General features: G+C 45.3%; 2 protein-coding genes and 1 long non-coding RNA gene across 13 annotated transcripts; 2 read left to right on the plus strand and 1 right to left on the minus strand.

The window, feature by feature from the left end:
* The first annotated feature begins 371 nt into the window (after positions 1 to 371).
* On the plus strand, positions 372 to 75,149 carry LOC106855944 (potassium voltage-gated channel subfamily A member 6-like). 11 transcript variants are annotated; one of them, XM_088164811.1, is made up of 7 exons: positions 372 to 4,896; positions 4,945 to 6,643; positions 6,952 to 7,028; positions 40,802 to 40,866; positions 54,285 to 54,393; positions 74,043 to 74,222; positions 74,833 to 75,149. In XM_088164811.1, exon 1 carries the CDS (start codon positions 372 to 374, stop codon positions 1,926 to 1,928), a length of 1,557 nt encoding a protein of 518 aa, XP_088020937.1. In that variant the 3' UTR covers positions 1,929 to 4,896; positions 4,945 to 6,643; positions 6,952 to 7,028; positions 40,802 to 40,866; positions 54,285 to 54,393; positions 74,043 to 74,222; positions 74,833 to 75,149. The 11 variants fall into 11 exon arrangements, with proteins under 11 accessions (XP_088020937.1, XP_088020931.1, XP_088020935.1 ...); XM_088164805.1 differs by lacking the exons at positions 40,802 to 40,866; positions 54,285 to 54,393; positions 74,043 to 74,222; positions 74,833 to 75,149 and adding exons at positions 18,563 to 18,753; positions 19,870 to 19,985; positions 20,093 to 20,209; positions 22,461 to 24,865; XM_088164809.1 differs by having other exon boundaries at positions 74,043 to 75,149.
* Positions 75,150 to 84,954: 9,805 nt separating this feature from the next.
* Positions 84,955 to 88,197, minus strand: LOC148223542 (uncharacterized). The gene is made up of 3 exons (XR_015803680.1): positions 85,899 to 88,197; positions 85,559 to 85,788; positions 84,955 to 85,311 (listed from the first exon to the last, which is right to left on the minus strand). It is a non-coding gene; the product is annotated as an uncharacterized LOC148223542 (long non-coding RNA).
* A 481-nt stretch (positions 88,198 to 88,678) lies between these two features.
* Positions 88,679 to 98,590, plus strand: KCNA1 (potassium voltage-gated channel subfamily A member 1). Its single transcript, XM_014879220.2, has 2 exons — positions 88,679 to 89,317; positions 90,079 to 98,590. Exon 2 carries the CDS (start codon positions 90,518 to 90,520, stop codon positions 91,991 to 91,993), a length of 1,476 nt encoding a protein of 491 aa, XP_014734706.1. The 5' UTR covers positions 88,679 to 89,317; positions 90,079 to 90,517; the 3' UTR covers positions 91,994 to 98,590.
* Positions 98,591 to 143,008: the final 44,418 nt, after the last annotated feature.

Here is a 143,008-nt window from a genome sequence, read left to right on the forward strand (position 1 = left end):
GCTGCGTGCGTCTGCCTGTGCCCCTGTCCCCGTGTGTGACACCGTGCGTGTGTGTGCGCTCCTGCACCTCCCTCTCCCGCGTGTCTGTGTGTGTGCCTGTGTCTGTGTGTGCGGGGAGCGCAGCGCGGAGCCGGGCGCGGCGGCAGCAGCAGGAGCAGCGGCAGGAGCAGTGGAAGGAGCAGTGGCAGGAGCAGCAGCGCGGTTCCCCGCGGCCGGAGGAGGAGCCGCGCCGGGAGCCCCGCGGAGCCTCCGGGCGAGCGCGGCCGCACCGAGGCGCAACAGGCGGATGGCGGCGGGCGGCGAGCGCTGAAGGCGAGCGGGGCGAGGCGGTGGGGCAGGGAAGGGCAGCAGCGCCGGGCACAGCGGGCGGGATGCGGGCGGAGGAGCCGCTGGCGCTGGCGGCCCCGCGGGCGGGCGGCGAGGCGGAGGCGGAGGCGCCGGGCGAGGAGCGGAGCGCCGGCAGCTGCTGCAGCAGCGAGCGCCTGGTGATCAACATCTCGGGGCTGCGCTTCGAGACGCAGCTGCGGACCCTCTCCATCTTCCCCGACACGCTGCTGGGCGACCCCAGCCGCCGGGTGCGCTACTTCGACCCGCTCCGCAACGAGTACTTCTTCGACCGCAACCGGCCCAGCTTCGACGCCATCCTCTACTACTACCAGTCCGGGGGGCGGCTGCGCCGGCCGGTCCATGTGCCCCTCGATATCTTCCTGGAGGAGATCCGCTTCTACCAGCTGGGCCAGGAGGCTATCGAGACCTTCCGGGAGGACGAGGGCTTCATCCAAGAGGAGGAGAAGCCCCTGCCCCAGCACCACTTCCAGCGCCAGGTCTGGCTGCTCTTTGAGTACCCCGAGAGCTCCGGGCCGGCCCGGGCCATCGCCATCGTCTCCGTGCTGGTCATCCTCATCTCCATCGTCATCTTCTGCCTGGAGACCCTGCCCGAGTTCCGCCAGGAGCCCAAGGGCCCCCAGCCTGGCTTCGGGGAGGCTGCGCCGCTCGGGGACGAGGCGCTGCTGCTGCCGCCGCTCCCGCCGCCCAGCGGGACCCCCCCGCCCCTGCGTCCCGCCGCCGGCTCCGGCCCGTTCTTCACAGACCCCTTCTTCCTCATCGAGACCCTGTGCATCATCTGGTTCTCCTTCGAGCTCCTCGTGCGCTTCTTCGCCTGCCCCAGCAAGCCCGAGTTCTCCCGCAACATCATGAACATCATCGACATCGTGGCCATCATCCCCTACTTCATCACCCTGGGCACCGAGCTGGCCCAGCAGCAGCAGCAGAAGCAGCAGCCCGGGAGCAGCAGCAACAATGGGGGCCAGCAGCAAGCCATGTCCCTGGCCATCCTCAGAGTCATCCGCCTGGTCAGAGTCTTCAGGATCTTCAAGCTCTCCAGGCACTCCAAGGGGCTGCAGATCTTAGGGAAGACTCTCCAGGCCAGCATGAGGGAGCTGGGCCTCCTCATCTTCTTCCTCTTCATCGGGGTGATCCTCTTCTCCAGCGCTGTCTACTTTGCAGAGACTGATGACCCTGACTCGCTCTTCACCAGCATCCCTGATGCTTTCTGGTGGGCAGTGGTGTCCATGACCACCGTGGGCTATGGGGACATGTATCCCATGACCATTGGTGGCAAGATTGTGGGCTCCTTGTGTGCCATTGCTGGTGTGCTCACCATTGCCCTGCCTGTCCCTGTCATCGTGTCCAACTTCAACTACTTCTACCACCGAGAGACTGACCACGAAGAGCAGTGCCAGTACACCCACGTCACCTGTGGCCAGCAACAGTCACCCTTCTCTGAGCCCAAGAAGGGGGACAGTAATCAGTCCCTCAGCAAATCTGAATTCCTGGAAGCAGAAGACCTGGAGTCCATGAAATATTCCAACTTCATTCCTCCCAATAACCAGGGATATAAAGAGAAGAAAATGCTGACAGAGGTGTGATGGGTTTTGTTGTCCTGGGTCCAGACATGGAGCTGCAAGCTGCTGTTACAGTTGTCTTCCTACAAGCAGCTGGATCTATTCAGCATTTACATGCCAGACTGTGAATTGTGATACCGTAAACAGAATGATTGTGATAATGGGCTCTTCTGGCCTGATTTGCTGTTTCTCATTACTGTGTGCGGCCAGAAATGTTCTTGCTTTATTCCGTGGAGTGCTAGCTGTCATCCCCACTCCCTTGTGCATTTCTTTCTCTGCTTTTCATGACTGCTTTAATCCAACATTTGCTCCGAAACAAAGTCTTGTTACTCCACCAGCAGAGAAGCCCTTGCCACTACTTCAGCAGAAGCATTCAGCAGAGTAAACAGTTAAAGGGGCTACAAACATCTGGCTGGAGCCGTGCTCTCAGTCCCTGTGCCAGCACAGTGCCCTTGGCTGGGATCAGTCACGCCTGCCATGCCATTGCCTTTGAATAATGGAAACGCTGCAGCCAGGATCACAGGGAGCTCTGCAGCTGTAGGGGAAAGCCAGCAAGCAGATGCCTGCCTTCTTTGCAACCCTTGGCATGCTAAAAGATCCTCCTGGTTTGTGTTTAAAAAAAACAAAGGTGCATAGATCTAAAAGCTCTTTGCTGCTTGTGACCATACATCATGTATCAAAAACAGGCTTAACGCAGTCAACAGGCTTGGTGAAGATTCTCTGTGTTTTGAGCTTATCTCAGCCTTATTTATGCCAGTGCTCTGATGTTAATTGGCTTTTATAGTACCAACTTAATCTTCATAGTGGTAAGTGCCTTCTGATGCAAGGCGTGTTTGAGTAAATTCATTTGTTATCTGCAGAGTTCATCTTCACACAATAGCGTTTAATGAGGTGTGCTTTGTGCTTCAGATACCCAGCTCTGTATTCGGGCATGTGAGAGCAGTTGACTCCTCTGCTTTTTTTAATTGAACCGTGATTTGTGTAGCTGAGGGAAATTTGCATGTTGGCGTTTTGTTGACGTGGCAGAAGAATCCTGACCACAGACAGCTCTGCACCTGTGCTGTGTGAGGATCGTGCTGGTTTAGCAAGTCACAGGCATAATGTGCCCCAGGGCAAGCATGTCAACGTTTGAAACAGACTGGCACGGATACAAACTTCCCTAAGCTGTCTGCACAAAGCCAGCAGCATCCTCCAGACCCTTTGAATGAGGGGAGAAACAGCGAGCCCTGAAGAGATGCTTTTGCTGTATTGCTGGCCTAGCCAGTTCCTGGTATTTCAAGGATAGGAGGGACAGCAGTGTTTTTGCACTTGGTTTTATGAGAGCAATTTTTGCTAGCCATGCAAAATATGCATAGCTTGGTCTGCAGCTCCAGGTTTGCCAAGGGACCAGAGATTTCTATCTTCAAATACATGTTTTGCTTCCCAGACCATTTAATTTGTTTCAGTCAGCTCTGCCTTACACCTCACTTTAAAAATGTTTTGAATGTTTCTGCCAGCAGGTGAGAAAGGGAAATGGATGCTTTCAGATTCCACTGGCAGATTTTCCTGCAAGGAAAAGTCCTTCTTGTTTTAATTCTAAGTGTTTATTCTGCATTCATATGTCTGCATGTGTACGAAAGCAAAGGCAGCCATTAATGCCTTGCATCATAGTGTAGGAGATGCATATTGGAATGTACTACATATTGCATGGGACACGTGTAATACATAAACCAGGCATAATGCAAGGAGCAAAAATACAGAGAGTAGATTTTGTATATATGTATTGTGCTTTTCTGCCATAAGACTAAGAATGCTAAAGGCATATCATAGAATCATAGAATGACCTGGGTTGGAAGGGACCTTAAAGGTCATCTCTTTCCAAAGAGGGACACCTTCCACTAGACCAGGTTGCTCAGAGCCCCATCCTTTAATATAGTCAAAATTGGCTATAGAACTGATTGTGAGGTGGCATCTGTTTGCATCTTCATTAGCCTGCCTGTTTTCAATTGCCCTGAGATATGGCTCCATACCTAGAGTGCTTTTATTGTGGCCTCTCTCCATCCTGGCCCTGCTCATATGGTAGAATTTGTTTGTGCAAATCCTGACTACTCCATTTCTCCAGAGTCCTGTTGCCTTCTCAAATGTTTTCAGTGTGCAGGGATCTCCCTTGAGGTCAGCACACAACCATTATATTAAAACCTCTGCTCTCTCTTTCTCTTGCTGAAATCAGTAGGAAAATTGTCTCAGCCATTTGTCTCAGTCTGGGAGACAAAAGTTTGATGTGATGAGGGCTCATAGCTTAGAGGAGTTTGCCTGAATAAAGCCTAATTTCTCTTTGCTTCATGGGACTGAAGCAAAGGTTTATGAAGGTCTGAGCCTTGGGAACCATTCTGCATCTCTTGACTTGTGCAATCAGCTGGTGGGTAAATTGTCCTGGTGAATAAGTGGGACTGAGGGGCATGGTGGCATCTCTGTTAATTTTGTGTAAAAGTTGTCCAGTTCTCGGTGTGTTTTAGTCTTGATGGTGTTCTTAGTTGTATTTTGGGGTCACCTTAATGAAATCTTTACTATGAGGTCAAGAGAGGGACTGTTCTTTAAATTTTGTGTTGCTAGAGACTAGCAAAAGAAGCTGTTATTTAAGAGGAATAGTTCGAGGCTGCTGCCCTCTTCCAGCAGAATGCCCATGTTTGGGGATATTTTATGCCTGAGTCTATCAGCTGATAAAAGCTCCCCCAAAGTAAGATATAAAAAACTCAGGTTGAACACAAGTTCAGGAGGAGTCATGAGACATGCTGAGCCTACGTCAGAAAATTCCTGTGCCCTTGTCTCCCCCTGGGCCTGGCCCTGGCAGGCAGGAGCCCTCCCTGCCCAGAACAGGTTTTTCTCCTGAGCAGCATGACAGACAGCTGGGCACAGACTCCAGCAAGAGAAAGAGATGTGAGGCAGATCACTGTTTGCACAATCCCAGCGTGTGTCACACAGATCCTCTTGGAAAGAGGTGTCCTGCCCTTGGGTGGGATCCAGCAGTGAGTTTCCAGGTGGGATCCAGCAGTGAGTTTAGGTGGGATCCAGCAGTGAGTTTCCAGGTGTGGATCCAGCAGTGAGTTTCCAGGTGTGGATCCAGCAGTGAGTTTCCAGGTGGGGATCCAGCAGTGAGTTTCCAGGTGGATTTGGGAATCTACCTGCAGATCCTACCCAAGGTGCAAAGGAAGCTCTGCAAGGCAGAGCAAGGCAGCTCTTTGCAGTTCTTGTGAGACACGTTTGTCAGTTCTGAAAAGAAAAGTGCACATGAAAATGTGTAAAGTAGGAGTGGTGTTTGCTCCCTGGGTTTTCTGTGTTGGCTCCAAGAGAAATACAGAATGCCAAGAGAAGTGTGGAAATTGTAACCTTGGGATCCATTTGGGGCATGTAAATCCTTCTCTAAGCACTTCCTGAAAAGCAGTGAAGTCCCAGAGTCATCAGTAATGCTTACAGAACTTGTGGAATTTGGGTTTTTTAAGGAGCCTTCAGTTTTTGTTTTTTTTCACGTGGCTGAGATGACACAGTGGCGTCGAGGCCATTGACTTTACCAGAGGTCTCATGCCACCAAATCCCAGAGATGCTTTCAAAAACCTTACCTCAAGTTCTCAGCCCTTAGCACTCCCCTCGGCTGCTCAAAATGCAAATCTGTTTCTTCTGAAGGTAGAGCACATCCCTGTGAAGCCAAGTAGGCACCTCCAGGGACTTGTTTCCATAACAACCTCCCGGACTGTTTCTCTCCGTGCTGTGACTGTGGCTACAAGCAAAAGCACTCACTGGATATTTTGTGTTCAGATATCAGCACCTTATCTTTACAGATGTTTTCTTTGCTTACTGGAGCTGATCCCATCACCTTATATCACATACAGCTGCCCTGTCCAACTGCAGGTGGGCAGTCTCCAGCCTTTGAAAGTAGGGAGTGCAAACCTGGGGATGGGAAGAGGTTTTGTTTGTCCATCCTCGCACACAGAGAGCTGGAGAGTGTGCGAAGGACAATCTGAGCACTCAGCCAGGGAGCTGAGGAACAGCCAGCCTGTGAATGTGGAGTCATCTGTGTGCCTGGTGACAAGGAATACAAACTAAAGCATTGTATTAAAGACCCAGAAATTCCCCTTGCAGCAATCTCACTAGGAAATAGTTTTGCAGTGGAAGAGACTGTTGCTCCTTCCAGATCCCATGCCTGCTTTGTGATGGTTTGTTCCCCTGATAATTTTCCCACAGGATGTTTTGCATCAAAGCAGGGCAGGTCAGAAATCATCTCCTTGGAGGCAGGGAAAGAAGGAAGGAAGGAAAAGAAGAATTTTATTGAGGACACCGATTTTTTATCCACACAAAGGACTAGAAGCATGAAAGGCATGAAGACCTGTTCTGTGGTGTTTTACTGGTGGATTCCTGCTCTTACCTCCAAGACGAAATTCCTCTTCTACTCCTTCTTGGAAAACGTTGGAATTCAGGATTTTTGAGTAATTTTCTGTTTGGGCCTTTTGATCCAGCTTTCATGGATAAAAAATCACTGCCAGAGCAGCCACGGGGGTGAAGGTGACTGGACTTGGTATTCTCTCCTGGATCCTCTCATTCAGAGGTCCCTATAGGATAAAGAAGAGTGAGTGTCAAGAAAATTCAGGGCAGCAGGAGACAGGATAAGGACTGGAGTGTCTTCCACATGGTGATGGAAAGAACAGCATCAACCCTAAAAGCAAAGGAACAGACAGCTCCAGCATCTGCTGCTGTTGCAGAAATAGGTAAGATTTCTTTTTGTTCTGGGAAATTAACGACCAAGAGTTTCTTGAAATTAATAAGGAAGGATTTCCTAATTAAGATTTGTGGCTTAAAGGGAGAATCTGGTTCTAGGTGAAGAAAGAAAGATAATTATAAACTACAGAAATGTAGTATGAGCCAGATCCTCACCATCTGCTGATTCAAGCTGGCAAAACTCCTTTTAGTACAACTACCTTGGATTATATCATGCTCCAACTTAAATCTTCTGCATCAAATCCAAGCATATGTACTGTTTGTTAAACTGCTTCTTTTTGTTTGTTCTTTTCTTGAGGTCCTGTTTGCATCAGGGAAAGATCTGCAGGAGTCAACCACAGCTTTCCCAAAAGCTCTCATCTGACTCAAATCCAAGTAAGTCCTACCAAACTCAGCAGAGCTAAGCTTAACTTTAAGTTTCTATTGACAGAAATTAAGAGCAGCAGCATTTTATGAATTTATTTCTCAGTGGTGGAAAGATGTGGACAGATTCATGGGGAATTGGGAGATACTGCCCTCCATGGCAGCCCTGTGAGCACAAGATAGCTCTGTTTGTGCTGCTGTAACCAAAAGCACAGCCTTGAGCCCTTCATCCTTGCTCTTTGAAGCTTGCACTAGAGACAGATCCCCTTCTGAAGACTTTTGCAGCCATGTTATCAGCAGGTTTGCAGGAGAATGCCTGAATTGCAGGCACCTGCTTTAGGCATAAGGAGGGGAGCAGGTGTTGGCAGGATGAAAAGACTTAATCCCCTGATGAAAGGAACCAGGGGATGCTGTGTGTCCTTAGCTGCCACCAAAGACAGTGGCTGAGGAAATTGCCTGCCAGGTTCAAGGAGCTCTTCTTGTTCAGGCTGGGGTCCTACATAACACAAGACCCTACCCAGGGAGATAAATCCAGAAAAATGTTTCTGGGGAAAGCAGGCAGGGACTGTGCTAATTGACAGTGCAGCATATGCTGTTAGTGCATGTTAATTCCATGTGCTTTTTCCCTCTTTGGGTGGGTTTTCCCTTGCTCCTGGGAAGTCTGTCTGGGGCTTGTTTGCTGGCACAAAGAGTTTGAATATCATAACATACTTATAGCTGGGGTCAGTGTGGGTTTTACAGTCCTACAGCATTCACTGATGAACTCTCATCACTGGAAATATCCAGGTTGTCTGTAGTGCCAATTAATAAGAGGGGGCCAAGAAATAATTGAGCTTTGCTGTGTAAAACTTCTTGGTCAAAGGACAGAAAGGATTTGTAGGAGGGAAAGTGCTCATCAATTTCCGTGGTCACAATAAATACTGAAGCTGTGTTGACTATTCACTGGAGATAAGAATTAGCAGGAACTTTTGTCTTCACACAAAATATCATTGCAAATTCATCAAGTCCTTCTTTGGCTTCATTTTCACTAAATTAATATAAAGATATTTATTCAGTGGTATAAAATTTTGGAACACCCTTAATCCAAGAGTGGCATAAGTCACAAATTTATCGATTTAATTACCAAATCTAGCCACTGTTTGTTTAACAAAATGAGGGGCCTCGATTCTGCTCTCTACCCAAGGTTAGATAAATGTTTCCTTAGGATTCTGGATGGTATGACTCCTGATTCAAATGAGTGAGAGAGAAGAATCAGGCCCAAAGAAGAAGGTTGTAAGTGCACACGACTAGGCTGGATCTCTTTAGGGTGTTGTAGGTGCACATTGGTCCATTCACCTAAAAGGTTGTATACAATTTTACAGCAACAAATGTTTAGCTTTTAGAGTACATATTGGTTTATTCTCTTACATTCTCTGGAGGGAAATTACATGGTATTTTACAAGAAAACTAGAACATTACCATCCCTTCTTGCTGCTCCTTGATGCATCTGTTGTTTTCAATTAGCTTGATGGCATCCATTTTCAGAAAGCAGATGCTGCCCTCTTTTACACTGGTGCAGTTCTGGAATAACTCCACTGACGTCAGTGAAGTGACTCCAAATTTATCCCCAGCAAAAGCAGAATTGGACCACAGTCTCTTTGTCTGCCTCTCTGCTCTGGAGCTCTGGGGAAGGTGTGCCACTGCCACACCATAAGGTGAGGGCGAGTGCCTGTCTGCTGTGCTGTGCTCAGCATTTTTGTGTCCTTGACACCCCCACTCACGTGCCTGGCTGGAGCAGGAGCCAGGCTGGCCTGGGACACGCATGGCCACCAAATTCCTCGTGCTGGATGGAGCTCTTGCTGGCTCTGGATTCCTGACCACTCTCCAACTTAGCTTCCTCTTGCCTGGATGTGTTTCCCAAGGAGACAGAGCTTTTCAAGCTGAAGAAATGTAGTTGCAATTCCTGAGGAATAGAACAACAGAAGGGTGGCAGAGGTAGATGTGGAGACAAGCTCTGCGCCTCCTACATTTTTTTTGCTGATAGGGCTCTGTGAAAATCATTGCAGTCCTGGTAGGTTGGCTCTACATCTGCTAGTTTCAAAGCCTCCATTTACAGGGAGTACTAGGTTGGAAAAAGTGGGGCTTTCCTGCTCTAACTCTTCTGATCTCAGTCCTGCCTTCCCTGAAACTGGAAAGAAAGCTTGGTGTAAAATCATCAGTTTGCTGTAAGGGAAAATACCACTGGAGATGGGACAGATGAGAGGTGAATAGAAGGAATAGTTGTGGAATCATGGAATGGCCAGGGTTAGAAGGGACCTTAAAGATCATCTCATTCCAACCTCCTGCCTTGGGCATGGACACCTTCCACTATCCCAGGTTGCTCTGGTCTTGAATATCTCCAGGGATGGAGCAGCCACAGCTTCTCTGGGAAACCTGTGCCAGGGCCTCACAGGGAACAATTTCTTCCCAATATCCAATCTAACCCTGCTCTGTGTCAGTGTGAAGCCATTGCCCCTTGTCCTGTCACTCCAGGCCCTTGTCAAGAGTCTCTCTCCATCTTTCCTGTGGCTCCCTTCAGGCACTGGAAGGCCACAATGAGGTCACCCCAAAGCCTTCTCCTCTCCAGGCTGAACAATCCCAATTCCCTGAGCCTTTCCTCCCAGCAGAGCTGCTCCATTCCTCTGATCCCTTGGTGTTCCTGCTCTGTCCTGGCTCCAGCAGCTCCCTGTCCTTCACTCAGCCAGAGTGCCAGTGCCACTAACTGAGCCACCAGAGCAATGCAGCCATAAAAATCGAGGTGCAAGTCTTGGAAAACCTCAGGATAACCATGTTCAGTAACATCTGGGAAATGTTAATTCTGCAAGGCCTCATCTGGAATACTGTGTGTGTTGTTGGTGACCTAAATTTGGTCAAGCAGGATGAACAGAAGAAGATCAAGAAGAATGATCAAGAATGGTGGATAGAAAGTGCTTTGCCAGTGGAAGCTGGAAGGGCTTGACTTTTCTAGGCCAGCAAAAGACTGACAAGATCTGCAGTTAGGAAACTACTGGGGGCAAAATAACCAAAAGAGGAAAAATATGAGAAATTGTAAGACCTTCCCCCATTTCCTGTGTCTCCAGATTGTTTGCCATACTGCACATTTACCTACAAAGCACAAAATCCTGATGATTTTACTGTTGAATACTTGGGGTTTGTGGGTATGAGGAAGAGCTAGGAGATGAACTGTGAGTCTTGGGAGGTTTTTTCCTCAGTGGGACTGAGGAGAGAGAAGGAAAGCCTAGGAGTGGGGTAGAATGGTGCAGGGGACACCATAAATCTCCAGGAGGGAGAGAGAGCAAATTCACACCCTTTAAAAAACCCACCAAACTCTTTTCACTGCACTTTCCCTCAACCTGGAATAGCTGCTCGCCTTGTCCAGTCCTTTCTTTCTCTCCAGCTCTTTGCTGACCTTCCTCCTTCCTGGAATCTGTGGTCATTCCTGACTGCCATGAGCTCCCTGGAATCATTGGAGCAGTGCATTGCTTTGGGGAAAGCCTTGAATCAGCTCTGCTGCAGCTCAGTTAGATTATCTGATTTGAGCAACCTGCTCTGGTGGAAGATGTTCCTGCCCCTCTGGCAGGAGAGTTGGAATGAGGTGATCTTTAAGATCCTTTCCAATTCAAACCAGTCTGTGATTCTGTACTTTGTTGCAGAAATAAGCAGTGATGCATTGTCTTCAACAACTGCTCACAGAATCATTAAGTTTGGAAAATAACTCTAAGATAATCAAGTCCAGCCTCCATTGGAACATCACAATGCCCAGTAAACCATATCATGAAGGTTCTCCCCAGGGAATGGTCACAGCCCCAAGGCTGCCAGAGCTCCAGGAGTGTTTGGACAACGCTCCCAGGGATGCACAGGGTGGGATTGTTGGGATGTCTGTGCAGGGCCAGGAACTGGACTCAATGATCCTTGTGGGTCCCTCCCAACTAAGCATATTCTGTGACTTTGTGATTCAATGAGGAAAAAAAGAAAAGCCAAGCAATAAACATGTCATGAATATCCATGCAATCACAAAATGTGATGTGGACACCACTTGTGCTCTATCAGTGGCATTGGCAGGATGGTGAACACAAGTCTGGTGGCCCCTAAAATGTCTTAAGGACCTGTTCCAAGCACTTGGCATCATGTGAGTTACGGCAACAAGCAACATGAGAAAGGAGTTATAAGAAATACAGAGTAAGCCACGGTGTTTGATTTGCACTGTGAACACAGTGTTGCATTTATTTCTATCTCAGTTTACTCACAGAATCATGGAACAGCCCAAGCTGGAAGGGACCCTTAGCAGTGTGTAGTTCTCGGGCTCTGAATTATTCTCATATTTTAGCGTGTCAGAAATAGCACTGTCTGGCACATTCCTCTGAGAACTGTAGACTATGGCCTTTCATGCTTATGCCAAAGCAATTGATCTTTGTAGTCTGTCCTTGGAAATGACTTTCTGAAACGTTTTAGAGAATGTTCACTGCCACATTAATCTGGTATTTGATGATCTGCTATAGTTTTCAGCAGTTGACTGCAAACATTTCTCTAGGACATTTTTCCCTCAAAAGGTGCCTCTTCCTCAAAATCAGCAATATTTATGAGAGAAGTTTAATTTCAGTTCATTTTGGTAATCTTTACAGAAGGCACTTTTGGAAAATTTTGTAATGTTCACGATCCCTTTCTTAATATTCTAAAATTTTTTTGCCCCCTTTTTTTTTTTTTTTAAGAAAATGCATGTAAACAAGGCAAAATACAAAATTTTGCCCTGTTTTGGTTTGGTTGTTTTTTGTTGGATTTTTCTTTTTTGTTTGTTTGGGTTTTTTTTTTTTTTTTTTTTTTTTCTAACTTTGATTTGGAATAAGATATATAACATGGATTTGGGATTTGTGTTTTCTTTTCTTTTGGAAGGGAGGGGATTATCCTGAGTTTAGGGGAGTTTATTTTTAATAAACTTTTCATTTTTAAGCAATGTAGTGGTAGGCATTGGTTTTTCCTGTTCATTACCAGTGTGGGTCCAGTGTCAGCTCCAATACTTCCTTGAATTCAGTTAGGTGACACTCAAATGCTCCAGAAAAGATGGAATGACAGCCCAAACGTCATGGATACTACAGCATGTATTCCCAGTGACAGAAGGGATGTTCCAGTGCTTTGGCTATGGCTGAGCCAAGCCAGTTGTTCTTTTCTGCAGTTGCAACACTTGCCCAGGTGAGAAAGTTTGGTTTTTTTGTTTTTTTTTTTTTTAATGAGACCAAGCTGCTTTTCCAGTGCTGTCAGAACATGTCATTCTGAATTGTGAGCTCCTCCTGTTCCCACTCATCTGGTCAGCTTTTAGGATCTTTTTACTCTGAGATTATATAATAAGAAAAATATAAATTTAAAACTACAAAAAACTTATTACTAAAATTTTCTAGGTGAATTGAGAATGGAAGGAAGAGGTGAGATCTGCAGAGGACTTGTAGCTTCCCCCTTAGTTTTTCCTGGCTCTTCAAAAACCAAACCTGTACAGATCTGTGAGCTGCCACTAACACTTGGCTAAGGGGATTTCAGAGGAGATGAGCTGAGAGTTCCTTGCACAGTAACCACTAATCAGCCTGCCCATAGAAGATGTCTGAATACATATTGATCAAGCCAGCTGCAGCTGGGAGGGGTTCTGGAGGCTGATGCAGCTTTCCTCTCCATCCTCCATTCCCAATCATGGAAACTGTGTAGAAAAGCCACCCACTGGTTCTTCTGGCCCTGGCATTTCTGCTTGTTGTGATTGCATCAAAAGGTTCTGTGGGTTTTTTGATACTTAAGAGATTACTTAGGAAGGAAGGTGATGAAATGCTGAGCTTGGAGTCAAGGGGACAGTCCCCAGTACTGCCACGTGGCCTTTGGATGTCCCTCATATCTCAGGGCGTGAGCAGTGAGGTGGCAGACAGTATAAAGCCATTGGTTTCCTTCTTTTCCCTAAACCTTTTAGACAGGGAGATCTTTCTGAGTATTCCTCATCTCCTCCTGACACCTGGATAATGTCAGGCACAGCTGGGGACCTCTCCTCCCTTGGGACATGGTAACAAACAGAGGGGCAGTGAGGATGAAAAAATATACAGGAAAATGTTTGTGCACAAGACTCATGGAATACCCAAATGCTGACAGGTCCTGCTGTTACCTGGCTCTGTGTTGGGCTTGGCTGATCTGATCCCTGTTTTCCAGGCTCAGGCACAAAACATTCAGAGCAGATCCCTCGTTTGTGACTCTCCCTTCCCTTGCAGGCTGCCTGTTAATGAAAAGTGTGCAAAAATATTTCTGTCTGACAAAGCCCAGAGCTGACTTAACTGCCAGGTGAATTGAAAATTCCTGGAATGCTCCCTCCATGGAGATAAGAGGCTGACATCACTTTTCACAGCTAGTTCAGAAGAAGGGAATTGAAGCAAGTTTTTCTCTTCTATCCCCTGAGTTCCCCTCAGGCACCAAGGTGTTAAAACAGAAGAAAAATATGCTGGAGGTGGAAGGAGTTCACCATCTCTTTCAGAGGTTTGTGTCAGCCCTCCAAGCATGAAGGACTGGTACTGAGCAGTCAAAGCTGCACTTTGAATCTGGCAAGATTAGGGTTTTTTTGTGCAGATTTTCACTGGCATTGTTAGGAACTAATCCTCCTAAACGATTTGGTAGTTTTTCTTCCTTTATGGTATTTCAGAGGGATATGAGGATATGTAGAATAGCAATTACAGCTCTTCATGGTTTATATTTAGTCATATATTGGTGATTCAGAAGCAAGCATATGTAAAAAGGCCCAGATGAATCCTCTTGCAAATTCTTTCCTGTCCTACAGCACATTTAGGTGCTGAGGTCTTACAAGCAATGCATGAGTCTTACAAAAACCTTATGTTTTTTGGAGAGGGAATCTTGCCAGGTCTTTATCCATCATGATGCGTGAAGCTGCTTTATTTTTTTTTTTTTTTTTTTTTTTGATGGCTGAAATGTTTTAACAGCCCTGCTGATACAGAGACTTGGTTTCAGGCAAATGGAGCCAAATTCTCAGCTGGTGTTCATATATCAGCACATTTGTCTTCTGATGCCAACTAGGCAGCATGGTACAGGGTACTTTAGTAGACTTTTTTTATAATTTAGGATTTTTTTGGGTCTATTTACTATATCATTGGGAAGCAAGACCTGTTTATCTTGAAAATTCAATGTTTTGAAGTGCAACTAAAATTCTCATTTGAATGTTTTTTGAGTTCTGACTGTTGGCTGTGCCACAGAACCATGCTGGTCTGTGGACAGACTGATGATCACAGGCACAGTCTGGGCCAGGATCTGGGATGGATCAAACATTTCATTTTTCCTGTACCTCAATTCCTCTGACTCTGGAAGAGAAATAATATTTTTCTCTCCTCAGCATGCAGTTGGGTGTTTATCAGTGGTAAAGTTCTAGATAGACTCACTTATCTTCAGATAATGCAAAGGGCCATTTTTTTCCTGCAGGGAATCACAAGCAGATGGTGTGAGGCAGGCCTGGGAAATTAGAATCATAGAATTACAGAATGGCTTGGGTTGGAAGAGACCTTAAAGATCATCTCATTGCAGTGCCCCTGCCATGGACAGACACCTTCCACTAGACCAGGGTGTTCAGAGACCCATCCAACCTGGCCTTGGACACTTCCAGGGATGGAGATTGAACCTAGATGGGGCAGCTGCTTACTCTGAGATCTTCAAGGAGCTTCTCTGATCTGTTCCTGATTTCACATGGTTGTAACTTCTGTAAAGGGTGTCGTTATTTTCACAGCTGAAAACAGGATAAATGGGATGTTGACCCTCTTTACTTGCTTCAGTAATATTGCTGCCATTAATATTTTTTTTTTGGGGGGGAAGAAATTGTTCCCTGTGAGGGTGCTGAGGCCCTGGCACAGGTTTCCCAGAGCAGCTGTGGCTGCCCCATCCCTGGCAGTGTCCAAGGCCAGGCTGGATGGGGCTCTGAGCAACCTGGGATAGTGGAAGGTGTCCCTGCCCATGGCAGGGTTTGGAAGCAAACGATCTTTAGGATCCCTTCCAACCCAAGTGATTCTCTGTGCCCCTACATCCCTTTCCATGCTTTCTGTCAGTAATTGGAAACCTCACTGCTGTGTCTTCAGACAACTATAATGGGAGTATAAGTACTTAACTAAGCAGCCAAACACTCAGGAGACACCATAAATTCACACATCCAGAACTTTCATAGAAGGTGGCATTTATGAAAATGCCTAAACACACCATGGCCATTGGGAATTTTTTCTAAGGACTTTAGTGAAGCTGAGTTGGAGCAATATCAAGTGCATTTGAAAATCCTACCTCTTGCTCCAAGCAGCAGGTCAGGGGTGATCCTGGGGTTCATTGGGAAGAGCAGTGCCAGCAGGTCAGGAATGATCCTGCCTCTCTGCCCAGCCCTGGAGACACATCTGGGCAGCTGTGTCCAGCTCTGGGATCATCAGCACAGGAGGGACAGGGAGCTCCTGGAGCGGGGCCAGCGGAGGCTGCAGAGATGATTCAGGGCCTGGAGCATCTGTGCCAGGGAAAGGCTGAGGGAGCTGGGGCTGTCCAGGCTGGAGAGGAGCCCCAGCTGAGAGGGGCCCTCAGCCCTGGGTGTCCCTGTGTGCAGGGAGGGCTCCGAGCAGGGCCCAGGCTCTGCTCCGGGGGCCCAGCAATGGCACCAGAGCCACGGGCAGGGACTGAGCCCAGGGGGTTCCACCTGCACAGGAGGCACAACTTCTTCCCTGGGCACTGCCTGAGTCTCCTCCACAGGAGACATGAACTTTCTGCTTGTATTCCCATTGCTGGTTTTGATCACAGAGGAACCCTAGAGACCCTTGGGATGAGGGGAGAGGTAAGGAGTGGAGATGACTGTGGCCACTGCCACAATCATGGCAGGAATTTCCTTGTCCCTAAGCCCCTTTCCTACATTTCTCAGCAGCAGCTGCCATCCTGGCTTCCCAGGGCTGGGCTGGAAGCAGGCAGCAGGACCATGGCTGTTTTGCTGTCCCCAGCAGGCTGTTGTCCTTAGCAACTGCTGCCTTTGCCTCTGCTGCAGAGGGATGTTCCAGACCTTGTGGCTCAGTATATAAAGTGGGGGAAGAAGAAGGAAGAGAAAGACAGGTTCAGGGTTTGTTTTGGTGGGATTTTGTGTGCTGGTTCCCTTGGGATATTTCAAAAAGGCATTTAAAACAGCAGTGAAGACAAGAGAGATGAGGATTTAATGAGGGCTAGCAATGAGGTTAAAGCTGATAAGGTTGGATTCAAGTTGAGTAGAACTCTAGTTGCTTCATCTTCTCAGCCACTTTAAGCCGAAAACCTCTGTGGTCCTTTCTAAAAATTTTAATAAGGACAAGTGTGTCTTGTTGAATTTAAAGTCATTGACTCTGTAGTTCTCCCAAAATATTGCTCTTGAAGGGATATTTGTGAGCCAAGGGAAAAACCTAAACCTTGTGTCATGGGCTCCTCCAGCACTGACATGAAGGCTTTGCAATCTGCACAGCCCAAATTTGAATATCTGTAGTTTGGCTGCATGTTTGACTCATAAATGGGAAAGGACTGGGAAACTGTGTGGGTGCTGCACCAGTTGAACAAGAGCTGATGTGCCAGGTGTGTTTGTGCATGTGAAGGTGTGGTGGAAAGCTGTAGGCTCCCCAAACTGTGAGAGTTCTGCAGTGATCTTAAGTAAAATGCAAACGGTGGTGTGGTAAATAGCAAGATTGCAAAGTAAATTTGGTTTTGTACAGTACTTTGAAGAGTGTTGGAAACAATAGATGGTCATAGAATCAGAGAGTAATTAATGTTGGGAAAGATCCCCAAGGTCATCAAGTCCAGCTGTCTGATCCCCACCTTGTCCCCAGACCATGGCACTGAGTGCCACGTCCAGTCATTCTCTAGGGATGGAGATCCCACCCCCTCCCTGGACAGCCCCTTCCAATGCTTGACCACTCTTTCCATGAGGAAATTCCTCCTGATGTCCAAGCTGAACCTCCCCTGGCACACCTTGAGGCCATTTCTTCTCATCTTCCCTTGTTCCCCCCAGCTGTCCCCTCCTGTCAGGGAGTTGTGCAGAGCCAGAAGGTTCCCCCTGAGTCTCCTTTTCTCCAGGCTGAGCCCCTTTCCCAGCTCCCTCAGGTGCTCTTCCCAGGACTGACTCTCCAGACCCTTCCTTGTTATTAATTAATCTCAGAGATTACTGAATACAATTTCTCAGCAGCAAAACCTGTCATTTTTTCTGGAGGGTTGGTGTGTAGCTTCCAGTGGACCCTTTTTGGGGGGCGAAAATCACTGATGTTTGTTCCAGCAAAATGCCCACAGAAAGAGGGGTGATCTTTCTGGGCAAAGACATGCACCAGCATGGGAGATTCTGTGGTATTCTACTGAATTCGGAAAAGCCGAAAATTCAAAGGAAATTTGAATTGCAGTGGGGGAAAAGTCTGAGTTTGGGAAAAATCCTGTTTGTTGCCATCAGGAAGCGGCCCCGAGAGCCCAGGAGGAGTTTGTGGGATGTCGCAGTGCCATCCTGTGGGCCAGCGAGGAATGAGACAAGGGACACCTGCACGGGTGCTCCCTCGCTCCCATCAGCAGGATACGGGAAAGAATGGGAAGGGTAAAACCTGGATAACCCCTGGGTTGGTATAAAAAAGGAATTAATTCCCTGCTTGCCAAGGCTCAGCCCTCTTCAGGAGAGCAGGGTCCCATCACACTTAAGGGTGGCATGGGAAGGCAAAAACCATCACCCTGAACATCCATCCCTTTCCATCTTCTTCCCCCCATTTATACACTGATGGTGATGCTGTAAGGTCTGGAATGTCCCTTTGATCACTTGGGGTCTCCTGTCCCAGCTGTGTCTCCTGCCATGCAGCCCCAGCCCCCTGCCAGTGTGGCAGTAGGAAAACCAATTTGGTCTGTGTCCAGCACAACCAAAACCATCCCTGAATTATCAGCCCCGTGTTCAGCACAAACCCAAAATGCAGCCCCTGTGAAGGAAATTAGTTCTGTCCCAGCTAAAACCAGCCCAGCCACGAGGCTCTGCTCTCATGGACAGCACTGTCTGCCTCAGCATTTATTAATCCATTTCCTTTTATGTAGAGAAATCCGAGATTTTCTGTGTTTTTTTGTCTCCAGAGTTAGCTTTGAAGGAGCTGCTTTGGTGGCAGCTGAAGACAAGCACTTAGCCTTGGGTTGGATTTAGGGAATGGATGTGGGACCTGCCACATGGTGCATTTTCTGGAGCAAGCCAGTATAGCCTTTGCACAATGTCATTAAACCCAACAATGTCCTTTTAATGTCAGAATGAAACACAACATGTGCTGGAAAGTCAGGATTCCTCAAGGGAATCCCAGATGGCTCCCAGGGAGAGAAGTGTGAGCTGCATATGGCCAGCACTGTGTGGGGTTAAACTGGGGGTTTAATTTGAGGAAGGATGCTGCAGTGTTGGGAATTTCCTTGAGTATTTTGATTTGCTCAGTTAAACTAAAACAACCAATCTCACATGAGGCTGTGCTGGATCTTTCCACTTAGTAATGCCAGCTGATTTGTTGTGTCCTTTGCTACAGAGAAACACTGGAAGGAGTTCATCCTCTCGTTAGGAACAGAGCTGCTCACTTCACGATCCTGCTGCTCTTTTCTGCTTCTCTGCTTTAAGATGAGCACTATAAACACATTGGAGCTGGTCTGCTTAATCACCTCTCCCTTACCTCTGCACAGTGTGATAGCCTGCCTGCCACAGGGGTCTGTCCTAATGAAAGTGAGTAAAATTTGCTTCAGTGGAGTTACATCCACTTGAAGTAACTTTCCCTACATTTTTGCCATATTCAGGGACATTCAAAGCCTGAAATTATTCTCAGTTAACTCACTAGAAGTTGCTTCTGTCTGTAGATCTTCTTCCTTGCATGTATAGTCTGAATGGGATTGCATCTCTCACCATTGAGGGGGATTCCAAGACCTTGCATGGTAGCAGGAGGCAGCAGTTTGGTTTTAAACATGAATGTTATTCCATGTTTTCAATTCATAAATGTAGAACATGTCTGAAATGGGGTTGAAAAGTTGCCCAGGTGAGTTTAGATCCCATTCCAGAGCACAGTCCAATTTTTCATGTCTCTGGTCTCAGAAAACTTCACTGAGGAGTGTTGAATTATTTATTATGAATCGAGGCATCAGTATCAGGCTCTCAAAATTAAGGACAATGAAAGGTAGAGAAATGGGTGTCCAAAATTGACCCCCAGCAACTATTTACACATAAATGAGACCCACCTTGTAGAAAATGATAGCAGTGTAGTGGGTTTTGTTTCTGTACAAGACCTGCATTCTGCTTTCTGGAACTCAGCCCCTCTAGACTTCAAGCTGAGCATCCAATGTCATTCACCACGTGGGAAATTCTTGGTTTAGTTTTGTACTTTAAATAGTATTTAAAAGTAACTAAGCAATAACTGAGTAATGAGTAAGTCATAGGCAAGGAGTACTTTGGTATTTTGTTTCTCTTATGCTTCACATTCACCTTCATGCACATTCCTTTAATGTGCTTTATTGCTTTTGTATTTATAGAGTTACAGAGATAGAAAAATCTTCTTTGGTCCACCTGCCACTCTTCTGGCCCAGTCCAAACCTTTCCTGTTGCTTTCTCTGTGTGAGTGAAAGTAATCATTGTTTTGATGGTGCTTTTCAGCACTGTCATAAATTTGGATATAGGATGGTTTCATGCCAGTCTCTCTCTGCTGTGCTGGCTAAACCCTGGCTTAGTGGACAGATTTAGAATGTGAGGTTTGCTGGCCACCACTGGTTGGGTTTTTCCCAATATTTGCAGTGTTGAATGATTGTTTGTTCTGCTGTAACTGAATAAAACAGCTCAGTTATACTTTCCAAGCTGTTTGCAGAGATCTGCTTAAGGCTGCAGTGCTTGATCCCTGCAGACGCTTTGTTTTAGAACACCTGATGAAAGGTTGTCCAGAGAAGTTTGGATTTGGGATTTTCAATTTACAGGTAATTCAAGAAAATTTTTCATGCTAAACTCAGAAACCTGTTTATAAAATTTATTACCTTTTTATTTACTGGGACCATTTCTTTTGCACAACCATTGCTTTGGACAGGGAAGTAACATTACACACCTTAAACATGCAGCATTTCAAGAGGAGTCATGTTTGCTGCAGAGAGTTTTCCTAAATGAATTTACAAACCATAAAGGAGCAGCAATCTTCTCCCTGCAGGTCAGAAAGAAGTATGTTTTACAATTTCTAAACATTTTTTGATTTTTAATATACACAATGGATAAAAGGAGATCCTAGACATCAAATATTGACTATTTAGAGTCTCATCCTCTCCTCTTTCCCAGTGGAACATCTCTACTACCTGTAGGGAAAATCCATGTCATACTCCCAAGTGTAAAAGTAAAACTAGAATCAGACCAAACCACCACTGTGATTGCTCACTCTGCTGGGAAATTCAGGAATTTGGATAGGTTCAATTCATGCAGCTGCTGCAGATATATTTTTCTGCCTCTGAATTGTCTGATGGGGTCTCTGCCTTACCGAGCTCCAAACAATCACAAGGATTCAATTATTGATGCTCTGCATCTCTCGAAAACTGTGAGCTGGCCTCAGCATCTCAATTTGTTCATCCTCTGTAATCCCTGGAGTGAAAAGTCTCTTCTCCAACATATAAATCCACGGGAAAAAACTTGGCATGAAAGAAAACTCGCTGAGGGAATTTTGTTTTGAAGATCAGCACATATTTAGCCTGGAAAGCAGAGATTGCTCACAACTGTGGTCAACTCAAAGCAAGCAAGTTGTGCATCTTGTTGGTAGACCTGGCTTTTATTTGTCTTAGAAAACTTTTTGAAGAGCAGATACAAATGTGTTGGTCAATATTTACATATTTACATATATATTTATATTTATATTTATATTTATATTTATATTTATATTTATATTTATATGCATATTTATATGCATATTTATATGCATATTTATATGCATATTTATATATTTTTGTGCTGCTGACATTTTCTCCTTTCAGAACCTAGGCAGAGCTCTTGACAAATCTTGTTCACTTCGTAGGCTTCTCCCACCTCTGATATTTCTCCCACTTCTTTCTCCTCCTTTGGGCTTTGGCAATGTGACAAACAACCCTGTGACCCAGGGCTTTCTCACTGCCACACTTTTTACAGCCTGTTCTTTTTCTTTTTCTGGCTACTTGAGTCATTGCCAAGCAGTAGCAGGAGCTGTAGGAGCTCGAGGACTGGAAAGTGTATGATTTTCATAGTGGAATAAGCTGCTTTCAAACCCCTGCACTGAGTGGGAAAGGGAACTGTGCTAGAAAATGCTGTGTAGAAACATAAACAGTGCAAACCCCTTGCAGTGCAAGGCTTGAGCTGCTCAGCATTTCGGCAGGCACAAGCTGAACTTCTTTAAGCTCATTACTAACCCTGTTCCAATTAAGTCTGGACCTGAGAGTTTTGTTTAGCACTCGGGAGTCCCGAAATGTTGGATTTAAGATCATATCCTATCCATGTACCTGTGGTGGGTTAACCCTGGCTGGGTGCCAGGTGCCCCCCAAAGCCCCCACTCTCCATCCTCAGCTCCACAGGGAAAATATCATTAAAGACTCCTCACACTCTTCCTCTGGTCCAGTGTGGGGTCCCTCCCATGGGAATCAGTCCTCCAGGAACTTCTCCAGTGCAAGCCTTTTCTGTGGGCTGCAGTTCTTCATTTATTCCAGTCATGTTTTCTTTCTCCTTCTTTTGTTGTGGAAGACTGCTGATACTTTTAATAACTTATTAAGAGCCCTTTAGGTTTCATGAGTCACCAGCACAGATGCAGCTGGAATGGTCTACACAAAAGTGTGACAATGGTGAAGTCCCTAAATCTTGCCGATCCAACTTCTTTTGTTCTGCTGTCTCATAAATTGTTTCAGATCTAATTTAAAAATAAAATATAAATTTTTAATTTCCTTATTTGGTTTGATAAATTTTCCTGCCTCTGGCACAGAGGGAGGGGCTATAAGCCAAATTGTCATTACAGATCTGTCTTTAAAGGACCTAAAATTAGATGCCATGAAAATGGCTCTGGGAATTCCAAAAGTCCCAGTTACAGTAAGAATTAAGACCTTGTGTCTCTGTCCTTGAAGAGTATGACATTGCAATGCATCCTAACAAACTTTGTAACCATCTAATAAACATATTTCATCTCATGCAAGAAGACAGGTGTGTAATTCCCAGGAGCTGCAAAGAAAAATTGGCCCCAAAGCCAATCCCAGTAGGCATCAAGATAAGCAAAGAAATGTAATAAAATTTTCCATTTTAGCCAGCTGCAATTGACAACAGATTTCAAATTCAGCCCCTTCAAATATTCTCTGGATGAAATGAACCCTTAGGTTGTTGTGGCTTTACTGTGATCTGTGTAGAATAACATCTTTTTCTTGTATATTTTTTTTAACACAATACTTTTTTTTCCTTGCCAGGCTGGATTGTGAATGCTTCAAGGCTGCCGTGTCAGGACACTGCAAAAGAGGCTTTTGAATCTTTTTCCTGTAGAGTTGGTGGAGTTTCTCTCTATGCAGGGGATACAGCCTTTTTGGTCAGGAGACTGTTTTCTTTGCTCTGTGGTTTCCTTGTTGCTGTTGCTTTTAAAGAGGTCAACACTCTTAGTTCCAGGAAATTGAAACTAAATGTGAACAGGGACTGGAGGAAGGAAGCAGGGAGAATCCCCTACAAGATTCCAATGCCTCTTGTTTCTGGGAAAACTAAATAAAGCAGGATTCCACTGCCAGTGGCCAAATAGCAGCGATTTATGAGCTGTTCCTCAAAAGCCCCAGACAAGCACCGAGTCCTGTGGGAAGCTGGAGATTGACACACGACACCTCCAGAAGAGCCTGCTGTTGAAACTTCCATTCAAGCCTTTTTTTCAAGTGGAGCATCCAGACCTGGCAAATGCATAAGGTCAGCCCTTAAAAGAGCAAGGAGCTCTCTCTAAGAAAATCAAACAAGTGGCTGAAGTCTGTCCATTTGTCTGCCTGTCTTCTTGGCCTTGGATTACTGTGCTTTTCAAAGCTGTGCTTTCATAACTCAGATAAAAAGGTAGATGTTTCATATAGCTCTACAAGTAGTAATCATCCTGTTCATGCAAAATATCTGCTACCTGAGGGATGGGCACAAACCAGAGGTGTTTCTCATTTACCTGCAAAGCTTTAGCATCTGTACAGTCAGTTGTGAACACGTGAGTCCATGCCTGCTCTAACAGAGTTAGTGACTTATTTTCAGTGGTCGTAGAGAATTTCACTGAAATAGCACAGTTTGTAGTCTATTGTGTGACTTAGGAGACACAAGAGCCAGACAATTCTGCAATTGTAATATAATTGTACACAGTGCTCCCAGAAAATGCTCTGAAGTCTTCTCCCGCTGTACCATTGTGATAAAAACCTCTTCTGCTTTTCAAGCTCCACAAGTCCATGCTGTGCCATGCTGAAAGTGATAGAAAAACCCAATTAGCTCTGAAAAGTGAAGGGCAGAGTGAGGTGCTCTGGTCTGGAATTCCCTCCCTTTGGCAGCAGCAAAGGTCAGCCATGCAGCCAAATTTCCGTGACCACGTGTGGATCCAGCCTGTGTGTGTTGCCAGCTCTCTGCACAGGAGAGTGGGAGGGCGGGTAGGAAGGATTGATTCTAGAACGGGAGAGCCTGAGAGGAAGAATGGAGTTAAATGTGAGAGTTGGGACTTTCAGAAGATCGTTTGATGGATGCTGGGCATCCAACTTTTCTAGAACTCTTTATCAGTAACACCCTGTACATCTTCCTGAGTGACTTTTAGCCTGTCTGGCAGTTTTCAGTGTCAGCGTGTGGGGGAAAAGAGGTAGGAGGCAACTCTGATTTGGCAGCTCTGGGACTGCAATACCTCCTTGTGGCTGCTGGCTGAGGGTCTGGATCTCTGAGGAGCTTCCTGACTACCTGTGGCTTCCACAGGCTTGTAGGACTGGGCTTAGAGAAACCCTGAGCTGCCAGAGGGAGGTTGCTTCTGGTGCAGCTCTTCTGAGTAGTCCTGGACACGGATGTGAGCCTGCAGTCCTTGGGAGGCAAAACACATTCCACAATCCCAAGGGACCTGCTCTGTCTCTCAGGGCAGGCCAGCTGTGGGAATCCTCTGAGCCCTTTTATCCTGATCTGTGTGTCGAGGCCAGGTGGCTGACCATGAGTGACCAGAGCTGCCATGGACCCTTCTTGCAAGGGCAGTTGTCTTCAGAGTCAGTGTAGGTACAGGCTACCTTTGGAAAAGTGTGAATATCCTGGGGAAATCCATGGGGCAGAAACCTTGGGCCATGCTGTGTGCCCACACCATCAGCAGGGATGATATTGACAGGGCTGCTTTGCTTTTGGTGTGAAACCTTGCTCTGATGCATCATTCCAAGGAAAACAGCTGGAATTTGCAGGCCAGATCATGTGGTGACCTGATTTATTCATGTCAGGTCCAGCATTTCTGAGAAATTGTTGATGGTGGGGGATTTTTTTGTTTGTTTGTTTGTTTCACTGAAAACGTGAAGCCTCTCAAATAAAGAATGTGAGGCATAGGGAATTTTTTGCTGGAGTAGGGGTTCCAGGATGTTTGTTGCACTCAGGCTTTGAGAACATAAATTCTCTGCACAGTGGGAGATGAGGTTATTGGGCTTGGAAGTGCACCAGGGAGATGGGACTCAAGTGAGCTTTGAACAGCAATCATTGTCATTAGTGCTGGTGCCATAATATGTGCTTGACTCAAATCCAGCATTGCACAGGCGAGAACCTGGTGAAACCTTGTAACTCGATATTTGTGGTTGTTCCTACCAGTGTGATCCACTGTTGAATAGGCTAGACATGAATAAAATCAGTATTTTTTAAAGTGTTGTGTGGGGTTTTTTTATGTCAAAATGGCTGGTTGCCCTCTTGGACTTTTCTGTGTTTGTATGAAATGTTTGATGTGGAGTTAATATGGCTTTGCAGCTTTTTTAGGACAGTCCATGTGCCCTTGCAGCCTTCCTCAGAGGTGAATGCTGCAGTGCTGCACTGAACTCCTGTCACAGGGAAAGATGTGAAGATAATTTGGCATTTCCCCCTGCTGGTCCTGCAAGGATGCTCCCTCTGTGCTGTGACAGCTCTGCCTGCCATCAGGTTGAAGTGATCTCCTGGCTGGAGATCAGTGTGGTGCTGGTGAGGGATGTGTCTGTTCATTCCAGCCCTTGCTCAAGGAAAGGTGTTGATGAAGGTGCTTTTCCAAATCACAGATTCTGTCTGGTTGGATACCAAGATGAAACGGAGCCAGCTTGGGGGCTTGGGGACTCTGCAGAATGTTACCACCTCAGTGAGATCTGTCCTGCTCCATCGTGGGCACTGCATGTGGGAATGCCCAATGGCAATCTCTAAGTTACTCCTCACTCAGCTTTTGCTTGCTTCTGGACTCAGAAGTCACAAAGGTAAACCCATGTACATGGCATTTATCCCTGTGTCTGCCTCACAGTCATGCTGGAAGAGGGCAAGGAGACAACAGTCAAAGAAAAAGCCTTGTTTTCCCACTGGGTGCAGGGCTCTGTGTCTTGCTGAAGGGCAATGGCTCCCACTCACATTTGTTTTCTTTTTTCTTCTCCCCTGCCACTGTGGCAGCATTGTTCCTGGTGAGTACCTGTGCTTGTCTGCTTCCTGCCACTCACCCAAAGCCCTCTCTGCCTCAGTCCTTGAGCCCTGGACACATTTGCACATTTAATCCACATCTTTTGTTTGTTTTACAGTCTTCTGTTCTCTCAGTAAGCCACACTTGCTTACTTTACTTCATCTCTTTCCCTTCTTCATGCAGCCCAGATGATTCTTGACTCCCCTTCTTGAGGGAAATTGCTGTCCCAAACCACACTGCTTTAAAGAGAGTGGCACAAATGCCACTGAGGAGCTGTTTTGGATCCCACCATTACAGACCCCATCACTGCAAGCCTGCAGCAGCAGTGCTCCAAACCTGTAGCAACACATGTAGAATTGAGATTGCTTACAACTGCCAAAACATTTGACAGGTGGATGTATAATGTCCAGGCAATACCACATAAATCATCTTTTCACCCCCCAAAAATTAATCAGATTTGGGTTACAATGATGCAAACCCCTTTATCTCCCTATCACCACCACCTCTCTCCCTTTTGTATTCACTGAGTAAAACTCAAAATGCTTCTATTAAAAAAAAAATTCCTATGAAAATGTCTTTTTTATCTAGCAGGTAGCAAAGATCTGAAGGGAGGAGTGGTCATCTCACCTGCCTCAGGCTGCTGCAGGTGGTCACTCATCAGAACTGTAAATGGGTGATGGAGATAAAGGCATTTCTGGCCAGGCTGCAAGCACAGCCCTGACCTCCACTCTTGTAAATACTCATTTCATGGCTTCCTTCTGAAACCTGGGATTTAGGGAGCCCCAGCAAAAGGTGAGAGCACTCCAGGGCTGTATCTGTGAGCCCCAGGAATCTGTCCTCCTACATTTTCACAGTCCCTTGCATGGTGTTAAATTCTGTGACACCCTCTTCAGTCTGACTTACTGCAGATAAGATAGAGAGGTGTTTTTTTTAACCAATCAGGCTTAGGGTAAGTTTGGGAGAAGGTCTTTAGAGGGTGAATTATGAAGGCATAAGCTGTGCAAGGCTGACCAGTTGAGCTGCATCTGCCATAAGGTCCACAGAGTATTAAACTGCATTTGTGGCAATGCAGGTATAAAAAAATGCCAGGAAGAAGGAGCAGCAGGGAGGACTATAAATGTATTAATTTTGAGTACAGCATTTGTATTTGCTGTCGTAATTGGTCTGTTAAAATGATTTTCCTAGAAGTGAATTAGCAATCCCAGGAGAGTATACAATTTGGAGAGTCATTGAATTAGAAGAAATGAAATCAAAGACAGAGTAATATCTCTTCTATTAAATAACTGTGGCAGAAACTGTGTTGCAGACAGATTGAATTGCTGACAGATCATCAGAACTGATATTCACTCATGACTTTCAAGGGAAATAGTGAAATTACTTAAGGCACTTCATTCACTTAATCCTCCGTTGTTGCCTAAAGTCTGCAGAGTAGCAAAGGTGGTAACCTTCTTTAAAACATTTTCCACACGTGTATCTGAGATACTGCGGTCTGGTAAATTTAACTTCTCTAGGAGGGCAATTAATTGTATAACAAGGAATTGAATCAATGAATGCCTGATAAATACAAAAAATGTCCTTCATAAAAGTCCCCATAATTTCTGCTAAGGAAGGTTTTGCTTTAGAACGCTGATTTCTTTGGCATGATAAACAAGCACAGTGGTAATGGTGAGTCTCTTTGGTTAGGTAAGAAGGTTTTAGAGGGAAATGTCCAGTCATGGGATCAAAAGAGAAAACCCTGGCATGGTTAAAAATGGGAAACAGTGAGCTTCTGCTTGTGGTCGTTCTTCAGACTAATATTCATGCAGAAGATTGGCAGAAACAGCAAACTTATGTCTAGACACAAATCACTTCAGCTTCTACAGTAAATGGCATTAACTGGTGTTATATAGCTTTGACCCTTTGGAGAGATCTAGATCTGACCTTTCCCAAGCTCTGATGGAGTAAAAGAACTGTTTCCCAGTCTTTTATTTGCAGATACTCGAAATACTGTTGCTAGGGATGAGAATAGCAGAACAGTAAATACCAGCTTGCTGACAACCGATTATGTTTTCTTAGTGACCTTTATGGACTTCTTAAAATATGCCCACAGACCCTTAAAGAGTTTTGAACCATAGCTTGGTGGACATTGGCTGCACTGTGTACAGTTCATCCTTAATTTTTAAATTTATTGCAGGCAGCAGACATCCACTCCTGGAAAAGGAGCAAGCAGTCACAAGAGTGAGAGTCTGAAGCTCATGAATTAAGGAAGAGGTGAAGTTCTCACCAGAGAAATGTGACAACCCTGTGTTTATTTCTCTTTGTGACCTGGCCAAATTTCTGTGAAGTGTTGAGGCTCTTGGTGACACCATCAGGTCTGCACAGCACACTCTCTTTCCCAAGGGGGAAATGACATTCCATACCCCAGACCAATCCAAGCCAGTGTGGCTGCTGTGCTTGCCTTTGAGTGGAGCAGACAAACTGCCTGGGTATCGATTTTATGCCCATTAACAGCTCCCCGTAGCACAGGCCAGTTCCTGAGCAGTGATTTGCATAGCCATAGGGGAATCATTTCCTTGTTTATTATTAGAAAAATTCACCCTTTCCAGTATGTTCTGAGACTGTATTTCAGGAAGTCATTTCCTATCCTAAACTTGTTATATAGGGATGTGTAGCTGTAGATTCTTCCAAATTAACCAGGTGCTGTTTTCCTCCTGCAGCTGCTCACTTTGTGTCTTCTGGTTGCTCTGCACACCCAATACAGTTCTGACTTCCCTTTACATGTCCAAGTAAGAATCAAACCTGGGCATCACAGAAGGAGGGAAGAAAGCTCTCAGGACTTTTTATCCATACCATGCACCCCTGAGCAAGCTGCAGTTCCAGACTGGAGGCAGCAGCAGGTGTCAGAGTTACAAATACACTGTGCTGCAAAGTGAGTCTCAGTGCTGCCTTTGCCCTGTGCATCCCCAGAAGTGGGGATGGCAATTCCAGCACCTGCTGATCTGCTCCTCCTCTGAGTATCCCTGAAGCCAGAGGCCTGGAGAAGTTTGCAAGGATAGCTTGCCTTACATCTGCTGCACAATGTTGTTGTTGGGACGTCAGAGGAGACCATGGAACTTCCTGGGAAAGTGGCTGCCGTGAGTTGAGCAGCACAGGTGGAGGTGGAGCCCTCCCTGAGCTGTGCAGGCAGTGCCCTTCATCCATACCACTGGTTTGACCTGTGCTTGGAGAAAAGATTGGCACCATTCTCAGGCATGCCAGAGATTTCTGATGAAATTTTTAGTAAACCTGACATTCCAAATTCCACTCTGCTGTAGTGTCCAAATTTTGGGGTCTAGTCTTCGCTGTGAAGTGAGCTGAGACAGCCCCAAATCCCTTTTACCATCCATCCTGCTCTGGCACCCTGTAGGAGCAAGATCCCCCGCTCATCACCTATTGTGCAGTGCTTCCTTTTTCCCTCATGAACAGCCTTTACACTGCATTACATCCCTTGAGCTTTCTCCCTCCTAACTGGCCCCTGCTGTTCCCAGCTCTGGGCTTCCCATGGCACACCTGTATCCCGTTCCCTCCGCCCTGGCTGGGCTGGGATGAGCACAGCGCTCCAGCAGAGGGCGCGGGATCCATGCAGGAATCGGCTGTTCCAATGCCTGGGGTTTTTTTTGGTTTGGTTTTTTTTTCCCCCTCTGCTGTTTCAGGTGTCTGAATACTTGCCCCTACAAACTCTGCCTCTAGGACAGTCCCTAGATTTTCGAGCTGTGGGGTGTTTGCCTGCCGAGGTTATTCCATTAGGGTACCTTAGAATCATAGAATTCATTGAATAACAGAATGATTCAGGTTGGAAAACACCTTTTGAATCGCTGAGTCCAACCTGTGACCAAATACCACCGTGTCGTCCCGCTCAGAGCACCAAGTGCCGCATCCAGTCATTCCTTGAACACCTCCACGGATGGAGACTCCACCTCCTCCCTGGGCAGCCCCTTCCAGTGCCTGAGCACCCTTTCCATGACAAAATTCCTCCTGATGTCCAACCTGAACCTCCCCTGGCCCAGCTTGAGGCTGTTTCCTCTCATCCTGTCCCTGTTCCCTGGGAGCAGAACCTGACCCCCCCAGCTGTCCCCTCCTGTCAGGGAGTTGTGCAGAGCCAGAAGGTTCCCCCTGAGCCTCCTTTTCTCCAGGCTGAGCCCCTTTCCCAGCTCCCTCAGCCCCTCCTGCTGCTCCAGCCCCTTCCCCAGCTCTGTTCCCTTCCCTGGACACGCTCCAGCCCCTCGGTGTCTTTCTTGTGCTGAGGTTCCCAGCAGTGCCCCAGGATCTGAGGGGTGGCCCCAGCAGTGCCAGCACAGGGGACAGTCCCTGCCCTGGCCCTGCTGCCACCCCATGGCTGGCACAGCCCAGGTGCCATTGGCCTCTTGTCCCCCTGGGCACACCTGGGCTCATGTCCAGCCGCTGTCCCCAGCACCCCCAGGGCCTTTCCCAGCTTTCCAGCCCCTGTGCCCCAGCCTGGAGCTGCAGGGCTCGCTGTGACCCAAGGCAGGACCGGGCCCTTGGCCTTGTTGCCCCTCAGAGCACTGGGCTGGCCATGGGTCCAGCCTGCCCAGATCCCTGTGCAGAGCCTTGCTGCCCTCCAGCAGATCCACACTCCCACCCAGCTGGGTGCTGCCATGGACTGACTGGGTGAGCCCTCAATCCCCTTGTCCAAGTTGTCATTTAAAGAGAGCTGGCTCCAACACTGAGCCCTGGAGAACACCTCTGGGTGTACTGGCCACCACCTGGATGTAACTCCATCCACCACCACTTCCTGGGCCTGGCCATCCAGCCAGTTTTAACAAAGAGAAGAGTGGATTTTAACTTGTGGATTTTAACCTGCACGTTTAGAGGACAGGGAAGGTGCAAGGCTAGCAGTGGGAGAAGTGCTATCTGCATTACAGAGCTGCTTTGCCAGCAGGCTGAGATTCCACTGTTCCCTTTTCTAAGTACAATACATGATCATAGCAATCTTTCCTGGCTTTAAAATTGATGGCAGATGTACTCCCCAGATAATGAGGCTCATAAAAAAACGGTATGCAATCTCCTGTTGAATTTGATAGCAGAGGTGCTGTTCCAATTTAAAGGTTACAGGATGACGCAAAAAAAAGAGCTAAAGAAAGGTTATCCTTTTCCACTCAGCCTCTGGAACCTGGGTTATTACAGAGCTGGCTTTGCCAACACTAAAGCAGATGCTTTTGGATGACTGAAAGCTCTCTGTGGACAAGGAAATGCAGGAATGTTCCCCATATGTGAAGTGCACAGAACTGCAGAGGGCCAAGAGCTGTGCCACCATGATTTGTCACCAAGTTTCTCATGGCAGAGCAATGCCACTTGAAATTTCTCTGAAAGAAAACTAAAAAATTCTTTTTTCTTTTTTCCAAACTGGAAATATTCTATCACATGACACCACAGAAATTTTAAATTACTGTTAACCTTGGTGATATGTATTAAAATAATGATAGTGCTGTTATACTGTCAGCTCTTTTTCCTTATTAGCTATGATGCCATCCTATAGACAGGCCTGTAGCGTAGAGATTTGGCAGCAGATGCTCTTCTGCTTCTTTTACACCAAAGTCTTTACTCCTCTTCTCAGTGTAGGATGGGATGGCTCCGTGGACCAGATGTTTTAAAAAAAAGGCTGGATGTGGCACTTGTGCCATGCTTTAGTTGATAAGGTGGTGTTAGGTCATAACTTGATGTTCTCCAAGGTCTTTTCCAACTTAGCTGATTCTGTGATTTTGTCAATCTGTGACGAAAGCCCTGCTCTGACATTGGTGGAGCTGCCTTTTTTCCCTGCTTCTTTTCCCTGCAGTGGCAGCAGCAGCAGATGCCTTTGTTATGATGTGTGACAAGCCTTTGGTCCCATGCTCACACGGCTGTTTGAACACCAACATTCTTGTTAAAAGTTTCAAACATGAGTGTGGCTGAGGCTTGTGTACAGCAAGAGAGCACAGAGCCTTCGTGTCTTAACATACTTGGTGCCAAAAGGCTCTTTTTTTCTTTTCTTGTGGCTACCACAGCTGAAGTTATTCCAAATTTGAAATTGTGGGGGATGCTAAGGGGCACAGCAAAGCAGATTCAGGGGAGGGAGGATATTTGCTGGCATGGGAAGGGTGGGAGATCTTACAGACATCCAGGTTTTAGTGACTGAAATCCCATTTCGTGCCACTAGAGGATACTCAAACTGTTGCCAGCATGTAAGAAACAGCTCCTTAATCTCTGCTTCTCTGGAAATCAATTGCTAGGAGAAGGAAATGTCTTTGAGAGGAATAAAGGGAGTAGATGTTTAGGCACATCTAAAACCTTTCTTTTAGGTTTCAGTGGGAGTTCAGTGAATAGAATCACGTGCACAAAAATTGAAGCAGTGAGTGACAGCAAACGGAGCTGATGAGCTGCCTGTATGTAAAAGCTGCAGCCTTCTCTGCATCTCTGCCTCGTTCCTGGGAGGTGGAACTGATGGAGCAGCCACATCCTGTTATGAGAGAGGCTGGAAAAGCTGGCATGGGAGAGAGAAGGACACAAAGAGAGCCTTAGAGAAGGTGCTGGTGGGACACATCTAGATTTTGTTCTGGTTGGATAGCTAGGATCTGTTGCAAGCCAGAGATGTGGTCTTGATTGCAGTTAACATTGCAGAGTCAGAGAGAGCAGAGAAAATGCACAACATTCACTGCAGGACTCACTTCTGAGGTGAATTGGAATGAAGGCCTTACAAGGGGATCCAGGTGTGGTTTAACTCCTCCAGAAAAATCAAACCATTTCAGACAGGGCAGAGTCCAATGCTGTGTGATGAGCTTCTCAAGGAACAAGAAACCACCACAGTCTTTCTCCAAAAGTCAGGCCAAGCAGGGCTTAAAGCATTTTCTTATCTTGGCCAAGCTTGGCTGCATCAAACACACCAGCAGTGCTGCTGCAGAGTCTGACAGTGTCACCACAAATCCTCCTATAGGGCTGGATGCAGGGAAAGAGGTCCTCTATGACCCCTATTAACATTCCCTGCTCAGCAGGGTCTCAGTTCTAGAGGACTATGATGGGGATAGTTATCCTGTTACAGTCTGATTTGCATCTTTTGGGGATGGTTAAGCTGACAAAGGTGCTTAATCTGGCAATTGGAGCAACACAGAGCTCTTTGCTGCTAATCAAAGAATTTGTACTCCTCTTAGGATCCATGGAAGAGCTCTGTCTTAGTAAAGTCACTCTCCAGTATTCCCTTCCAACACATGCAGGACTAATGTCCAGGATCCATTCTGGGCCAGTCTTTCCAATCTGTGTCTTCCCTTTAAAGACTGCAGTAGTAAGAATGGGATACATGCCAGGGAAAAAAAGTCTCCAAACAATTCCCTCCAGGGACTGGACATAACTTTTTTCACGTGAGGTGGTCAGGAATGTGGCAAAAGATCCTGGGCCAAAAGGCTGTGCTCTGGGATGGAGCTGCTGGAGCCAGGACAGAGCAGGGACACCAAGGGATCAGAGGGATGGAGCAGCTCTGCTGGGAGGAAAGGCTCAGAGAACTGGGATTGTTCAGCCTGGAGAGGAGAAGGCTTTGGGGTGACCTCACTGTGGCCTTCCAGTGCCTGAAGGGAACCACAGGAAAGATGGAGAGAGACTCTTGACAAGGGCCTGGAGTGACAGGACAAGGGGCAATGGCTTCACACTGACACAGAGCAGGGTTAGATTGGAAATCAGGAAGAAATTGTTCCCTGTGAGGGTGATGAGGCCCTGGCACAGGTTTCCCAGAGAAGCTGTGGCTGCCCCATCCCTGGCAGTGTTCCAGGCCAGGTTGGATGGGGCTCTGAGCAACCTGGGACAGTGGAAGGTGTCCCTGCCCATGGCAGGGGGTTGGAACTGGATGATCTTTAAGACCCCTTCCAACCCAGGCCAATCCATGATATTGTGATTGTGAATTAACCTGACCTAACCAAGGTCAGACAGATACTCTTTTTCCCTTGGTCACGATGACAAGGATTTCCTGACTATCTGTTTCTCAGTGTTGTCGTACCTGCCCACCTGGATATCATCTGTATGCTGCTGGCATGAGGACCTGTGTCTGCTCTTCTGAGGGTTGTATATCAGTGTTGAATAATGCAGCCAGAAGTCTCTAGAGCTTGTGTCCTGCAAGTCATTAAGCTGGATTGACTGGCTCCATGCATGGTGAGCAAGCTGTTCTTTTTAAAACACTGATTTATTGTCTCGGATTGCAGTAAATTATGCTGTATAAAACCAGAGTATCTCCAGTTTGCATGCAGACAGTTTGTTTTAAGGTATCTAAAGACACTTTAATTGCTCTCTTGGTAAATTGTGGTCATTCCTCCTCCCTGTCATCTTGATCTCAAAGCAGTATACAACACACCTGAACATTTTTTTCTAGGCCATTAGGGTGCTTTATCACCCATAAGAAGTTTCTCCAGCTGTACCTTTGTAATCTTTCAAAACTTCTTCCACTGTTCCTTCTTCTTTCTCACCTGTTTGATCTTCTCCTTTTGCCTTATGAACTGTGCCAAATGTTGCCTTGAGTTCTGCCAAATGCAGACACCCCTTTCATTCTGCTGATGGATTGTGGCAGATATATTCTTTTTCCTTTCTTTTTGCCCTCCCAGAATAGAAGTGATAATTTTAATGACATTTGTGCATAGGGCTGTTGGGGAAAAAAAAATCCTTACTTTTGCTGACTGATGTCTGAAGATTGAGATACCTGTGGTAGGAAAGAAGAAAAGAATGGACAAGTGAATTGTCTTACTAACCTTCTTCTGCTTCTTGGGTTTTCATCTGTAGAAAGCCATGCCAGGCTCATAACTCTGCAAAACTGCATTTCTTGAGGTTTTCCCATTACTTTCCATTATTTCCCCCGTTTTAAGTATGTTGAGGCTTCTGGGGAATAATTCAGCTCATACTACTTATGTCTGAGTTGTTGGGTTTTTTTATGGCATCTCTGCATTCAGATTTTGACAGTCCATGAGAGAATATCTAACATGGGCTGAAAGGTTAATCTTCTCCCTGGCATCAAGAAGTGCCAGCCCACTGTGCCAGTCGGGAATATCATCCTGGTGTCTGGAAGCTCTGTGGAATGGAGCACTCCTTCACTGCCAGCATCTATGAGCGGGCAGGGAAATGGGACTGGAACCTTGTGGGGAAAAGCTGCTCCACACTTGGTGAAGTTTCCTGTTCCTCTGGAGGGTTTCTCCCAGGAGCAAAGAGAGCTGGGGCAGGGTCAAGGTTTATGCAGCCTGTGAGGGAGGACTCTGCCATGGAGAAACCCAGAACAGCCTGGATCTGCTGCTTAGAGTGTACCCACCCTGTGAGGAGGGCACTGACAATCAGGAGACTGCATGGCACTTCCATGACTCCAGAGGTAACTCAATTTCCTTGTGGTTTTGGGGGAAAAAAAAATCAAAACTGGGCTGATCAAAGTTGAAGGATAAACTCCCTAGATAAGAAAACTTGCTTTCTTTTGCAATAGAGAGTACCTGGCAAGGAGGGTCACAGGAATAGGATAATCCCAGAAGAAAAGTGCTGTCACACTTTCAGGATCCATCATTAGGAGACCCTGAGACTAGGAATCACACACACAAACAAAGCTCAGCTTCTGATGAATCCAGTACTTGGTAAATAACTCAGAACTGGAGAAAGAAGTGCAGTTAGGCAACTGACCAAGCAAACAAAACATCTCCACCGAGTTTTTGTTTGTAAGGCAGCTGCCTATAGCACAGGCACAACTTCATTTGGCTGAATTTTGCTTACCTTACAGGAAGAGAATTCCTTGGGGCTTCACAGATGTCCTCTCAGGTGGCAGAGTGGCATTTCTGGGGTCCCTGACCCATGGCTGTGCCAGTGGCTTGCCTTTCCATTGCCCTCCTGTCAAAATCTCAGGCTAGCCCCTTCCACCCCTGCCACTTTCTAAGGGAAATCAGGTTATTCCCAACATGTGACCATGGCCATTTTAACTGGCTCCCCATTTCCATTGGTGTCTTCTCCACTAGTGATGCCAGGATTTTAATCCATGGGATCCCACAGTCCTCACATGTGTCTGTCCCAGTACATCCCACTGACTGCAGCTGTCCAGCCCTTCCCAAACTGGTTGTTGGCTGGTGCCAAGTTAAAGTAGGGCAGTTAACTTGGAGTCCATCACTGGTTAGCCTCCAGCAAGGTTACTGATGTGCTTTTGGCCACTGGAGGGCTCTAGTTTTATTTCATAACTATGACAGGATGATACTAAAAATTAGCAGTGAGGTGGGCCAAAAGGAGGGTCTAAACTCCTGCAGAAGCCTCATGCCTTATCCTGATACTTGGGCATGAAAATGGGATGTCCGGCTTGCTGCATCACGAATAACCAAGAATCTGGGACACTTGGTTGCAATTATTTGGGTTATTACAGTGATTTTCTCAGCCTCCTGAGGTCTGTCTCTGTGCCAGTGCAGCAAAGATGTGCTCACAAAATCTGTTTTTGTGAGAAAGAACACTGGCACTGGAGAACAGAGGCAGGGGTGTGTATGGAGGGAGAAGCAAAGGTAGATCCACACCACGTCTGGGAGATGCTTTTATCAAGGGTTGGTTAGGGGTAGGAAGGAGAGGAAATGCTAGATTGTACCTACTTGAATTTGCTAAAATTCTGCCTTTTCCCTCTTCCCCCCTCATTGAGAGACTGGTGCAGCACAAGAAAAACTCCGAGAGGGAGCTTTCATTCATTGCAGAGCACTGCAATGCATTCATTGCGTGTCCTTGAAGGAACTCCACATTTGCAGCTGACCCTGAGCTTTAGCATCAGGAAAGCTTTTTTTTTTTTCCTCTTTTTTTTTTCTTGGCCTTCCTCAGCTCTAGTCCTATTTTTAGAGCCTGTCGTTTTCTCAGGGGCTTCACAGCCTATTTTTAAAAAGACTTTGCAGGCTGCCAAACCATTGTTATTTTCTCTAGGGTGATGTCAACACAGCGCCTATAGTAAACGAGCCTGGCATTTACCATAGGTGATGCTTTACAACAGGTAAACATTAATGTTAAGGGTGAAAAATAGTTTTGCAAGCAGAGCCGCACTGTCAAGTGTTTCATTTCCACAGAGCATCCTTTTGCTTGCCTCGTGGCTTTCCCCTTTTCTGAAACACTGTTGGTCTGACCATCAAATTGCTCACTGCTGCATGAACCTGATCTGTACATTATTAGATCATCTAGAGTGACTGTAAATCAGGTTTGTCCCAAGTCTTGCAGCATGTTTAATGTTTCTACAAAGCTTTTTTTTTTTTTAACCCTTGTCTTTTATACTGGGAATGAATTTAACAGACCAGCTCTGAAAGAAACGTGGGGAAGATTTTAAAGGGCTTAAAATATGAACAGCAGCAAATATTGGTAATAATCATCATGGTATCATCAATTTTGGTGGAATTTCTCATATGAATCCAGCATAATCACAGCTTCTTTTTACCTGTGGGGAGGGGGGCGAAAAAAAAAAAAAGGAAAAATTCAGGAACAGTTATGTAAAGATGTGGGAGCAGATGTACTGCTGGTGTAAGCTGGCACTGCTCCACTCATGTCAGTCAAAGTAGTTGATGTGGGGGAACATTTGTCTACAAGGGAAGCAAGATTTATCCCTGAGCTCTGGTGGCTCCATAGAAATCACAGAATGGCCTGGCTTGGAAATGAGGATCATGTGGCTCCATCCCCCAGCCATGGGCAGGGACACCTTCCACTATCCCAGGTGCTCAGAGCCCCATCCAGTCTGGCCTTGGACACTGCCAGGGATGGGGCAGCCACAGCTTCTCTGGGAAACCTGTGCCAGGGCCTCCCTATCCTCACAGAGGATGATCACACATCAGTTCAGTGTAATATTTGTGCCCATGTCATGCTCTGATTCCCTCGCAAATGTGAGGAATGATGTCTGAATTTCATCTTTTCATGGATGCTAAAGCCAATGTCTCTTCTGTACTTCCTGCTGTAGACAACACTGGCCAAGAGGACAATTCCTGCTCTTCAACCACATGGATTTGTTCCTTGGGCTGTACTAGCTCAGCTGTGCCTTTGAACATTGATTTTACAGACCATGGACACATGTGGAGCACCTCCTCCATCAGCCAGTGAATGTCATGGGAAGACTGAGCAAAAGTCTCTGTGGGAGGTGGTGAGCCACCCTTCTGCAGAATCACAAAAGCATAGAAACTTTAACTCCCTTGTTTCAGTAAAACTTGAGATTGTAAATACCTTTGCACCTTTGAACCCTGAGTGCTGATCCAGGAAATAATGCAGTACACAGGAATGACTCTTTGTGCTGTTCTTGCTCTGAGTCCATTCCCTCAACCCAGGAAATGTCCAGAAGCTTCACAAGTTGGAATTTTTTCAAATATAAACCTTCAAGGGATTTTTCTTCCATGAGTTTGACCAGCTGAACCCTTGTAAACAGCTACCATCAACAGCATCCTGCAGCAAGGAGTCCAAGGCTAGGTTGGATAGGGCTCTGAGCAGCCTGGGATAAGATAACGGAATGTGTCCCTGCCCCTGGTAGGGGATTTGGAAATGGATGATCTTTTAGGTCCCTTCCAATCCAGACATTCTGTGATTTAATGATTCCTATCCCTCCTGTCTCAGCCTTCAACTCCCATCAGATTTTCAGATTCCTCCTACAAGCCACTCCTTTGGGACAGCAGTGCTCCAAACTGCTGATTCCCAGTTTGCAGTGGAAGTGCAGCAGTGACCTGGGGCTGCTGACTGGGCATTCAGCCCTCCCAAACAGAGTCACTGCCTCTTGCAAGAACCTGTTCCTTTGTTTATTTCCTCCTCACTCATATCTTGATCTCAAAGGGTTGCTCAGGAATCTAAATTTCCCAGCAACCAGTTCTGGTTCTCAAAAGGCCCATCTCAAGTTCATCAGGAGACCTTTGAACTTTTGTGAACCTAACCTGAGACTCACATTTGTAACCAAACCAGGGGGGTTTTGCCTAGGTTTGCATTTCATCGTAGGTGCCTCACACTCTTCTTACATTTCATGCCACTGGACAAAGAACAACCATTTGGAAGCCCCCAGGAGCACTGCCTGACTTCAAGTTCTGCTGGCAGCAGCCCCCATGCTCTGGGAAGGCACCAGTTCTGCTCCATGCTGCTGGCAGCTGAGCTGGTTGGCTGCCTCTGAAGGTACAACTGCCACAGCAGATGGCTGGGAGGTTAGCAGGGAATTTATTCAGAGCTCCAAATAAATGAGGCTGCCTTTCCTCGGAGAGAATGGCAGCCGGGAGCAGCTCACATCCCCACCCACATCTGCACGGTGACATCCAGGAGCTCTGTGGTCACCCAGGAGTGGAGCAGCCAGCCTGTCTGCCACCCACCAACTCCTCTGTGCTGCTCTAGCCCACAGACTGTGCCAGCTCAGCAGGGCTGTGGGCTCTGTCTGCACTGCTGAGCAGCGAGGGTGTTCCAGCAAGAGCTGAACCCACTCAGGTCATGGGGGAATGGAGCAGAGCCTCCATCTCAGGGACAATCTTTCAGACATCCTTCATGACCCCTGCCCAGTCAGCAGCCCCAGGTCACTGCTGCACTTCCACTGCAAACTGGGTATCAGCAGTTTGGAGCACTGCTGTCCCAAAGGGGTGGCTTGTAGGAATCTGAAAGTCTGATGGGAGTTGAAGGCTCAGACAGGAGGGATAGGAATCATTAAATCACAGAATGTCTGGGTGGAAAGGGACCTAAAAGATCATCCACTTCTGAATCCTCTGCCTTGAGCAGGGACATCTTCTGTTAGACCAGAGCCCCATCCAGCCTGGCCTGGAACACTTCCAGGGATGGGGCAGCCACAGCTTCTCTGGCCAACCTGTGCTAGAGCCTCTTCACCCTCACAGGGAACAATTTCTTCCCAATATCCAATCTAACCCTGCTCTGTGTCAGTGTGAAGCCATTGCCCCTTGTCCTGTCACTCCAGGCCCTTGTCAAGAGTCTCTCTCCATCTTTCCTGTGGTTCCCTTCAGGCACTGGAAGGCCACAGTGAGGTCACCCCAAAGCCTTCTCCTCTCCAGGCTGAACAATCCCAATTCCCTGAGCCTTTCCTGCCAGCAGAGCTGCTCCATCCCTCTGATCCCTTGGTGTCCCTGCTCTGTCGTGGCTCCAGCAGCTCCCTGTCCTTCCTGTGCTGGGATCCCAGGGCTGGAGGAGCTCTGCAGGGCAAAGGGGGAGTCTCACCTGACCCTCTCCCTTCCTTTGCTGCCCCCACAGGGAGCTCAGCCCAGCACAGAGGGGTTCTGGGTCCCAGTGCACACAACTAGGGCAGGGTCAGCTCTCACCCAGCAGCACCCCGAGGTACTTTCTGGCAAAAATTCCCTCTATCTTTCTAGGGAATAATGTGGTGTTAGACGTTGGTGTTGCAGGGAAGATGACTGAACAGAAGGAAAGCTGCAAACCCTCAAGAAGTTTCCCCTTCAGTGCCTGTTTGTAAGGGTTAAGCATCTCCACCATGAGCTGAAGCAGATATAAAAGGCCCTTGGTCAGAAGCTGTGACTGCTTGCAAAGATACCCACAGGTAATGGGATTTGAGCTGCAAGTTCCTTGACTTCTCTCTGCCCCTAGAGTAGCTGCATTAATTTTTATCTTTAAACATTCCTGCTATGCAAAAAAAATCCCTACTGATGTTAACACCTCTGAGTCATGCCAGCATATTTGTGTGCCGGTATATTTTAGGAGCTAAGCTGCTGGAGTTCAATAAGTATAAAGCAGGACTTGATAAACGAGGTAGTGGTAGTAGCAGGCTATTTAGATAAGGGAAAGGAGGTGTGGTGTGCTGTCAGTAAGTACTTGGCACCCTGCAGTATTGATCCCAAATGAGTTTGGCCCAGGCTCTCTCTCAGTCCCTGGATTTTCTTCAGGTTAAATTCCTTTCCTCAGGCTTGGATAACATATCAGTGTTATCAGCCCGATAGATCACACAATAGAGAATTGTAGACCCTCCTGAGCGGGATGAGACCCACAAACATCACCGAGGTCAGCCCTTATCCCTGCACAGCACAGCCCCAAGAAGGTATGCTGTCCTTTCCTTCAGGTATTTTCTTACCCCTACAGGCACTTGAAGACCTTATCTGCCAAGTGGTAAGACTCATGTATCACATCTCTTCTCTTCTCTTCTCTTCTCTTCTCTTCTCTTCTCTTCTCTTCTCTTCTCTTCTCTTCTCTTCTCTTCTCTTCTCTTCTCTTCTCTTCTCTTTCTCCCCTCAGGCTGTTGCACAACTAATGACCCCTGATATGGGATTAAAGCATCCAGCAAGACCACTGGAAACAAGGTATGGATGTTCCTCATGTTTCTGCTGCACTGGATAGCACACATAAGAGCTGCTCACCACAGCTGCAGGAAGAGCAGCACCTGCTCTGACATTAGGCCTGTGGGACAGACTTACTCTTGTACATTTTGGGCTGTGTTTGAATGGATACTTTATGTGCTTTTGCTCTGTGGCTGCACCACATTTGCTTTAACAACAGAAGTCCTCAAAAGAATTTCCAGTGTCCCTTCATGGGATGTAGACTCTTGTTGTGTCCTATTCCTGTACCACACTGGGTGTGTAACCAAGATCTGAAGTGTGGATAGAAACCTGTGGGGTATCTCTGGACCTGTAGTGTCCTGGAGTTGTGCTGGACCATGGCTGCTTTATTCCAAAGAAATGGTCATCACAGAATCATAGAACGGTCTGGGTTGGAAAGGCATTGAAGTTCATCTTGTTCCACCCCCCTCCATGGGCAGGGACACCTCCCACTAGCCCAGGCTTCTCAGAGCCTCATCCACTCTGGCCTTAATCCGAGTGATCAGATCAGTGCTTTGCCTTTTCAGAAACTCACCTGCTCCCCTGAAATAAAGGAGAGAAGCCCTTCATTCAGTCTCTACTCCTGAAATACAGGAGAGAAGCTTGTCATTCAGTCTCCATCCCTGAAATAGAGGAGAGAAGCCTTTCATTCAGAGTCTATCCCTGAAATATAGGAGAGAAGCCCTTCATTCAGTCTCCACTTCTGAAATACAGTAGAGAAGCCCTTCATTCAGTCTCTAACCGAGCTCCTTGCTCAGATCCATGTGCAGACAAGCCCTGCTTGTCAGGCTGTGGTTTCTGGGTTGCTGCTCTGCAGAGCCCTTGCTGCTGTTCCAGGGGAATTGGCTGGCTTCAAGGTGATGGGTTACCTCTTTGCTCCCAGCTGCTAAGCACGGCAAGAAGCTAAAAATACCTCTAAGCCAACACCTAATGTCACTTCTCCTCACGAGGGGTTTCTGCAGTTGCCACGGGTTCTTAAGCAATTGCACAGGGGAGGGGATAATTCTCTTTATTTTTGTGAATAGAGGGGGAGGCGCCCAAGAGAAAAATCCCTCTATGAAAAAGCTGTGCAGCCGTGTGCTTTGATGCCTGGGTTGAAAAAAGCTAAATGTCCGTGGATTTAGACCAGCCAATGGTGTGTGAGTGTTATTTTTGGAAAGCACAGTGCAGAATTATGGCACATGCATCACATGTGAATTGGGAAAGTGCAAGCTATTTTTGGAGCCTGTTTGCATATGTGCTGAGTCAAGGTTTGCACACAGAGCAAGGCTGCACCTAGCATCTCTTAAATCCGCTTTAGCAAGGTTATTAGCTTTCAAGCAAGCTCTGACACCCAAAAAATCCTTTCTCCCTGATTTTATTAGCATCTCAGCATTGTGAGGAGATTAATTAGAAAAGACAAAAAATTAAATGCAAAAGGGGAGGCGCTAAGAAAGGGGAAGAAATTTAGAGTTGAAGGGGGGATGGGTTCTGAAAAGGTATTACCTAGGTAAGTACAGATAGACCAGAATAGCCTAAAAAAATATGGAAAGGCAGGAGGGGCTCGTAAAGAAGACGGAGAATTTACATCTTGTACTATCATTGCTGAAGGGAGCCTATTTACAGGGATCAACCCCTGGGGAAAACGGGAATTAGGGAAAGAAATTGGAGCAGCATTGCACGAATCATAGCCAGCCCTTGTACTAATTTGAAAACAAACCAGTGGGAGATCCTAAGTCAGAAATGACACCCTGTTGGTCAGGGTGCTGGTAGCAGTCTGATTAAATGGTGCCTGCAGTCCTCTAGAAGTGATAGACGTGGTTCTGTTGAAATGGTGATCCTGTAGAAGGGTCTGGTCTTCCTCTGAAGGTCCAGTGGTGGTTATGGAGCTCTTGTCCTCTGGGAATGCAGTGGATAAGGCTGCCCGTAGTGTTCCAAGCCTCACATTATATCCAGGTAGGAATGCTTGGCTCCTCCACCTGGGCAGAGCGTTTCCCAATGGGATGATGTAGTTTTATCAGTCATGCAGTGAGGCTCTATGGCCCATTAGCAGAAGATAGGCTGTGGAGAGAGTTATCAGGGACGAGTCATGAAGGAGATAAGGAACACTGCCCCATCTGCTTTAACAGCTTATAAAGATGATTATGATAGAATACATACTTTTGGTTACATTACACTGTAAAATAAGACAGCCCTGGGTTTGGGGCCAGGTAAGAAAAGCCTCCAGTTTGCATTGTGAAGGGATGCCAGCAGAGGATAACACAAAACTGAGTGGCTGGGGATGGCCTCAGTGGGTGGACTCTGTTCCCAGAGGACACAGCCTTTTGCAGGCTGCCTTCCAGAGCAGTGCTCGCTGTCCTCACAGATGATGGACTCTCAGAGTTTCCTGTATGGCCAGAAGTGTTGCTTTAGCAAGGGATCTTTCTTATCAACTGTTTCCAGCAGGCAAAGGCTTCAAAGATAGGAGACAATTAGACTGCTGTGGTCATTAGGGGGAGCTTGACATTCAACGCTGTTCAACCAGGCCAGGTGCTGGGTCCTACACTTTGGCCCCAACAGCTTCCTACACAGTGCTCCAGTCTCGGGCAGAATGGTTGGAAAGAGAAAGGGCCTGGGAGTGCTGGTGACAGTGGCTGAATGTGAACCAACATGTGGGCAAGAAGGCCAAAAGCAGCCAGCTGGGATCAGCAATGGTGTGGCCAGCAGGATCAGAAAAGTGATTGTCCCCCTGTACTTGGCACTGATGAAGCCACACCTCAAATCCTGTGTCCAGTTCTGTGCCTGTCACTGCAAGATGGACATTGAAGGGCTGCAGTGTGTCCAGAGAATGTAACAGAGCTGGGTAAGCATCCAGAGCACAAGTCCTACGAGGAACAGCTGAGGGAGCTGGGAAAGGGGCTCAGCCTGGAGAAAAGGAGGCTCAGGGGAAACTTCTGGCTCTGCACAACTCCCTAAGAGGAGGGTGCAGCCAGGTGCTCCCATGGAACAAGGGACAGGATGAGGGGAAACAGCCTCAAGCTGCACCAGACACATTTCAGATTGGACATTAGGAAGAATTTCTTTACTGAAAGAGTGATTAAATATTGGAAGGGGCTGTCCATGGTAGTGGCAGAGTCTCCATCCCCAGAAGAGTTTAAGGAAAGTATGGACATGGCACTGGGTGCCATGGGCTGGTGTTTGGTCACAGGTTGGACTTGATCTCAGAGGTCTTTTCCAACCTGAATGATTCTGTGGTTCTGTCATTCAGGTGTTCTCCTGTGTCACAGTTTGCCTTCTGCTGGTGGGAAGCACCAGCCCAAAATCTGCAGAGTGAGTGGGAATAGGGCAGATGGGAGGCTCTGTCCATTTAGTTATGGTACTGGAGAGCATTCTTGATCTAGTGTCCACAGAAATAAGCTTGCAGGCACAGAGCACACAGTGCTGGCACAGGAGCAGGCCCACCAGGCAGACAGGAAGGGAGCAGGAAGGTGACTGGGAGCTCTGGGAGAATAGGAAACCATTTTTGAACTATGCAAGATGAGAAGCAGAACAAGAGCAGCCTAAGCACTGGCTTGTTGGTGGAAGTCCAGATCAGAAACATTCTGTATTTTTCACACCAAGTGCAATCCTACAGAGTTTGTAGGGATGTTTTAAAGCCCTTGAAGTCCTGGTGAGGTTGGCTGTAGAGATTGACCCCAAGTGAAAGAGGAAAAGGGAGCAGCAGTACCTGGACACAGATAAACATCCTGTTCTGCTGATAATACCATGTCATGCAGCAGGACACAGGGAAGAGGTAGGAGTCATGCTGATCTCTCTAGGGGGACACTCTTGACTCAATTTATTATTTCAGTTCCTAGAGACACAGATATCAACATCAGACCTGACACACACCTATAAACAGGGTAAGACACAGCATGAGCATCCCTGGCATGCTGCTTACTATGTCTGCCCTCCTGGAGGCTTTAATAATGATAGAACCAGAGCTACGTCGTCCTTTCTGTGCCCTTATCTGCCTAAGTATATGTGATTCAGAAGAGTTTGATAAAATGACATCTGTTCTGTCTTTCCTCTTTCAATCAGAGAAAATACAAAGTGAAATCAACTCCAGTGAAGAAAAAAAAAAAAGTTTCAAATACACATGGGTGTCTCAAGTCCTTGTCTTGAAGATGAGCCTGAGAATGGGTTAAAACAAGAGTAAAAAATGCAAATGTTGATGTAATTTCCCAAATTGGAAAGCAGACACAAGCCAAAATAATGCCAATATAACAATGCCTGAAGAACAAACCAAATCAGAATTCCCCTCCAGTTTCCAGCTTGAACAAGAATCCAAAATCTGAGGAGAGGCAGAGGAAAATTGTGCAAGACCCCACTTTTAAGCAGCTCTATTAGAAAACTTGTATTTTCTTTGAAACCATTTTATTCTTCATATAACCAGATAATAGAAAGCAGCATTTTTCTGGATCTTAGTTTGGAGTGGTTTCTAGTTAAAACCACTTAGGTTAATCACCTTCCTTTCTGCAACTGTAGATCCTCAGCTTTAGAGCTGAGCTTGAGTCTAAATATGATTTGGACCTGTGTCTTGGGCTGTAATGCAGATGTGACCAAAGTATGTGTTCTATCAGCATCTGTTGAAAGCAGGTGGGGCAGTGACCCTTATCTCTGGGGAGATGTCTCCTGCTAATGGGCCATCTGTTAAAAACCAGGTGGATCAGTCATCTTTATCTTTTCCACAACCCATCCTTCCTCCAGGGAGATATCTCCTGTTAATGGGCCATTGAGTCCCACTGAATGACTGATAAAATTACATCATCCCACTGGGAGATGCTTCAGCCAGGGGGAAGAGCCAAGCATTTCCTACCTGGCTAAAATCTGAGATTTGGAACATCAGAGCAGCCTTTTTCCACTGGATCCCAGAGGAAAACCAGACCGTTCCACATCATCACTGGATCTTTGGAGGAAAACTGCACCTTCTACAGGAGCACTGCTTCAACAGAACCACATCTGTAACTCCAAGAGCACTGCAGCCACCATTTAATGGGACTGCTACCAACACCCTGACTGACAGGGTGTCAGGTTGTATTCTGACCCTGTCAGTGTTTCAGTTTTTTTGTATTACTGTATTTTTATTTTTAAAATTTTCCTAGTAAAAACTCCCTGTTATTCCTATTCCCTCTATTTGCCTGAGAGCCCCTTAATTTCAAAATTATGATAATTTGGAGGGAAGGGGTTTGCACTGTTCCGTTTCAAGAGAGGCTCTTGCCTTCCTTAGTAGACCCTTGTCTTTCAAACCAAGACGACCTGCTAGAAATCTGAGCACTCATTTCACTCAGTACTCAACTCCCATCCTGGAACTTTGATGATCCCAGCCTGAGATGCATGCTTGTAATCAGACCTAAGCAGAGATGAGTTTTGTCTGGGTTTTAGTTTCAAGTAAGAACGTGCCCACCTTCCTACCTGTCTTCACGTTGACCAGTGAGATGTCTGTCTATCTCCTTGCACATAATCATTAGCTTTTCAGGATATAGGATCAGCCTCCCTGTCCTGCAATTTGTAACCTACCCCTTTGTGCTTCATTGTCATAAAATCAGCTTATTCCAATTAATGTTCCCTGCAGTTGACATAACCACAGAATCACAGAATACCCTGAGCTGGAAGTGACTCAGGAGGATCATCCAGCCCAATTCCTGGCCCTGCACAGACACCACAGCAATCTCACCCTGTGCATCCCTGAGAGTACACTCCTGGAGCTCTGGCAGCCTTGGGGCTGTGACCATTCCCTGGGGAGCCTGTTCAGTGTCCAGCACCCTCTGGGGGAAGAACCTTTCCCTGATATCCACCCTAACCCTGCCCTGACCCAGCTCCAGCCATTCCCTGGGTCCTGTCCCTGGTCATACAGAGCAGAGATCAGAGCTGCCTCTCCTCCCCTCGTGATGAAGATGCAGCATCTGAGCTCTGGCCTCAGTCTCCTCCAGCTGAACAGACCAAGTGACATCAGTTGCTTCTCATGTGGCTTCCCCTCCAGGCCCTCACCATCCTGGTGACTCTCCTTTGGACACTCTCTAGCAGCTTTAGATCTTTCTTATGTTGTGGGACCCAAAATTGCTCCCAGGACTGGAGGCTGCCCCAGCCCAGAGCAGAGCAGGACAGTCCCTCCCTGTCCTGGCCAGCCATGCTGGGCCTGGTGTCCCCAGGACAGGGATGTCCTTCCTGGCTCCAGGGCACTACTGGCTCATGTCCATCTGGCCACTGACCAAGACCCCCAGGTCCCTTTCCACAGCACTGCTCCCCAACATCTCCTCGCAGTCTGTTCACCCAGGCTGGCTCTGCTCAGGGAATGACTCTCTTCCCACATGGTAATGAGCCTGACAAGGGCTCTCTGCAGAGCTGTGTACAAATGATGCCATCATGGACAGATCAGAGTCAACAGCACCATAATTGCCAGCCCACACAGCCACCTCTGCACAACAGCATTCCAGCACTCTGTGGAAAACAGAATGCCTGCCTGACCCACACAAGTCTTCCGTGCCAACAACCCTCACCAGCTGTAAACAGAATCAGAGACAACACATCAGCAGTTTAATTCACACAGCACTTCTTGTTTGTGGCAGCAGAGTGGCCATTCTCCACTGGAGAAACTGAGCTACAGCAAATCAAAAATTCTTTGCAGACGGCAGTCCTAAACCCAGGAACAGTCACTGTACGGTTGCACAAAAGCGATGACCTTGTTATTTTGGAGTATTCTATATTGCTTTGCAAAAATCACGTGAAAAATAATTGTGTTTGCATCCTCTCTGCTCTCTGACTGTCTTAACTGTCAGGCCCCTTGTGTCTGAAGAAATATGCCACAATCTCAGGGGATTATATAGTGCTCACAAATAGGTGGCTATCAATAAATTATTACTTAAAACCCCAGTTACGTTAGCCTGCATAGATCAGGTAAATAAATTGCAGTCTATTCTGTTTCTGGATATCTGAATGTCTCAGATGTTTGGTAGTCTGGAAGAAAGTCTCATCAATACCTTTAAAATTGACTTACTTTGGATGTTTTGATAACTGACTTTGAATATTCTGCTTCTTTCAACTGTCTGACCACTAGACTTGATTTTTTATAATAGATTACTTAATTCACAAGTTTAAAACTGTAGCTTGACTAATAACTCTCATAAGCAATGAGGGTCTTGGTACAGGATTTTTGGTTTCAAAGCAAACACCACTCTTGATTTTGTCAATGTCAGTGGTAAATGTGTCCCTCTAGGCCCCTCTCTTTTGAGAGGACAGAGCAAAATCCTCTGGTCCTTGACACAACCAACTCTTCTAGAGTAACAAGGTCTGAATTAAATAAGCAGTGAGTCTCTCCTAGGGTATCCCAGAGGTGCTTGGAGAATTACAGCATGGAGAGTGGCACCCTGCTGCAGCAGGAGCTGAAAGTCAGAGCAGGGATATCCTCATCAGCCTCAGATGGCATCAAATGTCCATGATTAAGCAACTGCTCTGAGCCATGGAGATCCCAATGATGGCCAACGGAGCCAAGAGAGAGCTCTTGCTTGTCTGAAGCAGTGTTGGCTGGTGATCAGCTGTGTCACTGGGCTGCAGGAGCCAGCACTGCCTGGATTTCCTGCGTCTGCAGACCCAGCCTAAACAACCAGCCTGCAATATGGGCACTGCCACAGGCCTGGCTGGCATCTCCAACTCAGCCTCTTCCCAGATGAGATGGCAAATGAGGTTGGGTAAATATAATAGTGTCCATGTTTTCACTGGTTAGAGATGGAAGAATGAATAGAAAGAGGAATGGGCTATACAAGCTGTCTGAGGATGATGTTCTGGAACATCCATTGCATGGCATTCCATGAAGATTGAAAATACTCGTTGGTACTTTGGTCAGATGTGCATCTGGAATTTCACATATATAATAATGCCAGCTATAGCAGACCCCTTCCAAGACTAGGGCTGAAATAGACTCTGCACTGTGAATTTCTCTTGGCTGAATGTGTGAGTAATACATCAACAATACCCAAGCTTTTGGGAGGAGACACAACTCTGTGATGCTGGTCTTAATATTTAGAGTGGAAGTAGCCCAGCTGAAACTGATGAAAAATCAGTACTATTTGAACCTGACCTAAAACATGCCCTCATCTCCCTCTGGGTAACAGGAATGGTGATCACTTCCACTGTCTGGCACCTGGGCCATTAAACACCTCCACAGTTAAGGGCAGCAGAGTTGTTTCATGGGCATGGATCCAGCAAAGAGTGCTTGAAACACATCAGGGGCATTGCTGCCTTCATTAAGACTCTGTATGTTTAAACAGCTGCCTGAGAGCACTGGTGGATGAAGCTTTACGTGTCCAATAAAGAGCCCTGAAGGTCGAGATTTGCCTCTGAAAGTAACTTTATTTGGTTTAAGCCATCCATCACATTGAAATAATGCTGTTGTTGGGTAGGAGACACAACTATTTTTATGGCTGCGTGTAATATTTTCCACTGTCACCAAAGTGCCTTTCTGAGTGATAAATGTGTAGATTTCCTGCTTTCCCGGGCCTGAAGGAGCAGAGGAGGGATGGTGGGATGCAGTGCCTTGTCCCTGTTTGTACAAGCAGTGCTGTTGGAATGGGGGAAGTGCCCAGGCTGTAACCTGGCAGTGCTCAGCATGCAGATGCCCTCTGGCAGGAGGCACATCAGCAGGATGATACAGAACAGGAACTTCTTGTTTACACTGCTCACCATCTGTATGAAATTTGTTCCATCTTCCCATCTGTGGGTGTAAATGGGAGTGCTGTACCTGCTTTACTCATTGTAGCCTTCAGAGAAACCAAAGTCTTCTCATTGTTCTGACATCACCTTTCTCTTACCTGGAAGAGCTGCTGTAATCTAGGCCTGCATGACACAGTGGTAACCACTTAGTGCTAGAAAGATGAAGGGAATTAGGCTATAAGTGGAAATGGATGGCTGATTCTATGCTGTAACTTGCTGAAGATTCACTGGGAGAAGTTTCACAGAATCACAGAATGTCCTGGAGTGGAAAGGAACCACAAGGATCATCCAGTCCAACTCCTGGCCCTACACAGGACAGCCCAAGAATTGCCATGTACCCAAGAGCATTGTCCAAACACTTCTTGAGCTCTGTTTGGCTTTGTGCTGTGAGCACTGCCTGGGGGAGCCCGTTCAGTGTCCTGCCAGCCTCTGGGGGAAGAAACTCTTCCTGAAATCCAGCCTGAGCCTTCCCTGACACAGCTCTGTAATAGCACTGGACCTTTCTGCTATTGTGGCACCCAAAGCTGTCCCAGCACTCGAGGTGAGGCTGTCCCAGCCCAGAGCAGGGCAGGACAATCCCTCCCTGGCCATGCTGGGCCTGGTGTCCCCAGGACAGGGATGTTCCCCCTGGCTGCCAGGGCACAGCCAGGTGCTGTATTAAACATGCCTTGTCCCTCCCTGAGGATACAGAAGTGACCATTATAATCGTTTCAGTGATGGTATCTTCTTCAGGTCACATGCTAATGCTGCAGTTTTCCTAGCAAAGGCCCATGCAATCCTCTGATGGCTTCACAAGGAAATTTATGCACAGGATGGAAAGGTCCGTGGAGCAGTGTCTCCAGGTGAAGCCACACTTTGCCTAGGTACTGTTTTTTCCAAACCAGTGATGACAGAGGGGACTGTAAGGTGTGAATGTGTAGTGTCTCCACTGCTAGCTGAACTGGAACTTCTTCAGTTTGGTCTCATTTCTTTGTTTGCAAGGTGGGAATTATGAAATTTGCCTGCTCTTAAACCAGCTGACACAGCTCAGTTGTTTATCCCCCTCAGACAGGGACAGTTCTGAAACACCTGCACACACCTACCCTGAGGCAAACATGGTGGCACCTGAGAATTCCCTCAGCAAAACCCTTCCCACTGCCTGCATCTGTGTGACATAGGAAGGCAGGGGGACGAGCAATTATTCTACACACCACATCTAGATCCAACAAACTTTCCTCTTTTTTTTTCTTTCCACCTGCATTTCAAGACCCAAAACACTGCCACAACTCTGGTGTTCCCCAGTGTCCTGAAATGCAAGAAAGGTATTTTCTTAAACAGTTTCTACCCTATTTGCTCCTCTCTGACAGATGAAGGTGTTTTTCCCCCTGCAAAAGAAGCAGTTCTTATTCTTTGTACTGTGAGCAGGTTTATATCAGGAGTGCTCCCAGAGAAGACTGGCAAAGTCTCTGGGAGCGTGGCCCCACTTTCTGTTTCTGGAGGCTTACATCTCCTTTTAGAAGCAGTGATTTTATGTATCTTGCCCTTAGCTTGACAGTTTGTTGGAGAAAGCAAGGCTTTGGCTCCACAGAGTGCCTTTGTCAGCACCCATCGTGCCAGGCCTGTATTTGCAACCAGCCCTTTCCAAAGCAATGGCTGATTCCTTCTTGTGAGATTTCTGCTGCCACACAGGTCCAAGGAGCTCATGTAGATGACTCTCAAACCCACATTTAACTCTACAAATACCATCAGTAGGAGTAATGTGCATATACTCTGAGTGAGGGAGGGGATTCTGCCCCTCTGCCCCGCTCTGCTGAGACCCCCCTGCAGGGCTGCACCCAGCCCTGGGCCAGCACAGCAAGGACAGGGAGCTGCTGGAGCCACGACAGAGCAGGGACACCAAGGGATCAGAGGGATGGAGCAGCTCTGCTGGGAGGAAAGGCTCAGGGAATTGGGATTGTTCAGCCTGGAGAGGAGAAGGCTTTGGGGTGACCTCACTGTGGCCTTCCAGTGCCTGAAGGGAGCCACAGGAAAGATGGAGAGAGACTCTTGACAAGGGCCTGCAGTGACAGGACAAGGGGCAATGGCTTCACACTGACACAGAGCAGGGTTAGATTGGATATTGGGAAGGAATTGTTCCCTGTGAGGGTGCTGAGGCCCTGGCACAGGTTTCCCAGAGAAGCTGTGGCTGCCCCATCCCTGGCAGTGTTCCAGGCCAGGCTGGATGGGGCTCTGAGCAAGCTGGGATAGTGGAAGGTGTCCCTGCCCATGGCAGGAGGGTGGAACTGGCTGATTTTTAACATCCATTCCAGCCCAAACCTTTCTGTGATTTTGTGATTTTCTGCAGTGCAGAGTAGCAGGGATACAACAACCATGTGGTGCAGGTGCTATTCCTGTGCATGCCTTTACCAAACCCTTTAGCCCTCCTCAGCTCAGCATCATCCCGAGCTGTTTATGTAACAAAGGATCTTTTTGGAGTCAGGAGAAAATCTTTATCCCTTGTTTTCTTCTCCAGCTGCAAGGCTGATGAATTTTCTTATGGCAACAGTTTCACTAGCACTTTTTGGAATATACGTAGACCCTGATGCACTGAGCTTTCTCTCAGGTCATTTCATGTTCCAATTCCCACTGAGCACTTACACTCAGACAGAAGTGCTTTGAAGAACAGGAGGCAAACCAAAGTGCATCGTGCTTGCATTGGATCCAAGGGTTCCCAGCATCTGAGTTGTTGAAAACACAGATTTTAGTAGATTTGGGGTTTTGCTTAGTGGCAGGGGGCATGTGTTGTACTTTATTGTATGTTACTGTTTTAAGAAATACATGATTTTAAGCCACGGAAATTTTCAGTGGAAAACTTATATTAAAATCCCAGTTGAGTTCATATGTTTAACTGTCTTACTGTTGATGGTTGGAAATGAATCAAAGGAATAATGGAATTTGGTTCACCCTATGGATATGCCTCTGTACCCACCAAATCTCAACAGACACCCAAACATGATCCTGTGTAATTCTCCATTTAGTTTTGCAGGGACATGAAGGATGAGCTCAACCCACTGTAGAGCAAATACTGGTGAAGAAAAAATGTCTCTCTTTGAAGGGAGTAAAAGGGATATTTTGCAATATACCTGTGCAAAACTATGGGAAGCCAGGATAAGTCCTTTGAAAAGTGGGAGCAGGTCAAAAAATCCTCATGCATATACAGCTTAACAAGCCAGCACAACCTTTGTGCACTTTTCCTCAGCGGAAAAAAAACCTGCTCGAGATTTCTTACACTGGCAGAGTTTTTTTACCCGTAGTGGGAGTTTGTTTACTTTTACACATTTGTAGAAGGTGTGAAAGAGCTTTTGTGGAAGAGATGCTGGTAGTGAGGTAATTCCAGGCAGAGTGGGGAACGTGACAGTCCTGCCATGCCTGCTGTCAGCCCTGGATTCACGGCTGCACGGCGCCTGTGCTTCCCACACCTACACCAAAGGCTCCTGTCCCTAATCCTCCTGCTCCCCACCCCTCACACTCACTCCTGACCGTCTCCCAGTTTCCCAGGCAGAATAAGAAATGGGAAGCACAGCCCGGGATTCCTGCAGCTGCTCCCCTGTGCACATCACTCCTTCCCTCCCAGCCTGAGAAAAAAGGCAGTTCCATGCCCCCACTCCTGTCACAGCTCCCAGAGACAGAGATTTGGGGTTCATTTTACTTTGGTGGCTGCCATCTTGCTGTCTGCCACATCTTGCAGTGGAATTTGAAGGATTTGGAGGCTGATAATCCCTGATAATGCTGGAGAGCAGCAAGCAATGGGCCCAGCTTGGCTGGGGGGGGTGTTTGGCTGCAAGGGACTGGCCACACTCTGCTGTTGTGGTCTGACAGTCTGATCCTCTCTGCTTGCAGTGGGAAGGCAGCCTGTGTGTGCTATTTACTTCCCTTTCATGCTCTAGCAGACTAGAAAACCTTTGGAAATGCACCAAGAATGCCTGTGTGTGTGTATTTAGTTCTAGGTGTGGAAATAAATATTCCACAGGCAGCACCTTGGGTGAAAGGCAAGAGACAAGGTCCTTTGCAGCAGGTTCTAGGGCTAACTGGGAGATAGGATGGGGAACCTAAGCTCTCCTCCCTTGTTCTTTGAATTCTTCCCTGCTTCTGGGTAGCCATGCCTGTACCTCCCCAGTCTTTGCCAGCTGTTAGAGACTGAGCTGGTGGATGCAGGGTAAGGAAAACATTCCTTTGTGTCCCCGGTAATGAATGAATGAATGAATAAATGAATAGATGTCAGGTTTTTTATCCATTTTGTGGCCACTAACTAACCTGTAATTCAGAGCTGCTGTCAGCTGAATCCAAACAGCTTTTGGTACTGCAGGTCCACCCCTTACCACCCTGAATGAACATCCTCCTGCTGGAATCTCAGATTTTAGACTCAGTGAAATTCAGTAACTCTAGATAATTTTCCTGTTTGGTCTTCTGAGCTTGCATGGAAATGGTGTTACTGTTTGCCTATTATTCCCTAGTAATTTAGAAGTACTATTATTCTATCCCCATAGCATTAAATTAGCTCCTCTTCTGCTCTGTGGAGAATCATTTTGCCCTAGCTATATTCCCTATTCCATATTCTGCCAAAATCCAGAAACTTCCTTTTAAAAAAATGCACAGCTTTCATTTCTAGTTTGCATTAAGGATAAGACCACGGAGAGAGGGAAGTGCCAGTGGTTGAATTCATGGCTTTGTTTTGACAGGCATCATCCTGAAAGAAGTTGTACACAGGAGCTTGTGGTGGAAATGAATCCTTGCAGGTGTCAGAAGGCAGACACTGAGACCAAAGCAGGCTTCTGGGCAAAGTGTGAGGTACAGAGCTTGTTCTATCAAAAAATGAGAAGTCCTTTCTCTATCCTGCTTAGAATCCACCGCTAGAAATGTAATGAATGTGCTCTTCCACCTGAGGAGGTACCATGGATTTATTTCTCCCTAGCAAGAATAATCTTTGTGTTCCTTATTCCCAGTCATATGGTCAAATTAATGTGTATGCCTTTTTGTGCTTCACACTAAACTCTGCTTTCTAAACTTTGCTTTGCAAAGGAGTTGTTTTTACATCATCTTTTCACCCCGTTGTCCTGTCTCTGCTGCACAGCAGCCTTTCTTTTGACTCTAATGTGTTTTAAGCAAGTCTTTGATAAGCCAGAATAGCAGCTGTCAAGGGATTCATGTTTTTCCTTCTGCAGCACGAACCAAAAGTCAGAGGCAGCCCAAAGGAGAACATTTGTTCTCAGTGCAGAGACAAAAAAAAACCTCAACAAACAAATAGAAAAATAAGTGGCAGCACAAGAATTTCAGCCAACTTTCCCTGCTCTCCAGGGTGGTTACAAATCAACTGGAAAAATACAGCCAAACATTGTCATCCCTGTTGGTGACAGATATGCTGAGCACAGGTCATTTACAAATCTTCCTTTATTTTTACTACTTAGGGGCATTTGCTGAATTGATTTCAATTTCTTCTTATTTTTTCCCCTTTAAATACCTACTGGCAGTAATTCACAAATAGCTTTAGATCCAGACCGCAGTAAGAGAAGGTAATTTATCACTTTTTTAAGCTAACACCGTGCTTGGACTGATGGCATTGAGGAGTGCATGGAGATGTAGTGGCTTTCATTAGGCCAGATGATAAAACTGGAAAATACAGGCAGGCTCTCTGTCCCCTCATCACACTGAGTGCTCAGTTTATTTTCATGTTCCTCCCATGTAATACCGCTGCAAATCTGCAGAAATCAATAGAGTTACATTAGCATAAAATTAGGGAGCCCCAGCAGTAAATCACGCCATGAGTTGTTGTTGATGAGCTCCAAAGCAGAGCTTTATTTCCTGCAAAGGTCAGGGTGGTGGATTGTGCAACAAATTTTACCTCCTCTGCTGCATGTTTATTGCTAAATGGCCTTTCACAAAGCAGCAAAATAGAACATATCTTACTCTTCCCACAAGCTGGAGGTTTTCTGAATTGAGTAAGATAAAAGTGAGGTCTTTCATCCTGCTGGATTTGGCAGCAAGGCTGTGTCTGTTACAATAAAGCTGTGTGTGATTGGGAGCATTCCTGGGAGCTGGAAAGTCACTGCCTGTGCTAGGAAAGAACTGATCTTTCCTAACTAGTCCTAACTCCAGTCTGTGGCAGCCATTTCCTGTTTAGGAGCAGTCTATCAGATCTGAGCCCTTCTTTAGCTCCTTTGAGCACAGAGCTGCCCCAGTCACTGACCAGAAGGGAAGTTTGGATGCCGTTCCTCACTCATGTCCTTTCCCTGCCCTGAAACAGAGCTATCCCTCTCTGCCAAGAGTCCCTGATGGATAGCAGCACCTTCACTTTTACACTCCTTGCTAAGTTAAAGAGGATTTCAGCAAGCTGGAAGACGAGGAAGCATTGATATGAATATTCACAACCCATTTGCTCTAAGGAGAATTTTATGGTTTTGAAGGTATTTAGCTGGTGAAAACTTTGAAGAGAACCAGTGTTTGCTGAAGTCAGCAGCCAGGGACACCTGTATTTGAGGGGATGAGCAGTAAAGTTAGATCTGACAGGCTTAAAGTTCACACTGAGGACTACAGTGGCCAAGTAAAAACGACTTGGGATGACTGTGTGAAGTTAAGGATGAAGCTCTGGCATTTCACATCATAAATTCTCTGACCTGGTGCAAACAGCAAGCATAAAAAGGGGGTGACAAACTGAAAGAGAGTAAAGGATTGGGAAGAAAGTCCAGAGACACCATGAAATTCAAAGGTTCACCCCACCTGCCACACAATGTCCACTGCTTCCTCTGCCTGTGGACTTTTTGTGGAACAGTGAGCCTGAGCTCCTGGACTCCATGAGGAGTGCCTGCAGGTGATAAGCCAACATCTCTGTGGTGAGGCCTGAGAACATAATACTCATGTTTCTTCAGAGTGGGTGTTTTATTTTTACAACCTCCTTTCCTGATCCTTAAGGACATTATAAGACACAGCTTGGGAGTGTTAGTCTACGGAAATTGCTCCTGCAAGCCTGACCTCAAGCCTTATGACTGTCCAAACCAAATAGAAACCCCATTAATTTTTTTTTCATTATTTTTTCCTTGGCCACAGAAGTACTCAGGAGCCCAGACCAGTAGGAATCCAGGCTGAAAATACAGCAAACTATTCAGACTGCTTCCTTGAGAGGTCACAGGGAAGACAGAAATCTTTTAATTTACATTTTAAATATTTGTACAGCATAAAAGAACATTAACACTGAAAAACAGAGGTCTGAAAAGCTGAAAAATGCCAGAACTGGAGTAATTTGTACTACACAGAGGTTTTCGAAACTTTTACAGTGAGAGAAAGGCAAGATCTGAAGGTTTCCTCTGAGGTAACAGAGCCAGCCATGGCTGGGACAGTCACCAGGAGACCTGGGGATGAGATCTTGTCTGCCCTCTTCAACGTGCCCTATAAGTGCCCCAGCTCCAGAGGCACTGCTGTGTCTCACTCCTTCCTACTGCAGCTGCTCTGCTTTCCATAAATAATTAAATATTCATTGAGGCAGGGACCTGAACCTCAGTTTCCCACATCCTGTGTGAACGCCTGAACAACAGCACTGTCAAATCAATCTCTTGCAAAACGCTCTCCTCTCTCAGCAAGTGTTTAAGTATTTATGCAGGTTAGATATGCTCTAGCAGGGAAAACTGTGAAACACCTGCCCTGGCCTAGAAAGATCCCTTTGGATGTGGCTTTACTCGAGTAAAGGAGGGACAGCAGACTCAGGTTGAAGTTCCCTGCCTAATCCAGGTGTTGAGAGATAAACACACTTGCTATATTGAAGGAAAATAGACTCTTTAATACCACTTTTTATCAGGGTTTTCCTCCTGGACACAGGATTCTGCATCCCCAGAGTTTTCACTGAATGAAAACATTGCCATTAAAGGTTTCTTTTTGCCATAGTGATATTTTATAGCAGAAATTTTGCTAAAAACTCCTTAACAAACAACACAAACTAGGGCTTACTGCCGCCTGGCATGCTGGTTAAATTAACAGCAAGCAGCACACACAGACCAACTATCTTCTGCACAAGCCTTCTGCAGGGAATAGAAATTCTTTTATTGAGGAAGATGCAGGGAGAGGATGCCAAATTTTATCTGCTGGATTTCATATCTGTGCTGGGAAGAAGAGCAGAGCTTAAGAGCTAAAGCTGTGTTTGCAGACAGAGTGACCAAACCCAGCCTGGATGTCTCCTGAGAAACAAACCCAATGGGAGTCAGCCCAGTTTTATCAGGGTCTGGGTTAAATTTCCAGCTTTGCCTCTAATGATCTCATTTGCAAAGCTGAATGCTGCCTCCCTGACCCCTTCATAGAGTCATGGAATGGTTTGGGTTGGAAGGGACCTTCAAGATCAGTCAGTTCCACTGCCTGCCATGGGCAGGGACACCTTCCACTATCCCAGGTTGCTCAGAGCCCCATCCAGCCTGGCCTGGGACACTGCCAGGGATGGGGCAGCCACAGCTTCTCTGGGAAACCTGTGCCATTCTCACAGGGAAGAATATCTTCCTGATATCCAACCTAAACCTGCTTTCTGTCAGTGTGCAACCATTCCCACACAGCTCTGCCATCACATTACAAAAGGGTTTGTAAATTGGCTGGGAGGAAGAAACGGAAGTGAGGAAATGAAAAGGAGGTATTAGTGACAGAAGATATGAATGAAAGACACACGAGTAACACAGAGGGATGACAGAAAATAACAAAAACCCTTTAACAAAAACCCTTTAACACAGCTCAGGGGTTATGCAGCAGCACAGGGCATGTTCCAATATTTTGGCCATGTCTCAGATGGATACACACCTGGACTCCTCACTGAAAATCGAGGGGACCCTGTTGGCACCAAGCAGACACTGCAAGAAAAATGCAGGATTACCCTTGTTGTGGGCTGATTGCAAAGCTGGAAGGTGCTTGTCTGAGGACTGGGATGCCCTGTACTCCAGGCTGGGGTCTCAAGTCTTTATAGGGGCGAAATAGCACCCTCACCCTGAGGCACCAGGGTGCTCTTGAAGAGAACTCTGTTCATACAGCACTGCCTTGGGACTTCTGCTTGGAGATTCCAAACCTCCACAGGGATGCACAGCCTGATGTTTGACATGCCTGGAGATGGCAGAGGGGCACCTGTTGGATACCAAATATTGGGAAAGATTAAAGGTCATGGCAAAGGGGGATACAGAGCATACCGAGGGTAACTCTGAGAAGGAGGAAAGAAGGGATGCTGAGAGTGCAAGCCTAGCTGATGGCAACAGAAAGGGGAGGTAAGGTGAAGGAGAGTCTGCAGCACGGTGGGGTATGGAGGAAGGTGAATTTGGGAAAATAAAACCACTGTGAAGTGGAAGGGAAGGGCTGAGGTTGAGAACAGATTGAGAAAGAAGGGAGCAGACAAGAGAGGGAGCATGCAGAATAGACATTTGTATGGTTAAATGAAGAGCCTGGGACTCAGAGAAAGACCTGAAAGAGAAATTCAGGGTGTGCAAAGTAAAGATGACAACGTTGAAGAATGTGGGGTGGGGGGTTGCAGGGAGGGGGGTGGATGCTACTGTGTCAGTCACAGCACTTTTATTTCCATGGGAATGTAAAAATCCTAAGAGACAGGAGTTCTATCAGTTCTCTGCTGTAGGGAAACACCTTTGGAACCTCCTGCTAAGGTGCTTAGCATATTCACCACCCAGGCATCGGTGCTAGATGAATACTTCCAGGCTGCCTTGTTCCTAGGGAGAGGGTGCTTGGGGTGGGGACAGAAGGAATGATTCAGTACAAATAAATTAGATCCCTGCTTCGATTTAACCTCTAGAGAATTTGCTCCTTGTATGGGAAAGCAGCATCCTAGTATAACACAGAGCTACAAATCCCCCCTTCCCTGCTGTAACACAATCCATCCCATACTCACCAGCTTATCTGTTACAGCTCCTTGTTAGTGGTGGTTAGTCCTTTTATTGGCATTAACTGCCCTGTGTAAACAAGACCTGCGAACCAGAGACAAGAACAAAAGACTTCCCACCCCAGCCTGAATGTAAAACTGCTGCACGTGGTCTTGTTCCCACTGGTACCAGTGATAACTTTCTTGCTGATTTAAGTGGCAGCAGACTCCAGGCTTCCTAAAAGGAACCTCCAGAAACAGCATCTGCAGAGAACATTTTTCTCTTCTCCCCACTCCCAAAGTTGTTGTTCTTCTTCAAGGACAAATACACACAAAGTCATTAGGAAAAAATGCTGTGACAGTGCGTGAGAAGTTCAGTCTCCAGAAGGGTGGGCAAAATACATTTCCTGTGAGTCTCAGGCTACATGTTACATTTGGAGAAAGCTGCAGGAGTTGGTACAGCTCTCCCAGGACCCAAAGGTTATTTGTTTATTAAATTAATTTTAACTCTCCTTCAAAGATGCCTTTGAGCCCCTGCTCTGAAATTCTCCTGCAGGTGGGACAAACCTGGAACCTCAGCAGGTAGGAGGCACCTGGTTGAGTGTTGTCTGCACCATAGAACCCCATGGCTTCAGGTGAGGGGACCTTTCGGCAGGAGGTTCTGAGCCTCTCTTCTAACAGGCTGCAAGGGTTTGGAAGGGCAGCACTTCATTAATTCAGCACTGCAGCTTTCTGCACATTTCTTTTATATGCTGCTAATAATCTGCTAAGATTTTCAAATTTCACCTCAGAGGTTTTAATGCTGTCAGGCTCTACACCCACTTTTGCTGAAAGAAACATTCATTATAGCTTTTTATGTTGAACTTGCATCCTCAGAAAGCAACACAGTAGTTCCCCTTAGGAATATTCTGCCCTTCAAAACCCAGTTTCACTGTGACCAGCATGGTCAAAGGTAGCACTGTTCAAAGGCTGGACTTGATGACCTTGGAAGTCTTTTCCAACCTAATTGATTCTGTGGGTTATGATATTTTATGGGTTTTTAATGTCTAATAATCCTGTCTGGTGGTAGAAATTGTGCATCTTTTGGCATTCAAAGCAGTTGCAAGGCAGATGTATTCCTTGTATTCCTATGCAAAACTTGACTTGAGCTCCCTCATCATCCACAGGCTTTTGTTTGGGTTTTTTATGGGACATAGAAACACACCTTTGGAGAATCAAGGCTTTCAGGGCTGGAATGAGTGGAAGGGAAGCATTTCCACTGGCATGCTGGCCACAGCACGGCCAGGGTGGTGGCAGAGATACACTAAATCACATTAGTTCTTAAATCTTTATATTTCATACTGCTTTGGGGAGGAATATTGGGGGGGGGGGGGGGAAGGAATTCACCATCTCTCTCCTCTGCAACCCCACTGCAAATCTACCCCTGTGTGACAAAGTTGCATCTTCCCATGAGGCAGTACAGGAAAACAGAATATGATAGAACAAGAATTCTGGTGCATGGGACAGAGCTGCCCTTAGGCAGTGTTAACTTGTCTTACTGACATTTAAATGGCCTAAATGAAGATGACAGAGATGTTAGTGGCATGATGTGAAGAATTGTTCTGTAGAGGAATGCGTTGTTCTTTAGAACAATTTATATTCAGCACAGAGAATTAAGCATAAGTGGGTTTAACATGAGGCTCACATGTCATCATTTTCCAGCTCTTATTATCTGTGGTGTGACTAATGCAGGACTATTCTTCATCTGTGCTCATGACTAACTTATCCCTGTCCTGTATCCCGCTGCAGAGCCTTGTTCCAAACTGCCACTCAGAACCTTGACTGCTGCTCCATGTCCCACAGAAACAAAGTGCCCAGCAGTGTGTCCAGTCTCTCTTTTCTCATCCTGGGAGAGCATTTGGGCATTTCCCAGAGAGGGAGAGACCACAGATTCCCTTACTGGGGAAATCCAGCTCAGGAGGAGCACTGCCTGCTGGCCTGCTCTTCTCTACCATTCTCTACCCTGTGAGGGAGGGGATTCTGCCCCTCTGTCCCCCTCTGCTCAGCCCCACCTGCAGAGCTCCTCCAGCCCTGGGCCAGCACAGCAAGGACAGGGAGCTGCTGGAGCCACGACAGAGCAGGGACACCAAGGGATCAGAGGGATGGAGCAGCTCTGCTGGGAGGAAAGGCTCAGGGAATTGGGATTGTTCAGCCTGGAGAGGAGAAGGCTTTGGGGTGACCTCACTGTGGCCTTCCAGTGCCTGAAGGGAGCCCACAGGAAAGATGGAGAGAGACTCTTGACAAGGGCCTGGAGTGACAGGACAAGGGGCAATGGCTTCACACTGACACAGAGCAGGGTTAGATTGGATATTGGGAAGGAATTGTTCCCTGTGAGGGTGCTGAGGCCCTGGCACAGGTTTCCCAGAGAAGCTGTGGCTGCCCCATCCCTGAAAATGTTCCAGGATCGAGGAAGCTCCAAACAACCTGTCCAGTGGAAGGTGTCCCTGCTCAAGGCAGGGGATTGGAACTGGCTGATCCTTAAGGTCCCTTCCAACCCAAACCATTTTGTGATTCCGTGAGCATTGTTGGAAAGTTTTAAAATTCCTCAGACAAGGACAGGCACGTTTGCTGATGCATTTTATGTTGGATAAGAAAACAGCTGATGAGACTGCAATGAATCTACAGAGTTGGAATGATTGGCTCAGTTGACTGCTTTCCTTCTGCTCTGGGTGTTAGCATCCCAGAAGATGCTGCACAAACTGCTACTAGATAGATAGCAAATATGTTATTAAGTATGGTTCTTCACTGCTCCAGGACAGAAGTAGTGAATGAGTGCTGGACCATTTCCACACTGAATTCCATGATAAAAGGATTTTTGTACATTAAAAATTCTTTTCAGTGTCAAGAGAATGGACTTAAATAAAGCTGGGAAAAATGTATTCTGAAGAAATAATAACATTTCTGCCTCCACTTACTTTTGGAGAACTGCTGGCCAACTCAGGCCATTTTACAGGGAAAATACTAAAAGGTATTCCAACAAACAAATTTTGCAAAAAGCCTGAATAAATTTCTGGGGAAAACTGGGGAAAATAATTAGAAATATTTTTTCTGAGAACCAGATTTAGATTTGTGGTTTAGTCAAATGCTTATTATGCAATTTTTTTAACCTTCACCATTTTAGCACATATTACATACATTCGTTGAACTTCTCCACTTAAAATCAGGTATGTTCTAAATCCTCCTGGTTATCAGAATCCTGAGTTAACCATGTCTCCAATGGAGTTAGCCAAACCCACCTCATTTCAGAACATCTTTTCCACAGAACAATTTGTTAACACTATCACATTTCGTGCAAAGGTCTCATGATAGAGGATAATGTATTAATTGTTGTTTAATATTCCACTACTTCTTGATTAAAGTAAAAGTAGATCCTTTAAAATTCTATCTGAAACATCAGAAAGTCTCCTTTTTTTTTTCTTCCCACATGCACTAAAAGAGAGGCTTCCATTTGACCTGGAAAATCAAAATTTAAAGGGAGGAACAGGGAGCTATTGTTCACATTTCCATTACCTTCTGGTTTCAAAGTAAAATGGCAAATAAATAAATTATTAATTAACAACATGATTTCAGGCAGACCTGAGTAGGAGTTCCCTCTTTCTGTTTGGCAATTAAATTAATTAGCCCCTTATCTTGCAAAGCTTAATTGTGTGCCTGAGTCATGTGAGACTTGATATTCATGCTGAAAGTTAAATTCACTTATCAGGGCTTGCAGTGCTGAGCTTTCTTGGGCAAAGGCAAGGCAGCAGACACACGGGCAGGGTTTAATGGGATGTTGGGAACGGCAGGATGATGAGAGAAGAGGTGAAAAATCACCAGCTGACAAGAACTGGGGAGTAGGTGGGTGGTTGAGCTCAGCCTCCAAGTGAGCATGACTGGAAAGGAGGCTAATGACTTTCATTTGTCTGGCACAGTGCCTGTGGAAGATGGCAAAGAGTGCAACTAAAAGTTGTGCATTGTCCAATCTCCCTGAAAAGCAGGCATTTCTAAGGCTCAGAGGACTGCAGAGGTTGAGAGGAGAGCTGCAGCTATAAGGAACATCATATTTTCTTTAAAAATTCTATCCCACAAATATTCTATGTCATTCCAGTTTGTTTCCCGATAACACTGCCTATTTTATATTTTGTATTTTATATTTTTTCACTTGGACAGTTATTTTAAAAGAGCTGCAAGATCCTAGTGTTGGAACTTCTTTTTTCCATGTGTGTAAGGAAGCCAGGATCAAATCCCACTTTTACCACACTGCTGTGTGCTGATAGCCAAGGCAGAGACAGGCTGATGTGTCCAGCTTTCAGGTGTGTATCCCATGTTGTGTGTGATCAATCCATGTCTCAATTTTCCCATAAAACATCCTCTCTACCTTCTTAGATTGTGAGATGTTTAGGCAGGGATTCATCTGGACTGCTTCGTTGCTACCACAAACCAACATATTAAAAGTTCACTACCTCACAGCAATGTCAGGAATCAACAGATAAATTATCTGCTTCCTTAACTTTATGGGAAGGCAAAAATATTCAAAGCTTTAAAAGTTAAAACGGCCTTAAAGGAGATGTAGATATAAATCACTTTTTTTGTTTGTTTGTTTGTTTGTTTTTGTGAGAGGAATAGAAGGTAATTATTTCAAAGAGAACTTTAAAATAAAAGAATATGACCTTCAAGAACTAAATATGTGATTGGCAAAGGGGGGCATATAGGGAAGAACAATAAGAAAGCTATCAAACAGCAGTTATAGCCTCACATGTTCCCTGAGGACTTCTTAGACTTCTTGAGGAATTTTCTGTTGATAAATTCCTGCTGTGATCCAAATCCTATAGCATGATTTATGGTCACAGAATCGCAGAACTATTTGGGTTGGAAGGGGAAATCATCCAGTCCAATCCTCCTGCCAAGGCAGGGCCACCCCCATGGGTGCCATCCCTCCACCAGACACACACAGCTAAATGCAAATACTGTTTTTTTCTGGCTTAAAATTGAGATGGAATTACTTTAAATCTGCAAGTCCTATGGGTACCTCCTATAAAATGGGGTTCTTCAGTTCTGTCAAGTGAAAAGGCTTCTGGATAAAAATAAATGACACTTTTCTCTGCATTTCCTGACATGCTGCTTACTCTACTGTTTAACCTTCTGCCTTGCCTTCAGCATCTTCCCTCCTCTGGTCACAATCCATAGTTTTAAAGGCACATTGCTGATGCCTTAAAATCTCTTTGTAGTTCCTTATAGAAGAGGTGATGGAGTACTACGTTCTTTGTTTACTTGATTGATTAAAAAACTTGGTAGGTAAAAGAAAAAATCTACTCAGGCATAAAAATTTACTTTAAATTAAAAAAAAAAAAAAAAAAAAAGAAGAAAAAAAAGGGAAAAAAGGAGAGAGATTGTTCCAGTCTGGAACAAAATGTTTCATTACAGCAACAACAAATAGCAGTGGGGTTTTTTTAGAATTACTCAGATTGAAATGGTTCACAATAAAAATTTTAAACTCAGGGTGGGGGAATACAAGAAAACTTCCTTCATCTGATTTTTCTTAGAAGGGGGTTTGAAAATCCAAGTTAAAAACCCAATTTTGATGAGCAAGTGTTTTAGCTTTGGGCTTAAAAGACAATTTGAAATATGTTCACCATACTCATATTCCCAATTCTAGGGGTGTCCTCTCTCTGAAGAGGTTGTGTTGGAGGCTTGATATCTGTGCTCTGCACTGCAGCAGATGCATTAGGATCTCTCAGCCTTTACACAGAGCAAATCCACGGCTCCACTGGCCTATAAACTCTGGAAATTAATGACATGACAGCCTCAGGAAATAGTGCTTCAGATATGCAAGCGCCTCATGGGAGGAACTCATTACTGGAGTTACAGTAAATTGCCACTGTGAGTGAATGCTGGAGGAGCTTCCCACACTTCATAAGCTTGATCTTGTCTGATTTCAAGGGCTAAGTGAGTTTTGGCATGATTAAATACTAGAAACTGTGGCCATCTGAGAACACTTGGGCTTCCAGGCTTCTTCCATGCATTTGTGGGGATAGCAGAGCACAGAGTGCATTGTAGCAGCTTTCTCAGGTTTTGGTTATTGGTTTGTGTTAAATGAAAGTCCAGCTGCTGAGCTAGGCAAGTACATTCTAGTCGAGACCCTGCTGCTCAAATTTTGGGCTGGTTTTATATATTTGGGAGCTGCTGGGATTTTGAGGATGTGGGGGTGCAAAAAGCCCTACTATAGATATTTTATTTTTGGTCCCTTGCAGGCTCAGTGCATTTGACTAAATATACATCAAGAAAGAAGCCAAGATTGAACAGCTGCTTGCTTTGCTGGATAAGACCTATATGTTCATTTTAAAAGCTATTTTTTGCCTGACTTAATATTAACTGACATTAATAGCAAAGTTAACTATCCTGAAAACACCCTGCCCTGAGGTGTCATCATCTCAAAAAGCTTTTTCAAACTGAAATTAAATCAGTCAACAATTAAAGTGCCATAAGGACAAAAGGTGCCTCATGTGTCACACCAGATTAGACAAAGTGTTTTGTGCTGGCTACGACTTCCCTTTTCACCATCACAGTGCTTGCCTCGTTCATTGTGGCTCTCCTCAAAATCAAGCTCTCAGCCCTAGGTGTGAAAGTTCAGAATTGCAGTTGTCATCCAGAGAGGATGGCAAATTCCCTTTTCCTCTTCCCAACGGGCTGGTGAAAGAAAGGTGAGCACTAATGCTGGGAACATGGGCAGTGTGTACCCTTGTGCTGGCCTGTTCAGACACACATTTGATATGGATACAGCACTGATGGAAAACAGGGGGGTTCTGCTTGTTTTTATGAAGATTAGTGGTGTCCATCTGTGGTCTTACACTGCTTAACTGCCTGTTTTTAAAGATATTTGTAGCAGAGAAATGAACTGTAAAAAAATAAAATGCTGCCTTAGTAACATTTCAAGTGCTGGTGGGAAAACAATGGAAAAATGTATTAAAGAGAACATTTCCCAGCCCAGAATGTGATGGGCTGGCATACTAGGATTAAACTTATGTTCAACTATTGCTAAATTGGCAAAATACTAACCTGCACCTTTCTAGTCCCTGTCCTGCCATTTAATGTGAGTTGTTGCAGGTTTAATGCAAGAATTAGTGGACAGGATTCTCTGCCACAGGGATGTGCCACTGCAAGGTCATGAGCTTTCTTTAAGGCTTAAAAGTGAAAACACCACCCACGAATATTCAGGAATACTCAAATATTGGTATATTCGGTGTTCATTACAAGTTTCTGCTCTGCTGACTGCATGACCCAAGCAATACTGTGTCCTTGAAAATATTTTTTTTTCCTCCTCCTCTTTGCCATCTAGAAAACATGAGTCTTAGTCTGCACTGTCATATTTCAAATGCCTCTAAACCAGAGCTCTGCAGGAAATGCTAAATTTTGGTTCAGCATCTTAATGCCTGGTGCTTTAGCTCAGCAGAGGGAAGGAGGAGACAGATATGAGGGGGCCAAAATCCTTCCCAACTGCAGCTCACTGGGCTCTGAGTGAGAGCTTTTGTGTGCATTTTTCACATTGTGAACCACTCTGCATCACACTGGGAACTTCAGAGGAATTTCTAGCAGCATGGGCAGACTGTGACTGTGGTCCAGCTGCCTTCATTTGGCTGCAAAATTAAATTTCTGTTCTTAGAAAATTGAAGAACATCACTTATTCACCTTTCTAATAAAGGTATTCAGGTGTGCATGTGACACCAGAGAAACAAGGAGTTTCTCTGATAGATGTGCTGATTTGCTGATAGACACATCCATTTCAAAATTTCTCAAAATCCAAGGGCAGCAGGATGAACGATGTTGAGGGAAGGCTGTCCTTAACAGGATCATATCTTCTGTGCACTTGAATGGCTCAAAACTTCTGCCTGTTGGAAATGACACCTCTCTGCAGAAGCAGTTTAAACACATATTCAGCCCTGGATAGGTCCCTCCTGACTTCAGTGTTTCTTAACTTGGGGATAACATCTAGATCTGATTAAAAATACAAGCAGAACTACATCTCTTCTGCCCCAGCATCTGTTTTCCTTCTAATCTGCTCATTGCTAACAATCCTTTTGGAGTCAGATAAGATCTATTTCTGTTCTACAGTGAAAAGCTCAAGTAGAAATACAACCAATTTTGTGAGGAAATTTAGGCTCACATCTGCATTAAGAAAGGGCATGCAATTAGAAAGATCATTCGTTGTTTTAGTCGGTTTGTATGATGGGGTAGATAAAGTAACGAATTAAAATCAATCTCTTAATGGAAATGGAAAAGGAAAAGACTTCCATCTTTCCAAAAACTTTTTGTTTGCTTTGTTTGACTTCATTTGGTTAAGTTTGGTTTTGCTGGGAAGAAAAGATTTGCAGGTGAACAGTTCTTCCCCAGACTTTTTTCTGGAGGATAACTCTGGTGAATCTGATCAGACAAATTTTTTTGTTGTCCTTCCCTCTCATTTCCAGAGGTAGATGCTCCCATGCTGGAATCCCATAATGGGACTAGAGCAAGTCTGTAAGTCCACATTAACAGGGACATCACCTGCAGGGCTGCACCCAGCCCTGGGATCCCAGCACAGCAAGGACAGGGAGCTGCTGGAGCCAGGACAGAGCAGGGACACCAAGGGATCAGAGGGATGGAGCAGCTCTGCTGGGAGGAAAGGCTCAGGGAATTGGGATTGTTCAGCCTGGAGAGGAGAAGGCTTTGGGGTGACCTCACTGTGGCCTTCCAGTGCCTGAAGGGAGCCACAGGAAAGATGGAGAGAGACTCTTGACAAGGGCCTGGAGTGACAGGACAAGGGGCAATGGCTTCACACTGACACAGAGCAGGGTTAGATTGGATATTGGGAAGGAATTGTTCCCTGTGAGGGTGCTGAGGCCCTGGCACAGGTTTCCCAGAGAAGCTGTGGCTGCCCCATCCCTGGCAGTGTTCCAGGCCAGGCTGGATGGGGCTCTGAGCAACCTGGGATAGTGGAAGGTGTCCCTGCCCATGGCAGGGGGTGGAACTGGCTGATCTTTAAGATCCCTTTCTAACTCAAACCATTGTGTAATTCTGTGATTCTTTGATTCAGTTTGCCATATCCTCAGTGGCTCAGGCTTCATCACCTTGGCTGCAGCACCACGGCAATTCCTGGTGTTTGAGGCAATTTACTGCAGCTCTGACTCAGGTGTAATGAAACGGGGACAGCAGCATTACCTGACTTCAGGAGGAGCAGGAAATGGATTATTTTGAGAATCCCTCTTTGAGCAGTTCTGGTTGTGACCAGCACAAAAGGCAATGGAATCAGCCTAGGTCCGTTTTTATAAGGTGCTGGTTTTATACGGTGGGAGCTGAAGCACATCCATTTCATTAGGCTGGATGAAGGGGTGCCCTGTGAACACTGTTAGTGGACACTGTGGTGTTGACAGCACTACCTCCCCAGTGACACAAACCCATCTCCTAATCACTCATGCTCTCTAAGAGATCAATTACATTTTTCTCAAGTGTTGTAGGACCATTAACCTTAGCTTACTGCTCAAATTCAGTGTGGTTAATTATAGCCTAAGTATCTATGCTTTCCTCTTGCAATGGCAATGGGATATGGGGATCTGCACTCCTTCATACCCTGCAGTGGTGCACAGGAGTGTTGTGTGCTGCTAAACAGCTGCCATTTCCTGCTCTGGGAGTTTCCCACAGAGGGAGATGCTGGAATTAATAAAACCAGCTATTTTTCTGTGTATATTCAGTGTCAGTGGAAGTGAGTAGGGATACAAGCAACAAATAAACATGGGCTGGAAGGTATAAAACATTTCAAAGCAGTAGAAACATAAACATTCTTTTTGTAGACAAGTCAGCAGGAATATAAAATAGCCTCAATATCAAAATCTACCTTTTTATATCCTTACTGATCAAGCCTTTGAATTGCAGTTTGCTGAACAAACTAAGAGTGGCTCTTTCAACTGATTTCCTGTTCAGCTGACATATCTCTGGCCTCTTTCATGTGGTCCCTCTCATACACATTTGCAGTCACCTGATACTGCTGTTCCTAGACAGGAACAGTAGTTGTTGTCTAAAGCCTTGTTGTGCCCTCCTCAGTGTCACACAGAAACAGAGCCTCAATTTCCACCAAGAGCTACAGTACTGATGATTTCTTTTTATTCAAATTTTTTTATTGTTTTTGCCCTTCAGAAGCAGTTCTGCCCAAAATGAGAAGCTGTGTCTTGGTAGAAAATTACCTGGGCATCCAAGGGACCTTGATTATGGCCAGGAGTCTGGACAAGCTTCAATGGAAAATAAGGAGGAAAAGAGATTATCATGTCACTCCTGTCCTGTGACACAGGGAGCACACGGGCTGCTGGGGCCTTGGCAGGTTTCCCCTGCTCTTGCCACAGAACTGTTGGGCCTTACTCATCCTTTGTGAATCACTGTTTGCTGTACACAGAACTTCACAGCACTTACAGCAACCAAAATGGAGTGAATCACCTGGTTCTGATGTATTTGTTGATATCCACATTCTGTAAGAGTCACTTACTGGATTCAGGAGAAGGACCTGATGAACCTCACTTCACTCTACTCACCCACAGTCCTCTAAAGATTTCATAGACCCTGCAATGCTGCTGGTGCCCTGCAACTCTTCTCCACCCAGAGCATACTCCTCTCATGTGCAGCTGGATCAACCCTTCCTAGATTTTCTTCTTGACTTTCTTTTTTCTTGACTCACCATGTGCCAGGAACCCTTCCTCACCTTTCAGCCTTTTCGACTGCCAAATATTCACTTATCTTGTGTGTTTCCCTCCTCATCCTGGTCCTGCTCTGCTGCTGCTGCTGCAGAATAGAAAGATCTTGAGGCAGCAAAATGAAATGGTGCTTTTTGTGAGATGTGCTGGAAAGAAGGGCTCTGAGTAAGTTCTGAATCATGAGAAATTTGAGATTCAGAAGGCATTTCCCTCAGAGGAAGCATTTGAGCTCTGTGAGTTTAGGCCAGAAGAGGAACTAGTTTGTGTCTCCTAAACTTTATGGTGACCTGTGCAGGGAGCTGCACGATTTTCCTGGCTCAGGTGGGATGGAGAGAGGAGGCAGGTAGGACTGATATAACTCTGAGGCAATGCCTGGCCAACATGCAGGTGGAGGGTGGGAGGTGCTGCATCCCTGGTTTTGCTTCCACTGCCCCCACCCTGGTTCTGATTTTGCTCTTGGCAGTGAAAACCTTGGGCATTTCCACTGAGTGATAGAATTTAGGCACAACCACGAATAGCAAGCCAAGATTTTGACCCCTTTGCAAGTACAGCCTAAGAAATTGAGCTCATGTTGAAGGACATGGGTTAGCCAGTGATAAACTAAATTTCCATAGCACTGGCTGCTCCAGAGCCCTCCCAGCAGCAGAAGCATCATTTTTCTGTCACTGAAAGAACACCAGAGCCCAAAAAAAGGAGCCTGTACATGTTTATTATTCTACCAATGTTCTGAAAGTCAAATTTGAAAACATCACCTCTTACCAGGCTAAAATATCTCCTTCCCATTTCTGACAGTATTTTGTCCCTCTCCCTAAGTCTAATCAAGGGGTAAACCTCTGAAAGTACTCAGATGCAATACAGTGTAACCATCATTACTGTGTTAAAAAGTCGATGCATGGAAGCCTCTTAAATAGCCAGCTTGGTAGCATTTATTGGGATTTAAGAGCTTACTGTAATTATCATGTCCAGTAACTGCCTGGATTGATGTGTGAGGGGGAAAGAAAGGAAGCTGGAAGCATGTCTTGTCAGGGTGTGCACAAGATCAATGAATGGATGGATGGGCAGATATGAGTGGATAAACATGTATTCTTTCAGGTAATTTTATGTTTTCCCAGCTGGCTCTCCCTGTTCTTCTGACATGCCTTGCAACAGATCTGACCAAGGTTAGGCCCATTTCTGGATTGAGATCATGATGTGATTTAGCCCAATCTTCATGACTATCATTTTTCAGTGCCTACATACTTCTGGCAACTTAATTTTTCCATGAGATTGTGTGTGGGTTTGGTTTTTTTTGTTTTTTTTTTTGTTTTGTTTTGTTTTGTTTTGTTTTGTTTTGTTCTGTTTGCCTTTTGTTTGTTTTTTTGTTAGTTTGTTTTGGTTTTGTATTTGTTTATTTGGTTGGTTGTTTTTTCGTTTTTTTTTTTTGTTTGTTTGTTTGTTTGTTTGGGGATTTTGGGATTTTTTTGGTTTGTTTATTTATTTTTTTGGTTTTTCCCCCAAAGAAAATGCTGCCTTAACAGGTGAGTTCCTAGTATACAAATCAAAATCACTGTAGAAAGCACATTTCACATGACTCTGGAAGCTTGTAGCCACAGAAAAGTTACAGCACATTCCCAGCAATACACTTTTCTCTCTTGGAAGTTCATTACCTTGCTCATGGTCTCTTCCCATCCATCCCACTGGGTTGGATCTGTCCTTTTGGCCCTTTCTATGGTAGAAATTTCTTGCTTGGTCTCTGTTGCAAACCACAAAAAAACCTGAAATGTCCTAGCTTTTTGGGTCTTCACCACAGTCTAAGCCAGACATCCTCTCTTATCATCCTATTATTTCTAGCCAGGTGATTTTTGTCTTTTTTTCCTGAGAGAAAGAAAATAAAAAGAAAGTCTTGTTTTAATTAATCTTTTCCTAAGGTAACTTTTCTGCCTTGAAGTCGAGTGAAAAGTAATTTTCAGGATAATGGAGTCACATTATTTGGTGAACTTGCCACTACTAATGTAGCCCTTCTGAAGTGTAAAATGGATTTTAAATTTATGGAAAGTCCAGCAAGAAATGTCCCATATAGATTCATGCCCCTATTAGATTCTTCTGATATAGATCTACCTTCCCTCAGTCTATGAAAGAATGGAAATGGGATTTTGATATTTTCAGGTTCAAAGCAGCCTGAGACTAGACATGGATTTTTTTTTTTTTTTAATCTGGGATTTTCATTGAGCTCTCGAATGTTTATTTCATATTCTTTATGATCTATGCAGGGCTTCCCCATCTGCCTTTCCCTTATTCCCTTAGATCCTCCCATCATCTGTCTTAGGGGAGCCTGGCTGCCACAGCAGTCTCTGATGAGATTAGTCACAATAAAGCTCAGAGTTAAGCTCCTTGCACTCAAGCCTGGGAGAGCTGGTAATATCATCCAAAGAGCAAAAGGCTCAAGCAATGTTTGGCCTGTGTTGTTTCATTCAAATTATGGCTTGAAGGGGTGGTGGGCAGATGTGGTTTTATCACCTGGAACCACTTTCCCAGAATCACAGAATGGTTGGAATGAACTTCAAATATAATCCAGTTCCAAGCCCCATCCAGCCTGGCCTGGAACACTGCCAGGGATGGGGCAGCCACAGCTTCTCTGGGAAACCTGTGCCAGGGCCTCAGCACCCTCACAGGGAACAATTCCTTCCCAATATCCAATCTATCCCTGCTCTGTGTCAGTGTGAAGCCATTGCCCCTTGTCCTGTCACTCCAGGCCCTTGTCAAGAGTCTCACTTCATGTTCTCTCTCCTAGTAAACCAGTAGGAATTTTCTGCAGTTACATCTTCTCCACTTTTTTATCATCCCACAGTGGTGCTGTGTGTTGCCCTGTGAATTAAAGTGTGTTATTTTGGCTGTGACTAGATAAACATTATATGACATATTTTGTAATCCTCTCTACAGTAGGATGCCCTGGCATGACTTTCAATGGCTTCACACTAAGAGCAGGTTTAGATTGAAAATTATGAAGAAATCCTTGCTAACAAAAGGTAACACTTTGAAGCAAACAAGCCTTTTTGAGATCATATTTTGACATATAGCATCTACTTGGGAAAGTCACAGAAAGAAAATGTCACACGGCAAAATACTCCAAGGTACAATTTAAGTTTAGGCCACTGAACTTTGCACCCCTGCTCTCTATGGACAAGAAAGCTCAAATGAAGAGCCTGTGTGAAAGGATTTTTCCTATTTCCACATCCATCTTTGCACATTTGCATTGTACAAGCAGATCCCTGAAGGCTAACCCTGCATTCAAAGGATGCACTTAACACAAATTGCTTCTGGCAGGGAAGCTATTCCTAGCTTACCTTGAACAGGTAATATTCTAAAATCAGCTTCATTTAAGCCTGAAAAATACACAGAAGAGGTTTGAGAAAAATATATGACATTTAACTGTGGTTATTTTCATTTTGGGGTGCATTGGGTTTGCAGGGCACAGTTTTGGTGGTGGGGGTAACAAGCTGCTGGAAGCTTCCCTTGTGTCCAACAGAGCCAACTCCAGGTGGCTCCAGCATGGATCTGCCACTGGCCAAGGCTGAGCCCATCAGGGATAGGGGTAGCACCTCTGGGAGAACAGAAGGGGAAAAATCCCACAACTGCACAGTGGTAGCTGGAGACAGAAGTTCAGTGTCTAAAAACCAATAAATATTTAGGAAAATACCTGTCTCCAAGGATCTGAGGTATCTGAATGTGTCAATCTTATGCACTGAGTAGATAAATCTTTAGAATTAACCATCAGATTTCTATCCAGACTTTCCTGTTTTAACTGAGTCTTGTCTTAGACACCATACTGAAGCCTGTTCTCCTGTAATTTACACTGTCTTTTTTATCTAAATCCAAATGGCCGATGTTTGTGTTCCCCCATGCAGGGACTTCTGTGTCCAGCAGGTTCTTGCAGCTCAGGAAAATAAAATGGATTCTGGAAGCTTTGGAGAGTTTAATTACTGTGCTTTGAAATGCACCTCCAGCTGTCCATCCTGAATTTCTGCTCTTGCTTCACCCATAGTAAAAGCAGCACAGGAAAACACTCTCTTTCCTTAACTTCTCAGGTTTGTACTCCAAGATAATCAACTTAAACTTCTCAGCTAGGTCAGTTTTTTCTAGGTACACACTACTGCTTGCTATTTCTGTTGTACAAACACAGGCATGAAAATCCTGATTTACATGAGTAAAAAATCCAGCACAGCTCAGCAAAAACACTGCAGAGCCTAAATGAATGTCACTGAGTTGGGAAAGGTAATTTTGACCGGAAGTGACTTGAATTTTCTGTGCATTTGGAAATGCAAAATGATCCCTTGGACTTAGCTGAAATAGCTTGCGTGGGATTTGATTTGTTTTCGAATCAAACCAAAAATTTCTTAAGGATGTATCACAAGTATGCAGCAGGATAGCACACTGCTGATCTGTAATAATTCAGGTCCTGACACAAGAACATGAAAGGCACATTTTAGCTATGATGTTTTCATATCCCCTTCTTTTTCCTGTTGTTTGTTTTGAATGCATGAGCTTTTCTGGGGGGAATGTTGAAATGTTGGTATCTCTTGCATAATTTGATTTACAAAAGAGCATTGCATTTACTCTACGTGGTATCAGAAATGCTGTTTTCTTTGAAAACTTTGTCAAGCTCCCTGGAAAATGATGGTGCTGTCTATCTTTTAGTCCTGCTCACCTACCTGCTGCTGGAGGCTGCTCCTTGAGGCTGCAGCTGAACTTCCTGACTCTTTTTTTCACTCTTCTGGCATCCTCAGTGAGGAGCAAATCCATCAGAAGCCGTGACTTTGCACTGCACCAAGAGCTGGAATCTGGCTCCACAGCTCCCTTCTGCCACAGCCACAGGGCAAAAGAGCACAAGAGGGATTTCTGTAAAATTCTTCAAGTCTTGGAACAGGAACCATCATCTTGAAGTGTCCATCCCTGTTTATTTTCTAAGAGTGATTCAGACTTTAAGAGGGAAAATAAAGCTGTGCTGTTATTTATGAAGCTTCGGTTGTTGTTTTGAACACATTCAAAATATCATTTTGAAGACAAAATAAGTGGCCCATGGAAAATGCTACTTACATCTGAAAAATAGGAAATTGGAAAATCCTTCCTTCATAAAATATGAGTTTTAACTTAGTGTGGGCCTGAGCAAGTTGAAAGCTCTTGATTTGCCTTTATTGAAACGATGAAAAGCACATAAAGGGAATGAGAAATAAAATGGATATTTTTAATTGAACTAAATCTACCCATGGATATCTTGTGCATTCCTTGCTGTAATACTTGCTTCCCCATTTGAAAGTTGCTTTTGTTTTTGTCACAACTAAAAGTTGATTGGACTAATCGGCTAATAATTCAAGTTTTTAATTCCACAGCATAATGTGCCCAAAATAATGCTGAGATACAATGTGATGAAAGTGGGTGGAGAGAGCAGATAGGAAAGGTACAATGCCAAGAAAATATTCCATTTGTGCTGCACCAAGGGGACATTCTCTGCCCCTCCTGTGGGAAAAGCAGGGGAAAATCTGAGCTCTTTAGGAACCTGAGGTTGGAATTTTAGCTGACTCTGTAGATTGTCTTCAGGACTATGTTCACCATGTCAGTAAGGGCCAGCTCTCTCTGGACTTCTCCATTTGCTTATTCCTGAGTTATTTGAATCAATGTGCTCATACTGCTGAGAGCCCCACAACAGGAGATAACCTGCCACAGATCAGCTGCCAAGTGGGGGTTTTTTCCCTCTTTTTCTGCTGCTTCATAGTCAGATGCAGACGATGGGAAAATGAAGTGGCTCATCTTGGCAGCGGGCAGTGCTGCATTGCCATCTGCTGCAAAGCCAAAGGTGTTCCAGCATGGGAGATGGAGTTATAGGAGAGAACTCGTTTTGAAGGAAAGGAGGGCTGCAGTGGGGCCAGCAAGCTTTGGATCACCAGTTCTTGCTAAATATCCAGAGTAAGTGCAATATTCCTCAGGTTACAGGAGATCCCTCTGGTTTATAATTGCACCCAGGACACCTCTGCTGGCAGGGAGCACCATTTCCCCCCAGCAGGGACAGAGAGCTGGCAGTTCCTGCCACACCTGGGGAACTATCTAGGAGCAAAAAAGAGCAGCACAGCAGGGGAAGCAGTACAAAAGTACCTGGGAAAGCTTTCTTTTTTTTTAGTGATCAAAGCTGGACAGAGCCAGAGGTCATGCTCCATTAGAAACAAACAGTACTGTTACTCTCGCTCCAACTTTCCAGCTGCATTGCTGAGTGTCAAACTGGAGATTTTTATATTTTTATATTTTTTCTACTGGCACAGGATCAGGGCCACCTGAATTATATATCATAAGGACATGCTCCACAGAGACTACAGTCTACATAGGAAAGACAAGATGAAAAATGGGAAGGGGAAGAAAAGTATGTGGACAAAGCTAACACTGCTGCTGCTGAGGGTCACAAGTGAGAACCAGGGATTCTGGGAGTAGAATCTAGTATCTAGAACTTTATCTAGGTTTTAGGATTTATTCTGTGGATGAAAAAAAATTAGCCTGTCTAGAGTTTTTCTCCAATACTTTTTCAATACCAGTTTTTCTCTGCTTCTTGTAACTTATTTGAATTTCATGGACTGACTGGGATTGGAAGGGACCTTAAAGCTCATTCTCTCTCACCCTCTGCCATGGGCAGAGACACCTTCCACTACCCCAGGTTGCTCAGAGCCCCATCCAGCCTCGCCTGGAACACTGCCAGGGATGGGGCAGCCACAGCTTCTCTGGGAAACCTGTGCCAGGACCTCAGCACCCTCACAGAATATTTTCCTCATATCCAATCTAACCCTGCTCTGTGTCAGAGTGAAGCCATTCCCTTTCATCCTGTCACTCCGGGCCCTTGCAAATAGTCTCTCCTAATTTTCTTTTTTCTTTTAAGAAAGGAGGTATGAAGGTAGGTCTCCCTACAAAATAACCCTCAGAGCTCATGGCCTCAACAAGTGGTGGGTGTATGTGTTTATTTGCTTTTATTGAAAGATTTTTATACATCAAAGTGCCTCAGGCACAAAGAGGTATATAAGCCAGAGCATAAATTCACCTTTTTAAGCTTACATAACATCTTAAGGAGTGTCATTTGACAGAACTATAGATCTGAATAATCTCCTTTCCGCTGTGTGCTGCAGAATGGAGCTGTGATAGATGCAGGAGCCATTGCCAAGGAACCTGCAAAAAAATATGCAAGAGGAACAAGAACAGATGACCACAACGAGGCATAAACCAAAAACCCAAGCAAAAATAAATTCACACACACTGTGCAAAAAGGTATCTGAAACCATCTTTCACAGTTTGATCGTTACCTTCAAAAGCAACAACATTTAGGCACCACCTTGCTGATTTCAATCCATTTTCCAGATGGACATTTTCTCTGAAAACAAGCAAATATTTTTCTATCACCTTTTTTTTTTTGAAAACAGAAAGTTGGTGATGCTGCCTTAGATCAATAAACTGTCAGAAGAGACCTCCTGCCTTTATTCCTGGCTTGTGCTTGATGCAAAGCTCCTCCTTGACTTCTTTCCCAGCCAGACATGTAATGATGCCGGTAAGACACATACATTACTTGCAGAACCCGTGGGGAATCAAGGCACATCATAAACCATAAGTTTGGATGATCAGGATGTCAGATATTAAAGCTACAGCTGCAAGTGAGAGAGAACCTCAGCCAGGCCTTCCTGAACACAACAGCATTATTCCATTGGTGAGACCCACTGCAGAATTCCCCATGGCTCAGCTGTCTCTGGGGTGGGTAAAAAAATCATTCCTGTGCAGTCAAACATACACAGAGTTTATGAATCACTTGAATGTCCTTTAAATCCTCAAAGCAGGGATTAAGTAGGATTTAAGAGGAACATATGACTTGTGCTTGTCCTCAATACAGTGGTGACTTCCATATTATGTGAGGAAATAGTTCCTTGGATTGTTCTGTGTTCACTCGGTGCTAATGTCACTGGATGTCTTTGCTGTTTCTCTGGCTAGAATGAAAGAGCAGCCTGGTCTGCTCCTACAGATCTTCCACAAACAGGATTCCACAGCAAATGGACCCTCCAACCTGTGCAGTGCCAATTCCTCACAGTGCTCTCATTAATTTAATGCTCCAAATTAAAATTCCCAGATCCTCCCTGTGCTGGCTGAGCAGGTAGAGTTCTTTGCCTTGGTGGGCTGGCTGGCAAAGTTAATCTTTGCACAAGTGAATTTGATTTCTGTACCACTTCCTCCTTAATGAGGAGGATTCTCCTTTATCTCCTTCAGTTGATTGTTTCCTCTGATTTTGCAGCACAAAGGTCAGAGTTCTGCTCCACGCTCTGATTTTCCAGCTGGTAGCAATCCAATGAGATATGCACAGTCACAGATGCCTGTGTGTTAGAAGGGTGATCATTCTTTTAACAAGGTTAACTCTAAAGTCCACAGCTGGGGATAACCTGAAACTCCTCATGATTTGTGATCAGTTTAATAAATTGCAGAGCCCAATTAAAGAAGGATTTCATTTATGTTGAAATACATTATTTTTACACATTTTCTTTTTTTTTTCCTACACCATTCACCATCTTTAGCTGCTATATTTAATGTATTTTCAATCTCTGCCTTTTCCCCACAATACAAGATACCCAAACACAGAAATTGTGTTGCAGATGAAGATATCATCTGATATAGCTTCTTAATGATTATATTTCTATATGTTTTTATCAATCAAATAAAATATCATAATTACTTTTCTACTGCTTTGCTGTTGTAGGAAATTGGCTTCATTGAACCACACACAGTAACCTCAGGCAGGTCTAGGTAAAATTTTCATAAGGGAACCTGAAATCCATCCATAGTTTGGGAACTCTAAATAAATCCATATTCATTCACAGGAGAAAAGGAATGGACTTGCCATGTGTAAAACATGCCAGGGCACTGGAGGCCTGGGTGGTTGGGTATTAACTGTCCTTGCAGGTAGGTGGGATTCTTTTCACTTCACCCAAGCCATGGCAATTTCCATAGGTAAAATGTTGGCCCGTGAGGACAGAGGCAAGCACCACCTTTTGCTTTTAAACTGTAAAACAGTTTATGTTTTTAGGAACGACAACCAGTTTATGTTTTTAAACTGTGTCAGTAAGCATGAGGGAAATCAAAGATTATGATTAGGACAGGTTCTGAATCCAAATGATCAAACATGGATCACCTTGAGGTTTCAGTAGACAGCAAACTTCCTTCCACCAGAGGGTTTTACTGGCTCCTGCCACGCATCCCAGAGGCTGAGATCCCTGCCAAGGGTCCTGCTGTTTTGGGGATGTGGCTCTGGCAGTGATTCTTTGTTCCAAAACACATATCAGGGTGTAGGAAAAGCAGATATTTGGTAAGACTGAGAACAGTGGTCTGATATTCTGGCTCAGGTTTGGAGCATCCCACTGCATGTCTTCACCTCTTACATACACTGCTATTAGCAGAACATTTGGAGGAAGCTGCTGGCAAAGGCATTTTGCCCTGTGCTGTTATGTTTGCCCTACAACCTCCATCTTGCCACTCTCACTGCTGGCTGCCCCTTGTTGAGAGGCTCTTCCTGGCATGCCTCACACCATCAGTGTATTTCTCTGCTACACAGTACAATGGGATCATTATCCTGGGATCAGTCCTTAGACACTGCTGAAGTCAGAAAATACTGCTGTAAGTGCTGAATATTAACTGGCTGCCTGTTGCCTTGAAGCAATTGGACACAGACAGGAGGTGCCAGCTGAATGTCCTTTCTCTTTTCCTACATAATGCACAAAGATTTGAAAAGCAGGACATAAAGGGACAACAGCTTTAGAAATTCTAAAGGCAAGCAATTTGTAAATAAATCAGCAAGTTGCCACATAGGGAGGGAGAGATTTGTCTGAAGTGTAATGGCCCTACTGCAATGTGCTCACTAAGCACTCAGTGGCATTTTAAACTCCATGAGACTTGATTTTGAAACTTCAAGTGAAAATAAATCATAAAAAGTGGTGCTCAAAACTCAAGAGCTACAATCTAACAAGGAATACAACCAACAGGAAGCAGACCATTCCCTTCTGCCACAGCCAGCACAGAAGAGGCTCCAGAAAGGGAATAGGTCACAAACTTCTCGAGTCCAGAACGACCCTAGCCCAGATATGAAGTAGGACAAGGCACAAAAAAAGCAAGACTGAGAAGCTGGAACAACAGCAGTGCCCAAGGCACAGAAAAGATGGGACATTGATGGCCTGGTAGTGTCTGAGGGGTGCCTCACTGCCTTCATTTTGGGTAAGACTTGGAATTATTCTGAAGCACTTAAAATCACCTGGGGACAAGGCTTCAAAGCATCTGGGTCTTTCACTTTAATATGCGGAAGCCGCCGGGGTTTTTGTTTACTCAGGTTCTTTCTTTTTCTGTAAATAATTGCTTCTGCTTCACTTGAGCTGTCTCTCCAGCAGACAAGAAGCATTCTGGGCAGGCAGGTCAGCAAGAACCCTGTTCCCGAAAGAGGACATGCAACTGTAACTCTAAATTTGGGCTCTAAGGCAAGTGTATGTTTGAAACACACCCTGTTAAGCATTTTTGCCTCTCCTGCGTGCTGAAAATAAAGCAAGAGGAAGCCCTGCTGCCAAAGCAGCTCTGCAGAGCAACCTGCACTGGGAATTTTCATCAGGGAAGGACAACAGCAGCAGGGAGCATTTCCAACCCTCTGCCACAGACACAGAACTACCTGCTCAGCATTTTCTGCCCCTGCATGGTTCTTTCAGGCTTTCTACAGGCTTAGAGCTGGGGCTGAAGATCCTGAGTCCCCCCAGGAGATAAGGACTCCCTTATTGCCAGGCTTTTGGTTGCCCTCATATCTTCTGCATTATTTCATTTCCTGCTGGTGTGGCTCTGCTGCACAAACACGTTGGTGCTGATGTTTTCTGGTTTGGTCTCTGCTCAGGCTGTGTCATGACATTTCTCCCAGCTCTGCAGGTACCTCTGGCCTTCCTTTAGCACTCTCCTGCCACTGTAGCTGCCAGCTATGATCCCTGCCAGGCTGCAGCTGCTTTCCTTTGGCCTTAGCTGTGCTGCTGCTCTCTGCCTGTCTTCCTATCTGCTCCACTCTGAGCAGCAGATGTAAATGACCTTCTGTTTTCTCCATTTCTTTATTGCGAGTGTCTTGTTTAGTGTAACTGCTTCTAAAGCCTGGCTGCTGGACTGCAACCCACCCTCCTCCACACATTTCCTTCAGTAGATGCATTGGTCATTCCCTGTTTAGTCTTAGGGAAAAAGCTTTGCTGGGTCCCTTGGGCAGGTAAGGATTGCTTTCCTGACTGCCTTGCTTTGACTATCAGTCCCTGCACTGTTTATGCTGCTAACTTTGCTCTCACTCTTCTTCATTTTTGATACCCATGGCAAGACATCTGGTGCTCAAATCTGGCCTGTGAAATGCTGAATGGCACAAATTCTGCTGCAGAGTGCTACGAGCTGTGTCAGAGCAGGGCTGCAAGGCTGTCAGACTCTGGGAAGGCACTGCTCCACTCCTGGTCAACTCTTGCCAGAGCATCCTAAAGACCCAGCTCACAGAAAGCCGACCATCCATCCCCTATGCTTAAAAATGGCCATTTGCAAAGGTGCCTTGGAATGGCAGGAAGATCCCAGGTGATCAGTGTTTACCCAGTGCACATTGCTGCCTGGCCAGTGGAATGATAAAGCACCCTCTAGGTATGAAGTTATTCATTTCCTGATGGCAGCTCTTATATCCTCAGGGATTACTGCTTGTCCTGCTTTAAATAAAATCCCATCTTGCACATGTGCACACACACAGAGATGCAAACACTCAATCCTTTGCCTGGCAATGAGATGGGCAGTGCCTGTGTTCATCTTCCTCCCGGCAGAGCTCTGGACACAAAGTGGTTCCATGCCTTTATCATCGCACCCAGACAGCTTCCAGGAGCACTCAGCACCTCCTCAGCATGCTCTCCTCCTGCTGGAGCTCACACTGCATCTTCAGTGTGCCCCAAAGGGACACACTGGGGTTGTCCCACCGAGCAGCAGTTTGCAGCAGCACCTTGTTTATCTGGCTCCATCCTGGTCGTGTCAGGGCTCTGTTGGATCTGTCATTTATTTTTATAGGTACATATATACACAAACAGTGGGATGGGAGTGCTGGGACAGCTGTCTCAAAGCTTTGATTCCATCATAATCATCAGTCTTATTTTACAAAGCCAAGCATAGGACATGGAAACAGCTTCAGCTGCTACAGCAGCAAACAAAGTTCTCTTAGTTACATGATCTTTTAAAAGCTTTTTAGCCAATAGTATAATATTGAAAGTTGACAAGCATTTGCTAAAGTCGATTGGGAAACTTACATGTACATCTTGCTTCTAACAAGGCTTGCTTGTGATAGTTTAAAACAATTAACAATAAAAGTTCATTATTAAGCTTACATATTTCTACTGTCTTGCTTAACATTTTTTCTAAGGCCCATCTCTATACAGCTCTTAGCCTTATTGTTTCTTGACATTGCATCTTTAACTTTCTTGCATTTCTCCATTCTAAGATTTGCTTTCACACAGCTTTATAAGACTTTTATACCTTTTCTATTTCCCACAGGGCTCCACCAGACTTTGCAGCGAGGTCCAATCTTTCTGTGGCTCTGTCTGTTCCAGGGGTTTATAGCAATTTGGGACTGGTTCCCTGCACTGGATTTCTTCTCCCCTATCACATGGGGCCCTGACTGCTGCCAAATCTTGTCTCTGTGTGTTAACTTAGATAATTCTTGTGTCCTGAGAGGCAGGAGGACAAAAAGAATCTAGTAGTTTATTTTCTCTATGAACCACTAGAAATCCTTCACCACTTTTGCTCTGGACATTTCCTTCGTGGCTCTAAGGTTTATAACTGGAAACACTGCAGAGTTCATAGATGTCACTGTTCTCTGAAAGCTTCAGCTTATCTGCATTCAGTCTAATGTGCTGTTCTGAGGGTCTGAAATCATGGCTGGGGCTCCTTCTTCTTCAAGACTTCCAGTTCCAGTAGAAACTGCCCTCAGCCACTGCCTTGGTGCTGGGAATCCCTCCAATGCATATCTTAGTTTCTGCTGGGAGCACATATGATCACGATCCCAGCATTCACATTCTGTCAGGTGTGATAAAGACAAACATTAATCCAGTGTAAGATGCTGCCTTGACTCATAAGAAACACTGAATACTTTTGAATTTGATACATCTAATTAAGCCTGATTTCTATGACTGCTGAAGATTGGTGACTTCAATTGGCATTAGTGTAAGTTCTCATTTTATGCAGATACCTCTTGTTTTTCTTTCTTTTTCACTGCCACTGATGTATACTCTGCTCATTTCTCTGTAGGTCTCTTCACATCTCTCCTTTACATCTCTCATTTTCAGGAGTATCCCCTCAGTAGCACTGAGAGTGCCAACAGACTGCCATGTTTTGGTAGCCCGGATTTCAGGTCTGCAGTCAGCTTTTGAAGCAGGCACCAGCCTGCTTAAACAATACAGCAACACTTCTTGGGAAGGCTAAATGAAGCCCATGAGGAATTCTCCCTCCACATGGCTTGCTCAGTGATGGATGGTCTTTCTGAGTATCCTTTATCATAAGACCAAGTGATAACGTGCAATATTTAATGGCAACACATCAAGAGCTTGCACTAGCTACTAGCATTAGAATATCCTCTGCTGTAAACTCTAATTCCCATTGCTGCAGTCTAATGTTGGTGTTAATGAGTGTTCCTGGAGTTCTGTTGCAGGTGACCTTGCAGCCCAGCTAGGGCTAAACCTGGCTCTGATTTAGTAGCTCTGCTGTGATTATGGCTATGGCAACACTGGCAGATTATTTGAGCACTGGGAGTATTCTTTTATGCCTTGAGTCCCTAAGGTACATTTTGTTTTCTTAGAGAATTCCACTAACTGTGTTTGTTCAGCCTGGAGAAGGGAAGGTTTTGGGGTGATCTCATTGCAGCATTCCAGTGCCTGAAGGGAACCACAGGAAAGATGGAGAGAGACTCTTGACAGGGCCTGGAGTGACAGGACAAGGGGCAATGGCTTCACACTGACACAGAGCAGGGTTAGATTGGATATTGGGAAGAAATTGTTCCCTGTGAGGGTGCTGAGGCCCTGGCACAGGTTTCCCAAAGAAGCTGTGGCTGCCCCATCCCTGGCAGTGTTCCAGGCCAGGCTGGATGGGGCTCTGAGCAACCTGGGATAGTGGAAGGTGTCCCTGCCCATGGCAGGGGGTGGAATGAGATGATCATCTCAGGCCAGATGATCTTCCAGCCCAAACCATTCTATGATAATGTGATTCTATCACTCATCACCACTCAGCCTCAAGCTTGGGGCTTCATAACAAGGCTTATTTTTTAAAAACACCATCACTTTCTGATTCACTCCTGAGCAGCCTGATGCCTTATGAGGCGGGCTTTGTTTAGATATCTGTCAGAATCTTTTTTTATGGTGTGGAATCATCCTGCAAATGAACTCACACAGGAGCAAACTCAGACCTCCTAAAGCTGACTTCTTGGTTGTGTATTGCAAGGACCCACTGCAAGGACTGGTTTTGGGATTTTACAGGAACGTACTTGCTCTGGTGGTGCTCTGTTCTCCTCAGGTGTTCCCTTCTCTGACAGTGGCCCTTGGTGTGGTGCTCACCCCTCATGATAAGGGGAAAGGTCACTCTCTGCTCTCTGCACTTGGTGGCCAGCAGCACTCTTGATAAATATATTCTTGCTGTGGTGTTTTTATAAGGTCTCATACTAACTCATCCAATCATAGGAAACCAAAAACGGCTCCCATTCAGAAAAAAAAGTCCTGTGTGTTAAAGTCCTGAATATGCTCAGGGGTGGATTGACACTTTGTTTCCATTTCTGATGATATAGCTGCTTTTAATGACAGAAGAAAGCTCAACCCCAATGTAATACAGAACATTTTCTGCTCTTCCCTGCCCAGTCATTCTCTTATTGCCACATTTTGTGCCTTTCCAGCCCAGTGATGTGGGACATATAAGCAAGGCAGGGACATCTTTCTCTGCAGGCTGGTCCTAATGGCACAGCTATCATATGAGTGAGGGCAGTTTCTGCTTCCTTCTTCACAGAGGTAATTCCCAAGCTCTCCTCTTCCCTCTGTCTAGCAGCAGGACTGGGTCTACTCCTTGGCTTTTTTGATCAGAGAGGGCTCATATTTAAGGCTTTAAAAGGGAACAGGACAAAAAAATGAAACAATATAACAAGAGGGAACCAAAGGCATTGTCATCTTCCATCAGCTCTCAGTATTCTTTGAAGCATGAGATTTGATTATCCCGGTCACAAAAAATGCCTAATAATACTGAAGGATATTAGCAAGGCTCATAAATCAATGTTAAAAGATTAAAAGCTTTTAAAGGATTCTTTTCCCCCTCAAGAAAGAAAGCCCAACTGTCAACACCACAAGCTCACCTTTGGTTCCCTCTGTTGACTCTTTCCATGTCATGAACCAGAATGATTGACAGAGCTCTGCATGGAAAATTTGGGCCAGAACATCTCACTTTATCTTCTGCCTCCCAAGGCCATTAAATGAGGTGTGTGGTGACATCTGCACAACTCATTGGTGCCTTTAGGCAGCTCAAAATGCAGCTATAATGTTTCCAGGTTGGTTTCCAGGCTTAGATGGATTGGGATTACAGTGCCTGTGAGGATCAAACAACCAGGACATCCTTTGCCATTGGATTTCACAATGGTTTTTATCACACAAAATGTCTCTTGCAGGTAAGGAAATTTTGGGGCTCACTCAAGACACAGGAATGATGCCATGCTCAGAAATCCACTGTGCTTCTGCATCCATTGATTTCAATCAGGATTTTCCAGGTTCCCTGGTGGCAGTGTTTAAAGCCTGTTTCACTGTGTAAAGCCAATGCTTACTTTTAAAATCCTGTTTCAGATTCACTTCCATTCAATACGAATATTTTTTGTAATCCTCACAACACACAAGGACTTTTAATCAACAACTTGATTGTTTCTTTCTAAAACAAAACAAAAAAGAAAGAAAAAAAAAGAAAAAAAAACGAAAAATGCTGTTCTTTCTCACAACAGTACCACCAGACTTCCCACCACAAAAGGCTGCAAAGTTTCTTGCAATTTTTAGTTTCCCTATGAAAAAAAATTTGTTCCTGAAGAGAACATTTCAGTGTGGCTTTTTGGGGGGATTACAAATTCAACTTCTGCTGGCCATTTTCTGTAATATAGAAAGTAGGAAATAGCACCAGCCTGACTTTGAATTGAGCAGTAAGTTGGATTCTTCCATTCCTCAACATTTAATTGAAGCTACTTAGAACTATAATGTGCAACATATGACCTTCTTGCAAGCCCTAGTTACACTCCCATTAGTCTGTGTTCTTTAACAAGATTTTATTGACCCCATGGCTAATAGCCCACTTAGAAAGATCCCTCCCTTCCTGCTTGTCAGTAATGGTAGTTGGATTGCAAAGAGAAATTCCACAGGTCAAAGCTATTCAAAATGAGGAGGGGGGAGAGCAATATCCCATTTTGTCCTTTTGCTGTGATGGAAAAACAAAGGTTGATATCATTTGTCCCTTTATTTTTTTTTTATTATTATTATTTCTGTGCCTGGTGTGCACACAGCTCCCAGTGAGGATTTGGGTTCTGCTGTGCTAAGGCATCTCTCAGAATGCAGCAGCCTAAGGAGCTGTGACAGGCAAAGGAAGCACTTTTAAGTCCCGTTTTCCAGATGCAAAAGCAGAATATGCAGCCTTGCTTGCAATCCTGCAGGAAGGCAAGGGCAGAGCAGCACCGCGATCTCGGGCCTCTGCTTGTGAGATCTGCATTTTCAGCCCTCTCCTGAGCATCCTTTGGGCTGGGACAGGCGAACAAAGCTTTGCCCAGGGGCGGGGGAGCGCTCCCTCGCTGAGCTGCTCCTGCTCAGCAGCTCCGAGCTCCCGGAGCACTCTGCAGCAGCCCTGTCACCCAGGCAAGGAATTCACTGCCATAAGAGGATATTGAGTCAAAGGCTGTGTCTCAGTTTCTCGAGGGGTTGGAAAACAGCCTGGTTAGTTTAAGTGATGGGACAGCCTTTGCTTTTTTTGTGGGACTTTAGTTTTTACAGGGTCCAGGGCCGGGTGCTGATGATGAGCTGCTTAACTTGAGACAGAAAATGGTGCTTTATTTTTCGCTGGAAGAAGACCCTCTCTTTTTATTTCGTGTTTTGATTGTTTCACCTGGGAGTGGCAGAAGGAGACTTTTCTTTTGCTCAGAACTTCACCAGAAGTTTCTCACAAAACTTTCAGCATATGTGATGCTGGGAAAAAAAAACAAACCAAACCAAACAAAAAAAACCCAACCAACCAACCAAACAAAAAACCAACAAAAAAAACCACCCACCCTTGTAGCAGGATAGACAGGAAATCTGTTTGTTTGTTGCACTTATGTTTCCACGGGGCTGGTGAATGCTAACTTGCTGTGATTGCAGCACTGCCGGGGTAGAGAATTTTAGAATCTTTTTTACTCTAGTAAAGAAATTTAAAATAAACCACAACATCATCATAAAACCTCACCCGAAACAACAAAGCATGGGCATAAGGGGAAGGGAAGAAGAGACAGAAACCACCGGGGAGGTCAGGTGGTTAAGTATTTTTGGACTGTCAAGGTGGTGATCTTAAGTGAAGATAATGTATTATGCAGTTGAAAGCTAATGAGACCAGGTCTGTTAAACACGAACTTGGTGTTACTTAGCCCTGGAGTGCTTCAAATTACACAGGCACGGGTTGTATTTGATCACCGCTCCCGCTCTGACAAAGTGAGCAGCAGGCTTTTATATAATGTAAGCGATCATATACTGTGGGGAGCAATCCTGTGCTGGCAGGGGAGGCCAGCTGATGACATAATGGGTCTTCTCCATCTCGAACTTATGTGATTCATCAATTAAACGAATTCGCTGGGATAAAGCAGCATGAAAGGGCACTGTCCCTGCCTGACGATTAACCCTCCCAATTCCAGCCGCTCCGCTGGGGCTTCAGCCTCCACTATTGTGTCCAGGAGGCTCCGGCTGCGCAGCCCCGTCCAGTACCGAGGCGGGCCGGGGGCTCCGGGCACTGCGGGCGCAGCCGGCGCCCTCCGGGGCCGCAGCCGGGGTCGGTGCGGGATGCGCGGCCCCGCTCCGTGCGGGATGTGCGGTCCCGCTCCGCCGCAGGTGCTGCGGGGGACGAAGCGCTGTCCCGCCGTCCCTCGGCGCACCTGTCCGGGCTGCCCAGGATCCCGCTGCCCCATCCCGCAACTCCATCCCGCAGCCCCATCCCGAGGCAGCCCCGTCCCGCTGCCCCATCCCGATGCATTTCCATCCCGCAGCCCCATCCCGCAGCCCCATCCCGCAGCCCCATCCCGCACCTCCATCCCGCAGCCCCATCCCGCTGTCCCATCCCGCAGCCCATCCCGGGGCCGCCCGCATTGCGTCGGGGGCGCGGCGCGCAGCGTGCGGGGGCGGCCGGCCCGGGGGCAGCGCGCATCCCTCCCTCCCTCCCTCCTCCGCCGGCTCCGGCCCCCGACTCCCCCGCCCTCCCGATCCCCGAGCTGCACCAAACAGCTCTCAGGTTTCTGCTGATACTGCAGCGTCAAGAAATGGCTCGAGTTTGCTCCACGCTCTTATGCATTCAGCAGCCCTCTCGCTCCTGCCACACGCGTCCAGCTCCTGCCTCCTCCTGCCTCCGCCGCTGCTGCTGCCGGGACGAGCCAAGACCGACTCCGGGGATGCGGCTGCAGGGCTGCGGCGCTCTGACATCTCCCCCGCCGCCGCTGCCCAGCGCCCGGCTCCTTTTCCAGCTGTCCTAAGGGAAGAGAGCTGGAGAGCCAGCAGCTATCTAGGACTCCTTCATTTTATTGACTAACTCGAGCCTATTTGGAAAAGGTACTTTGCACTCTTTTCCGCGCACACCCTCCACCCCCTACTGCGGTTCTCAGCAGAAACTAATTAAACCCACTCGCCCTTGGTGCAGCCTAAGACAGTGTATGAATATTTCAGTGTCTCGCAGGCAGCCCTGTAAAGCGATCGCTGTGTTGTAAAGAGGGGTGCGAGAGGAGGAGGAGGAGGGTTAAGTTTGCCGCTGCGGTTTTTGTTTTGGTTTGGTTTTTTTGGATGCTGCTGCAAGGCGACTTGACGCATTCCGGCACTGGCTCCGACTCCTAAGCGGCGCGTCTCGCCCGGAGCAGGTAAGGAAAGCCCCTTCTCCCTGCCGCTGTGACACTCGATTTCGGACGGTTTGGGTCTGGGATGTCGACCTCCCCACCTTGTTTCTCTCTCTCTCGGTTACCTTTAGCTGCTGCAAAGCAGGAGAGGAGATGCTTTGCTCCCCCTCTCCTATTCCCCCTCCCCCCCCCCCCTCCCCCAGTTGGTGTGATGAAGTTGTCAGTGCTCAGCTAAGTCTCCACAGCGGGGAGCGCGGTGCTCGGGAGACTCCTTGCAGGAGCTGACCCCGCTGAAGTTGCCCGAGGAGCCTTCCCGATGAGTTCGGGGCACCTTCATGCCTCGGAGGCCTTGGTGCATGTCCGGGGATGTGTAGGGACGCGTAGAACTCCGCATGTGCTGCCGTAGTGGGCAGAACGGGATGTTCCTGCTGGTGTGAAAGCCAATCCATTGCGCCTGTGTGTGTGTATGTGGAGGGGCTTGGGGGCTGGTTTATTCTGTTTCTCTCCTCCCTGGCAGCCTCCATCCTGCAAGTGAGCTTTATGCCTTCAAAGCAGAGTGTTTCCATCCCTCCCTCCCTCCCCAGCGCAAAAGAGGAGAGGACCAGGGCAGTGGCGGTGGTGGCGGGGGGGGGGTGGGGGGAAGGAAGAGGCAGGTGATGGAAATTTGCTGAGTTGGCATTGCAAGGACTCGCCTCCCAGCCAGCCCGTGATTTATATATTTATTTCTATATTTATTTATTTATTTTATGTGTATGTGCGTGTGTGTGCGTGTGTGTGCGTGGTAGCTTCGTGACAGCAGCTGCGGCGATGGTCGAGCCGGCGAGAAAAGTGGACGGATCGAGTTAAAGGCTAAAGGAGACGGCTGGGGAGGGGAGCCCCAGCCTGGGGGTGCACTCCATAGACCTTCAGCCTCCCGGTTTGGGGGACAGGACCCCTCACCTTACCTGCCCTCTGCCCCCCCTAAAGGTACTTCTTCCCTCTTTCTTCACCCTCCCATCATCCCTGATGCCTCTCCCTCCATCCCGCCTCTCTTTTCCCCTTTTGGGTATTTCCATCCTTTAGGCTCCACATCCACCCCTTCCTCAAGCTCCCCATCCCACCTCAACCCCCCCCACCCTTGAACCGCCCTGGGTCTCTCTGTGCTCCTCCATCCTCCTCCTCCTCTTCCTCCTCCCTTTCCCTCACTTCTCCCCTGCCCCTTGGTCCCCTTTCCCGTGTGCCACCATGACCGTGATGGCTGGAGACAACATGGACGAGACTTCTGCGCTACCTGGCCACCCCCAGGATAGCTACCAGCCCGCTGCCCACGACGACCACGAGTGCTGTGAGCGCGTGGTGATAAACATTGCGGGACTGCGCTTCGAGACGCAGCTGAAGACTTTAGCCCAGTTCCCCAACACGCTGCTGGGCAACCCCAAGAAGCGCATGCGCTACTTCGACCCCCTGCGCAACGAGTACTTCTTCGACCGCAACCGGCCCAGCTTCGACGCCATCCTCTACTACTACCAGTCCGGGGGGCGGCTGCGCCGGCCCGTCAACGTCCCCCTGGACATGTTCTCTGAGGAGATCAAATTTTATGAGCTGGGCGAGGAGGCCATGGAGAAGTTCCGGGAAGACGAAGGATTCATTAAAGATGAGGAGAGACCCTTGCCGGAGGGGGAGTACCAGCGCCAAGTGTGGCTCCTCTTTGAGTACCCAGAGAGCTCTGGGCCGGCAAGGGTTATTGCCATAGTCTCTGTCATGGTGATCCTCATCTCCATCGTGATCTTCTGCCTAGAGACATTACCTGAGCTGAAGGAGGACAAGGAGTACACAGTGCACCGCACTGACAACACCACCCAGGTCTACAAATCCAACATCTTCACAGATCCTTTCTTTGTTGTGGAGACCCTGTGCATCATCTGGTTCTCCTTTGAGCTGGTGGTGCGCTTCTTTGCTTGCCCTAGCAAGACTGATTTCTTCAAGAACATAATGAACTTTATTGACATTGTGGCCATCATCCCTTACTTCATCACCCTGGGCACCGAGATGGCCGAGCGGGAGGGCACTCAGAAAGGAGAGCAGGCCACCTCCTTGGCCATCCTGAGAGTCATCAGACTGGTAAGAGTCTTTCGAATCTTCAAACTCTCCCGGCACTCTAAGGGCCTCCAGATTTTGGGACAGACCCTCAAAGCGAGTATGAGAGAGCTAGGTTTACTAATCTTCTTCCTCTTCATTGGGGTGATTTTGTTCTCTAGTGCGGTATATTTTGCTGAGGCTGAAGAACCTGAGTCTCATTTCACAAGTATCCCTGATGCTTTCTGGTGGGCGGTGGTATCCATGACCACTGTGGGCTATGGTGACATGTACCCTGTGACAATTGGAGGCAAAATCGTAGGCTCCTTGTGTGCCATCGCTGGTGTGCTGACAATTGCCCTGCCTGTACCTGTCATCGTGTCCAACTTCAACTACTTCTACCACCGAGAAACAGAAGGGGAAGAACAGGCTCAGTTGCTTCACGTTAGCTCCCCTAATTTAGCATCTGACAGTGATCTCAGTCGCCGCAGCTCCTCCACAATCAGCAAATCTGAGTACATGGAAATCGAAGAGGATATGAATAATAGCATAGACAATTTTAGAGAGGCTAATCTCAGAACTGGCAACTGCACTGTAGCCAACCAAAACTGCGTTAATAAAAGCAAGCTGCTGACTGATGTGTAAACAAAAAACAAAACAAAATCCCCACTCACAGCTTGAAGACTTTAGTGACACAGTCACACTTTGTAGATGCTTTACTGATAGTCTTTGAATGCTTTATTTACCTCGTAAATGCATTGTTGCATTGCAAATCTTTGCTCTGCGATAAAGAAGCTTCCAGGATCCATGAAAGATAAAATTTTGTTTATTTTCAAAAAAACATTTTCCACCTGGTAAAGGATAACCATTTGAACTAGTTTAGTTTTAAGCCGTTATGACACTAGACCTAAACTTTTCCTCTCCCATCTCTTCTCTTTTTATTTTCCTTTTTTTTGGATAAAGTTATCTTAAACTAAGCAAGACAGTTTTTAGAGCTATTAAGAATATGCATGGATTCCAGTAAAAATATTCTGCAAAACTGCACAGTTGCAAGAAAGTGCATCAGATAATAATAGTAAAAAAAAAGATCAGCCAAAACCTGCGGCGAGCATTTGCCGTGGTGTTTATGAAGGAGTGCAAATTTTCCTTCCGCCCCCTCTGTGAAATATTCCATCCTTCCAACCTACAGATCCACACAGCACATAATTAAAAATCCTACTTAAGCCTGGTCTCTTTTGCTGTCCGTAGAAGAAATATCCTAAAAGGAGAATAACAAACAAAACGGAAGACAAAACATCTGCAATGCTGCTAAGTTCTCTCACAAGCAGATGATAGAAACACACTTTTCCCCCCATCCCTGTTCAGAACTGGATACAAAACTTTAAGCCCCTCTGTTGCAAGATAGCACAATGGAGTTTAATATAAGCATGTTTGAATTTGATACTATTTATTTTATGATCGCATGCTTGAAACGTTACCTCAGACAATAGCGGATAAGCTTTCGTTTGAACTGAATCTTCTAAAAATAGGTCCTTTCTCCTCTCTTTTTTTCATTTCTTTTCTTTTTCTTTTTGATTTGCATTCACCAGAAGTGCACTCCTTAATTTATTAAATCGTTGACTAGTAATTTAAAGTACTGTATTTAAGTGCGTATGTTAGTCAAATGGGAACAATAACTTTTGGAGATCAAAGCATGTTCAAATATTCAGCATTATGGCCTATTTGATTAAAGTGTAACTTGAATTAATTAGTGCATGAATTCAATGATAATAATAATAATGATGATAATAACAACAATAATGATAACAATAAAAATTTTTAAAAATGCGCTTGATAGACTGAGGGCCTGAATGAACTGATTAGAGAAACTTGATTGTTTTCCTGCATTGCTCAGGGAAATGTGTTGGCTTTTGTCCAGGTGTTGTCAGAAAGGAACATATCCCATCCCTTAAAGGGAAAGTTATATGGAAAATAAGAAGTCAAGTTATATATAGCAACACCTAAAAACCTAGTATCCTTTATAGATGAAAGGTGCAGATGCATGCTTTTTGGTGCATTCTCAGAATGTAAATGAAACTTATCTATTATATGCATCCAAATTGCAGCAGCTGGTTTCTTTTGCAGTCATCAGTTGAGACTTTTTTGTATCCCCCCCAGAACTCACTGAAGAGACTCAGCAGATTGATTGAGAGAGTTGCACAGTGCCTTTATCTTACACCCCCCAAAATTGCTGAAAGTGCCTCCAGGAACTGAGTGGATCAGAGACACTGAGGGAAAGGACAGGAAGTCAGTCCACTGTCAGGAGTGTCCTGTGCTTTCTATTGGCACAGCACAGAAGGGTTTAGGGATAGAAAGATCAAGTGTGAGTGAGAGGGATGCAGAAGAGGCGGGCAGAGACCACCAGTGCCCGTGGAATACTTTCCTTCCCCAGCCAGTCTGATGCTGCAGGGCTCTGCATTGGCTTCTGCCAAGTAACTCATAGTTGTGTACATGCAAGGCTTCAGGTTTCCCCAGGCTGTTCACAGAGGCATCACTGCCATCACTGTGTCTGCCCTTCCTTTCCCTGAGGTGGTTTTTGGCAGCTTGTCCCTGCAGGGCAGGGTGCAGGAGGAATAGGAGCCCCGGCATTGCCCAGTCAGGCTACCAGACTGGAGGACTGTGCTCTTCTTTCCCTTAGATTCCCCAGCAGGTAGATGGGAAAGGCTTTGCAGGGCCCTCCCATCCCTGTCTGCTCCATCCCCTTTCAGATCTTGGATCCCATCACAGCCTTTGAGCCATGTTCTTCTTCCTGGTCCCTGATCTTACTCTCCTTCCATCATTTCCTGGTGAGGGAAGCAATGCTAGGAGAAGGTATCTTCTGCAACATGCCAGCCTTGACTGCTAGGCCCTGGAAGATAATAACTTTTGATCTGAACAAACGTAGGCACTAATCTTAATTTTTCAAATGGACAAAGTTGAGGATCTTCATTCTGCACTTAGCATGTGGCCAACTGCTGTTGAACACATCTCCTTCCATGCTGTACAGATCCTTTCCTCCCCTCTCTTTCTGATATATGTATATACGTGTATAAATATATAAATATATATATGTATGTCTGCTCCTGTGTGTGTCACATACATATGCAGACACATGTATATATGAAATAAAATCGAGGCACTTAGAGTTAAAAACTAACCCTAACTCTGCAGTTACGCACAAGCTTGACCTGCCGGGTTTCCAGAAAGACTTGACTTTATTTCTCACTGTGTGACTTCTGTGAATCTTAGTGATGAGAAAGATCAAGAACTGAGGGATGTCCAACTCCTCCAAGAAGTGCAAAGCATCAGATAAAACAGGGCATTACATCCTCTAGGTAGATGTTGTAAAGCTTCTTTCCTGTCCCCTGCTCACACCCTTGCCCATGGTACACCTCTCTCCCCATTAAATTCCAGTGGTCCTGATCTTCCCAAACTCTTGAATTGTAGGATATGACTTCTGATGTCAAAATGGACTTGAATGCTGCACTCAGCTTTTAAAACCACCACCTGACTAAACTAAACAGCAATAATCAGTTCAGTGCTATGGGACTGATGATCAGAAGGATGCATTTGGGAGATGAGGCCTCTCTTGGGTTCCTTCTGCCCCAGCTGGGTGTGCACACCTTAATTCAATGTGCAGAGTGATGATCATTCTGCTTATGCACAGAGGAAAGTGCTGCATGCAGCAATTCTTTGTCAGGAGACCAGGATGGATCATAAGAACTCGTGTTTTGGGGAGCCTGAATGTTGCTTTGTCCATTTTTAGCTCACTGCAAAGGATCTCAACCCATATGGAGTACAGGAATTAACCTCATGTAGCATAGGCATGCATTTTCGACAAGTTTGACACAAAAAAACCAACCACAAAAACAAGGTTCTTACTCCCTTTACACAGGAGTGCTGAAATGTCTTTGTGGGCCTGAAGGTGCACTTAACAAACTGCCTGTTCTTATCAGCAAGCATCCTTTAAAAATTTTATTTATTTATTTATTTATTCTTTTTCTTTTTATATCTCTTCTTTTAATTTTTTTTTCTTTTGGCCCTTATGTTTCTTTTTGCCAAGTGGACTCTAAGGGTTTTTTTAAGTAACTGGAAGAGGACTGGAAATGAGCTGATGGCCAGTGTAATGCTTCTCTGAAAGAGTCAAGAGAATTCCTTTGTAGGGACCTCCTGGAAGCGATGCCCACGTTATGCTGGATAGGGAACCCAGTGGACATGGCAGCCTTTAGTTTGATGAGGGGAAGGCAGCTTTTCCAGCAGAAGGAGTCATTCCCCAAGCCCCCTCTGCCACCCAGTGCTCTGTGCCTCTCTGTGCTTCTTAGCTGGTCCTGTGCAGCTTTTCCTTCATCCACTCAGGGAAAGGGGCGAGGGAATTCACCTGGCAAGGGCAAGGCAGCAGTGCACTGCAGTGCAGAGGCAGGAATGAAGCAGAGAGTCAGCAGGCAGGAATCCTATAGGCTGGTATCCCTGCCAGAATTCCCCATCTGGTTCTACCATTCTTAGCTCTGGAGCACTAAGGAGAGGCAGAGGAGCAAGGGTGAGAGTGCAAATGAAGGACTCTGCATCCTGTTCCTTCACAGAATTGAGGGATTGCTGCAAGACTGCTGAGAGCTCAAACCCTCTGTGTGGCAGCTCCAACACAGCCCATGAAATGGATTTAGTCACCTTCATGAGGAAGTCAGGGTGCAGTAAGCCAGGCTGTGAGTTCACAGCATCCTAGCAAACCTCTGCAGATTCCCTGCATGGGGTCTCCTAAGCCTTATCTCCACTGGGGACTTCAGGAAATTAATCCGAATTAATGAAAGGTGTGCATCTAAAGTAGATTTGTTAAACTGCTTTAAAGCCCAGCATGGACATTCTGTTGCAGTATTAAAGCAACCTTAATCTGATTTGGAGTCATTCTTTTTGAAAGGGAAGTAACCTGAATTGAATTAAGGCTGCTTTAATTCCGAACACAATGGGGCTTAATGCAGTTTACCTCATCTGCCTCACAAGTCCATTCAGACAGATAAACCTGTAGTAAATAATCATTGGATGTACTGGAAGTCATCCCGTTGTGCAGGGGGTGCCCACGTGCACCAAAACTCTCGGTACACGAGTGCTGCATATTCACAGCCTGGCTTTCTGAGGGGAAAACTAACACTTGGTCCTGGTGCCAGTTCTGATGAGTCCCTCCCTTTGTTCCTGGTTTACACCTTTGTGAGGATAATCCACTCTGCTGCCTTTGGGGAAGCTGAAAACAATTGTGGCCCAAGGAAATTAATTTCCACTTTACAAAACTGCACACGTGCTAGCCTGATGTACTATTAGTCACATAGAGTAGCACTTGTGAGACAGAACAAAGTGCTGGAGACAGGACAAAATTCAGCCAGGGTCCTCTTGTCTGCAGCTGTGGTTTTTGCCCAGGCAGAGATTCCAGAGATCAGACCCTTCTCAGCAAACCAGCTGTGTACCATCCATTGTAGGCTGCAGCAGCCCGAACTGGCAGCAGTGGCAACTCGTATTGACAGGGTTTTTTCTTTACTAAGGGACAATGGTTTTCAGTAGGCAGAAGTACAGGAAGTTAGTTTCTACTGTGAGAGAGCTGAAGCCCAAGTGTAACCTCAAAACCTGATGATTTTGAGGAACTGAGGGCAAGTTTCACTTTTCCATAGTCCACACTTGAACAGTGCAGTTTCTTATATGTGCATTTATTGAACAAAACACAACCAACACTAGGTCAGGAACATCTGAAATTTATTAGAAAAAGGAATTTTAGAACAAAATCTTCTGCATACATATGCAATACATGGAGAGAATGTATTCCTTTCCAAATACTACCTTGATAACTGTTGCTTGAGGGGTGCCATTCTGGATTAATCTTTTCCCCTAACCTGAAGAAGAGGGAGGCACTGCAGCTTTTCCAGGAATGGTCTGATCCTGTAGGCTTCCAGCAGCCTGATGCCAGTGATCCTCAGAGTAATTTCAGACTCACAGGGATGCAGAGTCAGCTCCAAGGTGTGATTTAGCCTCCATAGCAGCAGAGCTGGATGGAACTGCAGAGCTGTCCTTGCAATTGCACAGCAGGGCAAATTTGTCCCAGACCTGCATCCTGCAAGTCTGGAACAGGCTCCTTTTCTGAGATGCTTTAACCAGGGACCTACACTTCAATTTTGGTTGGACTTAATTCAGGCTGAATTTCTTTTTCTGTTTTCTGTTGTTCTGGCTTTACTTAATCAGGTGTAGGGAATTTCTTTTTCCTGAAATGCTTATCAAGTATTCTTAAAGGTGTCAGTATTTGTATCTGCAAAAAAAAAAAAAAAAAAAAAAAAAAAGAAACTTCAGGGTGTTCTACAGTTTCACTCAGTACAGGTGAACTTACCACCGGTGAGGTCAACAATTTATGCTGTCAAGGCATAGCATGCTTTGATATTTTCAAAGGAAATAAAATGAAACTGAGGTCTTAACTGAAATTTGTCTCAAGGTTTCTGTTAATATCTATGTAATTCTGTATATTTCACCTGTTCACAGGCTCTAGCAAATGTCACTACAAGTTATATATTAAAAAAAATCATCTTCCATTTCTAGTTTCTATAATAAAATGAAGACACTGCATTCAGTTCCTTTAGGTGCATCAGTCTTTGATCCATGTTATTGTTTCAGTGACATTTCTATAATGTAATTGGGATCAAATGTATATTTTACTTTTGTACAAAAGTAAAAATGATATTTTTATGACTAAATTCAGCAAACCCTTACCTATAACCTGCTACGATGAAATCTTTTCTTTTCCTTTCCTTAACATGTAAAACATTGGGTTTTTTGCAGTATGTCGGTTTGAAATGAATAAATAACAGCTGTCAATAGAACTGTAAATGGCCTCTCAGACATACCTCTGACTTTAAAGATCAGATATTGCCGATGTGAAATATATAAACTGAATAATCTCCATATGAAAGTGCACCATCAGGGCAACAAACCATTTAAGCTGACACAGCTGTACTTATTTCCACCATTTACCAATCACTTATACTTTGGGTCAAGTATGTACTTCATTGTCACATTACAGCTCATTTTACTTCCAAGTAGTGAAATTGTTTGACTTACCATTTTTAGAACATCTGATGTTATGATTTCCTGAACTATTTGAAATGCATAGTTTTCATCTATGCAGTTTTACCTGCTTCTGTACTCGTTCATCTGTTCATACTTGGCATCAATTAAAGATAATTTTTAAGGATCTTACCCAGGTTTATTCTGTCTGGTTATTTTGTGGGGTCTGGTTTCTCTGCTGTCACTATTGGCCAGCTCTGTCTGAAATGAATGGTTGCTTTATTGACGGTTTTTCTACTGAGTGGTATAAGAAGTGGCAATGTAACGAGTGGGAAATGTGGCTGTGGGCTTTGAGAGGCTTGTAAATGTCAGCTCAAGCTTTACAGTGCAATTAATCCAAAGGTTTGGCTTCTGCAGGCTTTTGGACCTATCCCTGAATAATGTTCTGGGGCCAAACTGTGCTGCCCTCACTTCTGAGACATCACTCAGTCCCACCAAAACCCAAAATCAGGTTAAACCTACTGTCCATGAACACTGATTGCACCCTCCGAAGGTTTGTGGGTATTAATTATCATCTAAGTGCAGACTTCAGGTTTCAAACCACTGTGTAACAGACCATGGGCTTTGGGCTGGGTTGGATGTCAGCAAATCCAAGTGACTTGATGTTGTTTTCTGTGGAAAATTGCTTTATGGAGGCGTGTTCTGTGCAGAGTGCTCAGACAGAGCCATGCATGCCATGTCCCAGTGTTGTGTTGTGCACAAAGGAGGCAGTGACATAAATGCTTGTCATTTTGTGCCAGATCTGTTGTGTGTTGGGAGTCCACCTAGAGATGGGTTTTTCAGGAGATGGGGGCAGTGGGCTGCACACAGAGTACTGATCACACATTGGTGAAATGAAGTGGAAAGATCCTGACGAGGCAGAACATTTTGTGTGGCCTGTCCTGTGATTTTATTGCCTGACTTGTTTTGCCTTCTTGGTCGAGAAAAGCTTTTGTCAATGAAAGCCTTGTTCATCAATAGCTTCGAGTGTTCAGTCAGTTGATTGAATATCACTTACAAACTGTCTGAAATTGTTTTGTTGAGTTGTCAGTAAGGATTTGCAGTGATCTTAGATGGGTCTGGGCCAAACTGTTTGTCTGTTGTTGGCTACGGTGTGGTAGTCAAGGGAGTGATCACTGTCACTGAATTTTGCTGGCTCTAGGTGTGTCTAAAGTCTCATTGCTTCTTTCTTTTCTTTAAAAAAAACCCCAAACCAAAAAAAGAGCTTGTTTATCATCTCTGCAGTAGCAATCTTCTCCCATTTGCTCTTAGCAAAGCTCCTGTTATTTCCTGTTGAAACTTTCTGCATTTGGGACCAGGTCCTAGGACATGATTTTGCCCTCTAAAATCACTCAATTAAAAAAAAAAAAAAAACAACAAACCAAACCAAAACAAAACAAAACCCCAAACAACCCAACAAATAAAAACAAACCAACAAAAACCCAACCAACCAACACTGTGTACTGAGTTAGTTGAATCTCTGTGTTAATTTCTTACTTAATCTCAAAAGTAAATATGTGGGTTTTTTACCCCAAAATGCAAATCCTCCTATGTTGTATTTTATACTTCATAATTTGCAAAAAGGTTGTATGTTGAGTCCTTCCTTTGGGTACACCAAGCCACCTGCTGTATAGGTTCTCTCTAAAGCATCCTACACTGAGGGAAAAATGTGTCTCTGCAGGTATAGCTTAGGTAACAGACATGAAGAACCATGGAATAAGCTCCTTTCTTCTTCAGCTGCTCTGGCAGGTGTGTTCTAAGAGGAGCAATAATTCAGCAGACTTTCAATTACAGAGAGGGGCTGAGTCCATTTAGTAACAAAGTGCTATTGTCCTGTTACTTTCTTTGGATAATATTGATGATTTCAACATAAATTTGATTTATCTGGCAGTTAATCTTGGAAGTTGGTCAGTTTTCGTGTACTGTTTGATTAATGGCTACAGAACAATTGCTTTATGGAATCCTGTGGATAGCAAGTGTGAATATACATTCTCTTTATTCTTCAATGAATAAGAATCCTAAAACTCCTCCAAGCCATAAAAAGACTTTTAGCTCTGAAAGCAAAACCAAACTTTTCTGATGGGTGCCCCCTTCCCCAGTGTTGAAGTGTTGCCCATCCTCTGCAGCATCTGGAGCAGGTGCCTTCAGGGCTGGCAGTTTAAGTCAGATGGTCTGACTGCCAAAGCAGATCAGATTCAGAAATGCTGAATTCTGATTCAGGGCTGTCCCCAAGAGCAGCTGCCCTGGCTTGACACAGCCAAACACAGGCTCTTGAAGTAACCCAGAGCCCACAGGAGTAAACAGAGTTGTGTCTTTTCCCCTCAGAAAGCTGTAGAAACACCACGACTTCAGACTCTTTTTCAGGCTGCAGAGAAAAGGAGAAACACTCTGTGCTAAAGCTTCTACCAGGTACTTTTGGAGTTGCATTATCTCCCATGGCTGGCCTTGCTATAAAAACTCTCACTTCACAGAGTGTTAGATTAAGTGTTGGAAAATCAAAGAAGCTTTAATTAGCACAACAATGCTTCAATCCACTCAGCTTCTCTAAGAGCTTCCTAAAATACCTCACATTTTATTCCAACGAGAAGACAATTGCAACTCTTGAATAGAAACCTTTTACAGCTAGCAGAAGAAACTGTAATTGTCGATGGTATATTTGGTGACCTCCTCTCACTAGGTAGGAGCAGCAGCACATTTGGCTTTGGAGCAGGGGAGCCTGCAGTTGCCACTGTGACAGGGAGAGCTGCAGAAAAAGCTCTGGTTGAACCTCAGGAGGAGGACAGGTCAAGGACAGGTCAAGGACAGGTCAAGGACAGGTCAAGGACAGGTGCATTTCATGGGTCACCTTTCCATCCTCCCTCAGCTGTTTTCAGTTCACATAAGAATTTTGCTGAGTGAATCCCAGGTGCAGTGGAAGTGGAATTTAGAGTCCCACAGCTCCTAGGCTGATACCCAGATGGATCCTCCAGCTCTTTTGTCATGAATCCTGAGAACACACAATAGATTTTAACTAGTTTTTTTTCCAGGTTGAGGACAAGAAAAAAGTTTTTTAATTAAGTGAATGTTTAGTTCATTGCTGTTTAGCCATTCTGAACACAAATCTGCATGCAGAATTCTGCTGTAAACTGAATGAAGGATTTTCTAGTTTCCTGCAACAGCTGGGTCATGACATATTCTGGATTGGTGGTGGGGGCTGAGACTGGCAACAGGGTCCTGCCTTCAAGTGGAGTCACTCAGGCAATGGTAGGTGTTTAGATGTATCTTTGCCTTCTTCTTTGAGTCTTCTGTTTTGTTTTCAGTGTGTTCCAGTATTCATCTTCAGCCCCCAAAAAACCAATTCCATCTTTCAGGGATGTAGCTTTCCTTTGGTGCTTTTCTATTTAGCCAAACAAACCTGATTTTCTGGACTTTGGCTGTTGCTGTGTCTTTTTAATGCAAATAAATCACTTGCAAATGTTCCTGAAATAAACATGGATATTCTTATTTTCCTCTGCCCTGACACATTCAGCTTCAATTAGTATCATTAAGTTTGGTTGTTTCAGTTGCAATTTTTTTTAATGGAACTTATAAAGAGAAATAAAAAAAGATCTTTCTACTTGGGGTGCATACCCTTTTTATGATTATTTAGATGATAAAAAATAGCTGGCATTCCAAGAGAAGAATGTTTACTGTAACGAGGCTTGAAACTCTTGTGGTATTTAATATTTAAATCCTGAAGAGGATAAGATGTGAGTACTGCAGGAGCAGCTGCTGGGTTTTACAGTGACAGGTTGGTGTTCAGAAGGCTGTGCACTCCTGGGGTAGCATCCACAAGTGGTTACTGGAGTGTAGGGATGCAGCAGGAACTGGGTGTTGCCTGCTGAGCTGAGACTCCAAAGTCACCCTGGGTGGTTGCTTTAGTTCAACAGAAGCATGGATTAACTTTAGGGCTCCAAATTCCAAATAGGAAGTCTTTTTGCCTGTGAGGAAAACACTGCTCTGTCCCAACTTTCCTGTCTTGAACAAATTTGTGCAATAAGTCATGATGGGTCAATGTCTTCCTGTGGACTTCATGCCACATTGGCTTCTGGCATTTTGGCTTTTAACATTTTTCCCTTTTTCCTTTATGTTTTTATTTATCTTCCTGCGTTTGAGACATAAAAGCAGCCTTTTTTTGTCCTGTGGCCAGTTTGTCAAAAACAGAGTTTGTGTGAAGGTTTTGCTGGGTCTCCAGCAAGTCTGTGTGTTTGGTGTAGGGATTTTGAACCCACTGCTTTGGTCCTCCTGGGATAATGTTGAATCGATCTCTAGCACAGCACCTTGTTGGCACATGGGACGAGAAATGCAATAAGATCTTGGTGCCATTTCAAACTGAAGCCCTCCTGGTGTCTGGGCAGGCCTGGAATTCTGCTCTGGTCTGCTTTGGCTCTGCGTCTGTTTGCCCTGTGAATATTTCATGTGCTGCTCTCATCCTCTGGTAGCATTTCAGTGTTGGAGAGAAACCATGCTCTGTCTCAGGAGTTTCAGAAATGGGAAGAGAGCTTTTGTGTCAGTCCCTTAGATCAGTCAAAGGTGTGGGGATGCTCAGGCTGTGCTGTGTTAATCCAGGGTATCAATCTATTTATTGAGGCTCCTGAGCAGCAGGCAGAAACGATGGGGGTCAATACCTTCAATTATTAATTAAAGGTAGCAAATGGAAGCTGGGTATCACAGCAGGGTATAAATCCACTATTGCTAATGAATATTCAAAGCCTGCATTCTGTCTGACAGGACTGGGATGTGCTTCTGCTGGCCTGCAGGTGTCCGTGATCTCACCGTTTGTGACACCTTCAAAAGGCTGCTGAAATCCTCCAACACAGAGAGCAGCCTGGAACAGATCAGTGTGTCCACACAACCATGTCCTAGCTGGAATATTTGGGACTGGCAGACAGGCAGCAGAGTGGGGGAGTGTTGGTCTTTTGATTTCTGTGTCTCTTTTTGGTAATACTTACTCAGTTCTTACTCCCGTGACTTGGGTACCAAAATGAATGTGAAGGACGTGGGAGCAGGGATTTCACTGGCTGCATTTGTGCAGCTCATTGCTCTTATAAAAAATGAAAAATGGCCTGGTGCAAGTCAAGATAACTCATTTCTTCTGAACTAACCAGCTCAGGGTCTTATTTTCCTATTTATATCTGATAAAGTTTTACATAAATAAGATCTTCAGTTTGGCCAGAAAGAAAGATTCTTGCCTATCAGGCTCCACTGTAGTACAATAAATAGGAAAAAACCCACTTCTTTTAAAGGAAAGATGTGTTAAAGTGACAGCAAATATATTTTCATCTGTTGGTGTTCTGTGATCACAGAGTCTGTGCTTTAAGACAGTAAAAATTCAGGCAATGAAATAAAGACATAAGCATCCTTTATTTTGCCCATTTTGCTGTTTTAGGGAAGACTTAAATTGTTCTCTTTTACTGTGCATAGATTTGAACTTAATATGGAAAATTATAAAAAACATTAGTGAAAGATGGAGAATTGACTTTATACTATTTAAGATACATGGAAAAGGTCAGCTTTCATGGAGACATCTACAGAGCAAGCAAACTTCTTAATTCCTACTCTTCTCTAGAATTTTTTTACACTCCTATGATAAAGCTACTGCAGCCGTATCAGAAAACATGATTTACTGCAGTGGAAGTTAATATGCTACAGGCTTTATTTGCTTTTACAAGAGAACCTAAAACCTCCTGCAGATAAATATTATCTGGAAGTGCAGGGGAATGAAGTCTTTATTTCTCTCACAGTAAATCTCTGCTGTGGTACTTTAAATCTGCTTGTGTATCTCTCTTTGTGCAGAACATGGTTAAAAACACATTCCAGAAATATTTTTTTCTACAAACATAATCTCCGTGAGGTGAGTCTCCTCAATTTAAGTGTGAATTGCACCAAAACTTAGACGCAGCTTCAGTACTTCTTACTCTCCCGAGTGAAACACTGATGACCAGTGATGATGTCAAAGCAATTAAAACATCTGGATATTTTCAGAGCATCATGGCTGGTAGGATATGATGTAGAACCCTCTATATCACACAGTTATTAGATACATCCCATGGGATTATTTTGTTTGTTTGTTTCAGGGTGGGGGAGGATCACAGAATTACAGAATGGTCTGGGTTGGAAGGGACCTTAAAGATCATTTCCCTGCCATGGGCAGGGACACCTTCCACTATCCCAGGTTGCTCAGAGCCCCATCCAGCCTGGCCTGGGACACTGCCAGGGATGGGGCAGCCACAGCTTCTCTGGGAAACCTGTGCCAGGGCCTCACCACCCTCACAGGGAATAATTTCTTCCTGATTTCCAATCTAACCCTGCTCTGTGTCAGTGTGAAGCCATTGCCCCTTGTCCTGTCACTCCTTACAGGATGGTGCTGTGGGAGGGAATGAAGCCCCTACAGAATGTCTCTATAGCAGGAAAGGAGAGTAAGGACCACTGAGATGCTCAGCTGGTTTAATGGGCTGGGTTCTGGGAAAGCCAGTGGCTCTGTGAGATTACCAGTGTGAAGTGAATGAGCCCGAAACAGCCATGAAATTGTAGTACAAAAGCCGCTTATGGCAGCAGGGAGCGATTGAGGGCATTTGTCTGTGAGTCCCCTGCATTTCCGAGCTGATCTTTCCAAGTGCCCTAAATTCCTGTGGAGTTCAGCACCTCTTAATATGTTACTGAGCAGGAATTACATTAACAATGACATGTGGGGAGGCAGTAGATGCTGTTGCTTGAATGATGTTCTGTGCTTAGTCCAGTTGAAATTCCCATGCTTTGTCACCCAATCAAGACAGGAACTGCTGGTGTAAAGCACTAAGCAAAATGGAGCCCATGATCCTAGAGAGTGACTACACTAAAAACATGAATAAAACCAAGCATTTAAATTTTTTTAATATAATCTTGGTGATTAGTGTTTAAAACAAAGCTCTCTCTGATTATTTCTATTCAGTGACATCTGGAGTGAGGCAGGTGTTGTGTGGATAAATGGGAGAAAAGCTCTCTGACTCATTTTATTTACAACCTGTGTGAGCAGCATCTCTGTGGAAGATGAGATTGTGACTGATAGGGAAACTGAGATATAAAAAGGTCTTTCTATTTCCATTTGTTTGAACTTTCCCAGGCAATATTTCTTATTGCATGAATAGAAAACTGATTGACCCTTTGCTGCGCTTTCTTTTAGGGTTTCTCTTGAGTCACATGATGTGAAGCTCAGTAGAAGCAGCAAGTTTATGGGTCTGCTAGGAAATGGGTTTGGCGAGTGTCTCTCTGCTCATAAGTATGGTGAAGGGACATTAGAATCCATTGATGCTGTGAGCAAGTTCCAGCCTTCCAAGTAATTGATTGAGTCTTCCCAGTCTTCAGGATAAATAGCTACATTAAAAAAGCCACATCTACAAATTTGCTGTCCAACACACATGACAATTTGCTCCAAGAAAATCTGAGTACCAGCACTGCCTCCATCCCTACTTGACTCTGCAAAGTCCCTGGGCACAGAGGTAGAGAACTCCTGGTGTCCTGGACTCCAGGGCACACAGGAGTTCTTTGGGGTTTGTGTGGTTGCCTCAACTTCAGCCTTTGGAGCAGAATCACCTCTAGGGGTAAGTTGGAGACTTCTCTCAGTGCTCCCTTTCTCTGCAGTTCTCCAAGGAATATGGCTCTTGTCCTGCAGCCCTGGGCTGCATGGACATCTTGGTCTGTGGCTCATGGAGTCACTTTTTTCCTCTTAGGAGGGTGAAGAAATATTACAGTTTAAAGAGCAGTTAAAGTGCAGGGCATCCTGGTCCCTGCCTTCCTGTCCCCTTGCCCTCCCCACTCCTTCCCTTGTCATTCCTTGTGTTCCCAATTTCAGAGTGGATGGTATCTTTAAATACTTCATCTTTGCACTCTTTAACAAATAGTAGTTGTCAGGTGATGTTTTCATTTGTGTTGGGCCAGATACTGAAAATTGTTATTTTTTTGCTCAGCTGTAGCACAGAATCACAGAAATGCTGAGTGGGGAAGAAATCTCTGATTTTCTAGTCCAACCTCTGTGTCCCAAGCAGGGTCTCCTGGAGCCAGCTGCAAAGGACCATGTGCAGTCATGTTTTGAATAGCTCCAGGGATGGAGATTTCACAACCTCTCTGAGAAATGTGTTCCACTGTTCAATCACCTTCACAATCAAAACCAGTGTTTTTCTTAAGTTTCTGTGGAATTCCTTGCTGTTCAGTTCATGCCCATTGACTCTTGGCCTGTCACTGGGTGCTACTGACAGAGTCTGGTTCTGTCTCCTTTACACCCTGCCCCATCGGGATTTATCCACATTAGTGGGGCCCTCCCGAGTCTTCCCTTCTCCAGGAGCAGTCCCAGCTCTCCCAGCCTCTCCTGGAGCATATGGCAGATGTTCCCAGTCCTTTGATCATCCCTGTGGGATGTGTGATCACAAGTGGGCCAGTGTGATCACAAGGAACTGTGAATCCAGACAGAGGCATTTGGAGGCCCATCCCTGCACATCCATGCCAATGAGCAGCTTGGAGTTTGTCCCAGGCTGGTGTGACTGGCAGCCCTGTTGTCTGTCCTCTAGCTCTGGATGCTGCAGAAGGCACAGAAGCCCTGGAGAATTTATATGTATGATCCTCTAAATCACCTTATAGATATATTCTCATGTGCAGCCTGGCTTCTGGTACATAGAGTTTGCTTTAAAACCTAAAAATGGTCAGCATCTCTTTCAAAAGTTAAACAGGTAGCTATAGAAATGAGAAATAAACGTGATATCTATATATAAATAGAAAAGATTCTTTCTTTCTTTCTTTCTTTCTTTCTTTCTTTCTTTCTTTCTTTCTTTCTTTCTTTCTTTCTTTCTCTCGTTCTTTCTCTCTTTCTCTCTTTCATTCTTTCTCTTGTTCTTTCTTTCTCTTTCTCTCTTTCTCTCTTTCTCTCTTTCTTTCTCTCTCTTTCTCTCTAAGGTTAAAAGGCCTTGGTCAAGGCAAGAATCAAAATGCAGAACCTGGAGGCAGAGTCTTTCATGTTTCTTGTCCCTAAATGTATTATTAACGTGGAAGATACCAGTTTGAGATGCTGCTGATTCAATTCACTTGAATGGAGTCAGTTCTGTGCAGATTTACACAGATAAAGATTAAACCAGAGATTTAAATAAAATGCACATTCTGGGAGGAGAGGTTCTCAGGTCTGGGCTTTTGATAGACCAGTAGTCAAATCAAATGTGCTCGTTTTATAATGGGGTATGATGAATAGATGGGAACAGTCATGGGAACTTCTGTAGGTCCACTGATTTTCTCTAAGCTCTGCCACTTTACAGCAGCTCCAAACTGGAATGGTGATTTCAGCAGCAAAAATTAGCTGGAGAGAGGAGAGGGGAGCTGGGTGTGTAGGCTTTTCAGCAAGCATTCCCACCCATTCAGCATGCTCACACAGATCCACTGATTATTCCTGGGAATTTGACATAAGTACACTTGAATATGTAAGCGTGCTTATTTAGTATCCCTCTAATTGTAGTGGGAGGAAATATTACACATTAGCAAAAATAAATCCTCCACGTCAAAGTTTGATAGGAGCCCCTGGCTGCAGTGCATTACAGAAAGGGAGGGCGGCTGAGCAGCCCAGACTGGAGCAAACAGGGAGATGTGACTGAGAACCAACGTGGTTCTCTGCAACAAGGGAGACTGAAATCTCTTGGATTTGGGCTGTATTTGGGGAAAATTGGGAGTGAGGGGATGCAGGGCACTGGTTGATCTGCCATAGCACCTGTAATCGTGTCAGATACTAAAGGTTCTCGATGCTGTTGCATCCCCTGGTTGGGCTTCCCCACGTTTACAGGGATGATTATGGGACAGAGGGTGTCACTTTAAACCCCTTGTTTCCTCTGAAAACAGAAAATCACTTGGATGCCTCATCCACACTGTTTATCTTGAGGTGGGGTCATGACATGGAGATGAAGCTGCCCTTCCCCTCAGGGCTTCTCCTGCGTGGTACAGACAACATTTCTAGCCATGGAAATGTAAGGCACACATCCCAGAGAAGACTGTGCCTGCATGCTGTGGAAATATCTTAATTATTTGTGTTTGCTGCTTTTGATAATTGCTGATTAGTGCTGTGTGGGATTCAGGAAAACACTGGAAAATTACATTCATCATAGCCTGAGGAGAGAGTGGAAACATCACTGTGATTTGAAGGCAGCATGAAACAGATGCTGCCACTGTAACAATCCGGGCACAAAGCATGCATGCACTGTTTTAAATCACTCATATCCCCAGTCTAGTCAATCACTGTCTGTGAAAAAGAACATGGACAAAGTTACAGGCTGGGGGTCCTCATCTGGCACTAGCAGTTCCTGCAGAACCAGGAGAAAAAAGGATGCCTGGATTCTTCTGGTTTAGGGAACCTTCTGACCTGAAGTCTGTTTCCCTTACGAGTGGAAGGAGGGGTGTTGGGTTTTGTTGATGAAGTTTTGGGGTGAGTAAGAGTCAGGGAAAATGAAGAGGTCTGGGGCCACACAAAGCAGGTGTGTCACAGAACAGAGCTCACTCCCCTGCTTGTCAGATGGAAGAGACATGAAACTTTGGCCTAAAGGATATTCCATCAGTATTCTGGAAATTGTGATGTTTTCACAAACCACCAGCTGAAGTAGAAGAGAGAGGAACTTCCACTTTCCTCAGTTTAATTAATTCCAATAATATAAAAATCTCTCAGTTAGAAAAAACTGGTTGAAAAGATTTTTCAAACATGCAAAAGCGTGATTTGAAGTAGAAGCTTTCTCTTTTCTCCGTAATTTTTCAGCAACACATCCAAGAGTTCTCTTGTTGGCAGAAGAAAACATTTGCCTGTCCAAAAAGAAAAAAAAATCCCTAAACAAAATGCTACTCTGTCTTCTAGTCTATGGACAAATACCTGTTTGTCTTTGGAGGGTGGAAGGGTACTGAAAAACTCTTCACACATTTAGCAGACTTCATTCTAGTGAATTCCCTGATTTATTAAATCATTACCTGTGAAACTGGCTATTTTCCTGCCAAAAAGGGGGCTGTGTAGAGCTGCTGCAGCATAGGCTCAGTTTTTCCAGAGGGTACCACCTCCCACAGCTCCAGTTGAGCTACATCTTTCTCTGCTTGCTGTGGGGGAGAGAGCAGAACTCACTGGTGGGGGGTCAACAGAAATCCCAGAGTCTTTGGAGACTCTCTGAACATCAGTGTTTTATAGAAAAGATAACTCAATTTTTATCCCATATTTTGGCTGAACAAGGCTTTGATGGATAAGTTTCAGCCAGACAAAATGATTAATATTTTGATCCTTTTCAGGGCTTACATGGATTGTAACCATAAGTTTCTAGTAATGGGAATCCCATCAGCATAGTGATTAGGCCTAGAGAAATTCCCTGCTCAATGAACTCCTGCTTGCCCATTCTAGAGAGAATTTTAATCTTATCTCAGAGTAACTCTTGATTAATACATCTAAAAGATACAAATCCAGTCCTTTGAGCATGGGACCTTTGAATTCCGAGTTTTATATGAGAGGCAAAAATCCTCAGCAATCCTTGTTACCATTCAAACATCTTCAGAAAGGGTTTAATCACTGGAAAATGTGACATCCTACATTTCATTTTTCCTATAACTTTTCCCTCTAGTGACAATTAATTCCCCACTCTTCTCCCTGGTTCTTCCCAAGTGCATGGCAGATGTTTGTCACTCCCCTTGGCTTTTTTACCTTGACTAAATGTAACATTTTGTCTGGGAGAGGCTGAGCAGATCTCTGAAAGCAAAAGGGAAAGTAAAATTAGGGCAGAAATAATTTCTTCATAAACAGAGCCCTTGAAGTCCTTTTTGTCACACTTGAATGGAATTGTTCCAGGTTCCTTCTACACTTGCAATAGAGATGATCCCAGAAATCAATGCAATAATTTGAGGCATGGTCTCTCTCTCTTTCTGTTCTTTCTCTACACGGGGCCAGCTGGAGAATCCATACTGTGTGCTATTTAAGGCACTGTGTAGACATGGACCTTATGTCTGCAGAGGAGCTGTAGCTTAAATTAGTTAATTGACTTCTGGGCGCTTCATTTGTGGTGTGGCTCTAAAGCTGTTTCTGTAGCTCCCTGGCTAAGTGGGACTCTCTGCCCACTCATTTCCCCATGCAGAGATACCCTGCAGAGGATTTAGGCAGCTTGGCCATGTCAGGTAACAGGTTCATCCAGTTTTACATTGTCTTATTATGCCAGATTGTTCTGAAAAGCGTGGCTCTCCTTTAGCATTGATGTCCTGGTCAGTGAAGAATCCGATTTTGTCATTACTCTCTTTGCTTTCCAGGCTGCTCCTTTCCATTCTGATTTCTCTTGCTTTCCTCCTTTGCAATCCACGTGTTTACACAGATGTAATTAAGGAGCTCTTATCACCTCCAAGGTGTTGGTGCTCTCTGATAGAATTCTGTTTATTACATCCAAATTGTATTTCGAGTGGAATTTCCAAAGCGCTGTGCTGGCATCGCCTACACTGCATCTCCTCCCTCCTTATGCCCATTCATTTTGTTCTTCTGTCAGAATGCATAATCCAACATGGATTTTATGGTTTAGGGCTTTTTTTCCTCTCTAAAGGAAAACAAGGCTTCAAGAATCACTGCAACATCTCAGAAGTGTTTTCTCCTGTGGTCCTGCTGGCTTCAAAGGGAGCTGCACAGTGTGACCAAGGGCTCACAGTTTGCAGGCTGCCTTTGATTTTTTTGTCTTCCATTGAGAATGTAGAGGCAGGATTTGCAGAGCTTGATTCTTTCATATTTGGAAGGGTTAGCATTGCACTTAGTGCTCCTGGGAGTCAGATCTCTTGACCTTTTTGATGGTCTCTCTGTGATGCTTTTGAAATAATGCTTGGGGTGTCTGACAGCCCCATGGGCATTCTGTGATGCAGGCAGGCCTGAAATAGAATCACAAATTTGTATTGGTGTGAGACAGCCAAATGGTGCTCAGTAATTTTTGGGACCCTAAAAACCCCAGAAAACAGGGATCCCCTGTAAATATCCGCTTCTGGAGTGCCTTGCTGAAAATGTTGCACTTGAATGCTATTTCATAAAATCACATGGCTGCACAGCCATAAGCCCGTGAAATTCTCATCCCTGAAAATGTCCTGGTAATGCTAAACTTGGAACTAAATTAGGTCATATTTAACAGGAGTTTTTCAGTTGTATGTCCTATATAAACCTTTGAAAATGTGAGGGCAAGGCAGTGTGTGTTAGTGTGGGAGTTCAGTGGATAAGGCTGGGAGTTACCTGAAAGAGGAAAGACATTAAGTTGGAGAGAAATCCCTGTGTGAAGTCTTCAGTGAGATTACTGAGGTTCAGAATGGACATGAGAAAAAAACTAGAAGTCACCACGTGGGTAGTTTAGCAGTGGACTGAGTCATCTGGAGAGCTGGTGGGCAACTCCAGCCTTTGAAATGTCCAGGATTTGGCTGGATGAAGCTGGCCTAGCATTGATGGTGGTGCTGCTCTGAGCAGGAGGTTGGTCTAGATCACTTTTGTCGTGGTTTAACCTCAGCTGGCAACTGAGCCCCACACAGCCACCCCCTGCCCTGCAGTGCCACAGGGGAGAGAATGGGCAGGTGAAAGTGAGAAAAACTCGTGGGCTGCAAGCAAAGCAAAACGTGGAACTCATTCACCACTGCCATGGTTCAGCTCTCTGCAGGGCTCCATCAAGTACAACACTGACCTGAGAAAACAAACACCATCACTGCCAACATCCCCACTTCCTGCCCCTCCTCCTGTGTGCTGTGGTGTGGGAAATCCCTTTGGTCACTGGGGATCAGCTGTCCCAGCTGTGTCCTCTCCCAGCCCCTCACTGGTGAGAAGCAGAGAAGACCTTTGCTCTATGCAAGCCCTGCTCAGCAAGAACTAAAATATCCCAGTATTATCCACAGTTTCCAGCAAAAATCTGAGGCATAGTTCTGCACTAGCTCCAGTGAAGAAAATTACCCCAGCCCAAACTCCCTGAATTCCAGCTAGCAGTCCTGTGTTGAGAATAGGTGCTACATGAGTAAAAACAGGAGAGAGAACAAGACATCACAGATTGTTCTGAGAACTGCAGGCTAGAGCTCAGGAATCACCTTTCCTGTCCTTCCTGTGCCAGGAATGAAGCAGGAGAAAGGTCACACTGTGGGATCTTCCAGGGACAGGGGAATCCTGAGGACTTCAGGGCTGTGCATCATCCAGTCATGCTGGGGAGAAAGGCTGTGCCTTGGCTTGGGCCAGCTGCTTCAGCCCAGGCTTTGTATTCCATGGCTCTCAGCCCTCTGGAGGTTGGGATGTGTGAGCAGGAGGCAGGATTCTGCCCACCTGTGTGGCAAATCTCTGTGTCTTCATTTACAATTTGCTCTCCTGCTCTTGGTGTCATGATCCTGAGGGCACTAATAGGACTAATTAACCTGATTAGCTGATTACCACAACACACCTGATATAGACTGAGCTCCCTGTCAGCTCTGGCTGGAGGCACCAGGCTCAGTCTGACTCGTGTTGCAGGTATGCTTGTGCCTAGTCTTGTCTTCTACTCTCCTGGGTGGATTTTGGATGTGTGTTGGATGTGCAACTTTGGCTGCTTTGAGAACAGGAGTACTCCTAGAATTGGGGTATGGATAACTTTGTGCTTGTTAACTTATATCACAATGCAGAAAGGGGACCTGTCATAAAACAAGAGAGAGATCTCTTTTGTTTAGAGGCACGATGTCCTTTCTGCTTCATTCAGCCAAACTGCCAAGTTTTTTTTCTATGTTTGAGGAACTGGTAGGTGAGGGAGGATTTTCTGGTTGATGGTGCACAGCATTCAGGTTTTTAGCCAGCTCTCTGTTGTTGGAGAGAGATATTAAACCCTTTGGGCTCTGCTCTAAAGCTCACTGAAGTCACCCAAAACTCAGTCACTGTCTTTTGTGGAAATACAGTGCAAAGTCAGAAGTGGCAGGTTTGTTTGCAGTAAGCAGGACTTGATAAACAATGTGAGAAGTTTAGGTTGTGCTTTAATTCACAGAACAATTTGTATTGTCTCATAAACAGTGCCTGAACAGGAGATTTCCAAGTGAAACTTGGAAGGAAGAAATTGTGTTATTTGTAGCTCTGGTCCATCAGATGTGCTGTGACTGCATCTGGGTACTGAAGTGGTGCAACACTGTAATATTTGTGTTATCAAAGTGTATTTGAGATAAAAAACCAAAAGGTTTTGGCTCCTTGTGGTCAACAGACCTCTCAAGACAGAGTAGCTGGCTGAAGTTCAGTGTGGGCACCTGTTTTTCCTTATTTAAATGTGCCTCTCCCTCCTCTCTGATGCAGTGTGCTCCGTGGTGTGTTCTACTTCCACATTTAAAGGTTTTTTTCTCCAATAGCCTGCCTCAGCAGCTGTCAGCTCACACTGTGGGTACCACCTGGGGTGGGTGGAATGGCAGCTCTTGGAGTGCATGAAGTGCTGTGAGTTACTTCAAGGTGAAAAGCTCTCCAGAGACAGCAGGCACTGTGCTGCTGGGTGCTCTCCAGCCTGCAAAGGGTCCCTGTTCCTTGGTTTCACTGTCCCTCAGGATAGAGGCTTTGGTGGGGGAGAACAGAACAGCATTCCTACCCGTGTTGGTCCCTGGAGCCCTGGGAAAGAGGGAAGTTCTCCTCTGCTGAGCAAGATGAGGAGTAGAAAATGTGTCAGTCCCCTCCCAGGCTGGGCTGGCGTTGCCTGCAGAGTGCTGCTGGCCATCAGGGAGCTCCCATGGCACTCTGGGTTTGTAGCCATGGTGCCAAACACAGCTAAGCTGTGCTGCTTCAGAGCAGAGTATCCTCACGTGGGGGAAGGGTTTGGCAGTGATGCTTTAAATCTCCAAATAACAGCCTCAGGAGATGTTGTCTTCTCCTTTCCCTGCTAAGCTTTGGAACACTTGTGCTGAGGTGTCATCAGTCCTAGGAATGCTGCAACATAAAAGTTGTTTTTTGTTTACCTTGCTATATTTAGGCCTCACTTACAATAGGAGTACTAAACTTGGAATGTTTGGAGCATACGGGGGTGTTGATATATTATATTTAGCTGGATCTGTCAGTTATACAAGCATCTGTCACAGACACAGCAGATGGCAGAAAGCCCTGATAGGGTTCAGAGGGAAAAGAACCAAGATCTTGGTTATTGGGGACAGGGTATGCTTAGGAGTGGAAAAAAAGCTCATAAAACATTTGTCTATTTTCTGTGGGGAAGCAAGAGCTGGACTCTGATGAATCTAGGAGAAGTGATTGCAATAGTTAAAAGTTTAAAAGCTGAGCTAGCTCAAGGATGTCACTTGAGCTGGGGTGCATTTTGGTTTGGGGGCTGTACAAAGCTAAATGAGAACTCAGTCCTTAGGCCAGGGAGCTTTGCAACCTGTTGGCTCTGTGGATTTTTCTTTGTGGCTGCAGCTGTTGGAGCTGAGGTGAAGGAAATGTTTGACTGGGAATGTGGCTTCACAGCCAGCTCACCCTGACTGAATTGTGTGTGATGTGCTGCCAAAAGGAGCAGCTCCTCTGCCTGCACTCAGCTGATGCTCCCAGCAGCCCAAATCTACTTGGGTGTTCTGGCAGCTGTGCTGTGACTCACATCAGCTCCCTGAGCTTGCCTCAAAATTCAGCTTCCAGCTCTGCCAGCCTGTGGATGCAGTCACCATGGAGCTGGAATATTGGTGGTGCTGGTGGAAAATGGGGGACTGGGAGAAGAACAGGGTATCCAGAGTTATGGGCTGGGCAGAAAGTGAGGCCCAGTCCTTAAGGGTCTCACGGGGTCTCTCCACATTCTCCTGTGACAGCGGCTGGACATGAGCCCAGGTGTGCCCAGGGGGACAAGAGGCCAATGGCACCTGGGCTGTGCCAGCCATGGGGTGGCAGCAGGGCCAGGGCAGGGACTGTCCCCTGTGCTGGCACTGCTGGGGCCACCCCTCAGATCCTGGGGCACTGCTGGGAACCTCAGCACAAGAAAGACACCGAGGGGCTGGAGCGTGTCCAGGGAAGGGAACGGAGCTGGGGAAGGGGCTGGAGCAGCAGGAGGGGCTGAGGGAGCTGGGAAAGGGGCTCAGCCTGGAGAAAAGGAGGCTCAGGGGGAACCTTCTGGCTCTGCACAACTCCCTGACAGGAGGGGACAGCTGGGGGGGTCAGGCTCTGCTCCCAGGGAACAGCAACAGGATGAGAGGAAACAGCCTCAAGCTGGGCCAGGGGAGGTTCAGGTTGGATATCTCATAGAATTTCTTCACAGAAAGGGTGGGCAGGCATTGGAAAGGGCTACCCAAGGAAGTGGTGGAGTCTCCATCCCTGGAGGTGTCCAAGGAAACAGCTGAATGTGGCACTTAATGCTTTAGTTGATAAGGTGGGGATTGCTTAAAGCTTGTACTCGGTGATTTTGGGCATCTTTTACAACATCAATGATCCAGTGCTTCTATTCTGTGATTCTAAAGGTGACTGAGATCTTGGCAGGGTGTGTTTGTACTAGGATGGGGCTCGGCCTAACTTTGCTTTAACTGTCCTAGGAATGCTTTCCCCACTTCACATGAAGATGTGTTAAGTGATTTATTGTGGTCATTTTACTTTTTCACTAACATGCACTTGCTTAAACAGACTCCGTGTATCATCAATTAGGATGAATTATGAATTAAGTTGAATTGGCTTAAAACTACCCATTTTTGCAGACTGTACCAAGTGGCTTTTCTTCCTCAAGAAAATGCTTTCATTCTTTTGCTCAAGAAGCAGGCAAACAAAATCCCCAAGACAAACTAATTAATGTAGCAGATGTGGTGTGGTAGGAAAATCAACCCCTTCTGAAATGCTGAGGCCAGGTAGTTCAAGTCACCACTTCCCTCTGCTTTCAGTGCTGAGCCAGAGCAGGGACACCAAGGGATCAGAGGGATGGAGCAGCTCTGCTGTGAGGAAAGGCTCAGGGAATTGGGATTGTTAAGGCTGGAGAAGAGAAGGCTTTGGGGTGACCTCAGTGGTAGAAGGAGAGGTACCATTGGCAAGCTGCTGAGGGAAGCTGAAGGACTGGGGGAGGTGGGAAGGAAATAGGGAGAGAGGGGAAAGGATGAAGTCCTGAAGCTTTCTGTTTACCTGTTTATTTGAAATGTGTGGTGGGAATGAAACCTTTTTAAACAAACAACTTTGCAGCCAATAGGAACGAATCAGTGATTATAATTTTCATAGAAGTGCTTCATTTTCTCTCTGGCTTGTCTCCAGGACTTAATCAAGGCTTTCTTGGAAATGTTGGGTTTGCAGGCAGTGTGAATACATTTCAGAGGCAATTTTTGGTTTGCTGCTTGCTTTCTGTGCAGCTGCAGGGATGTGTTTAAGTGAGTAGGATGCTGCTCTCTGTTCTGTTGATGATACATAACTTTTCCACACATAAGTTAGTGGGAACCTGCTGAATCCCAGGAGCAGTATTAGCCCCTCAGAGGTAATTGAGCTTTTGTGCAAGTCCCAGCTACTGGTTTTGAGAGTAACCTCTATCCTGAAGAGGTGAATGAAGCTTTGAGTTCTTACCAGTAAAGGTGAAAGTTGTTCTGGTACAGAGGATAGATTTGCAGTGAGTTATGTGAAAGGTGAAACTCGATATTGGTGAAGGTTCTCCCATGAAGAAGTAAAGTTTTCCACTGGAAGGACTTCATGCAGTGCCCTTTCCCATTTTAATGTGCTTTGGAATAAAAATGATTCATCAGCCTTCTTGTTGCCAGTCAGGTGATAATCCCAGTTAGATAATGCTGAGTGGCATTGTTCTGGTGCAGACAGAAAACAGGGCAGCACTTCACTCTCCATACCCTGGTGCATGAAGCTGTCATCTCTGCTGGTGATCAATAATGCTGCAGAAATAGCTGTGCCATTGGTTATGGCTGCACCTTGCAGGTAGTGAATATTTGCTCAGCAGCAACTTATTGTGTGCACATTTCCAGGTTGATTTGAAGAAATGTATCTTTTAAGATGATACCATCTGCTAATTCAGGTACCTGAGAAAAGTATTTAATGTATATTTTTGCTGTGGACTTATAAGTAAAAAGAATTTCCCCCATGAACCCCCACAAAAAACCCAACCAAACTTCCAAACCTGTCATATTCTGTAATTCTGGCTTGTTAATAGCAGCAGTTAAAACACCAACTGATGATAATTTACTTTCCTTTGTTTTTCTCTGGATTTACCTCCTCAGATAGAACACTGCTTCTTCCAGAATATCTTCTTACCGAAGAAAACATTTTTAGCTGACCCCAAACAATTCAGCCAAAGGAATATTAATAAAAAGAGCTATTAATAATTCTTGCACTGAATAGACTTTAACTTCAACAGGAATACTATTTCAAAATGCAGCAGCTCAGCCTAAGGACAACAAGCCATGTTTATTTTGTAGCTGATTCAACAGTTGGAGTTCAGTTACATCCAAATGCTTTGAGGAAAATTAATCAAGTAATGGGGGATGGAGGCAGTCAGGGGAAGTCTGATTTTATTTCAGACTCCAGACCATCTGCTTTCAAAAAGGCATTGCTCTTAGATGGAAGATATCTTTTCTTAATTAATTAACTTTCTAGGTACTTTTTTTGTTTGTATGTTACCCTACCATAATGTGTTCTTATCAGCATGTAAAGTTCCTTGTTTTCCTGAGGGCTGCTAGATGCCCATGTCAGACGTTTTTGATCTTGTGGAGAGAAAAATAGTCACTTTTGGGGAAGTGGAAACTGAAGTAGAGTATTTAGATGGCATTGAAACTCAAGTTACCAGTGGAATGTTGCTGAGGATATGGTGGGATCCAACATTCCCTCCTTTGGAACACAGGGTGGATGCCACACACTTGTCAGCTTTCTTTTCTGGAAAAGAATATCCTTATACTCTTCCCACTCCCTTCCATGAGCAGGCAAGAAGGAGGTGCCCAGGGAGCTACAGGCTGGTCATGTTCACCTTGATCTCGGCAGAAAGTGATGGAACAACGTGCCCTGGGAGGTATTTCCAGGCACAGGAAGGTGACCAAGAAGAGGCTGCATGGGTTTACCAAAGGGATGTCGTGCTTGACCAAGCCAGACAACCTTCTGTGAGGAAATGACTGGGTTGGTGGATGAGGGCCCAGCAGAGGACATTGTCCACCTGGACCTCAGTAAGGCTTTTGATACTGTGTCCCTCTCAGCAGGGCAGATGGAGGGTGGGGTAAGTCAGAAGACAGAGAACAGGCTGAAGGGGATGGTCAGTGGCACAAAGTCTAAATGGAGTCCAGTCCTATCCAACATCCTCATTTGTGATGTGGATGATGGGCAGAGTGTTCCCACAGCAGACAGAACTGGGAGTGGTGGCTGGTGTCCCTGGGGGCTGTGCTGCCATCCAGGGAAACCTGGAGAAATGAGTGCAGGAACCTCCTGGTGCTCAGGAAGGAGGAGTGCAAAGTCCTGTGGACCTGGGGAGGAAGAGGCACCAGAATTTGCTGGGGACTGAGTGACTGGGAAACAGCTTGGCGGGAAAGGAGCTGGCAGGCACCAGGATGGATGTGTACTCTGGTAGCAAAGAAAGTTAAAATATCCTGAGCTGTGTTAGAGGATCATTGTCAGCAAGTCAAGGAGGTGATCCTTCCCCTCTGTTTAGCACTGGGGAGACCACCTGGAGTATTGTCTGAAGTGCTGGGAGCCCAGTAAAAGAAAGACAAGGATGTGCTGGAGAGAGTCTGATGAAGGGACTGGAGCATTTCTGCTGTGAGGAAAAGCTGAGAGTGCTGTAACTCTTGAGAGATCTCAAGGGAATCACCAAGGTGTAGAATTATCTGATGGGAGTAGGTAAATAAGATGAAGCTTGGCTTTTTTCCATGGTGCACAACCACAGGACTAAAGGCAACAGGCATAAACTAGAACACAAACTGGTTCTTTGGTTGTTGCTTGGTTGGGTTTTTGTTTGTTTGGGGTTTTTTTTCAAGTGACTGAACACTGGCACAGGTTGCCCAGGGAGGTTTTGCAGTTTTCATCCTTGGAGATATTCCAAAGCTGACTGGTCATGGTTCTGGGCAGGCAGCTGTGGCTGGTCCTACCTGAGCAGGGGGTTGGGCCAGTGGGTTGGTTCTGTGATCAATAGTGAAAATAACTCCCTGAGTTTCCTCTCACACACAAGGTCTGATTTGGGAAAAGCTTCTGCTGATGGTGACTGCATTTAACTCTTGAATTTGTTCCTAACTTGTCTGTACAGTTCTGCAGAGCAGAAGCCTGAAGGGACTCTTGTACCACTCACTCTGCTGTTGTCACTGATGAAAGATAAAGTTCAGGAATATACTGGAAAAATGACACGAATCACCATTTTATAAATAACATGACCTATATCCCTGCATTAGGCATCTCTTGAAACCTCTTTTCCTTTTAGGAAAAGACTGCTTTGTGGAATGCTTTTTATATTATTTCATACCTCTCAAGAGGCTGTTTTCCCCATCTTAGTATTGGGATATTTTTATTGACACTTGTGCCAGTTTTTGCACTTTAATTCATCTGTTTTAGTTGTAGATTCCCATTTTAATTCTCCATCCTATGTCTGTCCTGTGAGAATCCCAAATGCCTGGAGATGATCATTATTCTTCCTCACTTGAGAGTCTGCCTGTGTAATGCTGCACCATATAGACAGTGGTGGGTGTGGTATAGGATCCTTCTGGTGTTTCCAGTTTTCAGAGCTGATAAGGTGGTTATACCCTCCTACACAACCTGGCTGAAGACTCGTTTGGTGGCTGCATCATCAAACTGGTTGCTCTGTGAATTTCCCTTTTTGGCTTTTAGTACTGTTCTTCAGCAGCACCACAATCCACTTCTCCTTCCCTCTGCCTATCTACCTTTTCAAGCCTCTTTAATAGATCAGAATCCAGCTTGTTAAAACAAAATTTGTGAAAACATTTGGTGACATTCACTAGCTTATTGAAGTCTGCCAAAAAGAAAAAAAGAAGAGAATTCAGAGTTACAGAATCAGTCAGAGCGGTAATGTGGGTAGGAAATTATTTGTATATATATTTGCATTTTTCTGGCTAATATACAATACCTGAGGATCTGAGTTGGACAGGGCAGCAGAGTCATGCTGATCCTGTTGTTGGGAGAACAAATGACAGAAGAAAGCATTAATCTTGTTTGTATTTCTCTCAAAGAGTCTCTGAAGTAATTTTTTTATCCCTTCACTGTACTACTTGGGTTTTGGGGGTTCCAGTTTTGGGGGTTCCATTTCTGTGTGCCCTGTGAATGCCATCTGTGCATTACTGTGAATGGTAATTGGGGAGGCCAGGTTACAAATTAGTGCTCAACTATTCCAGCAATTAACATTACTTAATAATAGAATCATGGAATGGCCTGGTTTGGAAGGGACCTGAAAGATCATCTCGATCCAGTGCCCCTGCCATGAGCAAGAACATCTCCCACTGGACCAGGTTGCTCAGAACAAGGAGTAATCTCCTTCCTAGACTGTGAGCACTGCATTTGTTTCACTCTGTTTTTTTACAGTCAGTTGAGAGGAAAAGGAATTGCTGGGTGTGATTCATGGACAGCCTTAAATGTTGACCAGATAGTAAGTGGATCATGCTGCAGAAATACCAGTTTGACCCCAGACTGTAATGGGAGTTCAGATCACTGGCTGAGTTGTTAAGTGAGTCCATAAATCACTGGAGATAACCAGGGTAAATCCAACCCCTGGTTTCTAAAATCTGTGAGAGATTAAATACAAGTCTGATGTAATTTTCAGCCTTATGAGGAATGCCAGAGCTTCTGCAGACCGAGATGACCCATGAAGTACCTGGGGAGCTCTGCAACACAATATTTGAAACATCTGCAGAAGGGGCTGTGATTCAATTGGTGTAGTGGTATTTCAGATTCATCTTTCAGGTTTTAAGCGTATTTTTTTTTTTTTTTAGTCTCTGTATAAATATCAGAGTTCTGTTTGGCTCATGCTTGATGGTTCATTGCTAACTTAAATAGATAAATTAATGCATTGCTGTATGGAGTTTTTTGGGGATAGATCCACCAAATGATGGGCTCTGAAGTGCTCAGTTACTGCTTCAGCTGGGGCCACAGAAGGACCTGGGATGGAGTGGGTGGTGAGATGGAGAGGGTGACATTGTTTTCTCTGTTCTCTAATTCCCTTTTCATGAATTGTGTTAAGGTTGGATCTCACATTTTGCATGAGTCAGGAGTGCTGTAGTGGTAAACATGAGTTTCTAGTCAAGCATAAGTGCCACATGGGAGAGGATCAAAAGAAAATGTGGAAAAAAAGCACTGTAGACTCAAGTGGGGATGGCAGAAGGGGGGAGTGTGATGGTTCTGTTCTTTGGCCTTCCAGAGATCTCCATGGAAATGAGTCTACCAAGTTAAAAAATAAGAAGGCTGAGCTACGTGCTTTATCAAAAATATACCAGATTGAGGTGGAAGAGAGCACTTCTTTAAAAAAAAAAAAAAGAGTATTTTTGTCAAAGATGGGGAGGTGGGAGGAAAGTCCACTAATGCTTTGCAACTTAGTAGTAACAAGCACCCACAGGAGGAAAATATATCTGAGTGCCTCTGTGCCTGAGGAGGAATGAATGGGAGAGTGTAGATGTGGGCTAGCTTGTGTATGGAATGGAGGGGTTGTACCTTTGAGCAGTTGGATGGAGGGGGTTGTTCTGCTGCCTATGAATGAGCAATCTGGCTTTCTAACCCTCTCTAGGGTTATTTTTTTCTCTTTCCCTTTGGAGCCTGGTAATCACCAGGTTCTGCTGGTGGCCTCACACACATGAAGGCATTACAATAAATGCTTGCACTGACCTCGTAAGAAAGGACTGGGAGGACATTAAGAAATTGTGTTTGGGGAAGTGTAGTCCGTATGCATCATCACAGCCACGAAGGTTAATCTGAATTTCTTGTTGTGTAAGAGCTGGATGTGATTGGGAAACCAGAGGGACAGCCTTGTATGTGACAAACAAAACCTGCTGAGTTTTCTGGTAGTGTAAAATGAGTTGACAACAAGTAGATTTATGTGCAGTCAGTCCTTATCTCCTAAAGCATGCACAACACATGGATGCAGGCACTCACTTCCCCAGTATTTTCAGTGCCCCTACAGAAAATTAGTATTTATTCAACATTCACAGAGTCACAAAATGGCCTGGCTTGGAAGGGACCTTAAAGAGCATCTTGTTCCAACCCCCTGCCATGGGATGGGGCAGCCAACCTGTGCCAGGGCCTCACCACCCTCCCAGGGAACAATTCCTTCCCAATATCCAATCTAACCCTGCTCTGTGTCAGTGTGAAGCCATTGCCCCTTGTCCTGTCACTCCAGGCCCTTGTCAAGAGTCTCTCTCCATCTTTCCTGTGGGCTCCCTTCAGGCACTGGAAGGCCACAATGAGGTCACCCCAAAGCCTTCTCCTCTCCAGGCTGAACAATCCCAATTCCCTGAGCCTTTCCTCCCAGCAGAGCTGCTCCGTCCCTCTGATCCCTTGGTGTCCCTGCTCTGTCGTGGCTCCAGCAGCTCCCTGTCCTTGCTGTGCTGGCCCAGGGCTGGGTGCAGCCCTGCAGGGGGGTCTCAGCATATTCCCAGGCTCTGTGGCTCATGTACTTCCCACAGATTTGCATCACTGGGTTTCCACTGTTTTCCCTATTGCATTGTTCAGGGTTTTCTTTCTTATGTCATCAGTGAAAATAATGTTTATCCTCCAAGCTCACATGGCTCAAGGCGTATCAATAACTGCTGTGAAGTTGCTTGGGTGGCTTGTTTTTGTGTTTTGGGGGGTTTTGTTTATTTGGTTGGTTTTCTTCGGGTTTTTTTGTTCTCTTTGCCTTAAGGAAAAGGAGGGTGCTGCACTATGGAATAAATAAAAGGGGCTTTTTAACCTAGCAAGGAATGCTGCTGTCCCCCACTGATGCACAGAAGTAGGAAACAAGTGTGGAAGGAGAGGTGCTGATGGTTGGCTGGGATGTTTTATCTGAGAAAGAGCCCAGCTCTTTCAGAGTTCAGCTTTCCCCACTTCTGCATCACTCTGAAGTCTTAAGAATCTTAATGCTTATATTTTAAGTCCAAGAGTGTTTTTTTACAGGCATTTACACTTGCTTTTGCCTGAAGATGTAAACAGCATGGTCTTGAAGTCTTCTGTGCTGGCAGAGAGCCCAGCTCAGCAAATATTGATCCGAAGGGAAGCTTTGGATGCTGCTGCACAGCAACATAGGAATATCAGCTTCTCTTCATGTCCCTTCCATGGTGGGAGAAATGCATGTGGAATATTCCTTCTTGCTGTCTTTGCAACAGATGGAAAGTGCACAAACAGAAAAGCATGAATTTTAGATCTGTAGGGGGGTGGGGAAGTAATATCTTGGAGGACAAGCCACAGTCATTGTCACTCCAGGAGTTTACTGTTATTAATTGTCAGCTTCTGTCCCTTATTTTTCCCTAATAAAGACTCCAGAAGGCTTTTCCACTTAGTGAACAACCTGTTCTACACAACAGGGAGTAAGGAAGATGAATTCATCTCTATCTCAAATTTGGATGAGGAAAGAGTGGAACATTTGGTCTGTAGTGAGGGGACACAAGCTGCCTCTTCAAAAACGATCTTCCACAAACTCCAGTTAAGTGGAGTGCTGGGTTTTGTGAAGTTATCCCAAGACTGGAAATGTGTGTGTGTTTCTTTATTTTTTTTATGTTAAAGCTGTGAGATTCATGCCCAAAAGCACAGTCTTAGAAGCAACATTTAAAAGGTTTGAAACACTGTTTGAGAAATGTTTTTTGTTCAAGCTTCTCTTGTTCTTGCTACCTAGGCTGTATATTTTGACCCTGCTTGAGCACAGTGGTGGGACCAGATGACTCACTGTGGTCCCTTCCAAATTTACCTATTCTGTGATATTTGTATATGCTGGTGACATTGCTCCCATTTCTCCATAATTTTTTGATGGGTAACCTTAAGAAAAGATGCTGCAAACCGTCCTACCCCTCATTTATCTTAGTCTTTAAACAGAAATTTCCTTTTCTACTACTTTTTCTGTCTATCCATTTACACCTCTTGTGATGTCTACTTGGCTTGTGCACCTTTGAAGGAAGATGTGGTCCTGGGGCAAATTCAGATGCTCCAATAATCCATTCATATTGCTGGTCCTTTAGCATGGCTTAGTTTTTCTGTGGTCTGAAGTTCTGTATCTTCATGAACAGAGGGGGTTTTTTGTTTTTTTTTTTTTTTTTGTTCCAAAGCATCATCTGTGTTTCCTGGTATATCAGATTGGCAATAATTTACTTAGGGAAAACATCGTGAGTTACAAAGTGGGATTGTGTCAAATTGCACTGGCCTTCTTCCATCTGGGATTTCACCAGCCTTTTGTTTGTGATCCTTGTTGGATCAAAGCTTCCCTTTGAAGTGGGAAGGACTGGAAAATGGCAAGAGGGAGGAGGATTCTATACAACTCTCAGTATCCTGGACATAAAGCACCTTGGTGGTGTCACTGAACCTGAAAATCACAGGAGTCCTGTCAACTTAAAGGGCAGCATCAAATTCCAGATCTCTGGAAGGCCAGGTACTGTCCCAGGGTTTCGGGTAGGCATCCTTATATGTTAAATTTGCCTATAAGATGATGAGTCTCCTTCCACTGGTCTGTTTTGCACCATGGCTAGAACTGATCCTAGCAGTGCTTAGAAAACAGCTATTGGGTGCTCTTTAGATCCTATTCCTGTTCTAAATACCATGGATAAATGACAGCCATTAACAGGAACAATGTACTGTGTTTTCTCTGAGCCTTTAAAAGTGTGTCGGTGCTCCACCTGCACCCCCTTCCTCCCCTATTGAGTCCCTCAACATTTGAACACTGAACTTTTGTGAGTCCTGCTACAATTTGTGCATCCTTCTTCCTTAAAAGCTATGGACTCCCACATTTCCAATCCAAAACAGTGGAGTCCTTAAGAAAATCCAAAAACATTGCTAAACTTAGAGGTAGAAATGCACAGGAGTCTAAATTTAGTCCAGCCAATAATATTGCTGTAAACAAAATTTATCCAGTAACTATCAGGATATCCCTTATCATAAGCTTTAGAGATCTCCTGAATTAGCTGTTTAAAAAACAAGCAAACCAACCACTGTGGTCCCTTCTAACCTGACCTATCCTGTGTTTCTGTGAGCTGGTTTTATTTGTAATTCAGCATAAAGCTCAGGATTTTGGGAGGAGGGTGGGTGAGTTAAGGTGAGTTGGGCTCGCCTGCCTGCCCCCCGTTGCACCTGCAAGCCCTGAGCCAGCTGACATTGTTTCAGTACAGAATGCTGAGACAGAATCAGAGGATGAGCAAACCCTGGCCTGAAGCCTTTGCATGTGTCTTGGTTTGAAAGACTGGTGTCTGCCAAGAAAGGCAGAAGCCTCTTTTTAAAATGGAGAATGTAAACCCCCTCCCTCCAAATCATTATAATTTTGAAATTAAGGGACTCTCAGGCAAAGATATAGGAATAGGAAGAACAGTTCTTTACTAGGAAAATTAAAATAGAAATAAGAGTATTACAAAGAACAAACCCAAAACACTGACAGAGTCAGAATACAACCTGACACCCTGTCAGTCAGGGAGTTGGTAGCAGTCCCATTAAATGGTGGCTGCATCCTCCTGGATGACAGATGTGGTTCTGTTGAAGCAGTGCTCCTGTAGAAGGTTCAGCTTTCCTCCAAAGGTCCAGTGATGATGTGAAAAGGTCTGTTTTTTCCTCTGGGATCCAGTGGAAAAAGGCTGCCTTGGTATTCCAAATCTCAGATTTTATCTAGGTAGGAAATGCTTGGCTCCTCCCCTTGGGTGGAGCATCTCCCAATGGGATGATGTAATTTTTATCAGTCATTCAGTGGGACTCAATGGCCCATTAACAGGAGATATCTTCTGGAGGAAGGATGGGTTGTGGAAAAAATAAAGATGACTGATCCACCTGGTTTTATCAGACGGCCCATTAACAGAGGATATCTCCCCAGAGATAAGGGTCACTGCCCCAGCTGGTTTCAGCAGATAGTGATGGAACACATACTTTGGTCACATCCTGCATTGCAGCCTAAGACAGCGTGTAATCCACCTGGCCAACAGCACTGACATCATCTGCTGGAGAAGGAACTGAGGAACTTCAGTGTAGAAACCTCAGAGCTCAGTATAGCTTTACTGGATTGGGTCTCCTGCCCCTTGATGGGGGCTAAGATCAAGCTCTTTGATGTATTTAATACCTTTTACATACACAGCAGAAATTATGTTTGGAGAGAGTCAGTTTTTGATATGTGAAATTGGCTTTTTCAGTGCTCAGTTCCATTTTAGTTCCTACACCGACCCTGTCCTCTTTCCCACATTCTCTGGCAAGATGAAGGAGCTCAGTGCCTGGCAGTGAGTGTTTTATTGTCTCCAGAGAAGGTGGGCTGAGGGAATGCTGGGGAGGGACTGGGAGATACCATGAAGTACAATGGGAATGCTTAAGGAATGTGCAAGTACTGCAGAGCTATGTGTGTGGTGGTGGGGCAGGAATTTCTGGGAGTTCCCACAAAAAATGCTGCAGTAACACAGAATGGGAGTGTTGGAAGAGACAGTGAAGTGAGGAAAGTAATTCCTGCAGATTGCAGACAGTGGAGGTGGGTTCTAAGGTCTTTTGGGACAGAAACCTTTATTTTTAAAATGAACTGAGCATGGTTTGTTCTAAAACAATCAAGATTCGTGCTACAAATTCCAGCAGAAGGAAGAATTTCAAAGCAAATGAGTTTAACTGGGAGGAAGACAAGTAGGATGAGAAGGTGTAACAAATATATAGAAGAGCTGCATGACAAATGTCTGCATCATCTATCTTTTTGCTTTAAATTCTGCCATTTCTGTGTTTTCTCTTGAACACTAGCATTATGAAAAAGAGAGTTTTGGTGTAAATTCTAGGGGTGGGTGGGTAATACGGTATTGAAAAGCTCCACAGGGAAATTTTGCCTTTATTGTTTGCATTACCATATTACCAAAAGGCCTTTGGGAATCAAAATAATATGTTTTTAGGCCCTATGTAGCAGAAGTTTCTCCACTATAAGCAATAACTCTATAAAGAAAAAGTGCAGTGGTAGGGAAGATAAGAACTGGAAGCAATACTAGAAAAATCTGTTATCCATATTAATATTGCATAGAAATCTTGGTAGGAGACAAAATTGGATTTTCGAGTATTTACTTCTGAAATAAAAAAATACTGTGCTGAATCTGTGGAGATAGCTTTAGAGAATTTAGCTTTCTGAGCTCTCATTTTTCTTTCATGCAAGAAATATGCTACTAGTGCAGTTCCTGGGCTCTGTAGACTAGGGAAACTTTCACACGTCACTGGAAGAAACTGGAATTGTGAGATATGCTGGTAAACACATTTAAAAAACAGGCTGAGAAAAGGTTAGTGGCTTACCATAGAGCTACTGGCATCTGTATAGGTCAGGTTCCAGTAGGATCCCTGGGCCATTGGTAAAGGCTCCTGAAGGGGATGGATTGCAGGTATTATAATCTTAGTTTCAGGACAGCTGTTATCTCTGTGGAGAGCCTGCCTTCATAATAAATGAGATTTGTATTTAAGCAGCCAAAATTACATGCTGTTCCATCATGATGTTCAGCCTTCTCCCTCCCCAGGCATCAGGGGATGCTGGATTTCTGAAGGACAGAACAGGAAAGGCTCCTGTAGGGAATGTGTAGCTCCAGAAGTTGTGGTGGCCTGGCTCGTGCCATGCACTGCATACTTGCAGGGACCACGGGATGTGCAGCTCCTAGAATGTGTTTTTTCACTTATAAGTAGCTTTTTTTTTCCCCTCCAAAAAAATCCATTTCAGCCATGTCTGAAACGAGTCTGAGAGATCTTGGTCACAGCAAAGCATAGGCATTGTTCCACCACAACTGAGCCTGCCTGCTGCTGGATTTGGGTTAAAATTCTAGTAGCCCAGAAATTATATTTATCCATTTTGTAGATTATATGGCTGTGCATTTGTCCCTGGAAAGAGAGGGAATTGTCTTTCCTGATTATTTAGTTGAACGCCCACAATTCTTTGACTCCTTTCTTTAGAAACAGGGCAGGACAGTTCCCGTAAATTTAAGCAGTTGTCATGTAAAAATCATGAGGCAGTACAGGCAAGGCTTGGTGGCCTGCAGTGAGTGGAATTTGATCACTGTTTATTGTATTGACATATTGGAAGAGGTTTTGTTGTCTAATGTGGTTGCTGATTGATGCTGGCAATAGTGTATGATTGCCTCTGAAGTTTTCCTGTCTCCACAAGATCTCAGAAGAGAAAATTATGGCAACAAATGTTAGAGAAGCTAAAGGGTTGGCTTCATGGAAAAAAAAGTACAAAATAAGGCTGGGGTGGAGTTAGATGGTGATGAGAACACCTTATGGACTCCAGTTTTCAGGAACTCCTGCACCTGTTTCTCTGACCAAAAATGCACAGTATGAAAGGGAACTGGGGAATCGATCAAAGCCTCTCTATTTAAACCCTTTCTGGACTTTGCTTCCTTATCTGCTTCCCTTGTGAAATCAGGGCTTTTACTTTATTAGGGATTATGCCTTGATTAAGCCATATCTGTGGAGAGATTTTTTTTTTTTTTCTCTTTCTTGACTAAAAGGTGCTCAAATCAGGAATCTCTCAAATCCAGGAACAGAGAGTCTGCTGCTAAGCTATTCCTGCTGTAATGTGTTCATAGGAGAAACTTGTCACCTTTCCCACTAGTGCTCAGGAGACATGATTTGCCTTGGAATAAGGACTCTGAAAAATTTAGAATGTGATATTATCTTTATTATCATTTTCTCTTCTGTTTGTATTTTTTTAAATGCTACATTAGTGTGTCTGTACTTCTATTTATAGAATATATACAGACTCTCTTATAGAAAACAACACCTGCTGCCTAGGGTTGACCCAAAATAACATATATTTTCTCTTTAAATACGGTCTTTACAACTTGAAACATTTTGTATTTGAACACCTAAATGTGTTGAGAATTGCTTCAGCAACTGTCACATGAGAGCATTTGAAAAAAAATTTTGAGGGGGAATTCGAGTTGTGAAAAAGTCAGTTTGAGGTTAGAAAATAAAGAAGCTTTTCACCCTACTTAACCTGTCAAAAATGCTTTGTATTTGGTTTGTGTCAGTTCCTATCCTCAGTAGTTGGCACCTTGTCCTTAGAGCATTCCCATGCATGGGACAGATCGTGAAATTGTACAGAAAGACAGCAAAAGGTTTTAAAATACTTTAAAAAACCTTTTAAAGAAGCTTTAATAAAAATATAGGATGGACAGTAGTGACTGGGTGCAGGCTTGTTCAGCCAAATACACTGATCAGTGAGGGGTTACATTTGAGTGACCTTTCTTTATATCCTTTTATGTCCTATTTTTTCCTTCTCTCTTGTTTTGCCCTGACCCACGAAATATTCCTTAAGTTCAGTCCCTCGGGCCCACCTCAAATATCCTCAGCTGCCCTGCTCCTCTTGTTTCCTCCTTCTTATCAGTTACAAATTCCTCTCCAAAGCTGTGCCTGATGGTCCTTGGTGATCCCATCAATGAGTGGCTAAAGACTTTTCTTCTTTCCCAGTGCCTCACTCACTCTCCTGTGCACCTGGCTTGTGCCTATGCATGTTCTTGTTTACGAATTCCTCCTTCATTTAATATTCCCTTGGGAGTGAAAGGGTTCTTGAGTGGATAAAGAAGCAGAGGCCCTCACCTTTCATATGCTCTTAGAGTGGTGGCTTCTGCCTTTTACTGGAGGTTCAGCTCTGGATGTAGCCCTTGAGTGCTCCAGGAGCTGAACAGGGAGGCAGAACTTGTGTTTCTACCACTTCCCCTTCATCACAGATGATTAAATGTGTGTTTAATACGGCACTCACAGCCCTGCAAGTATGGGCAGTACTTCAGTGTGTTGTTTGCTTGGCTGTCCCAAAACCTGTTGTCATCCCTGAAATAGAATTAATTTCTGAAGCAATGCTCTGGGCAATGATTCTGGTGCTGTTGCCTTAAAAAAACAGCAGCCAAAATCTAATTGTGATAGGAACAAACTTTCAAAAGAGAGTTCAACAGCACCAGAAACTCGCCTGTTTTATAGAGTCACAATTTCACCTGGAGAGAGAGAATCAAGTCCTTGTTTCTTTCTCTATTTACACATTATTGTTTTCATGAGGAAATGGCTGGAGATGGCCCAGCGTGATCCTGTTGAGAACAGGGGTGCAAAGATATTTTCTCATCAGCACAAACAGAGCCTTAGACTGGCTCTGAATGGGAGAACACTCCTGAGATTGTCTTTCTCTTCCACACAGATACTAAACCTGAGTTAGAACCACCAGAGCAGGTTCAGAGATTAAAATCTGCCCTTTGCCACCATGTGCCTGTTAGGGGCAGAAGGCAGCATGTTCTCCCTGTGGGAAGGGAGACAGAAATGTGTTGCCAAGCTGTAACAGAAGAAGAGCTGTAATGAGCCTAAAAGAAGTTGGGAGAGTATTAACTTACACAAGTGACCAGAATCTGTAACTGATACGGAACAAAACAGCATCTGTGTCCTCTCCTTGCTTCAGGGCCAGCAAATCTCTTCACTCTCATAGCAACAGCCACACTGAATAGACCTGCAGGAGCTTTCATCACCTCTACCAATATGTGACCCTTGTCCTGCTGCTCTTGTTAGCAAGGACTCTATTTTCCATCACCTCTCTTCAGGCAGGTTGGACTGCCCTTCATTCTTTTGATGAACTGATCACACCCTTGGATGACAGGCCAGAGAGAGGAGAAAAAATCCGGGTATCTAAATATCATCCTGTGAGCAGGATAAACACATACAAGAGTCAGGAAACTGAATTTGACTTTATAAATGTCTCTGTTTGGCAGGAAGGGGGAGGATTTGACAGCCAGCTTTCAAAACCACATTGCACAAGGGGGTCAGAAGGGGTCAGTCTTCTTTGCCTTCTTTCCCTTCCCTTTCCCTTCCTTTCTGCAGGCTGGGAGAGAAAACAATATATGCTCTGCCTGTGGCTTGTCTTGTTCATTTGGAAGGCTGTAACTCCCTGTGCTTCTCCTGCACCACAACTTCTCTGCCTTGCAGGAGCTGGGCTGGGAGTGTAATTTGTTGTAAATAGCCTCTCCATTTTTCCTGCAGCCTCCCTTCAGGCACTGAAAGGCCACAGTTAGGTTCTTTAGTCTAACCCTTTCAGGGTTAGATCAGAGCTCTTTACCTTGGACTGGAAGCATCAGGGTCTGTCTTAGTCAAATCCACTGTTCCTGTATAATCTCTGTGTCTAATAATTGTTCCTGTTCTTATCCCAGATTGTGGGAACAGGACTTTACTGCTGCTGCTCTGGGTCTCTAGATAGGCAACTCTTGTACAGAGTAAAGGAAAGATGTATTTCTGAAAGTCCAGTGGCTCTGTTGCCCTTTGAATCTTTAAAGGCATCGATTCCATCAGTAGGATTGGTCTTCAAAAGTTTTTCAAGCTCCCAAGAGCATAACATCTGGCACAAGACAAAATGGTTTAAATTTCAAACTGTCCAAATGCTGTATGAAGACTCCAAATGAAGACTCTCTCAATTGCTTAAAGATTGCTTGGAGCCAGTTGGTTGGAAATTAGGTGCCTTTGAGAATCTGGAAGTACCTTGACCTTATTTAAGACCCTGTATTCTGAACTGACACTTGCATGTAAAGCCATTTTGATCTTCAGTAGATGGAATTCAAATAGAAAATAACAAAGCAAGGTGCCACATGACTTAGTAAAAGTAAGGATGCCTTTAAAGACAATTTATTTCTTGTTCATTTTCCTATAACTGATAAAAAAAAATAATGTTTTACCAGTTCAGCTACTGTTTTTTCTTTTGGTGTATTACTGTCCAATCAGAAATACTTTGAAGAAGAAACAGTTTGCCTGGGAAAAATGTTTCATTTTCAGGAGGAGTGGGACAAAGAATTGCTCTGCTTTTGAAACCTTTCCCTTTTGTTATTGAAGGGTGTATTTATATGCTAAATCTTTCTTAAATTATTAGATGCTTATATATAGGGTTTTTTATATGGACATACCTATGTCTTGCACCACATTTGGGGGTAGTAATTGAAAGAAATTAGTTTTATTCCAAGGTAGAGAATCAAATCTGCATTGTCTGACTTTTATTAGCATATTTTCAATGATAAGTCTTTATGCCTTTGTCTCACTGTGTAGAGCAGCCTTGTCATGTAATTTTTGTCTTGCTTTAGAGAACCAGAGCTTGCTGGTGCTTCACTTGTACCCTGAGAGCTCTGGAAATCTTTTCCTCCCTTCCAGCTCAAGGTTGCTCCAAGTGTGTTGCTGATTTTATTTTGTTCTGTTCAAAGAAATCAAAGGGAAAACTTTGCAAAGGTTTCTCGGTGACTTTCATCAAAAGTTTGTGCCCTGTTGTGCTCTGAGTGGGTAGATTCAAGTTTTTTCCTTTATAAAGTGAACCAAATCACACCTGGCTGAGGTTATTCCACAAAGCTCAACCAGAGTGTTGGTTGTATGGAATATTCCCTCCAACAAGTGAAATGCTCTTATGGAGCTCTGGAAGGTGATCATGCCCAAACCTGGAGGGTTCAAACTTAATTTGAAATTGCTGGATAGGATTTGTGTGATGCCATCCCTTCCTGGGGACGAGGAGGAGACAAAGCAGCTGTACTTGCACAATGGTTCTGCAAGGAGGATAATCTTTCTGGTTGATACATTCCAAGACTACTGGTTTGGATTTACTTCCAGAGTACCAGTAAACAAGACTGTCTCTTCTGATTTCCACCCTTATTTTGAGCAATTTTTTCCTTATCAAAATTAGATACAATCAGGTAGAGTCTCTGGGGTGGAGAAGGAAAACAGATTTGTGAGGCATCGTCATCATCTACCGTGCTTTGTCATGCCAGCAGGGAAGTAGGAAGAAGGAGTGATAAGAAATTTATGTCTTGTATTTTATTACTCATCCGAAGTCTTCAATTACTAGTGCTATGCTAATGAAGTCTTTTTGGATTGTCTGACAGATCTTATGATAAACTCCTTAACAAGACAATAAAACTGGGAGGATGTCAATTGGGTAATTAGCTGATAATCAATATCCAGCAGCTGTGACGAGATGGCAGGCAGATACCAGGCCCTGCTTGAGGCTCTGGGTACTTTGTTGGTTCAAGTTTCAGGGAAGATGCTGCCAAAACAATCATAATTGCATTGTGTGACAAGAATTAGGATAAAGGAATAGCAGCCTAATAGTGACATTAATTTAAACTGAATGTGTAGAAATCTTTTCTCCTACACAAATCGTTTTGAAGTGGTTGGTCCTGGCAATTTGAGGTTTTTCTTGACATGGGTATTAGACAGGGAAGATATGAAATGCCCTGAGTAGAACCTTAAATTCCTAAGCCTGCAAAGAGCCAGGGATATCAGCCCATGTTACATTAACCATTTAATTAAAATTTCATGGATGCAAAGCTGATTGGACCACTCCTTTACAGTCTGAGGCAACTGGAACAGGATTTATGCCATTTATGTGTAGACATCAACAGTAAAGATTTAGACATAATTCTGAGCAAGATATCTCAACTCCCATGATATGCAGAAACAAGGAGCAAGAGGTGTCTGGTGTAGGGAGCTGTCCACATTCTGATGGAGCTGTGGTTCACTCTGAGAGTCTCTGGTTCTGTTCATTACCCCTGGAAGCTAGGACAGCCACATCAAATGCCTGAAGTTCAGAGAGATGAACCTCACTGTGATTAATCACACCACAGATACCAGTGAGAATAAGAACTTGCTTGGAGGGAGTCTGTGTGGCAGATCCACTGGCACAATGAGGTTTTGTTTAATAATACAAAGCTGGAACTTTGCATTGTAAAATTCAGCTTATTCCCAATATAACTTGGAGATAGAAAAGGGAAAGCACAATTTGGTCATAGAATGGACATTTAAGATCATCTCATTCCAGACCCTCTGCCATGGGCAGGGACACCTTCCACTAGCCCAGGTTGCTCAGAGCCCCATCTAGCCTGGAACACTGCCAGGGATGGGGCAGCCACAGCTTCTCTGGGAAACCTGTGCCAGGGCCTCAGCACCCTCCCAGGGAACAATTTCTTCCTGATATCCAATCTAAACCTGCTCTTTGTCAGTGGGAAGCCATTCCCTTTCATTCTGTCACTCCAGGCCTGTGTAAAAAGTCCCTCTCCATCCTTGTTGTAGGCCATCTGTTACCTTTCACTGCCAATCCATGAAGATCCCAATATGATTTCTCTATATGACTTTCTATTGTGCCCCATTGCCCTGGGTTGGTGCGAAACACATAGTATCATGAAAAGGATATTTCCTGTGAAAATTAAGACTGAGCCCTGTTCCTGATTTAACCACCTAAAAATGCAGTGAGTTTTTTTTTTGTTTTGTTTTTGGTGGTTATTTTTTGGTTTGGTTTGGGTTTTTGTTGTTGTTGTTGTTGTTTTTTTTGTTTTTTTTTTTTTTTTTTTTACAAAATTTCTGAATGTCATAGAATTTCCTCCCATCCTAGTTGGAATTTCAGGGGGGTTCGGGACTTATGTGAGGTAAAGAAGCAGGCTGGAGGAGGAACAGGGTGGGCAGGCTGTGCTGGAAGCATTTCCCTCTCATGTAGCAGAGGGGGACATTAAAAATTCCTCCTGCAAGTTTCTGCCTTGAGGTTGCTAAAACCTCTCCTGAGGGCTGTGCTGTGCTGCAAAGCACCTCAGCAACTCCTTCCCTACACTTTGTGTCAAGCCTGGCTTGTACTGGCCAACTCAAACCAGAAAAGGATGACCACTGCTTTCACAGCACCTCCCAGAGGCTGAGAGACCCTGGCTTGAGATTCAGCTCCAAAATAGGAAATAAGGGTTGGAGAAAATAAAGAAAAAAACTAAAATAAAATAGCAACCCGTCAGAAGCAGTTGCCACAGCTTCTTGCATATTAAAGCAGGTTAGTGTTCCAGGATTGTACTGCTGGGAGAGTTTGACAGGTTTACACTGAAAGACACCACTTAGAAGTGTTAACTTCTTTTAGCTTAGCCTTATGGAGCCTTTTCACTGCAGACTATAATGCTGGCTACAGCCTTCATCATTCATTCTTAAAATGTGAGGTTAATGTGTAGCTACATTGGATATTAAGGGAAACAGATGGAGCAAGGAACACAGTGAATCACAGGGAATCTGTTCAAGAATTTTTCTCACTAAGAGATTTTTTCCTTACTGAGCCTGCCTTAAGTATTAGAGCAAGCTCAAATCATCATCTAAATGCCAGTTCCACTGCTCCCTGGTTGGGATTCGAAGCTTCCAGCTAAATGTTGCCTTTGTCTGTTTGGGTTGGGACCCACCAAGGAGAAGCAGCAAATTCTTTCTCATTGACTTTAAGCTGGATCTTTGTTTCTAGTCTCTCCTGAAAGTCCCAGCCTTTGATTTCCCTGATGACCTGCAGTATTGTGCTTTGTAAACCTCACATGCAGACCTGCTTATGTCAGCCATAAGAAGGCACTCCTAATTCCTAACAGAAGCCATACCTCATATTTAAATTTACTGTAATTCCAGACTACCCATCAGCCTTCTGGCCAACTGCCCCAGGACAGGGCATGGCTCTGTGGTTACATAAACAGGGTTGTTGGAAGCACCAAGGGAGGTCAAACTGGCACGATTCCCACAGTCAGAAAGCCCAGGCAGGATTTCCATTGCTCTTCAATCAGATAGGATGGAGGAAGAATGTCTATGATGATCTCAGCTGGGAGCTGATAACCTTCCAGAGCTGGATAAATAATAAATGGCTGCAGTGATGGTTGTCTCTGAAATGTGCTAATAGTTTTGGTAGAATGTGCTGCATGGCATGGGTACATGTCTGTGCCCTCCAGGTGATCTAGAGTTTGTCACTGGTGTGTAAGGGAACAGAAAATGAGGGCCTGTTGGGAATCCAGTGCTTATTCTCTAGAGGACCTGATCAAGGGAAGCATCACCACCTCCTGATATTTTCAAACTGGATGGCTTTCAGGAAGTAGAAGCTTTAGCTCAATATCTCTCATTGTATTTAATGAAGAAGGGAATGGATGAAATTGGAGTCTGTGGAACACAAGGGGATGGCACCAAGAGATCAAATGGCTCCTTTGTGCTTACATCTTTCCGAAAATCTTTTGCCTGTGCTTTCTGTTAATAGTTGGGAGCAAAAAATTTCTAATCAACTTCTGAACTGGTGAAAAATAGAAAAATGATAATTTTTTCCCCCTATCATTGGCCATTCTGAGAAAAACATTTTGGCTTGATTTGTTGTCAGCTGGTTTTCAAGTCTTTTGTTTTGTTTTGTTTCTTTTTTTTTTTCCCTCATGGCTTGTACTGCAGTAATCTGTACCCTTGGAACCAGATGATCAGACTTAGTCTCTGCCCTTACTGAACTAATCCTCTTGGCTATGATGTGTAGCAAAGTGGCAACTCTGAAAGATTTTTGGTGTCTTCTGCCCTCACCCACTGGGTGGGAAGTGGTGAGGAGCTGTGCTGTTTTGCATGGAGTGAGAGCAGAATATTCCCTGCTGTTCCCTCTGCAGGAGGGAAGGACTCTGCACCACCCCTTCAGCTGGAACACCCTGCTCCTCTTGGCTTGCCTCCACATAGGCTGGGGATGGGGGAGAGGGAATACGTCAGTCTTCCCATCCATCTTCAATTCCACCTACTTTGTCTTTGGAGCGCGAGGTACGCTCTAACAATTTTAGGCCAGGAGATAAAAATCAAAGGCCTTTTTTCTTCCTCTGTAGCAAGGAAAGAAAACTCAACTTCTATTAAGAGGGGACAGAAATCTGTGTTGGTGTCAAGGCTCCCATTTAGCTGAGACAGGTTGTTTGTTCTTCCAAAAGGCTCCATCTAGGCTGACACTTGGTGTCTCCTGAGGCAGGAAAAGGCAGAGTTAACACATTGGCAAAGTCAGAGCTGGAATCCTGCTCCTGTTCTGTATAAGGCCATAGGTTTGCAGTGTCAGGGGTCAGGAACAGACTGGGGGAGGTGCAGGCAACCTCTTGCCCATATTTTCAAGGGGATGGAATCCTGTCTGTTTTCTGTGCTGAGGTGGTGGCTCAGTGGCAGCTCCTGGGCTGGGCAGCCAATCCCTCTTGTGGTCCTGCAGCAGGCTCTGTCTGTCTCTGCTTCTGTGGGGTCTTGGTTCTTGCAGTCATAAAATCACAGAATCCACTAAGCTGGAAGGGACCCACAAGGATCATCCAGTCCAGCTCCTGCACAGACACCCCAACAATCCCACCCTGTGCATCCCTGGGAGCGTTGTCCAAACATTCCTGGAGCTCTGGAAGCCTTGGGGCTGTAACCATTCCCTGGGGAGCCTGTTCAGTGCCCTACACCCTCTGGGGGAAGAACCTTTCCCTGATATCCACCCTCACCCTTCTCTGACCCAGCTCCAGCCGTTCCCTGGGTCCTGTCCCTGGTCACACAGAGCAGAGATCAGAGCTGCCCCTCCTCCTCCCCTTGTGATGAAGCTGCAGAACTGCTGTGAGCTCTGGCTCCAGCTCCTCGTGTGTCTTTCCCTCCAGGCCCTTCACTGTAGCCCTCAGCATCTTCCATAGCCTGACTGGATCTTTCAAAAGGAGTTGGTACTTACACACGCCTGCTGCTTTATGTTGCACTGTTTGAGATCTGAAGTGTGCCAAGTAAACAGCAAAAAAGAAAAAAAAATGCCTTGTCCTCTCCCTCTTCTTGCTCCTTGTAGAATAGGAGCAAGAATTCCTTGTAGAATAGGTGGTGGTGTCATCCAGTGAGGCAGAGAGTGGGGCTTTTCTTCCCTTTTCTGTGTGTGGGTTCTGTGTGATGGTGTTCCTGGATCACTTGACACATCTCTGCCACCTTTGAGACCTTCCCTTAGGATTCACTCCCCAGCAACACCGTCTGGGTGCTGGCAGGAAGCAGTGCAATACCAAACCTGGACAGGTGGCCAAAACCTTTCCAGACCAGAGGAGGCAGGGCCCCTGCTCCTGACTTACCCTGCTTGGATTTCTGTGGCTTGAGTGGAGGCGTCCCTCACCTGTGAAGTGCTGGGAGAGCCAGGGTGAGCATTTGTCCCCTTCCCTGGCAGGTGGGTGTTGTGTGGCTGTGGCTTTGGTCCCTTGTGTCACCGTAGTAACAGCAAGGCAGCGTTCCCTGGCAACTGTCAGGGTTGCTAAGAGAAAAGTCAGCAGCTTTGGTAGATGTGACATCTTTGACATCCTCCACTCACATTGCATTGGGATGGGGTTGATGGAGAGGTGACCTGGTGGCCAAGTCTCATCTCCTTTGACCCAGCTGAATGCTGGTTTTCAGCAATCATTACAGTGCCTGTAAGGCAATGGAACAGCCTTTCTGGGAGATGGAGAACATGGATCATGTTGTAGGCAATCCTTGCCCCATGCAGCAACTACAAGTGATATTTCCTGCCCTCTGCTAAGAGACGGAATGAGTTCTGGAATAAAAATTATTCTCTAGGTACTGAGTGTTATCACTGGTCTTTGATGCTCTGGCTCCCCACTCCATTTCAGAAGTGGCTTCACTGAGAAAGAACCTTTCCTCAAGCTGTCTGCTTTGCCAGTGCTTCATTCTTTAGAGTTTGCTTCCCAAACCCACCTGTCCATGGGGTAAAAGCTGAGCTTGGAGTGGGGCCTGTGTGGGTGGGGGAAGGAGCAGCAGGTTCCCTGAGGTATTACTCCAGCTTAACTGGGTGGAATTCAGTGCACTTGTACCAAGACAAAGCTAAAAGCAACACAGTGATGAATTGATAAATCCTATTTGCTCGCATCTGCCCACTCGGAGCCAGAGCTGGGGACATCACTCGCTGCTGCTGCGTGCCAGAGCATGTGCAGAGGGAGTTGTTGTGCTCTGCAGTGTTGGGGAGACAGATGGTGGAGCCCACCCATTCTCCACAGAGAGGAGGATTTCTGCAGTGCCATGGTGCTGGCAGACAATGCAATAGCAATGTTCTTACATTTCACAGAACTGACTGGTCTCAGAAGTGATATTTTATCGATGTTCTCTTCTGGAACCTTTTTTTTTGTTGTTGTTCCACAGCTGCCTGCACAGCTTTTGGCACAGCACTGATGGAGAATGGGTACTGCTCTGCCTGGATCAGCTCTGCCATTTAGGGTGAGAGTTGGGGCTGTAGGGAAGAAATTATGTCAGCTGCTGGAGTACTTTTAGGAGAGGAGAACCAGTGAAGTGATGTTCTTATCCCTTCTAAAATTCCTCAAGCAAGCGCTCTGTCTTAGCACAGTATGGCAGGGCTTCTGTTGGTTGGGAGCTGGGGCAGATCAGATTAATGGAGATCTCTTCTCTAAATGGAAAAAAAAATTAATTTAGCTGTACAAGTGGGACTTGTGACAAAAGAATGAAGCCCAGTATGATTTTGCAGAGGCCATCAGAAATCCTGGGGACATTCAGAAATGCTCAGTTTGCCACCAATTTCCTGCAGTTGATAGCACATTTGCATTAACCTTGGTGACAGTGCCAGCCTGGCAAATGAAAAGGACATGCATCACCAAGAGGAGAATTAAATTTGCAAGGAATGCCTTGTATTTCATTTTCTTTTACTGCCATTTTTATCTGTCCCAGCTAATCCTTGTGTCCCTAGAAAGCCTGCCCTAGTGTTCCACTTCCTGCAGAAGGAATGGTGTCTGTTCTCACAGCAGGGTGGTTTCCTCCAGCTCTTTTGTCAAAGGCTGTCATGGACCCCCCGAGTCTCCTTCTCAGAGCAGGGAATCAGCCCTGACCTGACTGGTGCCTGTAAGAGCAGCATTGCTCAAGTGGAAGCTGTTCCCAGTTTAGCAGATTCCAACACAGATTCCTCTGTGTTGGGATAAGGGGGAGAAGTAATCTCTTCTCTTGCTGTCACTTAAGAGATTTTCATCCCTCTCTCTTACGTAAGCCTGAAAGCATCATAGGCACAAGAGGTGTGGGTTATAGGTGTGTGAAATGGCTTCAGCTACACAGATATGCCTTTCGGCCTGGTTTGATTTAGAAGAGATGTGGGATTAAAGAATCTATCCTCTTTAAAAAAAAAAAAAAAACAAAAAAAACAAACAAAAAAAAAAAAAAAACAAAAAAAAACAAAAAAAAACACCCAGGCTTGATGTAACTACCAGTGCAATGGTGACACTGTCGGTGCATCCAGATGTGATTAGCGTTTTCTTCTCCTCCCTTCATTTTTGGTTGTATAAAACTTCACTGCAGCTCATTGTGTGCTGATTATTTTATAGTGAGTGGCTCTGCTCAGAAGTTGGTACCTGAAATATCCTAGAAGGTGAAATTGTTTCTTAAAAACCAAGGAGACTCATCTCTAAAGAATTGCTCCAGCAGTCTGAGCAACCTAGAGCTGTTCAGAGTTGCAGAGGCTTAGTGTTCCTGAGTTGTGGGGAAAAGAAATGATTGGACACCAGACCTGAGTCCTTGGCTTCTGGAGCTGGGCCAAGTCCACTTCCTATAATTAAACCGCAGTCGTCAGGGGCATGACGACATCAGGACATGACCAGGTGATCCAACAACCTCTCCTGTCCTCCCCCAGAGATGAGAAGGAAGAGGAGGCAGAGCGAGTGGGGAATTTCAAATGGGGGCTGTGACAGAGCCTGGGCTCCTCTCCCCTCTCTGCGTGCCGGACTCTGTGCGGTGCCGGTGCTGCGGTGCCCGTTCCTGCTCCTGTTGCTGTTCCTGCCGGCAGGAATGCGCAGTCCCGCGGAGCTGCGCTCCCGCTCCGCACAGCGCACTGCAGCCAAGGCTCCGTGACTTTGCAGATGCTGCTGCTGCTGCGCATGGACTGACCCGAGCCGAGCTGAGCCGAGCCACGATCAGTGCCAGCCCTGGAGAGCTCTGCCTGCAGCAACGAGACAGTGGAGCTCAAAGTGGAGCTCCTCAAAACGGATTTCCTTTACAAAAGGCTCGGGATTGATGCAGCTGGCAGTGTGAGGATGCATTTGTGTTGCAAAGGCAGTGGGAATGTTCTTTTCTTCTCGGTGGAGACAGAGGAGCTTGGGAACCATGAGGAAAATGTTCCCAAGAGTTGGGTGGGAGATATTTTGTAACAGCAGCTCCATCTCTCCCAAACAGGTCTAAGCCAGGGAAACCTGAGCACAGCAAAGCCTTTTTTTTTTTTTTTTTTTTTTTTTTTTTTGGCGGTATCCAGCAGCATCTCCTCTCTGGGGAAGTCTAGGTCTAGTTCTGTGCACACAAAATGTCAGGGCTTCATCTGTGTCCCTCCCTCCCTCCCACCAGCTGAGAAGCCAGCAAGTACCTTTGTAATGAAGGATTAACTGTGCAATCAGATCTGTGCTGCTTGTGCCATCCCCACATCCAAGCACATAGGAAAACATGCTCACAGAATAAATCCAGGTCAGGTTTCAGGCTGCTGGCTTAGCTGTGGCCTGACTTCTTGAAGCTAGAGTTTTGACTTGCTTAGCAACAGTAAAGCTGTGCTACAGGTGCAAAAAGCAGGTTTTGCTCCTGACCTGCCATCTGAAGGACACAGCTCCTGAGCTGGCTGGCACCCTTTGTTTCTCAGTTATGATCCACAGAGAATCATCATGGAATCCTGGAATGGCCTGGGATGGAAGAGATCTTAAAGATCATCTCATTCCACCCCCTGCCCTGAGCAGGGACACCTTCCACTATCCCAGGTTGCTCAGAGCCCCATCCAGCCTGGCCTTGGACACTGCCAGGGATGGGGCAGCCACAGCTTCTCTGGGCAGCCTGTGCCAGGGCCTCACCACCCTCACAGGGAACAATTTCTTCCCAATATCCAATCTAAACCTACACTCTTCCAGTCTGAAGCCACATGCAGCCTCCAGCAAAAGCCCTCTGGCATTTCACCCCCTTAGCAAGGCTGGGGATGTGGTAGTGGTGAGGGGTAGAAGAAAAACTAGGGAGGGAGAGCAGCTTGTTTTGAATCCGTGTTCTTGGATGCCAGCCCTAGACCAAACCTAAGGAAAGGGACATAGTGGAAATAGGAATGGAAATGAACTCTGGGCCTTTTCTGTTTAAAACACGTCTCCCTAGCACTAATCGTGTAAGGACTTGGAGTTCCCTCATCCCAAAAACCAGCATTTCCAAGCCAGGCAGTGCTGAATATGTCCTTGCTTTGCTTGCCACAGGCATGGAGAAAAGAGCCTGAGAAAAACAGTAGCTCCTGCTGCCAGCTCTGCAAGGCAGCAGACTTTTCAGATGTCAGGCACATCTGAAACATCAAAGGGGCTTCTCCTGAACTAGCTGACCTTTTATTACCCATATCCTTCCACTAATACCCAGCAGATTATCTTTGCCTTATTTTTGCTGCTGTGTCCCTGACCTGTGGCAAACCCCATGCTTTGAACGTGCTTCATGATGGCAGGGAGGTGGCATTTGCAGTGACTGCTCTGCTTCAGGTGGCTCCTCTGTGAATTTTCTTTTGGATGTGTGTGACTGGAAGTGCCTCCAAGCGTGTGTCACCACCCCCACACCTCCATCTGATCCTGAGCTATAGGTGAGCACCAGCTCAGCAGACACTGAGAGGGTGTTTAGCCCCAGGGGAACCATGGATTGCTGTGAGCACAAGCTGGCTGTGCTTACACACAGGATAAAATGCACCCTCAGACTACCAAGGACAATAATTTCCAGTGGCTTTCTCTCTCCTTTCAGCAGTCTTGCTGAAATCCAGGGACGTGCTGGTGGAAACAGGTGCGGAAAAGGGGTTTTTGGGGGGAAGATGT

This window comes from Sturnus vulgaris, chromosome 5, assembly GCF_052056855.1.
Source record: "Sturnus vulgaris isolate bStuVul1 chromosome 5, bStuVul1.hap1, whole genome shotgun sequence".
Taxonomy (NCBI): Eukaryota; Metazoa; Chordata; class Aves; order Passeriformes; family Sturnidae; genus Sturnus; species Sturnus vulgaris.

Excerpts from the sequence above, each read along its gene's own strand:
- LOC106855944 (XM_088164809.1), top strand. The coding sequence starts at position 372 with ATGCGGGCGGAGGAGCCGCTGGCGCTGGCGGCCCCGCGGGCGGGCGGC.
- KCNA1 (XM_014879220.2), top strand. The coding sequence starts at position 90,518 with ATGACCGTGATGGCTGGAGACAACATGGACGAGACTTCTGCGCTACCT.